Consider the following 144,179-nt stretch of genomic DNA (forward strand, 5'->3'; position numbering starts at 1 on the left):
CCAAACTCTAGCCTATATTAGAGGTCGTACTGACCCAATGTGTAAAAGCCTAAGCGCCAACCTATATTAGAGGTCGTACCGACACAACGCGTAAGAGCCCAAGCGCCAGCTTATGTGAGAGGTCGTACCAAGCCTAAGGGCCAGACTAAAAGAGTCTCAGGGTCAATGAAAGGTCTCACCGACAGAATACGTAAGAGCTCAAAGGCCTGCTCAAATAGCCTCAAGGTCGATACTTTAGACCTAAAGGTCAATAAACTCAAGTCAAAACATGACTTGGGGACTAATCCCAAAACTATCAACTTTCGACCATTACAAATCGCTCAGCGGTAGCAGGAACCTAAGGGTTTCAATTTAAGGTCCAAATTTCTGATCAATTGTCAACAAGTGTCATAGCTTATTCCTAAAAAAGTAAAGGAAAAACGAAAAGCGATGAAAAACGAAGGGCCTTTTTTACATATATGTTGAAAGGTTCACAAGGGCGCATTTACAAGGCCTATGTCTAAAGCCCTTACAAAGACAGAGAGAAAATAAAATCCTAATATACCACCGGGGCTATTACTTTGACGGCTGCCTCGGGAGTTGTGTCTTCTACAGCACCAGCCACGACCCCGAGATTTTCAACGGCCTCTTCCCCTTCAGGGACTCTGCCTCCATCTTCACCATCTCCCGTGCCACTGCTCGACTCGCCTTTAGAAGAAAGCTTGGTTTCAGCCTCCTCTTCTATGGACTTCACCCTCTTAATCTTGGCGGATAAGTCGATACCCCCCGTATATACATCCTCGAGAGCCTGCCACCGATATTCTAATCGGGCATGCTACACGTCCTGAATCAATTGCATCTCGGACTCCTCGGACACCTTCCTGTCCTGAGCATTTGCAGTAGCAGCATCCTCTTTGTACGAAGATACGAACTCCTCAGCTTAAGCCCTAACCTCGGATAATGCAACAACCAACTAAGTGTGAAGATCCCTATACTTATTACCCTCTGCCCTTGCATCATCAAGTTGATGTCCAACTGAGACAACCTCCCCATGGAGGGTATCTCTCTCAGAGACTATCTCACTCACGTGCCATTTGAGTTCAAGAATTTCAGAGTCCCTGGCTCGGAGTTCCTCCTTCATTAGGACATCTTTCATCTCAAGCTGCAAAGATTGACCCGAAGGTGTTAAAGCACTGAAGCCGGATAAGCATGTAGACAAAAACAAACGGGAACTTTATAACCTGCTTAGTAAGATGAGTCCTTTCTCGGGATGCCTCCTCCAGACAATCATGAAGGCCACAGAGTTCCTCCTCCCTCTTGGTAGAATGATCTCTAAGCTTATTGGATTCCAAAGTGAGCTTCCTACACTCACCCTAGTAACGAGCCAGCTCGGTTTGAAACCTAGCGAAGGTCTAATTATAAAGCGCCTTGGCCTGCAACCATGAAAGAATGAAAGTTAACAAGATGAAGATCGGGGCACCGAGCATAATTTACAAAAAAATTACCTGCTCACAGAGCCTGTCTATTTCATTAAAAATAAGCGAGGGGTCAAGCTCAGGCTTTTCCTTAGACAAAGCAAAGAGCATTTCAAACAAATTCTTATCTCTAACGGGCGCCCCCAAGATGAAAGGCTCTTTATTTTAGGCATCCTGTACCTCCCTCGGAGGAAGAGTCGATCTCGTAGGGGAATCGCTCACTTCGGTAAACCCGACTTGATCAATTGGGGTCATATCTTGTTTCTAGAGAGCTTCAGAACTAGGCTCCTCCGTACCACCTACCAAATGCACCCTAGCTCGGGGAATATTTTGGCCATCAACCGGCTTGGGAATATTGCCCGATACACCCTTAAAGGCTTCTTAAGCCTGAGGTAGAACTACGACAGCATCAAGTTCTGATTTAGAAGCCACCGGCTTAGCAATATGTGGGACGGTCAAGTTTTCTCCCCCCTCGGGTGCTACCAAGGAATCATCTTTCTTCACGCTTTCAGCTCGGAGACTCCCAACACTTTTAGAGTTAAGGTTGTTGAGTCAGCCTTAGGTTCTTCTAGTTTGTCCTTCTTGGATTTCGGATAATGAGCCCACAACCTCCTTCACTTTTTCTTCACTTTGTCAGGTTTAAGGGTATCCACTTCACCAAGCGGTTCTTCTCTCATCAAGAAGTCCTCCCCTATACCTGCGCAAATGCAAAATACAAACACAGGGAATGAGGACACAATCAGTGATAGTTCTTTTGAGAGATTCAATTACAACAAAAGTAAAGGCTCACCATGGTCCTTGGTTTCCCATTGAGCGCTAGATAGATCGCGCCACACGCGCTCGACGTATGGGCAAATCAAATCTAGCTGGCTAATCCAGCCTGAGAGGTCCTTAACCGCGCTAGGGTATGCTATAACAGCTGCATCAGTGGAGGAAGTCAGTTCGTAGGGGGATTTATCCAAAAGGAAAAAGGAACATTTCATTAGCATATCCAATTGCATTTCATGTTCCACCTTTCAGGGAACGACATCCTCTCCACTGGAATCATGTCCAAAGTCCTAACTCAGATGAAATGGCTCATCCACCCTCTATTCCTAACCTCATCAATACAAGCAAAAAAGGCTCTCGAGGCCCGATATTGGAGCTTAATCAAGCCGCCGCAGAAGAGTTGTGGACTGTACATTTTGATCTGGTGTTCGCATAATATCTTGTCACAACCCCAAACCCGGTCGTGATGGAGCCTAACACACTACTAGGCAAGCCCGACCATTCAACAACATTATCCCAAATTCTTATTCATATTATAGATAAATATTACAGAGAATTTACTAAGTCATCACTTTCAAGTGTATAATTAATAATAAAACCTGCGGAAATTCAACTAAAATACCACACCATAGCCCAATAGAATCCGGTGTCACAAATATGAGCCTCTAATACAGAATATCCACCTATTACAAGTCTGTCTAGGAAAAATGCGGAATAAAAGATAGAGATAGAGGGGAGAGATCAAGGCTGCGAACGCCATGCAGCTACCTCAATACTCCCGGATACTGCTGCTCAGCTAAACAAATCCTTACTCAGCCTGTGGTGTACCTGGATTTGCACACAAGGTGCAGGGAGTAATGTGAGTACTCCGACCAAGAGAGTAATAAACATAAATAAAGGCTGAGAATAAGAAATCGTGAAAAAATACAAAGTAAACTATAACTGGCAGTTTAGAACAACAACAAGTGAAGCAACAAGTCAATTAAATTAGAGTACCAAATACTGAGATAGGTATAACAGATAAAAACAAATGCATGAGTGCAATGTAATGCATATGATGGTACACTCTATGCATGAGTGCAATGCAATTCATATGATGGTACTCTCTAGTACCCATTGCGGCATGCAACCCGAGCCATCCATTTTATTTATCGTCGACGGCGCTCACTGGGGGTGTGTACAGACTCCGGAGGGGCTCCTACAGCCCAAGCGCAATATCAAGCCATCTCGTGGCATCAAATCTAGGCCCTCGACCTCATATCAATATCAGTATAATCACCCAGGCTCTCGGCCTCAATATCAATGTAATCAACCAGGCCTTCGACCTCAATATCAATGTAATCAACCAGGCTCTCGGCCTCAATATCAATATAACACTACTGCGGCGCGCAGCCCGATCCATGCTCAGTCCAGAAATCATCATAAGCCCCTTGAGCATTTGTAAAATAGTAGTTCTCAGCCCGAAATATCATTTAGAAATATCATTTAAAATTTCAAATCTTAGAAAGATGGTTGAGTTTGCAAAACAATATTTAAAACCTTGGACTGAGATCAAATGATATGCATGTATGCGAAACGGTGATGTCAATCCCTGAAGGATTCAAATAATTGGCAAGAAGCCCAAATGTAACAATTAAATCCAAGTAAGGATGATTTTCAATTTAGTTCAAGTAGAAAATACGGTAAAAACATCTCTCGGGACGGACTAAGTCACAATCCCCAATGGTGCTCTACCACACGCCCGTTATCCGGTGTGCAAGTCACCTCAATATAGCATTACGATGTGAAATTCCGGGGTTTCAAACACTCAGGACATCATTTACATCAATTACTCACCTCAAAACGGCCAAAGCTCTAGCTTGCTATACCCTTGCATCTCAAATTAGCCTCCTCGTGCGACGAATCTGCTCAAAATCACAACGAATATGTCGCATTATGCTAAAGGGACAATACCCAATCGAAAACACTCGAAAAATATCAAAATTAACGAATTTGGCGAAACCCAAGCCCCGGGCCCACGTCTCAAAACTCAGAAATTTTTATACCAAAATGTTCTTCGTCCTCTCACGAGTCCGTCCATATAAAGAACACAAATATCGGAGCTCGTTTGACCCTTCAAATCGACCCTAGAAAATATCAAAAGCACAAGCCTAAAACCCCATTTTTCTATTGATTTTCATGTTCTAATTCACATATAATCTTGTATTTAACTTGGAAATAAGTAGAAACAACTCACCTTTGATGCTTGATAAAATCTCCCTTGAAATTCTCTCCAAAATCATCCAAGCCAAATGAAAGAAATGAAAGAAATAAGCCAAATCCGTATTTAAAGAATCTGTCCGTGCTTCGTCGAGTTGTACCTTGCACTTGTGCTATATACATTGTACATCCTATTGAAATTTTTCCTTGTTGGACACCTTCTATTTAAACACCCATAACGTCTTGTATAAATATCCAAATTACAAACAGTTTGAAGATTTAAAAACTAGATTCGAAGATCTTTAATTTGATAGGTTGTACACCATATAACTCTTTATATATCCCGAGATATGAGCTTCTAAAGTCGGTTCTATGAAATCAGAAAATTCTTGAGAAACTGCTCTACCAGTCATCTTCAATCGATCATAACTTTCTCTACAGATGTCCAAATTACGATTTACTTAGCTTTCTGGAAACTAGATGCGAAGGGCTACAACTTTCGTTTTTGAATTATCTCAAAATTACTATTAGATCAAAAGATATAGACCTCCAAAGTACGCTCCACGACTGCACATTTGCTGTCCAAAGACAACTTAGCAGCAGAAATTGCAGCAGCTTTTTCTTTTCTTTTTGGGTCCGAATCCTAATCCGTTAACCTTCCGAAATCCACCCGAAGTACTCAAGACCTTAGCCAATTACATAAACATGTCCCACAATATCATTCAAACTTGTCCCAACCTTCGAAACACCCAAAATAACATCAAAACATCAAATCACCATCAGATTCAAGCCTATGAATCTCAAAAACTTCCAAATTCCATTTTTGATCAAAAACCCAACCAAACCACGTCCGAATGACCTCAAATTTTGTAGACAAGTCCAAAATGACATAACGAAGCTACAGCAACTCTCGGATCAAAATATCACATATCAACCAGAAATCGCCAAAATACTAACTTCGCCAATTCAAGCCTAATTCTACACCGGACCGCCAAAATTACTTCCGATCACACTCCAAAGTCACAAATCATCCCCCAAATCTAACCGAATCATCGGAAGTCAAATATGAGCCCTCTAACACATAAGTCAACGTTCGGTTGACTTTTCTAACTTAAACCTCCTTAAAAGAAACTAAGTGTCTCATTTCCTATCAAAACCAATCCGATTTAACTCTAACACACCAAATACCGATAACGAAATATGAATAAGCATAAAATGGTGAAAACGGGGCGGTAACTCACGTGACGACGGGTCGGGTCGTCACATATCTGGTCATATAAACAATATGCCAGAACGACGTATGAATTTGGTCGAGAGTCGCTCGATATCGTTCACAGAAGTCGAGGATCACGGGGTCTATTGAAGGTGAGAATGGCTCCACCGAGCCAAGAGAAAATGGATAGGTATACACACTAAGGAAGTCGGCCTTGTATGTCGTTATGTCCTCCCCCGAAAAGGAATCTCTACTAGCACCGCATCCCCCCAACAACAGTCGGCTTTACCTTTTCGGCGTCTGCCAATAAGCTAATATATCAGGATATAGGTTCACATCGTCCCGGCTTCGAAGAAGGTTTGTCGGTCTTAAAATCGGAGGTTTTTTCAAAGGCCCCTGGGATACATCCTCTGACATAAGGGGGCACTGTTTCTTTTCCCTTAAATGAGCATGAAGGAGAAGAAGGAACATCTTCCTAAGGGACAGAGGTGGAAAGTTTTGCCATTTTTGTTAAAAGATTTAATAGGAGAAATGAAATTCTAGTCAGAAGAGAACACAATAAAGAAGTAATAAGAGCTATTTTGAGGGCTTGATGATGCGGTGGAAAATAAGGGGCGAAGGAAGAAGTATTTATAGTGGTCAAACGTGTACATTGGAAGCGGGCCAAAAATTAACCAACCACTGTAATTAATTAAAAGGCTTTTCAAGGGCTGTAAGGACGCGACCTTTAGGCACCATATTTGTCACATCAATCGCTTGGCAGGGCATAACTAACGGTCGTGATAGAAATACCGAAGAGGGAAGAATTCAAGACCATTTCTTATCGTTTTCACTCTAAGAAATGCGGGGACTATCTGTATATGGCTGCAATCGTAGAGTCAGATTTTATGATCATTACGACATTTCGAAGCTTCGTATGGAAGGCCCAAGACACAGTTCGAGGTTTGACCCTGAGGGTTCCCCATGTTCGACCTCGGGGTAGCAGCAAATTGATGGTTATTATGAACAAGTGGGAAATACCCTAGGCACGTGAGAAAAGCTGACAACACCTACAAGAATAGTACCAGTCCGTACCAGACTGCTAAGTAGCTGTACCAGCTATGTTTCTTTGTAATAATTATACATGTACCATGTTGGGATTCCCCCTACTATAAATAGGGGACCCTTGTTATTTTTTTACACACATGATATTCAATACAAGAACAAGAATATTCTCTGTTCTCAAACTTAAACAATCTCTATTGTCTTTCCTTTGATTTATTGCTTATATTTATTGTGTTTCATTAATTGTTGTTCATTTACTACTTATCATTGATCATAAAGAGCCCTTATCAAAGCTCTCAAAATTGTTAGTCCTTCATCGACTATCCACAACCTAACGCTTTAACTCGACCTTCAGGCCTAGTATAGGCTAGCTCAAGACCCCGATTTTCGGCTACTTGGTTCGCATAGCATTCTATCTTCAAGCTCTTACCTTATTTTCTAGTCTTATGCTTAGAATTTATTTCTTAACAACTAGCATAAAAATAAATCATGTATTTTTAGAACCATAAAATCAAATCTAATTGTAATTGCCATTTTTGAGGTAAACACCCTTGTTGGCTAGAAGATGTGGGTGCAGCATTCGATCTTTGGGCCTGAGAAGCCACTATCTGGATAGCTCCCCTAATATCCCCATCTGAAATACTAGAACCACAAGCTGGGACTGGAGGTGGAATAGGAATATCAATGGGAGGGATTGTTTCACCCTCAGTAGATGTAGGAAATGGTACAATCTGTTCAGGTATAGTGGAATCAGGCAGTGTAGCAGTTGGGGGATTTTCCTCATCCCTCGGGTACTCACCCACATCATCAAGTAGAGAATCAACAACCACTCCTGGGGTGGAATTTGCTCCTTGGCCATTTCTTGCTCACTTCTTAGGTTCCATGTATTGAAAGTTAAATGAATGCACTAGTTAGAGGAGGAATAGATACACAATTAGTTTCTTCGCACGATCCATAATATCAAAGAAGGGTATTGTTCCTAAATGTCCAAGTAGCCTCAACCTTATAGATGTGGTCGACAACACACTGATAAGAAGGACTCTATTAGATACGGCTATGAGATATCCTAGGACACTTTAAAACCTTAGGCTTTGATACCAAGTTTGTTACCCCCCAAACTTGGGGAGCGCGACCGACACTCAACTGAGTGAACCTGACCTAGCAAGCACGTTAGACACTTCCTACCCAAATAACTTATGATCGAGAGAAGGCATGTTTTCATTAATTAGACAATAGGAAGATCATATATACATTACTAAGTCATTTCATTAGTTACATCATTGTTATATTTCAAAATGCACACATACTTATGATTGAGTGGAACAGGAGTCTAAAACACAAAATAATCCGTTGACCTTTCTAACACCCATATACAACCCACATAGTGTCTACGGAGCCTCCAAAGATACAAAAGAGAGTGATGATTATGCTGCCTCGACTATACCTCAAAATGTGGTAAAAATATGAACAAAAAATACAGTACATGACCTCGGAATGAAATGAGGCTCACCGAGTCTACTGGGAAGAGGATGCACCACTAACTACAATCAACATTGTCTGCTAAGGAACCACCTGCAGCCATTTAAAGATGCAGCGCCCCAACAAAAGGGATGTTAATACTGTTGAATAATACTAGTATGTAAAGCTAAAACTCCATCTCAATAGAACGAACAATAATACAAAGGGGAAAACATTCATGAGTTCAATAAGAGCTTCAAACAATACTAAAACATCAATTAAAGATCACATAAGTTCTCAAATCAATTTCCAAATTATTAGGTTGGATGATCTTTAGTGCCGATATGCCACAATCCACAATACCACCGTATTCTTACACGCAGTCCGATCTCGACCCGATCGTCTAGGTCATCTCAATTGAGACATAAACCATATCAACAATTTCAATTATCATTCCCAGCACAGTTACCACCATGTGTACGGCATGGCATCCGATAACGGCCCGATCGACTAGGCCATCTCACTTGAGACATCAACCTTGCAATAAATCATCTCACTTCATATTTATTTCCCATCTTTTCAATATGTTAGCACGAGTGGCCTCATTTATAAAGTCATTTATTTGGCACTTGGCCGTATTTCATAATTCCAATTTCCCTTTTTACAAATTCAAATAACATTATCATCAACAACAATAAGGCCTTATCATGTAAGGCATTTGTACACATAAGTGTAAACTTGGAAAAATCCTAAGCACATAGAGGCTATTCATACAATTTGACATACCAATCTTTATTTGATTTTGACATTCTTAACATTTCTTAACACATAGTGCTCATTTTTAAACACATCCTCAAATGGCAAGATGACAATGATAAGCATTTAGAACAAATATTAAACATATATGATTCAACACAATATATTAAGGGTAATTAATTCTAGTGTGATCAATTTGGGGACTTACACCAACTACACAAATACCAGGGGATCCGATTCTAAGAAGAAGGGGTTTTAGCCATACATACTTCAACTGATCTTCTTAAAACTCTAAGATGTTCCGGAATTTAGCAACTTCAAAATATTTTAGCCCTATAACAAAAATTGAACCATAAATTAAGAAAACAATTATGAATCTAGCTCACATGAGCATTTTATCAAACACTATGTGTGTATTAAGATTTCAAGGACCTTTTATGAAAGACTTCACCATACCACACCCCATTCTTTACCATATTTAGCTCACAACCTCCCCACATACTTTAAAAACACATGCATGCAAGGTATCCACCCCAGACTCAACAATTGTCTTTCTAATTATCTTCCCCCCCCCCCCACCTTTTTAATTAGATTTTTGAAATTTAAGCTAGGGCATAGATTCGTACCTTTATGATGGAGACCTAGTGTTCTTTCCTTGATAATCTTCAAGGATTGAGCAAGAATTGATGGATATTAGTGTGCATGTTATCCCCACTCTAAGAACTCTCTCTCTCTCTCACTCTAAAAATAACAATAATAAGCTAAAAAAGGTCTATGGTATGTGTTTTAACGGGATGGGATCAGGTTTAAAACTAGAAAAATAGGAGCCCCGACACAGATATGCGGTCTCATATGTGATTGCATAATGGTTCTGCAGTATGCATAATGGCCCTCAGGAACTGGCATTTTCTATTTTAGTCTATGACCAGTTTACGGTTCAGAGACCTGTTCTACGGCCGCATAATGCGCCGCAAAACTACCATATGAAAAATCTCAAGGTTGAATACGCGATCAGAGTGTGGCCTGCGAAATGGTTCTGCGATCGCATATTGGGCAGCAAAAATGACATCAGAAATGGCCAAAAGGTCTGCCTTACTCTGCGGCCATTCTACAACCCGCAAAGTGATTATGCGGCCGCATAATGAGCCGTAGAAATGCATACTTCTGCAAAACATTTTCCTTAACTTTTTAGTGTACTGTTCTAATATATTAAAATATAAGCCTATCTCGGCACCATGAATTTCCGGGTTTTAGGTAAGATTTTTACGGGGCCTTACACGATCGTACCATGAAGAGACTATCGGGAGTGATTGAGGATGTATTGGTTCATGTTGATAAATTCATTCTTCCGGATGATTTTGTCGTTCTTGATTGTGAGGTTGACTATGATGTACCGATTATTCTTGGGAGACCTTTCCTTGCTACGAGGAAAGCTCTAGTTGATGTTGATGTTGGAGAACTTATCGTCCTGGTTGGTGATGAAAAAGTGGTTTTCCATGTGTGTAAGTCTATGAGGCAACCCAATAGCAATGAGGTGTGCTCTTTAGTGGACTTGGTGGCCGATGTGATTGTTGATGAAACAAGTACTGTGATGATACATTGGAGGCCGTCTTGCTCAACTTTGATGACGAAGAGATGGAGAGCTTCACGGAATGTGCGAATTCTTTGTATGGAATGCGGTCATACACTTATGAGCCCCGTAAGTTGCCCTTGGATTTTGAAAATAGAACAACTCCTCCAACAAAGCCTTCAATTAAGGAGCCTCCCACGTTACAGTTAAAACCATTGCCTCCACATCTTCGGTATGAATTTCTTGGCCCTTCTTCTACTTTGTTGGTTATTATTTCCTCTTGTTTGACAAACATGTAGGTAGACACAACATTGGCGGTGCTACAAAAAAAGAAGAAGGCTATTGGGTGGACGTTGGCGGATATTTAGGGAATAAGCCCCGCATTTTGCATGCACAAGATTAACTTGGAGAAAGGTGTGAAACCATCTATTGAACATCAAAGGAGACTCAATGAAGGCATGCAAGAGGTTTTCAAAAAAGAGATCATCAAGTGATTGGATGACAGGGTTGTCTACCCCATTTTCGATAGTTTGTGGACTTCTCTAGTTCAATGTGTCCTAAAGAAAGGGTCATGATGGTGGTCACCATGATAAGAATGAATTGATTCCTATAAGACCGGTGACCAGGTGGAGAGTGTGTATAGACTATCGTAAGCTCAACAAAGTCACAAGGAAGGATCAATTCCCACTTCCCTTCCTAGATCAAATGCTTGATAAGTTAGCCGGCCGTGCTTTCTATTTCTTTCTTGGTGGGTATTCTGGCTACAACCCAATTCTTATTGCTCTAGAGGATCAAGAGAAAACTACCTTTACATGTCCTTATAGTACTTTTACTTTCTCGCGGATGCCATTTGGGTTGTAAAATGCACCAGAGACTTTTCAAAGGTGTATGATGGCGATCTTCACGGACATGGTGGAGGATTGACTATAAGTCTTCATGGATGACTTCTCGGTGGTCGGGAATTCTTTTGATGATTATCTCACAAAGTTGGATAAAGTGTTGGAAAGATGTGAAGAAACAAACTTGGTGCTCAATTGGGAGAGATGTCATTTCATGGTTGAGGAAGGCGTTGTCCTTGGCCACAAGATCTTAATGAATGGAATTAAATTCGACAAGGCTAAGACTGAGGTAATTTCTAAACTTCCACCTCTATATTCGGTGAAAGGCGTGTGAAGTTTCTTAGGCCACGTGGGAATTTACCGGCATTTCATCAAGGATTTCTATAAAGTGATGAACCTGATGTGCAAGCTTTTGGAGAAAAATGCTAAGTTTCACTTCAATGATGATTGCACGAGAGTTTTTGAATCGCTAAAGTTCAAGTTGACTACTAGTCCCTTTACCACCACTCCAAATTAGAGAGTTCCTGTTGAGCACATGTGCGATGCAAGTGATGTAGCCATAGGGGCTGTTTTGGGGAAACGCATCAACAAGATTTTTTATCTGGCCTATTATGAAAGTAAGACCATGAATAGTGCCCAAGTCAATTACACTTTTACGGAGAAAGATCTCCTTGCCATTGTGTTTGCTATTGAGAAGTTCCGCCCGTACATGATAGGTGCAAAAGTGATTGTCCATACGGATCATGCGGCACTTTGTTATCTTATGAGCAATAAAGATTCCAAAGCCCGGTTGAGGAGATGGGTACTTTTACTGTAAGAGTTTGATATAGACATCCATGATCAAAAAGAAAGTGAAAACCAAGCGGCGGACCACTAGTCTCATTTGGAGGAGGAGGGGAGGCCGTATGAAGGCCTTGAAATCAATGAATCCTTCCCCGATGAGCAACTCTTGGATATTTCAATGAAAGAGGTTCCATGGTTCGCAGATCAAGCTAATTTTTATGTAAATGGTATCATCCCGGATGAGTTATCTTAAAACCAAAGAAAGAAGCTAAAACAGGATTGTCGAGACTATTATTGGGATAAACCGTACCTTTTTCAGATTTGTACGGATGGAGTGATTAAAATATATGTACCGGAGGAGGAACAATGTGAAATTCTTCGGGCTTGTCATTCTTCCCCGTATGGTGGTCACCATGATGGAGCAAGAACGACTACCAAAGTGCGAAGTTGCGGCTTCTATTGGCCCACTCTTTACAAGTATGCAATGATCTCGTAAAGCATTGTGATTAATGTCAAAGGTCTGGTGGAATCTCAAAGAAAAATGAAATGCCCCTCACCACCATTTTGGAGATTGATATTTTTGATGTGTGGGAATTGACTCCATGGGTCCTTTTGTGAGTTCTTGTGGAAACACCTACATCTTGGTTGCGGTTGATTATGTGTTCAAATGGGTTGAGGCTGTTGCTTTACCCAACAATGAAGAAGAATATTTTTACAAGGTTTGGTACTCCAAGGGCTATCATAAGAGATGGGGGTCGCATTTTTGCAACAAATCTTTCGATACCTTACTCACCAAGTATAATGTCACTCATAAAGTCACGACTCTCTATCATCCACAGGCAAGCGGTCAAGTGGAAGTCTCCAACCGGGAGATAAAGAGTATTTTGTCCAAACTAGTGAATGCTAACCGGACGGATTGGTCCAAGCAACTTGATGATGCTTTATGGGCTTATAGGACGACTTACAAAAAACCTATCGGAATGTTTCTATACCGGTTGGTGTTCGAAAAAGCTTGTCATCTTCTGGTGGAACTTGAGCACAAAGCCTTGTGGGCTTTAATGAAGTTTAATCATGAGTGGGATGTCACCTCCAACTTAAGTATGTCACATTTGAATGAGTTGGATGAGTTACGTACCATGCATACACAAGTTTGCCCTTATACAAAGAGAAGATGAAATACCTTCATGACAAGTACATTTGGAACAAAGAGTTTAAAGAAGGTGATCTTGTGTTGTTGTTCAATTCGTGGTTACAGATGTTTCCCGGAAAGTTAAAGTCCAAGTGGAGTAGCCCATTTGAGGTTGTGAATGTGACACCCTTTTGTGAATTGGACTTGAAGAATAAAAATATATGAGGTGTTTAGAGTCAATGGTCAACGGGTGAAGCATTATTTGGGAAAATATGGTGATGGCCACGCCGTGGCTGTAATTCATTTAAAGAGATGGTAAACTGCGTTGTGCCGCAATGTTAAATCAAGCTCTTCTTGGGAGGCAACCCATGTTCTTTTTCTTACTTTTTTTCTTTTTTTTCTTCTTCGTTAGATAGGCCTTATTTTGTGCTAACTAGATTTGAAGTGTGTTGTAGGAATGAGCGTGATTTACAGGAATTGTGCTTAGATAAATTGGCTAAGTATGGAAAAGTGCGGACAACACATGTATTGTGCGGACCACACAAATTTGGACGCTACAGCAGAAGGCAATTGTGGCCGCACAATTCTAGTGTGGACCGCACAACTTGAGATAGGAAAATACAAACTCTATGAAGTTTGTTTGGTAGAGAAACGGCCAAAGTGCGGCTGCATAATGAATTCTGCGGTTCACACCAAATTTTGCAGCCGCACAGCAAAATCTGCGGACCGCAGATCAACAAAAGGAATTGGTACCTAGGTAACATAGTGTGGACCACAGAAGGAATTTTGCGGCTGCACTAGCCTCTTGAGTCCTTACTAGACCCGCTTAGTATAAATAGTAGCCTTAAGGCTCCTGTTCAAACTTTAAATTCTCTGAGAAATCAAAAAGAGTTAAAAATTTTGCACATATCTAATTCAATCATCTACCACCAAGTTACGCATCTGTGATCATTTCTTAGCACTGCTTCATCACTGGTATGTTTAAATTACTTTTAGGATTCTTCAATTTTCTTAGTTTAGTTTACAATTTGTTAGTTATTTTAGACTTTTTGTCAATATTATATCTATGTGGGGTGTAAATTGTGTTGGGTAAACTCCTAGTAGCTATTTTGGGAATTGATAGTTGGTTTATCATGTTTAATTTCTACTACCATATCAAATTTGTACATAAAATCAAAACCCTAAAGAACTCTGCCCACTTAAATTTTGAAATGTGCCGCTGCACAAGGAATTGTGCAGTCTGTAGAAGTATAGATTAGGGCATTTGGTTTGGCAAGATTGTCCGGGCCGCACTTAAAATTGTGCGGTCCACAAATATTCAATGGCAGCCGCAAAAAAGTGTGTTCGGCCCCAGATCAGGGCAATCTCTGTCTTTAGAGAGTTGCCATTTTAAGGTACCAATTATGCGGCCGCACTTTTAAATTGTGTAGTTCGTACAACCCAACCTGCGGCCGCACTTGCAATTGTACGGACCGCACTTCCCTACCCTGCATCATGTTTCGTTCTGTAACTTTCTATTTATATGCACTAGAACTAGAACTGACTCCTACTGTTGTTTGTTGCAGAAAATAGTTAGATTATGTGGTCGCGATGATACATCAAAGGGGAGGGGTGAACTTTTTCGAGACCGAGGCAACAGTACCTTACCCCTCGACCTTTAAAAAGCTATATAAAAAAAGGCTACACTCAGAGGAGGTAGAGCTACAGAGCCCACTGAATCAAGTTCCTATATCCGGTCTAGGGAAGCATCACAGGGCGACTCAATGCAAGAACAACTTGTTGTTCGATCACAGCCACATCAGCTTCAGGTAAGATTTCAACTTCGAGATGAACCTTCCACCTCTAAGAGCACTTTCGAGGTTTCAGAGGGTGACAGTCAGGCTTCAGAGCCCTCATCTACACATGCCCTCTACCTACCTGCTACTATAGTGAACGTGGATGATATACCGGATGATGCCCGAGGGGGTGATACCAGAGTTGCCGGTCTTGACAGGTCGAAGAAGAAAGAAATTTATAAAGATAGATTCGTTAGTCTAGCTGCCTTCACTAGTTTCCGAGAGTGGTGGCCAGTGAGATCGCTCACTCTTGAGCGTTAGTTCGTATTGCAAGACCTTGAAAGATACCACATGGCGATGTCAAGATAGTTCCGGGAATGGAAGGGGTGGACGTGGTTCACCTAGAGGGTTGTGGATGCCAAGAAATATCTGGTCCGTGAATTCTATGCCAATGTGGTGCATATAAAGAAAAGGGACCAAAGTGATAAAAGTGAGGAACTTGAAGGTGAGGTTTGAACACAACACCTACTTGGAGTTTGAGGATGTTGAGCCAGTGCAGTATTTGAAAAAGCTGGCTATGGGAGATACAACTCACCCATGGCTAGCAGAGATTCTTGGCACCCCGGGGCCACCACCACCATAGATCACAACAAGGGTTCCCATTCACAAGAACACACTAAACTTCGAGGCAAAAGGATGGAAAACCTCATATGCAACAAACTAGACCCGTGCCAAAATGAAACAAATCTTCCTATTTAGCGGGCCGTGCTAGTCGCCTCTATCATGGCCGGGTACCCAATCAATGTTGGTGACGTGATGTCGACCAACATTTTGGTGATTACCAAGAAGGCTGAAACTTCCTACCCATATCCCAACACTATCACAGAGTATCTTACCATTATGGGGGTGGAGCCGAGGGACTTTGATACCAAGGTTCGGGAAAAGAAGCCTTTCTCTTGGTATTCTCTGATGGACCCAAGGAACCTGAAGAAAAAAGGTCAGTTGACTACTACCGTAGGCTAGAATTATGAGCCTTCGATGGTAGCTGCAGAGTTAGTAGACTTGCTGTCCACTTTAGTAGTGCCTTCTACCAGTACAGCTGCCATGCCTCCACTTCTTTCTTCGGAGTTTTTAGCATCAGTTCCTTCCACCTTGGCTTTGCGGCCAGTTCCCACACCCACTAATCCATTATCTTCACTACGAGTCTCCCAAACACTGATGAGCCTGAATAACTGGATGTAGACAACCACTACAAAGCTGTTTGACTTATCCAGTGCTGTTGCAGCATAGTCATCCAACCCAGCGCCCCAGATTCCTCCGACAGTGGAGGATACATTGAGAAGATTTTGGAGAACCAGCATATCATCATGAATACCTTGATAGCACATGGAGTAGTGATTGAAGAGCTTGTAAAGCAGGTAAAGAAGATGAATAAATACCAAGCATCCAAGAAATCAGTAGACAGCCTGAGGAGAGAGGTGACCAGGATAGCAGCCGCAGACCTTCAATTTGATATGCTGATGGAGACAAATCCAGTAGCACCAGTAACACCACTGGCCAGTCTTAGGAGCCAAACCTGGCTTCTGACACTGGTGAGGTGGTGTGCTAGAGATGGTCACCCACCCAATTACCCCTAGAGCCGAGGATGATGAGATCCAGTTAGTGTAGAGTGAGGGCGGTGACACTTCTATAGACATAGCCACATAGGGAGTCCTTTACACTCTTAACCTTCTTTATTCTTATTTTTTTAAGCATTGAGGACAATGCTTATTTTTATTCAGGGGGTAGAGTTTATTTGATAATTGGATGATTTGACATTTGGATTGTAATAACTGATAATATTTTCCTCTTTCTCTTTATCATGTATATATATTCTCTCCTTTATCTCTCTCTCTCTATTGATGTATATTTCTCTCTTTTCCTCTCCCACTATGTATATTCATTATGTTTTCAGTAACATGCATTGTAGCTTCTTTATTTTGTTTTCTTATTAGTCAATCTTTAATTCAGCAGCTTCTTGTTTAATCTAACAACTTTTTTTTTAATCTAGTAGCTTCTTTTTATTTTTGAGTGGATAATAAGCCTTTGATTTTCTTAATGCCACAGTTCTTTCCAAAGGTAGTTTTTGTGTGAACCGGTTGCCTCTTCCCAACGATGGATGGCGTGACAACCATCTTAAAGGATTGAGTTCATTTTTGGTGTTTAGGTAAGATAGTAGTAATAATGAATAAAATACCTAATTGAGTCAGACTTGAATAGTCAAAATGCTTCACTTGATACCAACACACTTAACTACGTGCTTATGATTAAAAACAAGTTTTTGGAAAGAAATAACTCTAGTTAGTGACTTTATGACTCTTGTGTTGACTTAAGAAATCATCGACTGGTTTAGTCAAACCATAGCTATTTTCAATCTTGAATATGGTTGTTGTGGGCCCTCAAGTCTATCCTCTTTAACAATCTAGCTCTCTGAGAGGTGAGATGTTTTTGTTGCAGGTCCAAGTACTTGTGCGAATGGTCTTGAACTTGCCCCAAATGTGTTTCGAGGAAATATTTTAAGTTATGCTTGGCTTGAGAAGTGATTGTAATCTCTCCTTGACCCGCTTGACATTTTCCGTGACCCACCAATTCTGTTATCCCTAATCAACCCATTTGAGCCTAAAACCTTTCCCATTCGATAACTTTGTTACAAGCCTTTACCTGTTTTGTTGTGACCCTCTCTTGGCACCCGAGCATTCCTTAACACTCTTGTGAAATAATTGGCTAAAAGAATAAGTTTAGGGGAGAGAAGAGGATTTTGAAAAAGGTATCAAGGCACAAAAAGAGCAAATAAATGAACAGAAGGAAAGGCAAGAAAAAAAGAACAAAAAGAAAAATACAAAAATTAAGTGAATATGTCGAAGAGTTGAAGGGATGCAAAGAAAAGTAATGATGCAAAGAATGGAGAAAACAAAGGAGGAGAAAATGAATATCATGACCAAGAAAGAGTGATGTTAAGTCTCTCTAGTTCTCCCAAGGAAAAGAAAATGCCTCAAAGAGTTGGCAAAACATGAGCCGATAAGATAAGTGAGATATACTAACGGAGAGTGGAAGAGGAGGAGTTTGCGATCCACAATGACCTACATGAAAGAGCGAGCTTCCTTGATGAATAAAGTCAACTCTTGATCCTCAAGTGTCACATTAGAACTATTTGTGCTTAAAAGTTCAACTCATTGCCTTGCTGATAATTCATAAGTATTGTGGGTAATTGTTGGTCCCAATTAATGTGTGATTGATGCATCTTTGATTAGCTAGAATAGATCTTAACTTGTGGAAGTGGGAATTACCTTATTTCTTGAGGAAAAGCAAAAGCTTAAGTTTGGGGGAGTTGGTAAGTAGAGATTTTGACTACATATTAGCGCCTTTTAGCTTTTGTTTAAGTCCAAAAGCATTTAATTGTGTTCCTGAAAATTGATGAAATATGCATAATTGTAGGAATATTGGAAAATGAGCCTCCAAGATGAAATCCAACTCAAGAAGGAGTAATTTGAACTCAAGGACAAAAACAGACACGAAAGTTTAAAGTGCGGACCGTAGAATATCATCTGCAGCCACAGATTGTGAAGAAAAACATATCAGAGATCTGTGAAATGTGCACCGCAGAACCTGGGCAAGAGCAAAAGTTCAGAGAACGTGCACCTCATGTCCAACAGAAGTGTGGACCACGCAATTATTATGCGGTCGTAGTCACAATTGTGTGGTCCGCAAAAGATCCATGTGCAGCCGCACTCAGAAATGTGCAGACCACAGAAAAAAAGAGGTGAGGTTGTGATTCAGAATTATGCAGCTGCAAGATTCCAATCCCGTCAGGCTAAAGCAAAGTGTGAACCACACATGGAATGTTGAAGCCGCAGAACCTTTGAAAGGGAATTTTTGTCCAAAAGTTCCAGCTCTGTATAAATAGAAGAGTTTCAGTTTCAGGTCAAGTTTTGGCATCAGCAGCCACATTAGACCTTTTTCTTTAGCCTCTTTAGTATTTTTTGCTATTTTGAGATTTTTGAATATATACAACATCATTTTAATTATAAATATGGGTTTAATTATCATTTCTTCTTCTATTTCTTCTATCTTAAGCATGAGTAGCTAGATTTTCTCTAGGGTTGTGACCCAGCCCTGGAGTGTAATCCTAATGGGTGTTTAATTTATTGCTTGTTTATGGTTGTATGTTTATTATTTCGCCTTGTTCTTGGTTTTAATTGTAGAGTTAATGGTTGCAAACATTAGTTCTTGCCTATTTGACTTGGTCTCTACTTGAGAAAGAGAGACTTAGTTTAGAAAAACTTGGCTGACAAGAAACTGAGTAATCCAAGAGATTGATAGTCCCAATTAAAGGGTTGAACCTAGAGATAGTAAAACCCGACTTGAGCTTTGTTTCAACCGTTTTGTTCAATACCCATTTGGACATGAGAAAGCCAAATTAGTCAAAACCACTCTCTTACCGAGAGGTATTGAGTGGGTACTCGAGTGTTGATAGATATAATACACCCCAACCAATGAAAAAAGCTTTAAAGTTTACAACACGTTAGGCAAACACCTAGGTGAAGGTCATAGCCCTAGGCCTTTTATATCATTTGAAAAAACTTTCAATTCTTAATCTTGCAATCTTAGATTAAAATAGACGTAGAACAAATACCAATTTGTGGAATAGTAAATTGAGATAGTTCATACTCATACACTTCAATCTATACTCCTAAATCCCAAATATAGCTCCTTGTAGAATTCGATCCCGACTCTTTGTTGGGTATTACTATTGCATTGGAAATTTTATAACCTCAAATAGAGGTGTGGACGAGATCAAGTGTTGGTTCCGAGTTTTCGGGAACCGAGGAGGAACTCGAAGAGAATGATGGTGAAGGCCAAGATTGTCACACCCCAACCTAGGGAGGCGTGGCTAACACCCGGTGTTTTACTAGCCTGAGCGAACCACTTTGTAACTCATTTGTTTTTCTTCTGTAACTATCATGGGCCAACATGGCCACAACTCATAATGTATAACTATATGTTGGCAAATGTTGTATCAATAAACCATAGTTCTTAAAACATGAATACATATAGGCCATCAAGGCCTTTGCGATATTGTACAAAATAAACCTCAATCTACAAAGCCTCTAAGATTATTTGACATCAAATGGGATAGGGTATCGCCCTACCCATAAGTCTGTAGCAAAACTCTGATACGATGACTGATAGACTCGGCTGCACTCCGAATGTGGTGGAGTCTTACCAAACCTTTGTTTAATGCTAACCTCATTTACTATGAGGGCTCGTCAAACGGATTATCTTTATCTGCATGCATGAATGCAGCATCCCCAACAAAAGGACGTTAGTGCAAATAATGTACCGAGTATGTAAGGCGGAACTGAAACATAACAATAAGTCAACATTAATTAAAGAGATATAAGAATCAAGCTGAATCTCTGTATATGTATAATTACTATACACATATATATAATGCTTCTCTTTGAGACTATTATCCATATCGTATGATGCATGACTGCCCAAGTGATCAGTGGTAACTACCCAACCAGCCGTAGCTCGAATGCCCAACCAGTGGTAAATAATGATACATAACTGCCCAATTGGTGGTAACTGTCCGACCAACCGTAGCCTGGTAGTAAATGCATGACTGCCCGACCAGCCATAGCTCGGGGGTAAATGAAGATGTATGACTTGCCGATCGGTCGTAGCTCGGTGGTAAGTGAAGATGCATGTCTGCCCAACTGGCCGTAGCACGGTGGTAAATGAAGATGCATGTCTACCCAACCGGCCGTAGCACGGTGGTAAATGAATATGTATGACTGCCCAACTGGCCGTAGAACGGTGGTAAATGCAAGAAGATGCATGTATCACTATATTATAAACATTAACATCTTTATCAAATACCTCAATAGGGACTTAGGAACATGCTTAGATATGCTTGAATATCATTCTACAGGAAAGAAAAACATAGACATCCATAACTACTAAGAGTACAACCACTTATGAAATAGCATTACGTTTACATATCGTTATTTGGATCATGCCAAAAGAAAGAAGGGATAGCCTTAACATACCTGAGCAGGTTCTCTTGACAATCCTTCAAACACACGACAAAACATGCGATGGCAATATTGAAGTAGAGAAAAATCCGTATGATATTCTTGAGAAAGATTGTACCGTACTCCATTAGAATCGAAATTCTCACGTTGTTAAGTATTCTTGTATAAATTTTGTAGCAAATCACCTTGCTATTATTTTGTATGTGTCACGACCCTAACCCCGAACCCGGTCGTGATGACGCATCTCGTGAAGACAAGCCAGCCAGACCAAAACAGAACACTTCATTTAGACAGTTAAATACCATAAATAGTTCTAAAACATGATATGATAACCATAATTTACAAAAATAACGATAACAACAGTAGAAACCATCCTGACACGACCCAAACCGGGATATCACAAGTCATGAGCAACTAATAAATCCAGATACTAGTCTACTAGATACGAAACCGATACAGAAGTTCAAAGATATAAAAATAGTAAGATAAGGGAGGCACGGGGGCTGCGGACGCCAACAGCTACCTCGTAGTCTCCGAAACACTGCTTGGACGTGGAGGATTAGCACTCAGGAGCGGACTCTGCGATTCCTGAATCTGCACACACAGTGTAAGGAGTAATGTGAGTACTCCGACTCAGTGAGTAATAATCATAAATAATGGCTGAAAGCAAGAAAACATGTAAAGGCACAAATCAATTCTATATCAAGCAGTAAAAATCACTTTAAGCAGTAAATCAATGAAGAAGTCAAGTGAAATCTCTTTAAATCAGGTAAAACGGGTAATTTAGCAGGTAAATAACAAGTAGAAATCCACCCCTCGGGTACGATGTCAATCACTCAGAACAATATTAGCTCCTCGGTCTCACTCTTATCACTTAGTGCTCATTCTCAGCTCTCGACCCATATATCTCTCATAATAACAAAAATCAGAATAACCACTGCAGCGTGCAGCCCAATCCGTACATCGCTGCGACGTGCAGCCCAATTCATATAGATAGTTGGTTGCGCTCACTGGGGGTGTGAAGACTCCGAAGGGGCTCCTACAGCCCAAGCACTATATTGCTGCGGTGTGCAGCCCGATCCATATAAGTATTGCTGCGGCGTGCAGTCCTATCCATAACATATATAATATCCTTACCATTGGGTTCTCAACCCCTATCAGTCATTTACCTCACAGCCTCTCGGGCACAGTAATAGAAGATAGGGATCTCAACCCACAAATTCCTCTCATTTAGGAATAGTATGATAAAAACCGGCTTGAATAGTTTAAAACAGATAGAAACATGACCGAGGATATGATTTTTAACATGTATAGTGAGGAAATATCAGTCAAAATCCCCGAAGGGTTCAAAGAGTTGGCACGAAGCCCAAATATGGCAATTAGCCCAAATAATGATGATAACATATACGTTTTAGTCAAATATGCGGTAAAATCATCAGTGGGGACGGACCCAGTCTCAATCCCCAGTAGTAAAAGACCCCACGCTCATTATCCAATGTGTGTCTTACCTCAATATAGCACTACGATGTGCAATCTATGCTTTCAAACCCTCAGGACATCCTTTACAATCATTACTCACCTTGAACCGGCTACAACTCTAGCTCGTGACGCCTTTGCCCCTTGAATCGGCCTCCACGCACGTTGAATCTATCCAAAATCAAAATGAATACGTCACAATATGCTAAGGGAACAAAGTCCAAGCGAAAATAATCAAAAAATATCAAAATCCCGAAATTAGCAAAACCCGAGCCCCAGTCCCACTTCTCGAAACTCAGAAAATTTCAAATCATTAGATTCCTTATCTCCTCATGAGTTCATACATATCAAAAGTTCTCAATTCCGACCTCAAATGGCCCTTCAATACCAATTCAAAAAGTTCAAAATCCCAAGCCCTAGTTCTTCCATTTTTAGCTTAGGTTACATGAATTTCTAGGTTAATTTCACAAAAGAATCACGTTTTAGGTTCATAAATCTTACCTCCAATCAATTCTCCTTAAATCCCTCTTCAATTTTCCTCAAAGAGCTCTCAAAATACTTAGCTATGGTGGAAAAATTGCTCAAAATCGCGAATGAAATATTTTGTAAACTCATTACCCAGTTCTGATATTCCTTCTTCGCGAACGCGGTCAAAATCTCGCATTCGCGATGCACAACTTATCTTGACCAGATTTTCCTTCTACGCGACCGCGACATAAGACTCATGAACGTGATGCTTTGCCTAGTGGACCCTTCGCGAATGCGACAACACACCTGCGAACGTGAAGCACAATTTCACTTCTAATCCACTGACTTAAATCCTTCTATGCGAACGTGACAGTACCCCTCGCGAACGCGATGCACCAAGCTCATTCCCCTTCGCGAACGTGTGGCCTGCCACGCGAACGCGAAGGTCAATTTCACACCTTCCTCCTTTTACTCTTCGAGAACGCGAGGACCCTTATGCGAACGCGAAAAGATAAATTGCTGCAACTGCTGAGAACAATTTTCTGCAACTTTCCAAACTCAAAAGTGGTCCGATTGACCACCCGAAACTCACCTGAGGCTCCCGGGACCTCAAAAAAAAGCACCAACACATCCTAAAACATCATTGAAACTTTCTTCAATCATCAAAACATCTCAAACAACATCAAATTACCCAAAACTCATCGAATTCAAACCTAAGTTTTCTTAAAGCTTCCGAAATACGCTTTCGATAAAAAACCCAACCAAAACACGTCCGAATGACCTGAAATTTTGCAAAAACATTACATAACGAAGGTACTGCAACTCTCAGAATCTCATTACGACCCTCGAATCAAAATCTAACCTACCCACCGAAAATTGCCAAAATACTAACTTCGCCAATTCAAGCCTAATTCTACACCGGACCTACAAAACCAATTCCGATCACACTCCTAAGTCATAAATCACCTCCCAAAGCTGACCGAACCATCGAAACTCACATCCGAGCTCTTTAACACACAAGTCAACATCCAATTGACTTTTCCAACTTGAAACTTCTCAAAAGAGACTAAGTGTCTCATTTCTTACCAAATCCACTCCGAACGCAAGCTACTCTACTTGATCATATAAAGCACGGATATCGAAGCATAACAATGCAGAAATGGGGGAAATGAAACAGTAACTCATGAGACGACTGACTGGGTCGTCACAATATGAGTTGGCTGAAGTTTTCCATTATATTGTAGAGATAAGCATCTCCATTTTGTGAATTAGAAAGGCCTTTTTAATCTGTGGGTGTAGGCCCCACTTGGTATGATGACTTGGCCAAAGAATTCTCTAACCTTGCCACCTAGCTCCAAGACATACCTAGTCAATATTGAACCCCTACATTGCTGCCACATTAATGCTTGTCACCAAACAATTAACCACCAATTTCTTAATTAGCTTAATTAAATAGTTAATCTCCCACTAAAAATTAATAATTGCCCAATTATGTAAGAATTATTTCAAATTACTTAAAATACTACTTACTTTTAATACACTTTATACACCTTACTATCATGATCATATGGTAAATAACTAGTCCATAAATATGGGGTATTATAGCTTGAACCGTATTTTATTTTCAAATGTCAAACTTCGACCAACCTCATTTTCTTCAACTCGTTTACTCTCTCACCTTCTACTTATCACTTGTTATAAATATCGTAAGCACTTATAACCTCAAAAATAGTCTTGTCCTCATCCTAAAGTACTACTATTAAAATATTAATAAATTATGGTACCATATAAAATCAATACATACACAATTATATCATTAAAACATTCATGTAAAAATACATATATTTTCTCAACTGTCTAATTTTTCTAATTTCATATAAAGAGTAAAAAAATTTGTACGCTTAATTCCTAAAATGGTAAAAAGATAACCTTCTTTTATTGTGTAAAAAGTAATTTCTATCTTTATAATAAAGAAAATCTCATAAATTTTCTCATATTAGGTGTATAACTTAAAGCATATTCGAAAGTAGTAATCTTAATAACTATATAAAATCATATTTTTCAAACTTTTTTACAAAAATGTTCCAATCAAAATGCCATATCAAATGTATAAAATGGTATCAAGGTTGTTAAACTTACAGAGTCTTGCAATAACAGAGTCACAAATCCTCTATAATCTCATGAATGATCATAATCCCTTCAAGCTCATATGATTACTATGACTCAACCTAATATTAAAGTACAGGATGTAACAAAGATCATGCGCCCGTGGCAGATCCGCCTACTTCTCCCGGAGGCGTAGATACCTCTCTTCTCTCGAGTTCCGGTTGGCGATGAAGTTTAGCCTTTTCCCTTTCTTTCCTTCTGTTGTTTTCCTTTTATATCTTTGTACTTATGCCTCTTGGCATATTTGATAAATAAAAAGGACCTTTTATTTAAGTATTACACAAAGTTCATTATTTTTGCGTTGAATTAAGTGAGACATCGAGTGTGTTTTCTGCCAATAGATTTTGGGTTCCGGGCATAAACTCATCCAGAACCAACCCTTTTCTATAAGGGTTTCATAATAGAGGCCCTATTATATTTGCTATGTTGTTGAAGAGTACGTCTCCTTCTCATTCCGACACTAGAATTTTAAGTTTTCAGTTAACTTTCAAATGAAAAAATTAGTTCATCATTTGGACAAGAAACAAGATTAAAATAAAAGGACTTCATTTTATTCCTTCTATCTTCGAAGTACATAAGCATTTGTTTCCACAAAGAAAAGTGCCAATGGCTACAACCCACACTTCCAATGTAATTAGGATCCATTAGCAGTAATACCTTTTGAGGTGAGTCACGTTTCAGTTGCTTGGCAATTTGATTCCATCTTGATTCTCCAATTGATATGATCCCTTCTCGGTAATAGCTACAACCTGGTAGGAACCTTCCCACGTCTGACCCAACTTTCCAATGTTGATCTACCAAGTGTTCTAAGTCACCTTCCTAAAAATCAAGTCTCATACTTTAAAGTAGTGGAGATAGGCCAAGTCCCTACGTTCATCAATCAATTCTAGCTTGACCAGCAATTCCTTATTATTCGCTTTCTCGTCCGTTTGAAAGTACCGTAAGGTCAGTTCTCCTACTTCTGCATCGTATACAAGAGAGAAAGGTGTCTCTCCCGTGCTTGATTTTTACATCATCCAGTACGCCCATAACAAGCCTTTGGATGCTTCTAATCTCTTTTTGAGGTTTTGGATAATCACTTTATTGGATGATTCTGTCTGTCCATTAGTGCTCGGATAGTATTGTAAAGATGTGATCCTCTTGATATTCAAGCATTCAAGAAGTTAATTGACTTGGGAGCCTCTGAACTGTGGACCGTTATCACAAGCAATCTCCTTCGATGTTCCAAATCGGAAAATTATGTTTGTCCATAGGAAGTTGACTACTTTGCGCTCACATATCTTATGGTAAGGACCAACTTTAACCCATTTAGTGAAGTAATCAATTAATATTAGAAAACAATCTTACCTTCTCAGGACCCGGTGGTAGTGTCCCAACTATATCCATCCCCCATTTCATGAATAGTCACAGGTATAATACGGAATGTAGGAGTTTTGCCGATTGGTGCACCAATTGTGCATGGTGCTGACACTTGTCGCATTTCTAAACAAATGCCTTTGTATTTTGTAACATCCGGGGCCAATAGTATCTTGTCCTAACCAATTTTAGCACCAATGAATCTATGCCAAAGTGGTTACCACAAATTCCTTCATGTACTTCTCTCATTATGTAGTCTGCCTCCGAGGCTCCTAAGTATCAGGCCAATGGGCATTCGAATGATCTTCTATATAATTGTCCACCCAAGATGTTGTAGCAAGCTACTTTAGTTTGTAGTGCTCGGGATTCCTTCGGGTCTTCGGGCAGCTTCCGTGTTGAAGGTAATCAATGAACACATTCCTTTAGTCCCAGACTAGGTTGCATGTATTTACTTCACAATAGTCGTCCACATCTAGTACCGAATGCATGAGTTAAATGATAGTACCGGATTCCAACCATTTCATCTCTGTGGACGACCCCAAATTGGCAAACGCATCTGCTTCTACGCTCTCTTCTATTAGGATGTTTGGGATCAACCACTCCTTGAATCGTGCAAGCAAAGCTTGAACTTTAATCACATACTATCGTACCCCAATTTCTTGCCAAAGTGGTTTTAGACATGTGACAACTCTTTTAAATGGGTATTAAAAGAGAAGAGTCACCACCTAACTATTTTTAAGGTGTGTTAGGATACCTATTAGCAGATAACTCTATTTGATTAGTCTACATCACCAAAGATCAGGTAAGGGCTAAAATTACCTCAAAAAGAAGGTGTTAGACACTCTTTGAGGTCCACAACTGTGGTTCCCAGCCGAAGTTTACACTATGTGGATTAGATAACAAGCTAGGTGATCAAATAAGCAAAGAATGATATAGAAGTTGGAAAATCTATTAGCTATATGAATAATTGATACATGTCTTAAAAATCACTAGGAGTACAATTGAGTAGATCTAAGACTAAGTGTGACCAACAAATACATAAAACGATGGGGGTCATAAGTTTTTTAGCCTAAAGGATCACCCCGTGCAACATAAATAATACTTTGCGACTCCCTTAGGTTAGGGGTTGCTCATATTATTCAGTGGACACAGACTATGATCTCATATTACCCAATTAGTATGTTTAAGTTATTACTTAAGGTGTTCTAATTCAATTCTAAACCATATCCAATGCATGCACTACTCGTCTCATGCCTATGGTCTAGAAAGCTTTGGACCTACTATTAGGTGGTTCCATACTTTACTTAGGTTTCTCAAAATGATAAAACTAGGCGACATTCAAAACAGATAGGAGTGCACATGATATAAATGAAAGGCTCAAGTTGACCTCCATACATAAGCACAAAAAGCACGCGAACAGATTTTCTGGCTAGGCAGTAGACAGAATTAAGACTTGGAGTCATTAAGTCCTATAGGTATGGCTTCTAGGTGATTGTGAATTCATATATCATTCAAGCAGTGTTCTTGTTCCAAACTAACGAATTTGAAGATTATAGGCACTACAAACCCTATAGGCATTATCTCTAAATTGTTTGTGCAATGAGGCAGTAAAACTGTTTGAAAGGTCAGAATTAATAGCGCTTGATTTATAGATAGGCTTTCTAGGTGTATCATTGTATCCTATAGGTAGGATTTCTAAAAATTGACAATTAGACTTGATTTTATAACACTTTACCCCTAAAGGCATTCTATCTAAGTGAGGTAGTAAAAAAAACAGCATGAGGCAGTTGACCTTATAGTCACGGTATCTAGATTAATGAAAGTATTGTTATATCATATAGGCATGCTATCGGAATTGTTGAGTAGTAGACAGGGAAACAAGCGTAGGACTTACTTGAGCCAACATATTTTGACAAGTGAAGTGAAGTGTGTGTGTGGTTCTTATAGAAATGGTTCCTATTAGTGTGCAACAAATAGAGCATGCTAGACGTATTAGCAAATAGGACATATAGATCCTATAGGCATGCTTTCTACCATTTCAAGCAAGTATTAGAATACCCCAGCCCCCTTTTACTAATCTCCCAATTATTTGTTATTACAAATTATTACAGACCAAATCAATAATGTAAACAGAATAAAATAGTCATAAGCCCAATAGGACAACTATAAACTTTGTTACGGTTCACTAAATGTATAAACATAAGTCATGCTTAGTCTGAAAGCTTAAACAATATCGGCATGCAATAACTCATATGATCATGGATTAATTCTAAGGAGATTTATCAGCTTGTATATTATTGCACCAAATATGAAATATAAGGAAGGCATGGTCACATCTAATTGGTAATCAAATGGGACTTCTTAAAAGCAAGCAGACTTGTAGGCATAGTCGAAATCAACTTACAAATACCCACTTAGTTTAAATATGGGAAACTTAACATATTCGAATTCTAGGCAGACATCAATCATCTCAATAAAGTTTAAGAAATCTAAGGTGATACAGAGACTCATGGTAGATGAAACTATGCAAAATTCAAGGTTAATATAAAAGTCAAATGACACTTAAGAAGGCCAGAACTTTACTGCACCTAGAAAGAACAAGCTACCCACCTAGAATCTTTGGACTTAGGCAATATCAAAACACGCAGAATTATAGAAGAAACATCAATGAGACTAACAGTCAGTAGAACACGTGATAATCATACAACATTAGAAATTCATAAACAACCAGAAAATTGAGTCAAACAATAATAGCATACACAATTCACATAGACACCATCATATAGGAGGGAAGTAATTTGAATTGTAAATATAGAGAACACTTACCAGTTGTAAAGATAAACGACCAAAAGAGTAAGAAACTTAAAATATCAGTAGTGATTCAGTAGCATCAATTGAAGAAAGACAGTGAATGTTACATCCCGTACTTTAACGTTAGGATTCGTCAAAGTAATAACATATGAGTTGGAATAGATTAAGGTTATACATGAAGATAGGGATGTAAGACCCTGTAAGTTTGAAGAATTTCGGAACTACTATATATTGGCTTGATATGTATTTTCTTTAAGGTAAACCATTTTCGATAAAAATTTATAGATACGATTTTATATGGTTGTGATAAGTTTTAAATTAAATACATGACATGTGGGAGTTAACAAACGAGGTTTTATTTATTATAAGAGTAGATACTATTTTATCATAAAAAAGTTATCCTTTTTCCATTTTGAGAATTTGTAGTACCAAAAAATTTCTTTATTGTAAATATATAAATTATTTTCTCACAAGAAAAGAAGGTTTTCTTTTTACCATTTTAAAAATTAAGCGTACGATATTTTTTAATCTTTATATGAGACTAGAAAAATTAAAAGTTGAGAAAATATATGTACATAAATATTTTAATGAATAATAGTGTATGAATTTTTTTTACATAGTACCACATGACCGTAACTGTACGGTGTATAAGGTGTATTAAAAATAAATAGAATTTTAACTAATTTGAGACATTCTTAATTATGCGTATAAGTGGTTAATTACCGGATAACAGGACATTACCTAATTAACTAATAAATTGGGTGGATTAAAATTCCCCCACCCACGTGGCAGCCACATGTAAATGCACTACGTGACACATATACCTTAAATGGTTAACTTGTCATCAAATTAAAGCATTTTAGATTCAGACTCCAAGGTAAAGTGTCGGGGAAGGAGATGATTATCTGGTGGAATCTTCTCACAACATGTATTTGGTGAATCCAAAAATGGGAGTAGTTAGATGCTTTGGTGTGGAATACAATGGGGAGGAACTGGCGAATGCAATTGTCAAGGAGCTAAAGATGGCCGAAAAATAGTGATAATGCAAGTGAATTTGGCAGATTAAGTCAGTCTTGCTTTGGTTAGGTTCTTATAGTACTCATACATCTCTCCAACATCATATTCAATGGTTTCTAAGTGTTGTACTTCATTTATTTGTTCTACATGTACAACTCCAATTCGTAAAATAAACATAAGTGCTAATAACTTTGTTTGTCTTTCCTTTTAAAAAGAATTTTATTTGTCTTCTGGTGCGGTCTCCAGCTCTTCTCCAATTCTTTTGTTAAATGTTGCATTATCATTCTCTTGGCCAATCTATGACTAAGATTTCAATTATCTGCATAGCACCCTACAAGTATTAATTATGAAGATAGTGAAGTAGTGACGAAAATCTTGCTAAATTTTGTCAATAATGGAAACATACACAGACACACACAAAAGGAAAAGATAGCTCTTTATATCATAAGATGTTCCTTCCAAGAAAAGAAGTGCATGAAAATATTTCATGAGATATTATTTGAATAAGGGCTCCATTAAGTCACATATTGGTAATGGAACTAGTTTTATAATTATGAAACTCATATAAGAGGCATGGGAATAGGCTTTTCTTTTATTAAATATTATGTTCCCTCCAATAATGATACTGCCATTTTTTTATTTCTTTGTTTTGGTTTACTCTAGTTTTAATTTTACTATAAAAGAAGTTCAGGAAAAAGATTGATCCATATGTTTTTTTCTATTTAAAGAAAATAAAAAAATATGAAAAATGTCACCAAAATGGTTTATTGTCCAAAATGTGATGCCTACTTAAATTCTATCATTACTAAAGGAAACTGATATAGCAGATAGCTTTTAGCTTGTAGAACACATTTTTCTTTTCTTTTTTTGGCATGATTTATACAACACGAGCGAAGCGAGCAAATGCGCAACTTCCATAAACTAATTTATTCATAGAAATGCTAGAGATGTGTATATTCTTATTCTCCCATGTGTCATATTATTCTATCATATGTTCATGAGTCTCAGAAATACGTAATTTGGTAATGTTTAATTCATGATATCAATCAGAGGCTTAATGGCCATATGATGTACCAAGAGATTTTATTAACATATTTCAAATGCATTTCATGCATTTATACATGCACATTAACCCATGACCAAATGGCGCTATATACACGTATATATATATATATGTATGTATGTATGTATGTATGTATGTATGTATGTATGTATGTTTGTATATGGTATATGGAAAAAGGTTACAACATTGTGGTGCGTGTATATATATATGGTATATGGGAAAAGGTTGTGGCGTTATATACGCACCACCACCTGATCAGCTGGCATACGTTGATGATTTGCCTACAGTGGCCGAGATGATATAATGGGATGCCTTCGGTGGCTTGATGACGCTATGTACGTACAGACCTATGCATGACATGACATATATACACATATGCAAGATACTATAAATATTTCATGATTTACAGAGTCATCCAGACTTACAAGTTGAGTTATTTACTCTATATTTTATCCATGTATGTTATGTACTTATTTATCTGGCTTACATACTCAGTACATTATTCGTACTGACGTCCTTTTGTTGGGTATGCTGCATTCATGCCTGCAGGTATAGATAATTAGTATAACGATCCCTCTTAGTAGACGAGATTGACATTCAGTGAAGGATCAATAAGACTCCACCTCATTTGGGGTGGAGCCGAGTCTACGAGTCCTCATGTTAGAGTTTTGCTACAGATTTACGTGTAGGGCGGTACCCTGTCCCATTTGATGTCAGCTAATTGTAGAGGCTTTGTAGACAGAGGTTCATTTTGTACAGTACGTTAGAGGCCTTGATGGCCCATATGTATTCATGTTGTAAGAAAAGTGATTCAGGGATATAGTGTTTTCCCACTTACAATTGTACATTATGAGTTGTGGCCATGTTGGCCCATGATAGTTACAAAGAAAATAAAAGAGTTGCAGAGTGATTTGCTCAGGCCACTGCGGCATCGAGTGTCGGCCACGCCTCCCCAGGTTTGGGGTGTGACAAAGTAGTATCAGAGCGGGTCATGTCCTAGGGAGTCTACAAAGCCGTGCCTAGTAGAGTCTCACTTATGGGTGTGTTGCACGCTACATTTATAATTGAGAGGCTATAGGGCATTTAGAAAATGTTACCCTTCTTTTGTTTCAAGATCGTGACATAGAGATGAGTCGTAAGAAGCCAGTATAAAGTTTCTACCGAATTTTGTATGCACTAGAGATGTTATCACAATAGAGCTTCAATGCGTAGATAAAGGAAGGTTATGAAGGAAACAGAAGATACGATGGGAGATAGAAAAGTAAGTAAGGTAAAGGTGAAAAAGATACGACATACTCAAGTACAACAAGTTGTGAATATTGCAGACTTCAGATAAAGGTTAGGTTAATTTACAGAAGAGACACTAGTGAAAAATTTTGTAAATCACTAAGAGTTAACATTCGAGGACGAATGTTCTAAAGGGGGGAAGGATGTTGCATCCCGTACTTTAACGTTAGGATTCGTTGAAGTAATAACATATGAGTTGGAAGGGATTAAGTTTATGCATGAAGATAGGGATGTAAGATCCTATAAGTTTGAAGAATTTCGGAACTACTATATATTGGCTTGATATGTATTTTCTTTAAAGTAAGTCATTTTCGATAAAAGTTGATAGATACGATTTTATATGGTTGTGATAAGTATTAAATTAAATACATGACATGTGGGAGTTTACAAATGAGGTTTTATTTATTATAAGAGTAGATAGTATTTTATCATAATAAAAGTTATCCTTTTTCCGTTTTGAGAATTTGTAGTACAAAAAGAATTTCTTTATTGTAAAGATATAAATTATTTTCTCACAAGAAAAAAAGATTATCTTTTTACCATTTCAAGAGTTAAGCGTACGAAATTTTTACTCTTTATATGAGATTAGAAAAATTAAAAGTGGAGAAAATATATGTATTTTTACATATATATTTTAACGAATAATGGTGCATGAATTTTTTTTACATAGCACCACATGAGCGTAATGGTATGGTGTATAAGGTGTATTAAAAATAAATAGAATTTTAACTAATTTGAGACATTCTTAATTATGCGGATAAGTGGTTAATTACCGGATAACAGGACATTACCTAATTAACTAATAAATTGAGTGGATTAAAATTCCCCCACCCACGTGGCAGCCACATATAAATGCACTACGTGACACATATACCTTAAATGGTTAACTTGTCATCAAATTAAAGCATTTTAGATTGAGACCCCAAGGTAAAGTGTCGGGGAAGGAGATGATTATCTGGTGGAATCTTCTCACAACATGTATTTGGTGAATCCAATAATAGAAGTAGTTAGATGCTTTGGTGTGGAATACAATGGGGAGGAACTGGCGAATGCAATTGTCAAGAAGCTAAAGAAGGCCAAAAAATAGTGATACTGTAGGTGAATTTGGCAGATTAAGTCAGTCTTGCTATGGTTAGGTTCTTATATTACCTATACTTCTCTTCAACATCATTCAATGGTTTCTAAGTGTTGTACTTCATTTTGTCAATAATGGAAACATACACAAACACACACAAAGAGAAAAGATAGTTGATTATATCATAAGGTGTTCCTGCCAAGAAAAGAAGTGCACGAAAAAATTCATGAGATATTATTTGAATAAGGGCTCCATTAAGTCACATATTGATAATGGAACTAGTTTTATAATTATGAAACTCATATGAGAGACATGGGAATAGACTTTTCTTTTATTAAATATTTTATTCCCTCCCAATAATGATACTGCCAATTTCTTTAATGCTTTGTTTTGATTTCTTTAATGCTTTGTTTTGATTTACTCTAGTTTTCTATTTTACTACAAAAGAAGTTCAGAAAAAAGATTGATCCATGTGTTTTTTTCTATTTAAAGAAAATAAAAAGATATGAAAAATGTCACCAAAATGGTTTATTGTCCCAAATGTGACCTACTTAAATTATATCATTACTAAATGAAACTGCAATAGCAGATAACTTTTAGCTTGTAGAACATATTTTTCTTTATTTTTTTGTCATGATTTATACAACACGAGTGAAGCGAGCAAATGCACAACTTCCATAAACTACTCTATTCGTAGAAATGCTAGAGATGTGTATATTCTTATTCTCCCATGTGTCATTAATATATCATTTGTTCATGGGTCTCAGAAATACGTAAATTGGTAAAGTTTAATTCATGATATCAATCGGAGGCTTAATGGCCTTATGATGTACCGAGAGATTTTATTAACATATTTCAAATGCATTTATACATGCACATTGACCCATGACCAGATGGCATTATATACGCGTATATATATATATATATGTATGTATTTATATGTATATGGTATATGGGAAAAGGTTACGGCGTTATATACGCACCACCACCTGATCAGCTGGTATACGTTGATGATTCACCCACAGTGGCCGAGATGATATGATTGAATTCCCTCAGAGGCGTGATAATTTTATGGCGTCATATATGCATATATATATGTATATATATGTATATGAGATATGGAAAAAAGTTACGGCGTTATATATGCACCACCACCTAATCAACTGGTATACATTGATGATTTGCCTACAGTGGCCGAGATGATATGATGGGATGCCCTAAGAGGCGCGATGATGTTATGGTGTTATATACGCGAATATATATATATATATATATGTATATGAGATATGGGGAAAGGTTACGGCGTTATATACGCACCACCACTTGATCAACTGGTATACATTGATAATTTGCCCATAGTAGCCGAGATAATATGATGGGATGCCCTCAATGGCTTGATGATGTTATGTACGTACAAACCTATGCATTACATGACATTTATACGCATATGCATGATACTATAAATATTTCATGATTTACTGTCATGACCCCGGTTCGCCCTCCGTTACCCATCGTGAGGGCACCTAGTCTCTACGATTAGGTAAGCCTAACAATGCGGAAAATAAAACAATTTGCGGAAGAAATAATGAAAAATCGAAATAGTGAAATAAAACAGTATTTAAGTGCCGCTCGACATACACAATACTAACTCTCGAAAACTGATAATATTCCCAAAACCCGGAATCTCATGATCACAAACCTTTGAATGTCTACAAGCATCTAACTCCAGAATATCTGACAAGGAAATGAATGTATGAAGGGCTAATACAAAAAGGGAGAGTAGAAAGGGACTCTTAGATCTGCGGACGCGGCACATATACCTCAGAGTCTCTACAAGCACCTCATCTCACGAGTGATAAGTCTGAATAGAGGTACCTGGATTTGCATATGAAAAACATGCACAGAAAGGGCATGAGTAACACCACAGCGGTACTCAGTAAGTACCAAGCCTAACCTCGGTTGGGTAGTGACGAGGAAGGTCAGGGACCTACTAAGATTAAATGAAATATAAGGTATAACAGAATAAGATAAGCAGTAAAGTTGAAAAGTAATAGTAAGAATTAATACAGGATAATAAGGATAACAACAACTGAAACAAAGACAAAAACAATCGCAAGGAAATACCACTCTTCACAAAGATAACAACCGGGGATCTCTCAGTATCCCGAGGATCTCTTAGTACCCTCAATATATGCCAGGGATCTTTTGGTATCCCGAGGATCTCTTGGTATCAATATATGCTAGGGATCTCTTGGTATCCCGATGATCTCTTAGTATCCTCAATGTAGGCTAGGGATCTCTTGGTATCACGAGGATCTTTTGGTATCCTCAATGTATGCTAGGGATCTCTTGGTATCCTCAATATACATGATGGGGATCTCTCGGTATCCTACACTTCAGCTCAAATCATAAATACATACAGGAAATTTTCCGGGATGCCGTCCTGTACTCCTAAAGTAAAACACATAACAATAGCACAAGGAATACTCTATTAAACTCAACTTCATACCAAAGTAACGCAGGCAATTCTAACCTAGCATACCTTACGTAATACAAATAAGGAAGTTAAAACAAATAAAGAAATAAGTCAATTAGACATGCTTCGCTAAACTAATAGCAGGTTTAAATTTCAAGTAGTACAAGCAGGCAAAGAAAGACACAATTTAATCTATTTTAGTGAAAATAGGATTTTCAACAATTAGCAAAAATATGAACTCGTCACCTCACGTACAAGGCATTTCAATTATCACAATACCAATGATAAGGGGAAAGCCCCACACAAGGTTAGGTAAGCCACTTACCTCGAACCAGCTCAAATCAATCTGAAACCACGCTCTTGCCACGAGTACTAGACTCCAAATGGCCCAAATCTATTCAATTCAATTTCATAATATAAATAACACTTCAAGTAACTGATTCTACAAATAAATTCTAAGCTTATACGCAAAATTAGGTAAAATGACCAAAATGACCCTCGGGCCCACATATCGAAATCGGGTAAAATTTACATTTCCAGAATCTTCACACTCTCACGAGCTAAGTCATACCAAAGGTACCAAAATCAGACCTCAAATGGTCCCTCAAATCATCACTCAAAAGACTCTAATTAATCAAGCCCTAACCCCCAAATTACCACTAATTTTCCTTAAATTTTCATGCTTATAATGATTAAAATCACCTCAATAACTAGGTTAGGGACCAAGGACCTTACCCCAATGGATTCCTCGGAAAATCTCCCTTGAAAATGCTCCCCAAGGCTTCTTTCCATTTGAAAAGAGGTGAAAATAACTCAAATTCGGGAAGGTAAATATTTATATTTTCTGCCCAACTTAATCCGCTTCTATGGTCATGGGACCGCATCTGCGGTCCCGCTTTTACGGAACAAAGGTCGCATCTGCGACAAATCAGTAACCTCATCTTTCTGTACCTGCGACTCCCCATATACAGATGCAGTACCGCTTCTGCGGTAAAACTCTCGCTTCCGTGGCTCCTATTGATTCTCCCAATTTCCACTTCTGCGATGATTCCGTCGCTTCTGCGGTTATGCACCTGCGGGACCCAACCGCATGTGCGGTTATGACAGTAGACCAGCAGCTGAAGCTACTCAAACAACTCCCAATTCTTGCGACAACCTTCCGAAACCATCTCAAGGCCCCTGAGAGCTCAACCAAAAACACAAACAAGTCTAATACCACTATCCAAACTTATACCCATCCTTAATACATCTAAAACAACATCGAAACAACGAATCAACCACGGATTCAAGCCTACGAAATCCAAAACTCTAAATTTACGCTTTCGATCAAAAAGTCTATCAAACCTCCCCTGAATGACCTGCAATTTTGCACACACGTCACATTCAATACTGCGAAGCTACTCCGACTTCCGGAATTCCATTCCGACCCTTGGATCAAAATCTCTCTATCGAACCGAAAACTTCAAAATTCGACATTCGACATTTCAAGCCTAAATTAGCTACGGACCTCCACAATACAATCCGAACACATGCCTAAGCTCGAAATCACCCAACAGAGTTAACGGAATCATCGGAATTACATTCCATGGCCGTCTTCAAACTGCTCCGACTACGATCAAATTTACCAAAATTTTAGCTCTTATTTAGGGACTAAGTGTCCAAAACTCTCCGAAACGCAAAACCGAATATCTCGGCAAATCAAAATAGAAGAAATAAACATGGGAAAAGTAGTTAATATGGGATTGGGGTGTTAGTTGTTAAGACGACCGACCGGGTCGTCACATCCTACTATACATGAACATTGATTCGTTCTCAAACGAGCATAAAGACATACCTGAAGTAGTGAAAAGATGAGGGTAGCGGCTGTGCATATGCTGCTTGGTCTTACAGGTCACCTCCTCGACCGGCTGACCCCGCCACTGAACCTTCACTGACGCAATGCTCTTTTACCTCAGCTTTCTAACCTGCCTGTCCAATATTGCCACTGGCTCCTCAACATAGGATAGATCCTTGTCTAACTGGACTGAACTGAAATCCAACACATGCGACAGATCACCATGATACCTCTGGAGCATCGAAACATGAAATACCGGATGAACTCCTGCCAAGCTGGGAGGTAGGGCAAGCTCATAAGCAACCTCTCCAACACAGTGCAATATATCAAAAGGACCAATAAACCTCGGACTCAACTTTCCTTTCTTCTCGAATCTCATAACGCCCTTCGTAGGTGATACCCGAAGCAGAACCCGCTCTCCAACAATATAGGAAACATAACGAACCTTCCGGTTTGCTTAACATTTTTGCCTAGACTGGGTTGTACGGAGCATATCCTGAATCACCTTAACCTTCTCCAAAGCATCCTGAACCAAGTCTGTGGCCAATAATCTGGCATCACTCGGCTCAAACCAACCCACCGGGGATGTACACCGCCTACCATATAAAGCCTCATATGGGGCCATCTGAATGCTGGACTGATAGATGTTGTTGTAGGAAAACTCTGCCAATGGCATGAACTGATCCAAGACACTCCAAACTCAATCACACACGCACGAAGCATATCCTCAAAAATCTAAATTGTGCACTCGTACTGTCTATCCGTCTAAGGGTGAAATATTGTAATCAACTCCACCCGAGTACCCAACTTTTGCTGAACGACCCTCCAAAACCGTGATGTGAACTGAGTACCTCTATCTGAAATGATGGAAACTGGAATACCATGCAGACGAACAATCTCCCGAATATAAATCTCCACTAGATGCTCCGAAGAATTGATAGTACACATAGGAATGAAGTGTGCGGACTTGGTCATCCGATCCACAATCACCCAAATGGCATCAAACTTTCTCAAAGTCTATGGGATCCCAACTACAAAGTCCCTGATGATCCGCTCCCACTTCTACTCCGGAATCTCTATCTGCTGAAGCAACCCACCCGGTCTCTAGTGTTCATACTTCACCTGCTGACAGTTGAGACACCGAGCTACAAATCCAACTATATTTTTCTTCATCCACCTCCACCAATAGTGTTGCCTCAAATCCTGATACATCTTCGTAACGCTCAGGTGAATAGAATACCGGGAACTATGGGCCTCCTCTAGAATCAACTACCGAAGTCCATCAACATTGGCTACACAAATCCGACTCTACATCCTCAATACCCTGTCATCACCAATAGTCACATCTCTAGCATCACCATGTTGAACCTTGTCTTTAAGGACGAGCAAATGGGGGTCATCATACTGACGCTCCCTGATACGATCAAATAAGGAATACCGAGAAACCACGCAAGCTAGAACCTGTCCGGAATCCAAAAGATCCAATCTCACAAACTGGCTGGGTAAGGCCTGAACATCCATCTCCATAGGCCTCTTTGATGCTGGTAAATAAGCCAAACTCCCCAAACTCTTTGCTCGGCGATTCAAGGCATCAGCCACCACATTGGCCTTGCTTGGATGATACAAAATAGTGATATCATAGTCCTTCAACAACTCTAACCATCTCCTCTGGTGCAAATTTAGATCCTTTTGCTTGAACAGGTGCTGCAAGCTCCGATGATCAGTATAAATCTCATAAGGAACTCCGTACAAATAATGACGCCAGAACTTTAAGGCGTAAACAATGGCAGCTAACTCAAGGTCATGGACCGGATAATTCTTCTCGTGAACCTTCAATTGTCTGGACGCGTAGGCAATCACCCTACAGTCCAACATCAAATCCGCTCCAAGGCCAATCCTCGAGGCATCACAATAGACAGTGTAAGACCCCGAACCTGTAGGCAATATCAAAATTGGGGCTGTAGTCAAAGCTGTCTTGAGCTTCTAAAAGCTCGCCTCACACTCTTCCGTCCACTGGAATGGAGCACCCTTCTATGTCAGTCTTGTCATAGGGGCTGCAATCGATGAAAACCCCTCAATAAAACGATGGTAATAACCCGCCCAGCCAAGAAAATTGAAGATCTTTGTAGCTGAGGATGGTCTAGGACAACTCTTCATGGCCTATACTTTCTTTGGATCTACCAGAATACCATCAGTCGACACCATGTGGCCTAAGAATGCCACTAAATTCAACAAAAACTCATATTTTGAGAACTTAACATATAACTTCTTCTCTCTCAAGGTCTAAAGCACTATCCTCAGGTACTTTTCATGATCTTCCCAACTCCGGAATACACCATAATATCATCAATAAAGACAACCACGAACGAGTCAAGATACGGTCAGAACACACTGTGTATCAAATGCATAAAGGCTGATGGGGCATTGGTCAACCCAAATAACATAATAAGGAACTCGTAATGACCATACCGAGTCCTGAAAGTAGTCTTCGGGATATCTGGCTCCCGAATATTCAACTAATGGTAACTTGAGCACAAGTCAATCTTAGAAAACACCCGTGCACCCTGAAGCTGGTCAAACAGATCATCAATACGAGGCAAGGGCTAACAGTTCTTCACTGTAACCTTGTTCAACTGGCAATAATAAATACACATACGCATAGAACCATCCTTTTTCAAAAACAAGACGAGAGCACCCCAAGGTGATATACTGGTCGTAATAAAACCCTTATCAAGCAAATCCTGTAACTGATCCTTCAACTCCTTCAACTCAGGAGGAGCCATATTATACGGAAGAATAGAAATGGGCTGAATGCCCGATAACAGATCAATGCCAAAATCAATATCTCTATCAGGTGGCATGCCCGGAAGATCAGCTGGAAATACATCAGAAAAATCCTGTACTATTGGGACTGAATCAACGGAAGGGGTATCAATACAGACATCTCTCACATAACTAGATACGCGTAACACCCTTTCTCACCATACGCTGAGCCTTAAGGAAAGAAACAACTCTACTGGGAGTGTGATCTAAAGCACCTTTCCACTCAACACGCGGTACACCTGGCATAGAGAGCATCATGGTTTTCGTGTGGCAATCAAGAATATCATAATGGGGAAACAACCAGTCCATGCCCAAGATAATATCATAATCTAGCATGCTGAGCAACAATAAATTGGCTCTGGTCTCAAAACCACTAAGAGCAACCAACATGACCGATAAATGCGGTCCACAACAAGAAAATCTCCCACATAAGTAGAAACATAAATAGGGAAACTCAAAGAATCCCGAGGTACACCCAAATGCGAAGAAAAATAAGAAGACACATAAGAGTAAGTGGAGCCTGAATCGAATAAAACCGATATATCCCCGTGACAAACCAGTATAATACTTGTGATGATAGAATCAGACGCAACAGCCTCGGTACGGGCAGGAAGAGCATAGTATCGGGCCTGGCCTACCCCTCTAGGGTGACCTTTACCTCCCCGACCTCCACTTATGGCTGGCTGAGCAAGTAGGGTAGCAACTGGAGCTGTAACCATAGCCTGAGAACTCTGTGGGCCGTACTGTGGCTGAGAAGTATGTGGTGGTGCACTCCTCCCAAGTCTAGGGCAATCCCTCACCACATGACATGTGTCACCACACTCAAAACAAGCTCCGGGAGGACATGGTGGCTGTGACTGGCTCGAGCCAGGTCTGCTGGCCTGACCTCTAAAAGCACCCCGCGCAGGAGGTGCACTAGATACCAGAGGTGCATAATAAGGCTCCTAAGGCCTAGGAGAAGCTAGAATACCACTGGTTGCTGGAAGAGCTAAATGAATAGGGCGATTCATATAGCCCCTACCATGACAACCTACAGTTGGGGCATGGGCACCAGAATAATGGCCCGTCTCTCGAGACCTCTTGGCCTCCCTCTTCTCTCTCTCCCTAGCATGCATACCCTCAATCCTCCTAGCAATGCTCACCACCTGCTGATAAGAAATATTCATCTCCAACTCACGAGCCATTCTAGACCTGATGTTGGGAATAAGTCCCTCAATAAACCGACAAACCCTCTTGCGAATAGTAGAAACCAAGGCTGGTGTATGTCTAGCCAAACTAGTGTAACAGGTAGCATACTCTAAGATAGTCATAGAACCCTGGCGCAAATACTCAAACTCTGCATGCCATGCGTCCTTGAGGCTCTAAGGAACATACTCTCTAAGGAACAGATCTAAAAACTGAGTCCAAGTCAGTGAAGTAGCCTCATCCGGACTGTCTAACTCATAGGTACGCCACCACTCATAGGCGGTTCCTCAAAGTTGGAAAGTAGTGAAGGAAACCCCGCTCGAACCTGATATAGCCATAGTACGGAGAATGCGGTAACACTCATCTAGAAATCCCAGAGCAGCATCTGACACTAGACCACTAAATACAAGAGGCTTGTACTTCTTGAACCTCTCACGCCTTAGCTGCTCATCCTCGAGAACTGCTGCCCTGTCCTCGGGTTGATCTCGGACTGCAGGTTGTACAGGAATAATCTCAAGGACCTACTCAACATGCACTCACTGCTCAGGAGTTCGGGCGACGGGAGTCTATGCTCCTCCCCCGGCCTGAGATGTAGCTGTAGTAAGGGGAAGCAACCTTGCCTGAGCCGAAGTGGTGTACATGCTCATGAACTGCGCAAGAGTCTCTCAAAGAGCTGAAGTAGTAGTAGCAGTAAGCATATTAGGTGCCTAGATTCTAGCTAGAACTGTTGGAGGTTCCTCGGTGGCAGCTCACGCAGGTGCTCTGGCTACACCACATACACGTCCTCGGCCTCTACCCCAGGCCTGACCTCTGACAGCTACAACAGGGGCATGGGTGCCAGATCATCTCGAATAGTGCGTGTCCTCACCATCTGTGAGAGAATAGAAGAAAGAAGTTTAGAATTGTGATGTCAAAATCCCGCACGACAAGGAAATCAAATAAGGTGGAAATTTCCTAACAGCTACATATCCTCTCATAGATAAGTCCAGACGTCTCCGTACCGATCAACTAGACTCTAATAAATCGGCTTGTGATTCATGACTCCTATGAACCTAGAGCTCTGATACCAACTTGTTACGACCCCGGTTCAACCTCCGTGAACCATCGTGATGGCACCTAGTCTTTACGACTAGGTAAGCCTAATAATGCAGAAAAATAAACCAATTTGCAGAAGAAATAATTAAAAACCGAAATAGTTGAATAAAACAATATTTAAAGTACCGCACAACATACACAATACCAACTCTCGTAAACTAATAACATTTCCCAAAACTTGGAATCTCATGATCACAAGCCTTTGAATGTCTACAAGCATCTATTTTCAGAATATCTAACAAGGGAACGAAAGTACAGAAGGGCTAATACAAAAAGGGAGAGTAGAAAGGGACTATTTGGTCTGCGGACGCGACAAATATACGTCGATGTCTCTACAAGCGCCTTGTCTCATGAGTGATAAGTCTGAATGGAGGTACCTGGATCAGCACATGAAAAACATACGCAAAAAGGGCATTGGTACACCACAGCGGTACTCAGTAAGTACCAAGCCTAACCTCGGTTGGGTAGTGACGCAGAAGTTCAGGGCCCTACTGAGATTAAATGAAATATAAGGTATAACAGAATAAGATAAGGAGTACAGTTGAAAACTAACATTAAGAATTAATACAGGATAATAAGGATAACAACTACTAAAATAGAGACAAAAACAATCACAAGGAAATATCACTCTTCACAAAAATAACAACCGGGGATCTCTCAGTATCCCGAGGACCTCTTAGTACCCTCAATATATGCTAGAGATCTATTGGTATCCTCAATGTATGTTAGGGATCTCTTGGTATCCCAAGGATCTCTTGGTATACTCAATGTATGCTAGGGATCTCTTGGTATCCCGAAGATCTCTTGGTATCCTCAATATACGTGCTGGGTATCTCTTAGTATCCCGCACTTCAGCTCAAATCATAAATACATATAGGGGATCTCCCGGGATGCCGTCCTGTAGTCCCAAAGTAAAACACACAACAATAGTACAAGGAATACTCTATTAAACTCAACATCATACTAAAGTAACATAGGCAATTCTAACCTAGCATGCTTCACATAATAGGGATAAGGCAGTTAAAACAAATAAATCAATTATGTCATTTAGACATGCTTCTCTAAACTAACAGTAGGCTTAAATTCCAAGTAGTACAAGCAGCCAAAGAAAGACACAATTTAAGCTATTTTAGTGAAAACAGGATTTTCAACAATTAGCACAAGTACGCACTCGTCACCTCACGCACATGGCATTTTAATTATCACAATACCAATCCTAAGGGGAAACTCCCCCACACAAGGTTAGGCAAGCCACTTACCTCGAACCATCTCAAATTAATCTGAAACCACGCTCTTGCCACAAGTACTTGACTCCAAATAGCCCAAATCTATTCAATTCAATTATATAATGTAAATAACACTTCAAGTAACTGATTCTACAAAGCAATTTTAAGCTAATATGCAAAATTAGATAAAATAACCAAAACGCCCCTCAGGCCCACGTCTCGGAATTGGGTAAAATTTACATTTCTAGAATCCTCGCACTCTCACGAGCCCAGTCATACCAAAGGTACCAATATCGAACCTCAAATGGTCCCTCAAATCATCACTCAAAGGTTTCTAATTAATCAAGCCCGAACCCCCAAATTACGATTGATTTCCCTTAAATTTTCATGCTTATAATTATAAAAATCACCTCAATAACGAGTTTAGGGACCAAGGACCTTACCCCAATGGATTCCTCTGAAAATCTCCCTTGAAAATGCTCCCAAGTCTTCTTCCCATTTGAAAAGAGGTGAAAATAACTCAAATTCGCGAAGGCAAGTATTTATATGTTATGCCCAGCTAATCCTCTTCTGTTGTCCTGCTTTTGCGGAGCAAAGGTCGCATTTATGACAAATCAGTAGCCCCATCTTTCCGCACCTGCCACTCCCCATACGCAAATGCGGTACCGCTTCTGCGACTCCTGCTGATTCTCCCAATTTCCACTTTTGGGATGATTCTGCCGCTTCTACGGCTACGCACTTGCGGGAACCAACTGCAGGTGCGGTTATGACAGAGGACTAGCAGCTGAAGCTGCTCAAACAACTCCCAATTATTCCGACAACTTTCTGAAACCATCCCGAGGCCCCCGGGACCTCTACCAAAAATACAAACAAGTCTAATACCACTGTTCAAACTTATACCAATCCTTAGAACACCGAAAACAACATCAAAACGACGAATCAACCACTGATTTAAGCCTATGAACTCCAAAACTCTAAATTTACTATTTCAATCAAAAAGTCTATCAAACCTCGCCCGAATGACCTGCAATTTTGCACACTGTCACATTCAACACTAAAGAGCTACTCCATCTTCTGAAATTCCATTCCGACCGTCATATCAAAATCTCACTATCGAACCGGAAACTTCAAAATTATACTATCGGCATTTCAAGCCTAAATTAGCTATGGACCTCCACAACACAATCCGAACACACTCCTAAGCCCAAAATCACCCAATGGAGTTAACGAAACAATCGGAATTCCATTCCGCGACCGTCTTCACACTGCTCCGACTATGATCTAATTTTCCAAAATTTAAGCTCTTATTTTGGGATTAAGTGTCCCAAAATTCTCTGAAACTCAAAACCAAATATCCCGACAAATCAAAATGGTAGAAATAAATATGGGGAAAGCACTTAATAGGGGATCGAGGCATTAATTCTTAAGACGAACTGCCGGGTCGTCACATTTACAAATTCATCCAGACATACAAGTTGAGTTATTTATCTGGCTTACATACTCAGTACAATACTCGTACTAATGCCCTTTTATTAGAGATGCTACATTCATGCCTGCAGGTATAGATAGTCAGTATAATGATCCCTCACAGTAGACGATATTTACATTCAGCGAAGGATCGGTAAGACTCCACCTCATCCGGAGTACAGCCGACTCAATGAGTCCCCATATCAAAGTTTTGCTACAGATTTATGGGTAGGACGGTACCCTATCCCATTTGCTGTCAGCTAATCTTAGAGGATTTGTAGATAGATGTTCATTTTGTATAGTACGTTAGAGGCCTTTACGGCCCATATGTATTCATGTTTTATGAAAAGTGATTCAGGGATACAGTGTTTTCCCACTTACAGTTGTACATTATGATTTGTGGCCATTTTGGCCCATGATAGTTACAAAGAAAATAAAAGAGTTGCAGAGTGGTTTGCTCGGTCCAGTGCGACATCGAGTACCGGCCACACCTCCTCAAGTTTGGGTTGTGACAGTGAAACTCCAAATCCGTAGTGCTTTAGAGTTCACAAGAGCCTCGAGAAGGGCTCGGAACAGTGCTTGCACCGAAGGAGGTCATTTAATGGTATTATTGCCTTGGCTTCACCCGATCAAAAATTCAACAGTTTCAAAAAATATTCGAGTATAACAGAGTGAGTGAATGAATGAAAAAGGAGAACAATGAGAGTAATAGCAATAATGAGGTCTCCCTAAAGGGAATTAGGGGAGGGGTTTATATCGTAGTAATAAAAAGTAAACAAAAACGAAAAGAAGACCTACCACGTAGAATAAGGAAAGAAAATCAGTCATACAGAATAAGGAAAAGACCACATGCAAACCGATTTCAAATCAGATTTAGGTCAATGAGTAAGGAAAACCCTAATTAAGTCGGACTCGATGGAAATGTGCCCAAATCTAAGGGATACTCTGTGTCCTTTGATGTACCTAGCCGAAATCCCACAAGATCTTCAAGATCGAGCCCATTTGGATCCGATTTATACGAAATACACCTTCCATATATGGAACGATACTTAGTATTACCATATCAGAGTGGTAAGTGTTAAAAAAGGTAAAAAAATCTCTAGTTCGAGGAAAAAGTGCAGAGGAAAAAAGGTGCGAAGATTCCAGTCGCTAGTGTTTAGTTTTGAGAGAGGAATGGGAGTGATGAGATGATGCATGGGTGGCTTGGTGAGGGAAGTTCCCTCTAGGGTTTGGGTTGAAGGATATAAGGAGGGGGGTTCTATTTTGGGTTGTTTGATCATTTGAGATCAACAACCAAGATTAAAAGATGGGGCGGGTCTAAAAATGGGTCCAAACCAGGTTAGGTGGATGGGTTGTTTGGTTTGGATTTTTGAAGGGCGAAATGAATAGGCCAGGTGCCTTGGGCTTATTTTTGGTGCGAAAATTAGCCTAAAATTGGGCAAAAAATTAAATTCATGAAATTGTTTAACTAAAAATAATTAATAAATACTAATATTTTACTCATGCAATAAAATGATTGAAAATGATAACTTAACATTATAAAAAATATAAAAATGCTATTTTAGCATTAATAATATGATAAATATAATTATGCATATTATATAGGCTATTATTGCAAAATTGTGTAAATAACTTAAAAATACAAATATAATTATATGAAACGAATTAAAAATATTATGAAATATATGTGGATGCAAATAATAAATTTGGATGATTAAGTCAGCACAAAATAATTTAAAGGGGTAGTTAATAAATATTCAATTAATTTAAATGCGAGAAAATCAATTGTAAAGCTTTAGAAATTATGGAAAACTATAGAAAATGCTTATATGACCCCTGTAAATTTGGTAATAATGCAAAAATTATATTTTGAAAGTATACATGATATTTATCAAATGTGAGGACAAAATTGGGTATCAATACATACTATTGCATGTGTTCCTCCGTTGTTTCAAAAATTCTATATATTTGATTTACTACTAATTGGAAACCACATTTGATTTCAATGAACTCAAGCCAAGCCCCCAGGTCAGTATAAGTCATGCAATCAAAGCCTCACACTCGACTTCATTGTTAGTCAACAAAACAATTTTTATTGCCCGCCTCAAAGTTTCCCCTAAAGGCGTGATCAGCAACACCCCGATCCCGGAACCTTTCACATTAGAATCTCTGTTTGTGAACAGGGTGCAAACTCCTGATGTCACTTCCGACACCATCACTGCTTCTTTTGCGGTCAAAGACAGTAACCCGACACTGAAATCATCCACGAAGTCGACCAAAACGTGATTTAATCGTAATCCTGGGCTTATATTCAATATAAATTTCACTAATTTTAACACCCCACTTGGCCAACGATACCGACAACTTAGAGTTTTGAAGGAAATTCCGTGGGGGAGAGGTTGTCACAATGGTTGACACTGAAAATAAGGCCTAAGCTTTCAAGAGGAGACTATGGGAGCTAAGGCTAGTTTTTCGAGGTGCGGATAATGAGTTACCGCTCCTGACAAAATTTTTCTAACATGAGGAGTATCAACAACTACACCTTTTTTTACTCGGGAATGTTGAAAAGAATTGTCGTGTAAAGAAAATGATGACCAATTTTGTCTGAAATGATCGGGGATGACGCCTTTTGTAAAAATAGGGGCCAAACCCCGGTTCTTGAGTTGCTTACATATCCTTGGTGTTATGGGAATCAAGCCATGTGTAGTTCTAGATACAACGGCGAATGGAACCAATGGAGTTTTTATAAGAGTGGTCATGTGTTTCGAAAAAGATATTTTGGGTATTATAGTGTCATGAGTAACACATAATTTCAGTTGGAGCTATGAATGCGAATTTGAATGGTAGAGAGGTATAAGGGGAATACTTGAGCGGTTATGTCACAAAGGGTAATTAATTACTTACCGTCGGTCACGTTTGAGTTGATCGAAGGATGTGAACACTGTGAATGGAAATCAGAGCGAGAATTGCTCCTGTTTGTAGAACGGTTACCTCCCGAGTTACCTGTAAAACTTAAAGCAGAATGCACACAAATATATATGGGGTTATTGCAAAAATTTAAGCATGATGCAAAAACCCTTTCGGACCATGAGAGTTGTCTTTGGATGATGGGGATAATGTCCTTAGACCATAACGCCATGGTCCATGAAGCGTATGATGCGGGATTCGCGGGCCATGAAATGCTGTTCTCGGGCCATGAAGATGGTGCCTCTGGACTATGACGCCTTTAAATAATTATGTGCAGTTTCGAGAGATCCTCAGGCCATGGCATGATGTCTTCGGGCTATGAGGATGATGCCCTCATACTATGACGCCTTCGGACAATGTGGTGATGTTTCAGCCCATGAAATGTGATGATGCGGTGACATCGATCATTTTATAGAGGAAATAGGTGATTCTTAGTCATATGCGAGAACAAGACGAGACAAGGATTAGTCTTGTATGAGATGAGGGCAATGCTTAGCCCGATGCAAAGAGTGGAGACAATGCTTAGTCTCATACAAGGAAAGGCAGTGATTAGCCTTATACAATGATGAGGGCAGTATTTAGCCTTATGCAATAATGGAGGCAGTGCTTACACTCATGCAATGTAATGGAGACAATGCTTGATCTCATGCAAGGAAGCAGTGTTTAGACGTATGCAATGATGAAGGCAGTGTTTAGCCCTATGCAAGGAGTAGAGACAATGCTTTGTCTTATACAAGAAAAGAAGTTCTTAGCTTATGTGATAACGGAGGCAGTGCTTAGCCTCATGCAAGGAATGGAGACAGTGCTTAATCTCATGCAAGTAAAGGCAATGCTTAGCCTTATGCGATAATGGAGGCAGTGCTTAGCCTCATACAATGTAATGGAGCCAATATTTAGCCTCATGTAGAGAAAGGCAACGTTTAGCCTTATGCAATGACGAGGGCAGTTCTTAGCCTTATGCAAGGAGATAAATGATTAAATGCGAGAGGGAAAAGTATTTCTTAGCTTAACGCATTTGCCTTTGGCGACTTCTACCGGTGTGAAGATAGTGATCTCATATATGCTTGCGAACGTGTTTGTTATGTCTCTCGTGTCTGCATCCAAAGTAAAGTCATGAGTTTTTTGGGAGGAGGGTGGTTCATGCTTTCAATTCCTTACTTTTCCTTCGCTCCTGTCTTGAGGTCCTGTTTAAGTCACCCTGGGTAACGTCTAGCTATTACAGAAAATGAAATTTTCAAAAAATATACATTTGTGATAAATCGTTTATATAACAATACATCTTGTTCAAAATATGTGATGATGCATAAAACAAATAACGTTCGAATTGGAGACTATGCCACGTCTTGAGACATTGCAACCTCCTCATTCCGAAATTTTGAGGATCCTCCTCAAAGTTCTTCCTAGTTTATATGCGTACTTCTGGATATGAATTCCTTGGTGATCTTAACATGATGAGATCGGGCAAACTCAAGATCTTGCCCCAGTTTCTGACCATAGGGGAATGAAGATTTTTTTCTGATGTGACCGAACCTACATGGCTGCCTACGTATCTCCTCTTAAATGGGAATCAGGTCAAGCTTATTTCAGTCATATCAAATAGAAAGTACAAAGTCTTAAACATAGTATCTCTTGATTGCGTCCGAATTGATGGGTTTTGGCAAAATCTTTCCATCCATTTCTGCAAGTATAAGTGCTCCTCCTATTAATACTCGGTGAACCATGTAAGGGCCTTGCCAGTTGGGTGAGAATTTTCCCTTTTCTTCATCTTGGTGTGGGAAGATTTGTTTTAGCAGCAATTGCCCTGACATGATTTGCCTTGATCTAACCTTTTTATTGAAAGCCCTTGCCATTCTGTTCTAGCAGAGTTGACTGTGACACACTACGTTCATTATTTTACCATCAGTGAGAGTTAGTTGTGTTGATACCCAAATTTTCCCTATATTTTTTATATGCATAAATACCTTCAAAATAGCATGCCCATACATTTATAAGCATGCACAAGGTTTTTATAATTTTTTCTATAATTTTAAGTATTTAAATTAATTTATTTCCTTCCTTTTTATGCATAGAATCCCCAATAATTATCTGTCAAGTTATTGTTATGGTAATTTAGGCATTTAATTTTTATATTTATGTCAAAATATGGTTAAAATATTTTTATGCTTTTTTTATAATTGCATTTCATATTTTTAAAGCTAAATTGCATATAATTGTAATATTAGCACCATTAATGTATCATTACATTTATATGCGTGAAATTGACCTTCTATATTTTTAAAATATTGAAAATCTATTTTAAATCATTTTAGAATGTGAAATTATTTTTTTTAGAAATTGTTTATCATTTATTATAAATTATATAGGGAAAATTGTCTATTTAAAGTATAGCCAGATTTACATTTCAATTGTAGCCCAATTTAAACCCAACCCCAGCTCAATTTGAGATTGAAAACACCTGACCAAACCTTGAACCCGCCTACCTGACCCAAGACCCGTCAAATCCTAGTCGTTGATCTAAAAGATCAACGGCCCTCATCCGTTCTTACCATTTTTAATTCCAACGACCCCCTAACCCTATCTCATTTCCCAAATCTGATGCATATGTATTCTCTCATCTCCTCTCCTCTCTCAACCCCTCAACCTAACCTTAGCTCCTTCAACCGCCGACTCCCTTCTCTGATCTTCTCCGGTAATCTCCCTTCAACTCCTAAGCCTCTAATGGCTCCTCTATTTCCATGCTCGCCTTCTCTGAGGCCTTCAAGGGCCCTGGGCCACGCTGACTTGCATCTAGGATTTTCCATCTGGTCTGCTCCTGGCTACTTCAGTATGATTTCAAGTGAAATCATGTTGTACTTGTTACGATCCTTAAGATTTTAGACAAGATCTTTCATCTCTGCTTGGGTTTCTTCTGAAACACTAATTTTTTCTTACATCTCCTAGATCTGTACGATTTTTAAATGATTTGAGTCTATTTTTGATGTTTTACATTACCTTTATAACTCTTTACAAGAATCATCGATTTCAAAGTGTTTTCACCTTCTTCTAAAATTAGGGTTTTTGGAACTTCTTCTAAAACCTTGTTTAAACCGATTCTTTATGTTTAAACTTCTATCTCTTGCATATTTTGACTGATTCTATGATTTTACTACCTCTTCAACTTGCCTATGTTGAAAACCCTAATTTCTTAGTTCTAATCTTGGGTTTCTGAGTTTTGTTTTGTTAACGTGTTTAGTTAATATATATGTTTCTATGATTCTGTAATTTTACCCTATGATTACTTGTTAAGGTTCCTAATTATGGTTATCCTCGCCTATTGTGTGATTTTACCTTATTTTGTTTACCAATGTTTCTGATTCTTCACTTCTTATACCTGTATCATGCTTATTCTATTAATTCAGACTATGCTCTACATGAACCCTTAATTTATATATGATTTTTGTCCTACTCAGCCTCTTAGAGTTCTGGTTTTTGCTTACTATGTGCTTGTCCTTATAAAGTTATGCTAAATCAATGTTATTTTCTACTTTTGAATCCTTGAGTCTTTGTGATTGATCTTTCACTGATTTCGCATGATATCTCTACTATTTTTTAACCTTGTAAAATATTTTCTGACCTTATTCTATGGTCAATTATGCTATTAATTGATTTCTTAAGTCTTTTCCTTGATTGAAATATGCTGAACCTAGCCTCTATTACATGTTTTGTACTTGTACTATGCAGAAAATATTTTCTTATTTGTTATGCTCAGCCTTATACGATTTCCTTCCTTATTTGCCACATGTTTATTACCGTTTGAAGTCGACTCCTCAATTAAAGGGAGTACTTACCTTGATTTTGTGACTGATTGATTCTGAGTCCCCATAATTACTGATGAACTTTGATTTTTACCTTATTTGCTACATGCTTTCAAACTATATACACACACTTTCTTATTAGCACAAGCACACGAGCGCTTTGGTTCAGAAGCTCCCTCTCTCATACTTAAACTTTCTACTCTCTATCTTTTGTGCTACTTGCTACTATTCTAAGTTAGTCGACTGCAAGCCAAGGCTAACTAATTTGCTCTCCTGCTCCTTCACTTTTGTTTACTGTCTTCTCTACTTGTATGTTCTAGTCTAAATTCAAGTTCCAACAACAATATGGTTCTTTTATTACTTCAATTCATCATGTTTCTAGTTTGCTTTTACTTATGGTTTTGCTGTGAAACCTGCAGTTAATATGCTTACATGATTAGCATGTTATGAACTCCCCTTCTCTAGAATCAGTATGAGCATGTTACCCCTTTTATGTAATCTGTCTCTATGTGATCTTGCACTATCTGGACTCTAAAATAAACCCTCTCTAAGTAGTCTACACTCCTTAATTGTATGGTTCTAGGATTGAATCATCTGGATCCTATACTGAACCCTCTTAAGCATTGCTGGTTCTGTGACCATGTATAATCAATTGTGTCTGAGCATGTCTATACCAATTCCTAAGACCTTTGATTGTTATGTGTTTAAAATCACGTGTTCTATGTATCCCCAAATCCCTTGACCCATGCTTGTGACTACTAAACTTGCTTTGGTTCTGTGACCCCTGGTTGTGTACGAACCTGTCTTAAGGGTGTTGTGTTTGGACTGTTGTTTACTACTCCACTCTCTTTTCAAATTGTCTCTGTCGTTTTACTAAATTATTTCAAACAAACTTCCTTTTAATATATTTTTTCCACTAAAACCTTTCAACTTGTATCAAGCACTTTCACTCTACTCCTAAGTCAATAAGTTCTGCCCCCTCTAGTATGTGTACTGCCTTGGGATTCTCTTGAGAACCCTCTGAACTCTGGCATACTGAGACTGGACTTTCCACACTGCACTTATTCAATTTTGGTTACCAAGTCTAGGTGTAAGCACTGCCCGAGATCCTTGAGATCCTTAGGGAACTTTGATGTACCTAGACTATGACATTGTCTATGGAATTGAGGAATTTGAGGCTATTGGAGGCTTTGGAAATCTGGGCCTATCTATAGGCTCCCTATAGAATAACTTCTTATTTTCTTATTTACTTATGCAATTCATTCATATGGTCTGTAATGATTTGTAACCGAATATTGGGGTGACTTGTGAAAGGTTGGGTAGCTACATGTTTTTAGGGTAATACGGGTAGAAACCATGCTTATAGGACTTTACAATTTACTGTGTTTGCTTTTATAAATAAAAACCATGCCTATAGGACTTTTATATCTTGTCATGTTAGAAATCATGCCTATAGGTCTCAATTGATTCCATAATAGAAATCATGTTTACAAGTCATAAAATCAACTCCCAAATAGATGCCATGCCTATAAGATATAACCCAAATTCAGCTTCTGTTATAACAAGTGTTTATGTGTGTTTTCGGTTGTCATCATGCCTACAAGTCTTTAACATCAGTATTAAACAAGTATATATCATGCCTATAGGGAATAACACCAGAAATTCTGCCTATAGATCTCACCTAAGTTTAGTTTAAATAACTCAATCCGGTTAACGCTTGGCTCACTTCTGAACTGGTTTAATTAAGTGGTTTATATTTCCCTGAAACGAGTTCTTTTAAAACATGCCTTAACTTATTACTAGACAACATGCCTATAGTGATTAAAGAGTCCGTTTTAAACCTGCCTTATTTCACTATATAGTCATCAGTATTCCACATATTGGTAAGCCTATAGGGCGTTTTCAAAACATGCAATTCTAAAAATGTTTCTGTGACTTTACATTATTGTAACAGGTTTTAAAAGCAATAGCCAACTGGTAGGATCATTACTTCTGAGTTTATAAAATAAACGGCATGTCTTCTGTATATTCACTTAGACACCATGCCTTAGGATATTGCTTAACAAAAGACCTTTGTTTGTGTTTGAGTCGTGATGTTTACATGCCTTATTTGTAGAGGTAAACTGAGCCTCTTATTTGCTCCTTACGGTTCTTGTTTGTTAAGAGTCCTATGTGTTATTATTTGTCGCCTTAGTATTTTTGCCTTTAAAACCTTAGGGGTCTGTCCAGAACCACCTATAGATAAATGTCCTAAATCCCTCCAGGACCATTAAGAAGGGACGTGTAACAACACGCAATAGAGATCTCTAACTAACACTCACTTTGAATGACCACTAAGGGGATGTGAAGGCTAGATAAGGGATATGATGAATACACGCTAATGTCACGTGTAGCCCCTCATTAAGGAGTGTTTACCAGACATTGTGTGGGGTGATCCTATAGGTTAACCAACCTAGGACTCCTACTTTTTCCAAATTTCCTTTTCTGTTTAAAACTCTATCTTATACAACTTGTTCAAAAATCCTTATCTTATTATTTTGAGTTTTCCAACGTGTTTTATTTGCAATCTATTTGATTCAACTATTTATGTGTAATGGACTAATTTGTGAATATAAGTATGGCTGGGACCAACAATTGTGGACCAAGAGGGGAACCTAACACCTTCCCCTCGAGGTCATTTCCAGCCCTTACCCTAATCTCTAGTAATGCAAACCAATCCAAGAGTTAATCACTCTAGGTTCCCTAACGCACTGTAATTTGTTAGGTGGCGACTCTTCAAATCCAAGAGTTATTACCCCCATGAAATGTCGAAACCCGGACTTCTCTTCGCGGATGGAAAAAAAGGGGGCGCGGCAAGTTGTTCATACCGATTTTGTACCCATTATGTGTCGTTGAGCTCTGCTTCTTATATTATTCTTAAGAAAGGAATCTCCACTTCGGCAAGGATAATGGCTTCGGTACCTAATCACATCCACAACACATCTTAATTAAGATATAAAACGGTCGTATGCAATAATAAATACCCAACTAGGATTCAGGGTCGAATAAATTGGGAGTTGGGGGTATATATCTGAAATGAGAAATTGGATTATCTAGATTGCACTTCCACAATAAGGTTTTGTTTTCTATTTCTACTGCTACTCTGATGAACGCAAGCTGCAGAAAATAGATTATAGATAAATGTTATGGTAACAACAATTAAATTTTTAAATGGAATTCTAAAAGTACGTGATATATTTTTATTCTAGTTGTTAGAGTAGTTGATGCTAAGATTATGAAGTTTAATGATGAGATACAAGCTAAAATGGGGCAGTAATCAAACCGAGGGGCTTGCTACCCGGGCTTCGGTCTAGTCAATGAGGGGCCTCGAGGTCAATATTCGGCTCGAGCTCGAGCTATCGGGGATAGTCGGGAATGGGATAACAGTTTGAATATAATAAAAGAGGGCTCTTTATGGCCAATACCAAGCAATAAATGAAGAACAAGTATAAAGGCGTTAAATGCTAAGATTAGCCTCGAGTGAGTAAGAGCGAACAAGTTAGAGAGAGATATTATTGATCTTGTATAGAATAGTTGGAGCCCTGCCCCCCTTACAGAGTGTTAAATACTCCCCTTTAATAAGAGGGGGGGAGTCCAAACTTAGTACAAGATACGTTAAGTGATAAAGGAAATAGGATGGGACAGATAACTAGCTTCATGAGGTATGCGTAGGCCAATGTTAGGTTGCCCAAGTAGACTTAATTGATTACGGATGCATTCTTCGGAGGCTTCCCGTGTTCATCGGGGTTTTGACCGATGTTATCCTCAGCTGGGTATCGACAGATCTTGAGGGAAGTAACCGACTTGAGGTTCCAATCCTCCGATGCGACCTACCAAAGAAATTTGTCAACGAGAAATTGGTCCTCCGATTTCACCGTGCACAGATAGTCTCCGCGTTTCTTAAAGGGAAACGATAAGAAATGATTTTGACACCCCACTTCATGGGCTCCCATAATGACGTCGTACTGATGGCGCAGCCCCTTTTACAATTGCTGAGGCATTTCACCCTTTTGCTTCTTCAGGGTCGTCCGATGTGTCGTGACTCCTCGTTCTTCGGGGTCATAATATTGTCATCGATTCAGCTTCCATGAATGCATTGATGGTGTCTGTTGTTACATTTTTCGAGGGAGATAATGGTGTCATCGGTTACTTTTCCCCCCTATAAATGGGGCTTCTTATGGTCAGTTTTTCATTCAAGCATCCTTCGATATCCATTCTTTCCTCCTTTATTGCTCTTCTTTTTTTGTTCTTTGTCATCCTACCATGTTTTAGGCCCATGGCCTCAAGGTCTTATGCCAACGTCATGCACGCTATGGCCCAACTCCCAAACCTTATTTGGTCGGCCGATGTTGTGCTGTTGTGATGCTATTGTTATTGTTGTTGTTGTTGCTATCTTTGTTAGCTCGGGATGATGAAGTAGAGGACCGATTTTCTCCGACCCAGGGAGATACTTAGATTATGCACCACTACTCAAGAGGGGGCTCGGATTATACACTGCTGCTCACCCTTATTCTTTAGCTCGGCGAGTTACACCCCCTTTGGATTTCTAGGGGTAGGCGACAATCTCTACTGGTTGTCGCCTCTCCGGGTCGAGGAAACGTCTTAAGAAGTGGCTTTATAATAGTAGTACTGGCGGAGTTCGTACTAGCCAGATTTTTCACCCCAACACTTCTTGTCTTCTTTCGACCTTTCCTTCGTCATTTTGCTCTTCTCCATCACTTTACTCTCCTATATCGTTCCTTTTTAAGATGCCATTCCGATAGGGTCGAGATGAGGTCCCCAAGGGGATTGGACTTGGAATATATTGTCTTTAAGGTCACACACCTGAGGAGATGATGCCATAGATGCCATACTTTGGGAATAGGCTAGATTCTTAGACTTTTGTTGTATGCAAACCCTTGAATTTCTTTATTTCTATGTAAGGATCCCCTTGTGGGATTTTGTAATCATATGTAAGGACCCCCCAAGGGCCGTTCTGAGCGAACATTTTATGAATATAAAGATATTTCCTTGACACCTGCCTTTGATACTTGCTGTATTTCTTTGTATTTGCGGTAATGCACAATCCCTTTTTGTCATTGCTAACACTAAATCCGGATGCGAGTATTCCTTCCAGCCTTTAGTTGATGGAAACGGCTTCGTGCGGGGCCTTTTCTGGTTCCTCAGACTGAATCCGAATAAGGCCAATAAACTCGGGCCACCGGGACCCTAACTTCGCGTGAAAATGAGGATAATGTTTTTAGGTCTCATAATAACTTTGAGAAGAGATTTGCTCGGTGACCCGTGGATAGGGGATGCTTGTAGTTTCCAGAAATCCATCCTTGAGCGGAGGCTCGCTTCATACTCACACCATCTTGGACAGCACCCGAAGCTCGGTCCGTGCGGGTGACGTTCAAAAAATGCTTATTTCTTTATAGGCTGGTTCCCTTTGACGGAGATCCTCGAAGTTGCGTGCCACCCTTGTGTTGGTGAAGGCGTTGTTGGCTATCCGGAGCGCCACCTTGTTATGACGGAGGTCTTTGAGACCGAGTATTGCCTCGAGGCTGGAGATGGTGCTATTGGTTACCATATTCGGTCGGCTTCAAATCGTCGCTGCTTTTTCAATATATAAAATAAGGCTATTTCCACCGTCCCAGGGGTTACCCTGTCTCGCACAGTTGCCATTTTCCGCGCCATGTTTCCGGTATCAATGCACCTATACATCTTTCCTCCTTTTTGTCTTTCAACCTTGCGACTGCTATGGCGGCAATGATGGGAGTAAACTGATAGGGGGGAATGCTCCCCCCCCCCGATTTTCTAAGTCATCGGGGTCTGCTGACTCCATTGTGCTGGTTGATCATGCCCTCAATCGCTGTTATTGGGGACGATAGAGACCGGGCATGGAAAAGTCGCTTTGCTTGGGTGCTGGCCGCTGGTATTATACCTTAGGAACCCGTATTATTTTTTGAAACACGGAGCAATACTCTTAGGCGGTGCACCCCGTGCTTTACTAGTTCTACCTATGGCAAGAGCGAACTTAGTAGCCGTGTCTTCCTTCTTCTGTCATGTTTATACGGACGTTGTAGGTATCCGGTGGTCCCCTAGTGGTGAGGTTGTGCTCCTCCGGAGAGAGGGAGGAGTCGTAGGCTTCCAAGCCAGGGGACGATGGAGATAAATGGGATACACACTCGTAGTGCAATGGAGCTTTAGCGGGACTAAAACGGGTCTGTGTCTCCGGCAAGAAAACATCATCCGAGCCTGTTGTTCCTAAATTTTTTTTTCCATAGCGGTGGTTCGTCCGAGTGATCATGCTTCAACCGAGGTTGGTTTTTTCCAATGGCGAGGGGGCTGGACCAACAGGGATGTGCTTTGGCCTTCGAGGAAGTCTGCCAGTTTTACTTTACGGTGAGCTTCGACACAATTCTATCGCATTTTGTGTCTTCCCTTCCTTATCGAGTTTTCCTTCTGTAGGACTTTGATAGGTTTAGGTCTGAGCTAGTCTGCCATGGGGCTATGTCTTGGAGAGCTCTAGGTGAGGGCAAGTCCTTTAGGCTCCCTAGCGAGGAGAAAGAGGTTGAGTTGATGCGCTGGTAATATGGGGCGCACAGAAGTTCGAATAACGAGAGCTATTTGATGGGGCACGTAACCTCTCGTAGTAAGCATTTCACTTTTTTAACCATCAAGGTTAGGATTTTTGCCTATTTTAGTTGCAGAAAAAAAGACGAAGGCTCAGGAATACCTTAGGGGCGAAGCCAACCGAGTTAGGAATGCTTGCGGTGGACTGAGGGCTCAGGTGCAGGCTCAAGCTTTGGTTCAAGTGGATATGATCGCATGTATACTCGGACTGAAGTAGTATTGAGTCGGACCAAGGCTGATGAGGAGATCATTATTCATCTGAAGGACGTTATTGATGTCCAAGCTGAGTTGGAGCGGGACCTCGATCATGAGAAGAGGATCGAGGGATACGTTCCTTGTAGATCATGAGGAAAAGTGTTTGAAGAGATCAACGCTTGGGGCTTTATTCTCCTGGAAGAGTTGGCTCGAGCGAATGCGGATGAGCGTGATGCTTGGTTTACTTCTTGTCGACGTCACGTAGAGTAAAACTGGGGCTGGTAGGTCGTAGCCTTCTGGAGCAGAGCATATATTTTGCCATTTTGTATTTGCTATTCCCAGAGCATGTTTGTAGTTGGAGACCTCACCTTTGCGCTTGTAAAAAGAAAAGAAAACTTGAAGCTTTATCTCCTTTGTATTTCTTTCTGCATTGCTTTTGACTAGGCGGGCTGGTTTCGGTGTTTGGCGGGAGCCCTATGGATCCGGAACTCATTAGACAGGCCCGAGACTCTTTCATGCTTGGTCAAGTGATATTATTGACGTGAGTAGGCGTTAGAGCTTTCGTGCTTTGCCTAGCTGTTTTGGGTTTAGTCTCCGAGTCAGGCTTTGACTCGAGCTTACCTGACCTTCAATCTTCTGTGCCTACACGGGTGGGTGATGATGGTTCTTATTCCTTGCCCTTGGGAATTTGTATTTTAACTATTTTGGGTTCAGTCTCCGAGTAGTGTTGTGACTCGAGCTTAATTGACCCTCAAGTTTTTTGTGTCTGCATGGGCGGATAAAAATGGCTTTTTTATGCCTCGCGTCGAAGCGACCTTTTAAGAGTGTGGCCCTGAGGCTCGTTTGGTTGGCGGTAATGGCGCTTACGCTGTGCCCTTAGACATGTGTAGTTAACTATTTTGGATCCGGTCTCTGAATTGGGTTACGACTCGAGCTCATTTTAATCCTCAAGTTTTCAATTTTTCAAGCTGGCAACAGTGGCTCTTACGCTGTTGGTTGTTGCGACCTTTTAGTGTGCGGCCCAGAGGCTCGTTTAGATGGCGACAATGGCTCTTACGCTTTTGCTCGTGAGTATATTGTAGGCATTATTTTCCTCTCATTAAGGTCTTTTTGAAATAATTTTGTCTGACCCGTCATCGGTTCAGGAAGAACCTCAATTTCAAGTCGTTAGTGACGATGTTCGAGCACCTCGGTGACTCGTAGGCTAAGTAGCTCGTAGCCTCGTGATTTGGAGCTGACATGGTCGAAGTTCATTTGCCTGTTGAGGGTAGCCTATTTTAATCGATTCTTTTCAAAGTAGATTCGAAGTAATGGCCTGCAATTTTGTTAGCGATGGTCGGGCGTCCCCGAGTCACATTAATTTGGCTGGTGCAGCCATTTTGACCATAGTCATATATGTTTGGCTAGAGCCATTTTTTATCCCGAGTAATAGTTTAGGCGTCTACATCGAGCGTATGCCTTGACATGTAGCCTAAACTTTGGGATTGAGTTTTATGCATGTAGTAAGGTCTTACAAAATTTTCATGCCTGTTGAGGTCTTGCCATTTTGCCATGCCTGTTGAGGTCTTACAGTTTGTCATGCCTGTTAAGGTCTTATAGTTTGTCATGCGTATTGAGGTGTTACAGTTTTTGTTGCCACATAAAATAGATTTGGCTACACCGAGACTGCCCACCCGGGGTCTTACAGCCTCGGGTTTTCAAGTGTTTGGCGATTGACAACAGTCTCCGAGTCATCGAGTTTGCTTAGGTCCGGAGACCATTACTCGTGAGTTCGGAATTACCTCGTTGGGGTGCCATATTATTGACGCTAAGTCTCTGAGTATTTCGGGATGTACTTGGTGGAGGGATCCCTGCTGTTAGCATGGTGAACTTTCTTTTGGAGTACGAGGTACTTTTGGTGAGGGATACCCTTTGATTGATTGACATAAATACATGTTGTTGTGTTGAATAGATCTTTGCTAGACTGAGTTTGCTTGCTCCGGCTCTTACGTCCTCGAGGTTTTTTAGTGCGTGGCGACTGGCGATAGTCTCCAAGTACTCAAGGTACCCTTGATGTTGGTGACGCTGGGAAATTTCCGCGTTGCCTTACCTAAAGGTTTTATGATTTCGAAGTTTCGAACCTGAGGCCGTCTGAGCGTTGAATTGCTGGTGTTAGTCCCTAGGTTTTAGGGACGTTAGTCCCCTGATTGCTTGGTACAATAGTACACGTATTTGTCGATGGGAGTCTGACTATATGGACACAGTTCGTTCGACCGTTTGGACCGGTACATTGCTTTCCTATAGGAACCCCATTTGGTATTTCAAGACCTTTTCGAGCGGGTAGCTTTTTAGGGGAGTGCCCCTCACTATTCAAAAGTTTTCTTTAAGAGAAGTTTTGATCATTTGCGGAGTTTTCCTTAGGCAGCTTGCAGACGTTGCCTCGTTAAAAAACTTTCTGGTAAAACCCTTCTTTTGGGACAAAAACTCGGTCAAAGGAAAAGTGTGCAACGGATGCGTTTTTTGAGCCTCAAGGTCTTCAGGCAGTATTTGCGTTATGATAGCTCCGGTCGGGTGCCTACATAAGGGTTAGTTTTAAATTCGAAACAAAAAGGGAGATGGTTGTACCTTGAAGTGAGATATGCTCTCGCGATGCCTTGGGATTGATTTGTTAGAATTGCCTGAGACGAAGATGCGGTATGGGTTTTTACATCATTTTGTCAAGTTCTATCGAGGGTGAGGCCCGATTTTCCCTTTGGTTTATTCGGGAGCGGAGGTACGAACGTTGGTACCACATCGTGTATTGCGAACATTTCCCTCGCCACATGTTGTTCCCCTTAGACGGTTTTAATTTTGTCCTTTGTTCGATTTTTATCATCTGGTGAAGGGTGGATGGAATTTCTCTCATGCAGTGTATCCACGGCCATCCGAATAAGGCGTTATACCTTATGTCTCCTTCGATGACATGGAATTTGGTGTCTTGGGTCATGCCAGCCACGGTAACTGGGTGGGTGATTTCTCCTTTCGTTGTTTCGCTCGCCATGTTAAATCCGTTGAGGACCCGAGTGGCGGGAACGATTTGGTAAAGAAATCTGAGCTGCTCTATTACCCTTGACCTGACAATATTGGCCGAGCTACCTCAATCTACGAGTACACATTTTATTTGAAAAGAATTTACAATAAAGAAGATTACCAGTGCGTCGTTGTGGGGTTGAGATAGGTTCTCGATGTCCTCTTCGCTGAACGTAAGAGAATCTTCGGGGATTTATCCCTGAGTTTGCTCTTCTCTGGTTATGGATATTTTCGTTCTTCTCATTACGGGCTCCTGCGGGGCATTGGTGCCCCCCATGATCATGTGGATGACATGTTGCGGCTCGTTTGTCACATTCTTCGTGGTTGCCTCCCTTTCTCGGAACTGGTTTTTGGCTCGATTGCTAAGGAATTCACGGAGATGTTCTTTGTTTAGCAGCCGAGCTACCTCTTCTCGTAGCTGATGACAATCCTTGATCCTGTGGCCATGCGTGTTATGAAACTCACATATTAAGTTGTAATTCCTTTGCGAAGGATTTGACTGTATAGGTTTGGGCCACTTGGCATCTCTAATTTTACTGATAGCGAGCACGATGTTTGACACACTGACATTGTTGTTGTATTCTGACAGGTGGGGAGCACCCATTGGCACTACATTTTGATCGAACCTAGTCCTGTTGATGAGCCCTCGAGGGTCCTTCCCTCGATCCATTCTCCAATCATTGCAAGGTAGGTTGCGCCTCGGAGCGTGCATCCTTTCCTCGAGGTATGGCTGATACCTTTCTTTGTTTGGTTTTTGTTCCTTTTCTAGGAGCCTGCTTGGGTATACTGAGCCCGAAGGGGGTCCCAACTGGTCATCCTTGGCCCTGATCTTCGACTGGTACCGGTTGTGGACGTTTGACCAGGTCACGGCTAGATACTCGATCAGGTTCTGTTTCAACTATTTTGAAGCCACTGAGCTTTATTCGTTCAGGCCTTGGGTGAAGGCCTTTACTGCCCAGTCGTCGGAGACCGGCGGTAGCTCCATCCATTACATCAAAAAGCGAGACACCAATTCCCACAGCATCTCGTTTTCTCTTTACTTGATTTTGAAAATGTCGAACTTCTTTGTCACTACCTTGATGGCTCCGGCATGTGCCTTTACGAAAGAGTCTGCTAGCATGGTGAATGGATCTATGGAATTAGGAGCCAAGTTATGATACCACATCATGGCCCCTTTTGAGAGCGTTTCCTCGAATTTTTTCAGCAATACAGACTCGATCTCATCATTCTTTATATCGTTGCCTTTTACTGCGCATGTGTAGGCAATAATGTGTTCATTAGGGTCGGGGGTCCCGTTGTACTTAGGGAGTTTCGGTATTCTGAACTTCTTCGGAATGGGCTTCGGGGCCGCTTCTTCGGGGATCAACCTTTGTATGAACTTCTTCGAATATACGCCCTTGAGGACCGGGGGCGCACTCGGGATCTAGTCGGCCCTAGAGTTGTAGGTCTCGACCTTCTTATCGTTGACGGCTATCCTTTTCTCGCCCGATTCGATCCTTTTGGTGAGGTCCTCAAGCATCTTTACTATGGCAAGGTCGGCTTTCGATCCGTTATTGCTTGATCTCTTGAGTGATTGTTCGACGGGGAGCACTGCCTCCGGTGCTGCTGTGCTGGGAGTCTTCGGATGGCTTTGTAACTAAGCAATGACCGACTATTGTGCCTGCAACATTTAAAAAATAACATGAAGACTAACTTCTTATTCTTCCTGGGCTGGAGTTCTTTGGGCTTCCTATCGTTCGTTATGTCGTATGCTCCTATTGGTGTGTGAGGTTTTATCGACCTCTTATGCATCCTGTGAATTCGCGTCCGCTAGAATCGGTCCGGGCGCATTATAAGGATTCTGTGGTGGCGCGCCGACAGGCGGAATAGCCACATCGTTTTCCTTATGGTTTTAGAGGTTGTCGCTCTCGACTCTGTTTACTGAGCCAGACATTTTGACCTGAAATCAAAGATCTTGAACAAGAAAAGACGTGAAAGAAAACTTGTGTTTGTGTAATAAAACTAGCAAGAAAATAATCACTATTATTTTTAGCCACACAGTTGGCACCAAACTGTTTACCGTGAAAATGGTAACAACTATTAAATTTGTAAAAAGGATTCTAAAAATACGTGATCTATTTTTTATGCTAGTTGTTAGAGCAGTTGATGCTAAGAGTATGAAGTTTAACGATGATATACAAGCTAAAACGGGGCAGTAATCAAACTGAGGGGCTTGCTACCCGGGCTTCGGTCTGGTCGATAAGGGGCCTCGGGTCGATATCCGGCTCGAGCTCGAGCTATCAGGGATAGTCGGGAATGGGATAATAGTTTGAATATAATTAAAGAGGGCTCTTTATGGCTAATACAAATCAATACATGAAGAACAAGTATGAAGGCGATAAATGCTAAGAGTAGCCTCGAGTGAGTAAGAGCGAACAAGTTAGAGAGAAGGAAAAGAGAGATATTATTGATCTTGTATAGAATAGTTGGATCCCCCGCCCCCTTACACGGTGTTAACAACTCCCCTTTTATAAGAGGGAAGAGTCCAAACTTAGTACAAGATACGTTGAGTGATAAAGGAAATGGGATGGGACAGATAACTAGCTTTATGATGTATGCGTAGGCCAATGTTAGGCTGCCCAAGTAGACTTAATCGACTGCAGATGCATTCTTCGGAGGCTTCCCATGTTTGTCGGGGTTTCAGCTGATGTTATCCTCGGCTGGGTATCGACAGATCTTGAGGGAAGTAACTGGATCGAGGTCTCGATCCTCCGAGGCGACCTACCGAAGCAATTTGTCAACGAGAAATTGGTCCTCCGATTTCACCGTGCACAATAAATGTTTTTGAGGGTTTTCCAATTGGATTGAAGGCCTAGGACTGTGGCCATAACCTAGGTGTTTGCCAAATGGGATAATGACGTTAATGCTTGTTTTGTTGATTGGGTGTATTATAGCTCACAACTCTACATTACCAACTCAATACCTCTCGGTCAGAGAGTGGTTTTACCTAATTTGTCTTTCTCAAAATCAAATGGGTATCAACCAAAACAGTTGATAAGAGCTCAAGTTGGGCTATTACTATCTCTAGTTTGAACCCTTTAATTGGGTTAATCAATCTCTTAATTGGCCCAAGTCCTTGTTTGCTAAGTTATCCTAGACTAGGTCATTCTTTCTCAAGTAGAGACTAAGTCAAATAGTCATTAATCAATATTTCCAGCTATTAATTCTATAATTGAAGCATGAACTAAGTTAAATAATTAACACCAAATCATAAACAAGCACTAAATTAGATACCCATAAGGTTTACACACTAGGGTTGGGTCATAACCCTATTAAAAGTATAGCTACTCATAGTGGGATTTGAAGAAAATAAGGAAAAAAGCTAATTAAACTCATAATGGAAGATTAGATAAATGAAATCTAATGTAAATATACCAAAATAATATAAAACTTCCTAAAGTAGTAAAGCAAAACGCCTATAGCAACTTCAGATGTTCAAACTTAACCTAATTTTGTGAAACTCGTCTCTTTATATAGGGATGAAACTCTCGGAGAAAAATTCCCCTTGGGAGGTTCTACGGCCGCACATTTCCATGTGCGGTTCGAAAATTTCTTCAGCTCGCAAGAAGTGGACTTCTATGGCCCCGTGAGGCACTCTTCTGCGGATGCACATTTCTGTACTACAGCCGCAATCAACTCTTCTGCGGATGAACAATTCTTGTGCAGTCCGCAATTCAAAAAGGCTCCTATACTTGGTCTTTTGCATACTCTCTGATCTTTGACTCTTAGCCCAGTTCTGCGGCAACACTATTCATTTTTAGTCCGCACATTGCTAAAAGTTCTGCTAGATTTTCCATCTTAGTTTGCGGCCGCATATGGAATTTTGCGTTCCGTAATTTCTTCTGCGATCGCAAAATTCCTTTTGCGGACCGAACATTTGTGCTTCTGCGCCCTTTATTGCCTTATGCTTCGGAACACTCCTTTTTTAGTCAGATTTAATCTCGGGCAACCAAATTTCCAGTATTCCTACATTTGCACAATTTCATTAGTTTCGGGAACATAATTCAATACTTTCAGACTGAAACGAAATCTAAAAAGTGCTAATAAGTAGCCAAAATCCCCACTTATCAGTACCTTAGACCAGTAGATAAGGGGTTTCCCTAGTTGACATACGAACGATGGTGCGATACCCGAGCAAAGAAAACTATTCCTTCTCATGCTATTGTTTATATTTGTCCCCCATTTTTATCAATATCTTCTTGATGTTCTTGTTGGCCGCTTCAATGACTCCATTCATTTGCGCCCTGTATGTTGTAGAGTTCCGATGCTTTATCTTGAATGTTTCACACAGAGCTTTCATCAAGTCACTATTGATATTAGTAGCATTGTTAGCAATGATTGACTCAGGTATTCCAAATCGATAAACAATGCGATCTCGGACAAAATGAGCTACGCCCTTCTTAGTTACAGCCTTATAGGGCATGGCTTCCACCCGTTTTGTGAAGTAGTCTATAGCCACCAAAATGAACCTGTGTCCATTTGAAGCAGCGAGTTCAATTGATCAGATGACATCCATGCCCCAAGCAGAGAAATGCCAGGGTGAACTTTTTGCATTGAGTTCGTTGGGAGACACTCATATCATATCAGCAGGTATCTGGCATTGGTAATGTTTTTGAACATATTTAATGCAATATGTATCCGTAGACATCCAGAAATACCATACTCTTAATATCTTCTTGCACAAAACGAAACCATTCATGTGAGGTCCACAAGTCCCGACATGTATTTCATCGAGCAATCTAGATGCTTCTTTGGCATCGACACATCGCAATAATCCCAAATCAGGAGTTCTGCTATACATAATTTTCCACTCAGAAAGAAAGGGTTGGCCAACATGTGGCATTCTCTAGGTATTCTCCCCTTGCCAAGTATTCCTTGATATCATGCAACCATGAATTTTCGTCGAACGCTTCTTTAATATGAGCATAATAAGCTGGTTTCTTATGAATTCCTATAGGGATATGATCCATGAAATTCTTGTCTGGATGTTGTATTATTGAAGACAAGGTAGCTAATGCATCTGTGAACTCATTCCGGGTCATTTGAACATGTTTGAATTTTATCTTTGTAAACCTCTTGATCAGTTCTTGTACACAGTATATGTAAGGTGTTATTTTAGTATTTTTAGTAGCCCATTCTCCTAGTACCTAGTGTACTAACACATCAGAGTCTCTGATTACCAGCAACTCCTAAACGTTCATGCCGATGGCCAACCTGGGTCCCAAGAAGCAGTCCTCATATTCCTCCATATTGTTGGTGCATGGGAACCTTAGTTTTGAGGATATCGGGTAATGTTTACCAGTTTCTAATACTAACACAGCTCCAATGCCCACTCCCTTAAACTTTGTTGCTCCGTTGAAGAACATCCTACATCTGTCGTATGATTCGATAATATCATCACCTACAAATGACACCTCCTCGTCGGGAAAATATGTCTTTAATGGTTTGTATTCCCGTCTACAACATTCTCCGCCATGTGATCAGCCAATGCTTACCCCTTTATTGCCTTCTGAGTCACATAGATGATGTCGAATTAACTTAGCAGTATCTGCCACTTTGCTAACATACTCGTAGGCTTTGCCGTGCCCCGTTTTCTCGCGAAAGCAGGTTTCAACATGTGACAACTCTTTTAAAGATGTATTAAAAGAGAAGAGTGATCTCGTCCAAGTCACACCTCGATTTGAGGTTATGAAACAATCGATGCAATAGTAATACTGAACAAGGAGTCGGGGTCAATTTTCTATAGGGAGATATGAATGGGACTTAGTAGTATATACTTTGGTCGGGGTGTATAATAGCTATCAACACTCAAGTACCTACTAAATACCTCTCGATAAGGGAGTAGTTTTGCCTAATTTGGCTATCTGAAGTCCTAATGGGTATTGAGCAAAACGTTGATATAAAGCTCAAGTCGGGTTCTACTTTTGCTCTTGCTTAGCTTCTGCGGCCGCACATTTCATGTGCGGCACTTTGTACTTGTCTCTGATAAGCTAGCCTTCACAATCTGTGGTCCGTACTTTGAGCTTTTGTGCCTGTTTTTGTCCTTGAGTTCAAATCACTCCTTCTTGAGTTGAATTTCATTTTAGTGGCTCATTTTCCAATACTCCTATAATTAAGTATATTTCATCAGTTTTCGGGAACACAGTTAAACGTTTTTGGACTAAAACGAAAGCTTAAAGGCGCTAATAAGTATTCAAAATCCCAACTTATCAAGTCCCCCAAACTTAAGCTTTTGCTTTTCCTCAAGCAAATAAGGTAATTCCCACCTCCACAAATTGAGAGATCTTCCAGCTAATCCAGGATACATTAATCACACATAAATTTGGACCAATAATTACCCACAACACTTATGAATTATCAACAAGGCAATGATTTGAACTTTAAGCATAAATAGTTCTAGTGTGACACTTGAGCATCAAGAGTTGACTTTATTAATCAAGGAAGCTCACTCTTTTATGTAGGTCATTGTGTATCCCAACTTCCTCCTCCTCCATTTTCCATTAGCATATCTCACTTAAGAATGTAGCACTCAATTATAAGATCTGTTAATGTTCGCTCATCTCTCTCAAAAGAATGTCACAAGTACGGCTCTAAGTACATATGCTTGCCTCTTATGTAGATCACCACTAATGTAAGTTCACTCGGATTCAAAATCACTTAGCAGTTTTTCGGAATGTAATGTAGGATTTTGGACTAAGGTTGGACATGTTCGAATAGAACACATTCATCTTTCCTTAAGCACTCCATTTTCTCTTTTCGGGTCATGTTTTGCCGACTGTTTAAGGCATTTTCTTTTTCCTTAGGGGAACAAGAGATATTGAACATCACTCTTTCTTTGTCATGATAATCATTTCCTCCTTCTTTGTTTTCTCCATGCTTTGCATCGTTACTTTTCTTTGAATCCCTTCAATTCTTCAATATTAACTTTCTTTTTGTTCTTTCTTTCTTTAATCTTTGGCTTTCCATTTCATCATTTCTTTTCTCTTTTTGTGCCTTGATACCATTTTCAAACTCCTCGTCTCTCCCCCAAACTTATGTTTTAGCCAATTGTTTCTCAAGAGTGTTAAGGAAAGCTCGGGTGCCAAGAAAGGGTCACTACAAAATGGGTAAAGGCTTGTAACATGGTTATTAAATGAGAAGGGTTTTAGGCTCAAATAGGTTGGCAAGGGATAACAACATTTGTGGGACTTGGAAAATTTTAAGTGGGTCAAGGAGAGGCTACAATCACTTCTCAAGCCAAGCAAAACATAAAAATTATCCTAGAAACACATTCGGGACAAGTTCTAAACCATTCCCACGGGTACTTGGACTTGCAAAAAAAACATCTCACCTCTTACACAGCTAGATTGTTAAAGAGGATAGACTAGAGGGTCCACAACAGACATATTCAAGATTGAAAATCACTAATGATTCGACTAAACTACTCGATGATTGCTTAAGTCAACACAAGAGTCAGAAGGCCACTAACTAGAGTTATTACTTTCCAAGAACTTGTTTTTAATCATAAGCACATAGTTAAGTGTGTTGGTACCAAGTGAAGCATGTTTGACTCTTCGAGTCAGACTCAATTAGGTCTTTTTATTCATTATTACTACTATTCTTACCTAAATACCAAAAACGGACTCAATCCCTTAAGAAGGTTGTCACACCATCCATTATTGAGAAGAGTCACCCAGTTGACACAAAAACTACCTTTGGAAAGAACTGTAGCATTAAGAAAACCAAAGGCTTATTGTCCACTTAAACATGAAAAGAAATGACTAGATTAATAAGAAGCTATTAAATTAAACATTGACTACTAAGAAAACAAAATAAAGAAGCTATATGTACATAACAAATATATACATCAATAGAGAGATAGAAGAATATGTACATAATAAAACAAAAAGGAAAATGTTATCAGTTATTACAAACCAAATGTCAAATCATCCAAATAATAAATAAACTCTACCACCCTCACCCCCCGAATAAAAATAAGCATTGTCCCCAATGCTTAACAAAACAAGAATAAGGAAGGGTAAGAGTAAAGAAGACTCCCTATGTGGCCTTGGACATATTTGTGCCCATAGTAGTGTCACCGCCCTCAGCCTCCTCTATGTGGATCTCATCATCCTCAGCTCTTAGAGTGGAAGGGTTGGTGAACATCTGTCACACTGCCTTAGCAGTATCGGTTGCGAGGTCTGGCTCCTCAGACTAGCAAGTTGGTTCCACTGGTGCCACTAGTGCCACTGGTGCTGCTGGGTCTACTAGTGTTACTGGATCTGTCTCCATCAACATATCAAATGGAAGGTCTACAGCGGATGCTATCTTGGTGACCGCTCTCCTCAATCTATCTACTAATTTCTTGGATGCCTGGGATTTCTTAATCTTTCTTACCTTCTTCCCCTACTCCTCAATTACTGCTCTGTGTGCCACCAAAGTTTTAATAATCGATTTCTAGTTCTCCAAAATCTTCTTCAATGTGTCCTCCATTGTTTAAGGAATATAGGGTGTCAAGGTAGGTGTCTGTGTTGCAACATCATTGGATAAGTTAGACAGCTTTGCAATAGTTATCTGCATCCAGTTGTTGAGGCTTGCTAGTGACTGGGAGACTCGCAGCACAAATAGTGGATGAGAAGGCATAGGCATCTGACTCAAAGTCAAAATGGAGGGAACTGATGCTGAAGGCCCTGAGGATGGAGGTGGAGGCATGGCAGCTGTAACGGTAGAAGGCCCTGCTGTGTGGAAGGCATGTCTGCTGAATCTGCAACTACCACCATAGGCTCATCAGACTATCCTACGATAGTAGTCGGCGATCCCTTATTCCTCGGGTTACTTGGGTCCTTCAGAGAATACCAAGTGAAGGGCTTCTTTGCCAGAACTTTTGTATGAAAACTCTTTGACCTAACCCCAGCATTCGTATGGTACTCCGTGATAGTGTTGAGATACGGGTAGGAGTTGTCACCTTTCCTGCCAACCAAAGACATGTTGGACGACATCATTGCATCCACATTGATTGGGTACCTGGTCCAACCTTTTTACTCCCAGAATTTTCTCGACACCTCCGGGTTATATTTATCCAGATATTTCAATAAAAACTAACGCTCAAGAGTGAGCGATCTTGATGGCCACAACTCTCAAAAATTATTGAATGCGGTCATACTGACGAACCTATCTTCCCAAATTTCCTTCTTCTTCGACCTCTCAAGGCCGATAACTCTGATATCACCCTTCGACCATCATTCGAGATATCATCCACATCTACTATAGTAGTTGGTACTTTGGGGCCATGTGTAGATGAGAGCTATGAATCTTTACTATCACATTCTGAACCCTCGAAAGTGCTCTTTGAGGTGGAAGGTTCATTTCAGAGTTGAAATCTCCCTTGAAGCAATTGTGGATGTGATTGAACATCAGGATGCCCGAGTCACCCTCCGATGCTTCCCTAGATGGAAAATATGAACTTGATTCAGTGTGCTCTACAGGTCTACATTGCTCGGCGATTGCCCTTTTGGATATGACTCTTTGAAGGGATAATGGTAAGGTAATCTTGCCTCGGCAGGGTTCACCCCTCCCCTTTGATGTATCACCACGACCACGTTAACTAACAATTTTTTGAAATAAACAACAATAGGAGTTAGTTCTAGTTCAAGTGCAAAATAGCAGATAGTTGGAGAACAAAATATGTTGCAGAGTGGGGAAGTGTGGTCCGCACAATTGCAAGTGCGGCTGCAAGTTTTGTTGTGCGAACCGCAGAATTTGAAAGTGCGGATGCAGTGATAATTCTGTGGTCGACACAATTTTTAGTATGGTCCAAACAATTTTTAGTGCGGTCACACAATGGGTACCTAAAAAATAGCAATTCTCTGAAGACAGAAAATGTACTGATCTGCGGCCGCACACACTTTTCTGTGGTCACAGTTGATTTTCTGCAGACCACACAATTTTAAGTGCGGTCCGCACATTCTTGCCAAAGCAAATGCCCTATCCTAAAGTACTATGGACCGCATAATTCCTTGTACGACCGCACATTTCAAAATTTATCGGTCAGAGTAATTAGGCTTTCTATTCTATGCACAATTTGAAAGTGGTAGTAACAATTAAACATGATAAACATGATACCCATTCCCCCTAATAGCAACTAAGAGTTTACCTAACACAATCTACAACCCACATAGATATGAATTTGAAAAATGGTCTAAAAATAACTAACAAATTTATAAACTTAGTTAAGAAAATTGAAAATTCTAGAGATGATTTGAACATACTAGTGATGGAGTGGTGTTAATGAAGGAACAAAGATGCTGAATTTAGTGGCAGATGAGCGAATCAGTTGTGTGCAATATTTTTGCCATAGTTTTAATTTCTTAGAATTTGGAAAATTTCAATAGTAGAATGAGGTCTACTATTTATACTTAATGGGATTGGCTAAGGGCTCAAGAGACGAGTGCGGCCACATAATATATTTTGCGATCCGCACCCTGTTACATGTTATGCAATTTCCCTCTGATGATCTGTGATTCGGAAAATTCCTTATGCGGTCGCAGATTCTGGTGCGGACTGCAAATTTTCTTGTGTGGCCACACTTTGGCCATTTCTCTGACAATTAAACTTTAGATACTGTGCGATTTTTCATCTCAAGTTGTGCGGTTCGCATAAGAATTTTGCGGCCGCACTTCGCTTCTTCTTGGTGTTCAAAATTGTACGGTCCGCACATTTTCCATACTTAGCCAATTTTTTCCGAGGTCAGTTATTGATAAGCACACTCATTCATTAAACACACATCAAATACCTAAAGAAGAAAAAGAAAAAGAAATATGGGTTGCCTCCCAAGAAGCTCTTGATTTAACATCGTGGCACGACATCGGTTACCATCATTTGAAATGAATTAATGCCACAACGCAACCATCACTAACTTTTTCTAGATAATGCTTCACACAGTGACAATTGACTCTAAACACCTCATCATTTTTATTCTTCAATTCAAATACACCAAAGGGTATCACACCCATAACCTCAAACGGGCCACTCCATTTAGACATTAGCTTTTTGGGAAACATCCGTAATCGAGAATTGAACAACAACACAAGATCACCTTCTTTAAACTATTTGTTTTGAATGTACTTGTCATGTAGGTATTTCATCATCTCTTTGTATAAGGACAAACTTGTGTATGAATGGTATCGGAACTCATCCAACTCATTCAATTATGCCACCGTTAAGCTGGCGGTGACATCCCACTCAATATTCAAATTATTTAAAGCTCACATGGCTTTGTGCTCAAGTTCCACCAGAAGATGACAAGCTTTTTTGATCAACAACCGGTATGGAGACATTATGATAGGTGTTTTGTAAGTTATCCTATAGGCCCATAAAGCATCATCAAGTTTCTTGGACCAATCTGTCCAATTAGCATTCACTATTTTGGACAAAAATTCTCTTTATCTCCCGGTTGGAGACTTTTACTTGACCGCTTGCTTGTGGATGATAGGGAGTCATGACTTTATGAGTGACTCCATACTTGGTGAGTAAGGTGTCGAAAGCTTTTTTGCAATAATGTGATCCCTCATCACTTATGATAGCCCTTGGCGTACCAAATCTCATGAAAATGTTATTCTTCAAAAATGCCACCACATTTCTCGCTTCATTGTTGGGTAAAGCAACAGCCGCAACCCATTTGGACACATAATCAACTGTGACCAAGATGTAGGTGCTTCCACAAGTACTCATAAAAGGACCCATAAAGTCAATACCCCACACATATCTTTCCTCAGCATTTTTAGGATTAGTTCATATATCACCGTTGATTGAGCTATAAAATGGCAGATATAGTTGAGGCTTCCTAGAAAAACTCATCACATTCTTCTTATTCTTTGGCGGTGCCATGTCCTGGATAGCTTTGATTTATGATGGATCTAACTCAATACCTCGGCGACTGACGATGAAACCTAGAAACATTACAGCAGGGACTTTAAAGGCACATTTTGCAGGGTTGAACTTCAAGTTGTATTTTCATATTCGATCAAACAAATTCTTCAGGTCTGCAATGTAATCTGAACTCCTTTAATATTTGATGGTCACATCATATACGTAAACCTCTATTTCCTTGTGTATCATGTTGTGGAAGATAGTCATCACGGCCCCAGCATTCTTCAAACCAAACTGCATCATTTTGTAACAATATATTCCCCATGGTGTGATAAAGGCGGTCTTTTCGGCATCCTCTTCATCCATCCAAATTTGATGATATCCTACAAAGAAATCCACAAAGAATTGGAGTTCATGCTTGGTGCAGTTGTCAATCAGTATATGTATGTTAGCCAGCAGGAAATCATCCTTAGAACTTGCTCTATTCAGATCACAGTAATTGACACATACTCTAACTTTCCCATCTTTCTTCGGAACCGAAACAATATTGGATAACCAAGTCGGGTATTCGACCACTCGAAGAACATTGGATTTAATTTGCTTGGTGACCTCCTCTTTTAGTTCACACTCATATCTAGCTTGAACTTTCTGAGATTCTACTTTACCGGTAGACATATGGGATTGGTAGGTAGCTTGTGAGCTACTATGGATGTGCTTAACCCAGTCATATCGTCGTAGGACCGTGCAAAAATATTTTCATATTATTTTAGAAACCTATATACTCTTCCTTCTGTGGCATTGATAGATGAATGCTTATGCGAGTTTCTTTGACTATTTCAGAATCCCCTAAGTTAACGTCCTTAGTTTCCTACAAATTAGACTTTCGGTTGTTTTCAAAATTCTCTACTTCTTTGACAATTTTCTCAGGTATTATATAATCTTCCATATCTTCCAAATCACTGTCCTTATGTTGTATTGTCTCATTACATGTCACGGTCGTAAGTTCATCAGGATATGTAATAATTACACCTAAAAGAATGTAGAAAGATAATAATAAATGCGAAAATCAATAATGCATTATTAAAGGTGAAAACTGCCAACAAGTATGAATCGATATCTCGAGTAGTTATTTCAAAACAAAATATTGAAAATGTCTTAAATAGACAAAACAATTTGAAAACAAGTCATGCTAATTTTGCCAGGCTACCCAAGTACTCGGCGAGCCCGGGATGGTGCAGTGGTCTAGTTCTTGAGAACAACTCCTTCTCCCGTTGTCTAAATGATAAGGTCTTCCTCCTCCTCCTCCTCCACAATTGCATTGCAGTCCATGTTTTCCTCTTCCAGAAATAGCTTCCTCATACCGGCCAAAATCTCATATTCCTCATATCCCTACATCATGTCAACCTGACAAAATGTGTGGTGCAGAGGTGGTATGGGTTATTCTAATGGATAATAATGGTCACGCCATGGCAGTACAAAATCCTTATGTCTTGCACGGTGTATTCATTCCCGAGTCCAAAGGTTGTGCCATGATACTATGGTTCTATGGGTTTTGTGATCCCTTGATGCTTTCGGCCAAGACCCTTGCCAGGTCCATATCCCGTCGACAGCAACATGCTATCTATCTTGTTGCTCCACCATCGATCCTTTTCAATTGTGTTAACCCGCTCAATTCGGTGATATGTTTCTCAGCCGAACTTCCTTTTATTTTCAATGACAAGAATGGTCTGGTTGGTTAGATAGGGTTGTTTCCATCTCCATAAATGATCACCTCTTGATGATTTTATTCGAACTTCATAGCCTGGTGTAGAGTAGAAGCCATTGCCCCAGCTGCATGTATCCATGGTCATCCCAACAATAGGTTGTAAGCATAAGATATATCTAGAACTTGGAAATCAATATCAAACCAAGTCAAACACATCTGTAGATCAAGGTTTATTTCCCCGATAGTGGCTTTCTAAGATCCGTCAAATGCCTTCACATTCATGCTTCCCATTTGTATCTCGTGCAGGCCTTTGCCTAATCTTTTCAGATTGGTTAGAGGGCATATGTTCAGGCTCGAATCTCCATCTATCAGGACCTTGGCAATGAACTTCTCCTCAAACTGCATTGTGATGTTAAACGCCTTGTTATAACTCAACCCTTCTGGAGGTAACTCATCTTCGTGGAAAGCAATTTTGTGACTCTCCAGTACCTGTCTGGCCATGTTAGCTATAACACTCCATAAATTTAGACTATGTGTGGACGTGTTAAATAAGTATTAATGTGACATTTTTGTCATATGAAGTCCTATCGGGATGAGTATGGGTGTAAATAGTTGTTTTGGAATCAATACATAGAGTGAGGTACATAATATTGGATAACATCGAGTAAGTTTATGGAATATTTATCTTCTATAAAGATTAAGCAAAATTCCATTAAGCATTTGGGATAACATAAAACAAAAAAGATGTAGCCCTTTAAAATAGCTTTCCAATGATATATTGTGGAGCCCAAACGGATTTTTGAGAAAAAGGTTATGTGTGTTTTACTAGACAATGCGCATTATGCTCACTCAGGTGCGCGCCCAGATGGTCTTGTGCATGGCCGCACACTTGTGGCACTACTACTAACCTGATGCACCTAGGTGCGCAGTTGGGCCTTCAAGTTCCCGGGAGCACACCCGCGAGGTCATTTTTAAAGCCTTACTTCGTCCCCCACACCCAAAAACCCAAAAACTTTCTCTAGAAAGGGAAACACGCAAGCAACTAACTCCTCAATGGTCCCTCCATCATCAAGGGTAAGTTTTAATGGTGATTCTATGTTAATTTCAATTCTCCAACACCTTATTAACGAGGGTAAACCCTTCAAATCATTAGATATTTTATTGGGACATCATTGTTGAGAAAAGAAATCATCGAACTCGAATTCAAGAGGATTGAACATCAAAAGGTAATATCTTCATCCTCTAATTGATTATAGCTTTGGGTTGACGATTATAGATGATTATAGACTCTAAGTTCATGATATATGAGTTGATGGGTTTGATAGGAAAGCATGAACGATTATAGGTTTGGATTGTTTATTATTTATTAAGGGCATTGTTTATCTTATGGATGATGAAGAATGTTATTCATTATAGCAAATTGAGATTTTAGAATTTATCTAAGAGTAAGAGAATGGGTTGTTTGATGTAGAAGCACTATTGATGAGGGTTATGAGGCTTTACACCCATAAAGTGTTTGACGAAATGTCTAAGTGACCAAAATATGAGTATTATTACTAATATGGAATCCCTTTGACTTGTATTGCTATTGATTAAAGTTTAAAGGCTTGGAAATTGTTGTATTACAATCAAGAGTAGAAAGTTAAGGTATGTGAGGTTAACTCTCTATGTTTGGGAATGTTAATTATTCTCCCTACACTATATTTTTTTACAACGTTACTAATTACCTCAGAAATATAGTTAAACTTAGTTCCTTGAATAGTTGCATAACTTCTATTCTCTAGCTTCATATCTCTTTCATGACTTTCATTCTGAACGTTGCGAGCTTAGTGCACAATCAATATAGACTTGGGTTTGATTCCCATGAGTCTCAGTCTAGATTTCTCAGCATGTCATATACAATTGAAGTTTCAGTTTTCATAATCAATTCAAGAATACATGTCTCAGTCTAGTCCTATTCAGTAGTCCAATATCATGTAACTCAATGTGATTCAGTATTTCAGCATTTCATATTGCAATATGATTCTCATATCCTGAATTTAAATCCTTGAATGTCGAACACCTGTATTTGGGACCGAGGCCATAGTTTATATGTTTTATGCATATTTGGGCATGAGGCCGTAGTTTATTCTTTATGCATGTTTGGGCCTGAGGCCGTAATTTATGCTTTATGCATTTTTGCGACTGAGGTTGTAGTTATGTATATGTATAATTGGGCTTGAGGTCATAGCTTGTGCACATATATATTGGGCTTGATGCCATAGTTTATTCAGCTAAACAGGTTGTTAGTCATTCATAAGAGGGAGCATTCATATCCTTACTTCCTTTGTTCAATTCAGTTATCAGTTCTGTTATCATTTCAGTTATCAGTTATTGGATATTAATTATCATTTTAGTTATTAGTTATCAGCTAGCAGTTATCATTTTAGTTTCAATTTCAACATTTATCATTTTAGTTATTAATTATCAATTCTCACTTATCAGCTCATTATCAGTTTCAACTTTTATAGTTCTTTCTTTCAGTTGCTTTACAAACCAGTGCAATTCAAATGTATTGACGTCCCTTTTGCCCGGGGCTTCGATCTCACAATGTAGGTAATGATTTACAGATTCACGATTCAGAGTCTAGGGTTCTCGTACCAGCTGTTCGGTGATCCCTAGTTCTTTCGGGGCATTATACTTACCTTATAGTCTTTAGTATTTTTAGACAATTAGTATTTTCAATACTTCATTAGAGGCTTCATAGACTAGAGTAATAGTTAGACAGAGTCACAAGCTTTACATGTTAAGCAATATTGGCTACAAATATAATTCAGACTTATGTTAGTGTTTCTGCACCTTAATTTATATCATTCAGACTTTTAGTGTATCAACATGTGTTTGTTTATCTTTCGCTTTCAGTATGCTATGATATCACATGTTGATTCATCCAACTAGTTGGTTCGCTCGGTCACATGTAATCAGGCATCGAGTGTCGTGTTACATCCAGGCCCAGGTTCGGGGCGTGAAAAGCTTGGTATCAAAGCACTAGGCTCAAGAGTTCTAAGGAGTCTATGAAGCCCTGTCCAGTGGATTTTTCTTTATATATGTGTGTCGGCCAATATATAAATGGTTAACTACCAAGACATTTAGGATTGTCTCATTTCTTTCTACTCTAGATCATTCCACAAAACATAAAGGAACATGTAACCTTCTCTTCCTATCGAATTCCAGATGTATTGGATGCCCAAGCGACGCATAAGAAAAAAACCCAAGGTTCTATAGAGAATGATTGCCCATTAGGGATTATTTATAGAGTACAATCTGGTAAAAAATGAAACTTGAGAGAATGATAAAAGTGGGATACAATTGATAGTAGTAAAATTAGAGCATAACATTACTAAAAAGTACAAAAATAGTTATCATGTTTTATGGTTATCAGTTTACCTCAGTTACCAGTTACACAGTCTTTCAGTTAATAGGTTTACGGTTATTCAGTATGCCAGAATTTAGTTATATGTTTACCAGATATCCAATTTTAAGTGTATCCAAATTCTGGTGAATTGTGAATATACAATTATGCTTATGGGTGCTAAAATAAAATGTAAGTAATAGTGATTATATCAAAATCTTTGCATGTTTTAGGTCCAGATTAAGACCCAAGACTTACTGCATGGTGCAGGAAGTGATTTATCAGATGATGGTATACTCTGAAGGATAAGTTTGTGCATTGTAGTGTATTTGCATGTGTTTTACCTCCTAGAATAACTTCATTTAATTCTTGGAAATGGAGCCACATATTGGATGATGATAGTTTAGATGTCAGACCCGGTGTAACAGGTTAAGTGAACTGTAGCGGGTAAAGAATTGATCACTATAGTTTTTGACCAAAAAAAGCCTAAGGGCAGAATACCTAGGAGTCAGAAACGTTTGTTATTACCAAATATGTGTTTTCATATAACTCATGCATACGACTAGAGGATATGATGTATGAAATGAGAACCAAGAACAACCAATATTGAATTTTAGGTAATGATCTTAAGTTGTTCAGATTTATTCAAATTAGAAGTAGAAAATACCATGTTAGTAGGTTACTTAAGAAGTAGCTACTATTATTGTGAGATAAAAGATATGACAGTTCACCTTTAGGATATGTGACTAAGTGATTACCCCGGGTATCTATAGTCTAATATGAGTTTAAAATGCATAGAAAGTTTGGGGTTAGTTATTCCAATTTCTTACTAAGACATATGAACTTTCCCTAAGTGTGATCCATGTATATAGTTCAAAAAAGATAATATGTGACCGTAGAATAATGTCGGATGGTGAGGGAAGTTAGGAATAACCTTATGCTTTACTTTAGTTATTCAAAGCAGAACAAGAAAACATGATGATAGCAGGTGGCTAGTAAAAGGATAGCAGGTAAGTTTTGAGTAGATACAGTGAATTAGCAATTCCAATAGAGCTAGTAGAGGTACAATTTGATTTACTTAGTCAGGTTAACAGTTTGAAATACCTAATGCATGTTAGAACCCAAAGAGTTTAAGTTAAACCTGAAGTACAGTAACAGTAGAAGGAAAAAAGGGACTAGATACGCAGTAAGAGAGCAAACTATAGAACAATAGCCTTTAAGAGTTATCAAAAAGGGGTTTCCCCAAGATTGATAGCGCGAGCATAGTTAAATCATTAAGATTGTGTATGATAGTTGTGAATACATTAGCTTTCTGTTTATGTAAGTAATCTAAATTTTCCTAGTATGGAAGCTTGCTTAGAAGTACGTCGGAAGATGAGTCGTCATTGAGGTAAAGTGAAAAAAAATTCAAAAGATAAGGAAAGTTGTTAGGATCCCAACATAAGCGAAGGATCCGCAAGTACAAGACCATAACCTTTGGTCTAAGGGGGAGATGTGAAAATTGTCAGTAAGTCCAGTTGGAGATTCGAACTCGCATAGTTAGCATGAAATATAAAAACTATAAAATCATACCTAGTTATGTATCATAAGGGTAGTGCCATTGCACGAGACTCTAATCTTTGGAGCAATAGTCAATGACTTAGCTCGCAACCATACTATAAGTGTTTTTAGGAAGTATCTTACAAAGATAATCAAGTATGAGAAGTGTAGCTTATGATTGAGGTAGACAAGAGAACTATGGTGAAAGAAGTTCATCGCCTAGCTTAGCTAGGAGTTAGACTTTCATATTCCGAAGATGGTAGATTTGTTGTCTAGAACAAGAATGGTTCCTCCTTAGTAACCGAAGTGAAGGAGAAACAGTTTGATGATCCCTACTTGATGCATCTGAAAGAGGGGATTCACCACATAAGACAAGGCTTTTCAACATGTGGAGATGAAAGTACTTTGAGGTACCAAGATAGATTGCATGTTCTAGACATAGGTTGACTTAAAGAGGGAAGATCATGTTAGAAGCCCATAATTCCAGGTATTCTATCCATCCAGGTTCCCCAAATAGGTATCATGCTCAAGGAGATGTATTGGTTGAACTAGATGAAAAAGAACGTCCCTGACTTCGTGGCCAAACGTCCGAATTATCAGCAAGTGAAAGTCGAGCAGCAGAAAGCCTAGTGTATTACCACAAAATACACATATTTGTTAGTGGAGATGGTAAATATGGACTTTATAACATGATTATCTCGTTCATTTTGAAATCATGATTTGATTGGGTGTTTGAAAGTTTCGCCTATGAAAAGTATTATAAGCTTTGGGCCTGATACATCGGACCGTATAGGATCCGATGAAAGGTCGGACAATTAGCTTATGAGTTAGAGTTGCCACAAGAATCTGCGGTTATATAGCCAGTATCACATATCATGTTATAACATTCAAGTTTCCATTACATAGATACTCATGTTAGTTTAGTACTCAGATACTCATGTCAGTTAAATACTCATATACTTAAGTCACTGCAGTAATCAGATATTCATGCCAGATTAGTACTCAAATATTGATGCAGTTCAATACTCAATTATTTATGCCAGTTCAAAATCATATATCATGTTGTTCAGTATTCACGTATCCATGGCAGACTAGTATTCACGTATATATTGTTTTGGAGAAATGTTGAAGGTAACTAACCTTTTCATTCAGACCTTATATTATAATCTCCATGTCCTTCAGTATTCAGTCAGCTCAGTATTCAATCAATCCAGTTGTCATTCAGTTCAGTATCTCAGCAGTTCGGCAATTATGTATTCATTCAGTTTAGTATGCAAGTGTTCATGAAAGTACATGTTTCCACCAGACCTGTTTAAAATCCAGAGTTAGTCGTAGTTACAGTCAGAACAATTATTCAAGGACGAATGATCCCAATGGGGAGATAATGTAACACTCAGTAAATTCAGACCATGTGTGGATGTGTTAAATGAGTATTAATGTGACATCGTAGACATATGAAGTCCTAACGGGATGAGTATGGGTAAAAATAGTTGTTTTGGAAACAATACGAAGAGTGACGTACATAATATTGAATAAATCAACTATGTTTATGGAATGTCTGTCTTCTAGATAACATAAAATATTAAAGTTGTTGCCTTTTGAAATAGCTTTCCAATGATATATTGTGGATGCCAAACGGATTTATTAGCAAAACTTTATGTGTATTTTATCAGACAATGTGCAGTATGCACGTCTAGGTGCGCGCCTAGATGGTCCCATGTGCGGCTGCGCACTTGTGCCAGTTCTATTGCCCTGCTGCATATCTAGGTGTGAGGTTGGCCTTCAGGTGCACAGGATTGCACCCGAGGAGTTAATTTTAAAGCCCTACTTTGTCCCCCAGACACAAAAACACAAAACATGCTTAAGAAAGGGAACATCTCAAGAACCTAACTCCTCAACGGTCCCTCCACCATCCAAGGTAAGTTCTAATATAGATTTTAAGTTAATTTCAATCCTCCAAAACCTTATTAATATGTCTAAACCCTTCAAATAATTAGATATATGATTGGGACATCAATTGTGAGAAAAGAAACCCTAGAACTCGAATTCAGGAGGATTGAACGTCAAAAGGTAATGGCTTCACCCTCTAATTGATTATAGCATTGAATTAATGGTTATAGAGTCTAAGTTCATGAGATATGAGTTGATGGGTTTGATAGAAAAGTATGAATGATTATATGTTTGGGTTATTGATTATTTATTAAGAATGTTGTTTATCTTATGGGTGATGAAAATCGTATTGATTATAGCAAATTGATATTTTAGAATTTATCTAGGAGTAAGAGAATGGGTTGTTAGATGTAGAAGCACCATTGATAAGGGTTATAAGGCTTTACGCTCATAAAGTGTTTGACGAAATGTTTAAGTGATCAAAACATGAGTATTATTACTAATATGGAATCCCTTTGACTTGTATTGCTATAGATTAAAGTTTAAAGGCTTGGAAATTGTTGTATTACATTCAAGTGTAGGAAGTTAAGGTATGTGAGGCTAACTCTCTATGTTTGGGAATGTTAATTATTCTCCCTACACTACATTTTTTACAACGTTACTAATTGCCTCAGAAATATTGTTAAACTTAGTTCCTTGAATAGTTTCAGAACTTCTATTCTCTAGATTCAAAACTCATTCATGAATTTCATTATGAATGTTGTGTGCTTAGTGCGTAATCAATATAGACTTGGGTTTGATGCACATGAGTCTCAGTCTTGATTTCTCAGCACGTCCTAAACAATTTAAGTTTTAGTTTTCTTAATCAATTAAAGAATACATGTCTCAGTCTAGTCCTATTTAGTAGTCCAGTATCATGTAACTCAATATGATTCGGTATTTCAGCATTACATATTGCAGTATGATTCGTAGTTCCTGAATTTAAATCCCTGAATGTTGAACATCAATATTTGGGCCTGAGGTCGTAGTTTCAATGCTTTATGCATGTTTGGGCTTGAGGTTGTTGTTGATGCTTTATGCATTTTTGTGCATGATGTCGCAGATATGGATACGTATACTTGGGCCTGAGACTGTAGCTTTTGCACCTATATATTGAGCCCTAGGCTGTAGTTTATTCAGATAAACAGGTTGTTCATCATTCAGAAGATGGAGTATTCATATCCTTACTTCCTTTGTTCGGTTCAGTTATCATCTATCCTTTCAGTTATCAAATATTAGTTAACAGCTATCAGTTAACATTTCAATTTCAGTTTCAACATTTATCATTTCAGTTATCAATTATCAGTTCTCACTTATCAACTCAGTATTAGTTTCAACATTTATAGTTCTTTCTTTCAGTTACTTTACATACCAGTGCAATTCAAATATACTAACATCCCTTTTAACTTAGGCCTGCATCTCACAATATAGATAAAGATTTACAGCTTCACGAATCAGAATGCTAGGGTTCTCGTACCAGCTATTTGGTGACCCCTAGTTCTTTCGGGGCATTATACATACCTTGCAGTCTTCAGTTATTTTCAGAGAGTCAGTGTTTTCAATACTTCATTAGAGGCTTCATAGACTAGAGTAACAATTAGACAGAGTCACTGGCTTTACATGTTAAGCAATGTTGGCTACAAATATACTTCAGACTTGTGTTAATGTTTCCGCACATTAATTTATATCATTCAGACTTTCAGTGTATCTACATGTGTTAGTTAATCTTACCCTTTCAGTATGTTATGATAACATATATTGATTCAACCAGTTAGTTGGTTCGCTCCGTCATAGTAGTCAGGCGCCGGGTGTCATGTTATGTCCAGTCCCATGTTTGGGACATAACATTATCCATCTCTCCAGTAGTGATTCTGGCGAGTACATAAACATCACTTAACACTTTCATCAAGGAATTCTTGTATGCGTCTAAATTTTGCAACAGTGATAAAAGGGATATCTGAGCGGGATTCTTGTTCTAGTGGTCAACAACAGAGTATTCTATTGCTTGTATCTTCCTCCAAAGATCGTTAGTGCCTATCTAACCAATAGGAAGCTTAGGTTTAGCCTCTTTGCTTGTTCCTCCCAGATTCTTAAGTGTGTAAACTCTGCCAGTTCTAGTCATACCTTGTGCGGCACATGTTTCTTCCATATTGGCTTTTCCCTTTCGTCTTTCTTCCACAACATAATCCCATGGGATGGCATTAGACTTGTAAGATGGTGTGGGAGCTAACCATCACAATGAAGGGTGCAACTACCTCAACCTCAAATGGTGCCTAGGTTTGTACCACAACTAGCGTGAGGGTGACCGAAGATGTTTTATGAGTGTCTCCCTCTCAAATTAATCTGATGGACCCTTCCTGATCCTATTCCTCATTTGTTTCTATCACGTTCACCCCCTCACCCCTATGATCTAGGAGAGTGTTATTGCAGACATTTGGTGCGGCTTCCTTTACTTGTATGACCTTCGTTTTGATCAGTTTCTTAATCTTGTCTTTTAACATGCAACACTCCTCAATAGTATGACTCTTAATGCCTAAATGATAGGCACATATTTTGTTAAGATTGATCCACTAGGAAGGTTTCTCAACAACAATAGTAGGAATAGGGGTGACATAACCAGCGGCCTTCAGTCTCTCATACAGTTGGGCTATGGGTTCAGCAATTGGGGTGTGTTGTCTAGGAGTTCTGCAGTTGAAATTTGGACGTGCCTTTGGGTAGTTTTGGCAGGAGGGAGGAGGTGAATGGTAATATGCGGGTTGACTATCGTAGGTATTGTCACGACCCCGGTTTGCCCTCCGTGAACTATCGTAACGGCACCTAGTCTCTACGACTAGGTAAGCCTAACAATGCAGAAAATAAACTAATTTGCGAAAGAAATAATAAAAACAAAATAGTGAAACAAAATAGTGTTTAAAAATGTTGCTCGGCACAGATAACATCAACTCTCGAAATCTAAATGCATTTCCCAAAATTCGAAATATCATGATCACAAGCCTTTGAATGTCTATAAATATCTAACTCTAGAATATCTATCCAAAGGAAAAAGGAAAATACAGAAGGGCTAATACTAAAAAGGGGGAGTAGAAAGGGACTCTTCGGTCTGCGGACAGGACAAATGTACCTCGGAATCTCTATAAGCGCCCTCGTCTCAAGCGTGATGAGTTTGAGTGGAGGTACCTGGATCTGCACATGTAAAACATGCACAAAAAGGGTGTGAGTACACCATAGCGGTACTCAGTAAGTGCCAAGCATAACCTCGGTCAGGTAGTGATGAGGAAGGTCATGGCCCTATTGAGGTTAAATAAAATACAAGGTGCGACAGTATAAGATAAAACAGTACAGTTGGAAGATAAAAATAAGAATCAATACAGGATAATAGGGATAACAATAACTGAAACAGAAACAGAAACAATCACCAGGAATACCGCTCTTCTCAAAGATAATAACCGGGTATCTCTCAGTATCCCGAGGATCTATTAGTACCCTCAATACATGCAAGGGATCTCTTAGAATCTCGAGGATCTCTTGGTATCCTAAATATAAGCTAGGGATCTCTTGGTATCCTCAATATACGTGCTAGGGATCTCTCGTTATCCTGCACCTCAACTCAAATCAGAAATACGTGTAGGGGACCTCCCGAGATGCCATCCCGTAGTCGCAAAGTACAACACACAACAACAACACAAGGAATACTCAAATATGCTAAATTTCGTACCAAGCAAAAACAGGTAATTCTAACCTAACAAGCTTCACAAAATACAATTATGCCAGTTTAAACAATAAAGCAATTAAGTATATTAAACATGCTTTTCTAAGCTAACAATAGATTTAAATTTCAAGTAGAGTAAGCAAGAAAAAAAAACACAATTAAAGCTACTTAAGTGAAAACAGGATTTTCAACAATTAGCATAGGTTCGCACTCGTCATCTCACGTACAAGGCATATCAATTATCACAATACCAAATCCTAATGGGAATGTCCCCTACACATGGTTAGCAAGCCACTTACCTCGACTAGCTCAAAATCAACCCAAAATCACGCTCTTGCCACGAGTACTCGACACTGAATGGCCCAAATCTCTTCAATTCAATTGCATAATGTAAATAACACTTCAAACAACTGATTCCACAAAGAATTTCTAAGCTAATACGTGAAATTAGGTAAAATGACCAAAGTGCTCCTCAGGCCCACTTCTCGAAATTGAGTGAAATTTACATTTTCAGAATCCTCATACTATCACGAGTCTATACATAACAAGAACACTGAAATAAGAGTTCAATTGACCCCTCAAATATCAATTTTAAGGTCTCTTAATCTCAATCCCTAATTACCTATTTTCCCCAAATTGTTCACCACTAATTAGGTCTTTAATCACATATAAACGAGTTATGAAGTCAAAAGTGTTACCTCAAAGTGATTCATCTTTGCTTTCCTCAAAAATCACTCTCAAAAGCTTCAATCTCGTTCAAAAATTGTGGAAAAATGAAGAAGGGTCGTAGATGGGCTATTTAAATACTGCCCAGATATTCCTTCTTCGCGAACGCGGAAGGCCCCTCGCATTCGCGAAGCATAAATTCACTTGAGCCCAGATTGTTTTATCGCGAACGCGATGCCCATGTCGTGAACACGATGCAAAACTTCCTCCTCCTACGCGAACGCGGAAACACCATCGCAAACGCGTAGGTATAGAACTACCAGCTTCGTGAACGCGAAGCATAAATTCCTCACCAGCCCCAGCTCCTCTTCACGAACACGAGACCCCACTCTTGAACGCGAAGAAGGAAACCAGAACTGACTGTTGTAACATTTTTCTGCAAATTTCGAAGTTCTAAAAATGACCCATTGAGCATCCAAAACACACCTGAGGCCCCCGGGACCTCAACCAAACATTCCAACAATCCTAAAACATAATTCAAACTTGTTCCAATCATCAAAACGCTCAAAACAACATCAAACCACCAATTTAGCATCGGATTGAAGCCTAAGAACTTCAAAAACTCTCAAAATACGCATTCGATCAAAAATTCTATCAAGCCTCGTCTGAATAACCTGAAATTTTGCATACAGGTCACATTCAACACTACGGAGCTACTCCAACATTCAGAATTCCATTCCAGCCCTCAGATAAAAATCTCACTATTGAACCGGAAACTTCAAAAACTCAACTTTCGGCATTCCAAGCCTACATTAGCTACGGACTTCCAAAACACCATCCGAACTTGCTCCTAAACCCGAAATCACCAATGGAGCTAATAGTACCATCAGAATTCCATTCTAAGGCCATCTTCACACTGTTCTGACTACGGTTAAATTTCTAAAACTTAAGCTCTCATTTAGGGACTAAATGTCCCAAAACTCTTCGAAACTCCCAAAAATTTCCCCTGGCAACTCCCAACAGCAGAAACAAACACGGGGAAAGCAGTTAATAGGGGATCATGGCATAAATTCATAAAATGACCCACCGTGTCGTTACATCCTCCCACACTTAAAAATTCGTTCATCCTCGAACAATCATAGAGACATACCTGAAGTAGTGAAAAGATGAGGGTAACATCTACGCATATCCTGCTCGGTCTCCCAGGTCACCTCCTCGACCGGCTGACCCCGCCACTGAACATTCACTGATGCAATGTCCTTTGATCTCAGCTTCCTAACCTGCCTGTCCAATATTGTCACTGGCTCCTCAACATAAGACAGATCCTTGTCCATATGGACTGAACTAAAATCCAATACATGTGACGAATCATCGTGATATCTCCGGAGCATAGAAACATGAAATACCAGATGAACTCCTGCAAAGCTGGGAGGTAAGGTAAGCTCATAAGCAACCTCCCCAAGATGCCTCAATATTTCAAAAGGTCCAATAAACCTCAGACTCAACTTCCCCTTCTTTCCAAATCTCATAACGCCCTTCATAGGCGAAACCCGAAGCAGAACCCGCTCTACAACCATATAGGAAACATCACGAACCTTCCGGTCCGCATAGCTCTTCTGTTTGGACTGGGCTGTATGGAGTCTATCCTGAATCACCTTAACCTTGTCTAATGCATCCTAAACCAAGTCTGTGGCCAATAATCTAGCCTCACTCGACTCAAACCAACCCACCGGGGATCTACACCGCCTACCATATAAAGCCTCGTATAGTGCCATCTGAATGCTGGACTGATAGTTGTTGTAGTAGACAAACTCTGCCAATGGCAAGAACTAATCCCAACACCCTCCAAACTCAATCACACACACACGGAGCATATCCTAAATAATTTGAATAGTGCACTCAGACGGCCCTCTAGAATTGTGATGTGAACTGAGTACCTTTATCTTAAATGATGGAAACTGGAATACCATGCAGATGAACAATCTCCCAGATATAAATCTCTGCCAACCGCTCCGAAGAATAAGTAGTACACATAGGAATGAAGTGCACGGACTTGGTCAGCCGATCCACAATCACCCAAATAGCATCGAACTTTCTCAAAGTCCGTGGGAGCCCAACTACAAAGTCCATGGTGACCAGCTCCCACTTCCACTCCGGAATCTCTATCTGCTGAAGCAACCCTCCCGATCTCTGGTGCTCATACTTCACCTGCTAACAGTAGAGTCACCGAGCCACAAATCCAACTATATATTTCTTCATCAACCTCCACCAATAGTGTTGCCTCAAATCATGATACATCTTTGCAGCACCCGGATGAGTGGAATACCGCGAACTATGGGCCCATCAGCATTGGGTACACAAATCCGACCCTGCATCCTCAATACCCTGTCATAACCAATGGTCACATCTCTGGCATCACCATGCTGAACATTGTCCTTGAGGACAAGCAAATGAGGGTCATCATACTGACGCACCCTGATACGATCAAATAAGGAAAACCGAGAAACCACACAAGCTAGAACCCGACTGGGCTCCAAAAGATCCAATCTCACCAACTGACTGGCTAAGGCCTAAACATCCATTGATATAGGACTCTCTGATGCTGGTAAATAGGCCAAACTCCCCAAAATCTCTGCCCAGTAACTCAAGGCATCGGCCACAACATTGACCTTGCCCGGGTGATACAAAATAGTGATATCACAGTCCTTCAGCAACTCTAACCACCTCCCCTTGCGCAAGTTTAGATCCTTTTGCTTGAACAGGTGTTGCAAGCTCTGTTGATCGGTATAAATCTCACAAGGAACCCTGTAAAAATAATGATGCCAGATCTTCAGGGCATGAACAATGGCAGCTAACTCAAGGTCGTGGACCAGATAATTCTTCTCGTGAACCTTCAACTGTCGGGACGCGTAGGCAATCACCCTACCGTCCTGCATCAAACTGCTCCAAGGCCAATTCTTAAGACATCACAATAGACAGTGTAAGACCCCGAACCTATAGGCAATATCAAAATTGGGGTTGTAGTCAAAGCTGTCTTAAGCTTCTGAAAGCTCGCCTCACACTCTTCCGTCCACTAGAACGGAGCACCCTTCTGGGTCAGTCTGGTCATAGGGACTACAATCGATGAAAAACCCTCCACAAAACAACAGTAATAACCTACCAAACCAAGAAAACTGGGATCTCTGTAGCTGAGGATGGTTTGGTCCAACTCTGCACTGCCTCTATTTTCTTTGGATCCACTTGAATACTCTCACTCGACACCACGTGGCCTAGGAGTGCCACAGAATCCAACCAAAACTCATATTTCGAGAACTTAGCATATAACTTCTTTTTCTCTCGAGGTCTGAAGCATTGTCCTTAGGTATTGCTCATGATCTTCCCGACTCCGGGAATACACCAGAATATCATCAATAAAGACAATGACGAACGAGTCAATATATGGCTGGAACACACTATGCATCAAATGCATAAAGGTTATTGGGGCATTGGTCAGCCCAAATGACATAACAGGGAATGCGTAATGGCCATACCGAGTCCTGAAAGTAGTCTTCGGGATATCTAGCTCCCAAATCTTCAACTGATGGTAAACTGGGTGCAAGTCATTCTTAAAAAACACTCGTTCGCTCTGAAGTTAGTCAAACAGATCATCAATATGAGGCAAAGGATAATGGTTATTCACTGTAACTTTGTTCAACTAGTGATAATCAATACACATATGCATAGATCCATCCTTTTGCGTCACAAACAAGATAGGAGCACCCCAAGGTGATACACTGGGCCTAATAAAACCCTTATCAAGCAATTCCTGTAACTAATCCTTTAACTCAGGATGGGCCATACGATACGGAGGAATAGAAATGGGTTGAGTGCCCGACAACAGATCAATACCAAAATCAATATCTCTATCAGGCGGCATGCTCGGAAGATCAACTGGAAACACATCAGGAAAATCCCGTACTACTGGGACTGAATCAACTGAAGGGGTATGTAAGGCCCCGGGATTTATTTATTTTCAAGTAACTTAAGATTTCGTCATGCCAAGGTAGGCTAATTATTTTATTTTGTGCGCAAATGAGGATTCATGATATGATGGATATCAATTGGATATGTTAATAAGTGTATAAGTCGTATTAGAAGTGAATTGAGGTCTAAGGAGAGGCTTAAGTCTAAGCCAAGTTGGAAAATATCATAATAGACGAAAGTTGTAAATGAGTGCGCACATGATCTCACTTTGAACAATCATATCTCCAGTTATATAAGGATTTGTGTGATTTACAACCTATCATATTAAATCCCTTTGAGTCTTGTTTCCAAAGAAATAAACCGTTCGTCATTTGGAGGTATATACAGAAAGTTATGACCATTTTACCGAGCTTGCGTCACTAGCGCACCCAGGTGCGCGATTGCGCTAGTGGACGCGCATATTGCGAAGCTTTCTGTCTTCGTCGCACTACTTTAGCGCGACCAGGTGCGAGATCACGCTAGTGTAAGACTTTTAAATACACCTAAGGACCGGAAATAAGAGAATTTGAGACATTTCTCAGGCTTAGGGCTTCCTCTACACCCCCAACTCGACCAAGGCATCCAATTGCACACCTAAGGTGAGTTTTTAAGTGTGTTTTCATGGTGATTTCACTTCTCAATCACTAGTTACAATATGATTTTGATTGGATTTCTTCAGAAATCTCAAGAACACCCAAAAGTTGTCTTTCAAGATTTGCTCTACAAGAGGTAATCTTTTACCCTTAGACTTACATATATGGAGTTATTATGGAAATATGAGTATGAATTAAGTGTGGTAACTCATGGGATGGTGATTGGAAGCTATAGGTGTCTAACCTAGGTTGTATTGGTGTGGTAGAGATTGTAAGATGGGTTATTGAGGTATGATTCTTGGGGTAATAGTATTATGTATACATGCATGTACAAATTAGGTTTGTGGGAAGATTGATAAATATAAATAAGTAAATATTAGGTTGGGGAATGAAGGGAGTCTTGTATAAGAGATTCAAAATCAAAATGCTCAACTAGTGTTTGATAAAATGCTCAAATGAGCTGAAACCATGAATACCTTCCTAATTTATGTTCAATTTTGTTATGTCTCAAGTAGATTGGGATTGCTAGAATTTCCGGAACGTTGGAGTAATTTAAGGAAAGCTTAAACGAGGTTTGTATGGCTAAAACCCCATCTTTTAGAAATTGATATTTCATTGTGCCCGCATAAATATTGTATGTCCGAAACGTGATTGATGCAGTACTTGCTTTTGGTTATGTTTAGCGAATTAATGTTGTGAAAATGTATGTGGTAGGTACTTATTCATATGTTTAATGTGTTATTCTTGGTAAATGAGGATATGTGAAGAATGTGAACTATGTGCTAAAATGCCTAGGTTTAAAGTCTAGTTTAAATTGAAAATGTTATGCCAATACTATGTGAAATCCTCTATGTATGAAGATGTTTGAAGTAATCAAACGAATTTGGAAAATAGAGTGTGGCCAATGTATCGAGAACTTGAATTATAATTGTACCTGGTGATGCCTATGACATGAGAAAATATGAAAAAGATTATGAAATGAGCCTTGACTTTGCTTTCCATAAATGACTCTAATAATAAAGTGTTCTAAAGGCTTTGTACACAATTTATGCCATAAGTGGTTGTCCGAGATAATGTTTCGCCTTATAAGTACATCTAATGTGACCCGGGTTGTTACATACTTCGATGTTGAAATTGTATATTGTCATGATTGGAAAAGAGTAATTCAAGAACAATTGGTGTAATTGTTTGCTTATGCCTTTGATGTGTGTTTTATTGCGATATGATGTGTCCCCTCCTTTTTGGAAGAATCCGTTGTGTTTAAAGTTCCAATGTTAATAAACTTGAGGTGTATGAATTCTGAAATATTGCATATGTCCATGATTCATGATTCCTCTTATGTGTACTTGGTATCTTGAATTGAATGGCTTGTTGTTGAAATTGATATTAATGTGAAACATGTGGAAATAATGTGAAATGTGGGAGAGAAGAGATTGAGTTATGAAATATGGCCTAGTGCCAAGTATGAGGTGATAATTGTGGCCCCAGGTGCCTATGAAATGATATATGTAAAATAAAGATTGAAATGAGATGATTAATAAGAAAGGAACAATGTCTTGGTAAGACGGCCTAGCCGATCGGGTCGTGATCGGACACCATGCCGCACATATGGTGGTATTGTGCTGATATTGAACTCCGAAAATTGAGAATGAGATTGTGATTGAGGTACATGTCTCAAATGAGGCGACCTAGCTGATCAGGTCGTGATCGGACTCCGCTCAAGAAAACGGTGGTATTATGAATGATGATGAACAATATCAAGTGGCTGAACTAATGTCATGGAAATTATGTGAAAGATTACATGGTTCGTTTGTTTGATGATGTGGTGATTGTTAAAGCTCTTAATTGACCTTTATGATTTCCTTATTCTTGTTTGTTAGTTCTTTCTAATGACAAGGTGTTTATGATTTCTTGTTCTGGTATGATAGTTCTTTCTAACTAGATGGTGTTTAGTTATACATACTAGTGCTATTCAATAGAACTAACGTCCCTTTTGCCGTGGGCGCTACGTCTTTAAATGGATGTAGGTATTTCTATAGCAGGTAGTGTTGGTCGCAGCTAGAGTCGCATCATCCTTTCAGCTAACTTGGTGAGCCCCACTTCATTTCGGGGTCCTGATTCATCTGTTTATCATGTACTTTGTATTTGAGGTATAGCCGGAGCCTTGTTACCGGCATTTCTATATTACATTACTCTTCAGTTATGTTTAGAGGCTCCGTAGACAGGTTGTGGGTAGTGTCGGGTATTGGATTTAAAATAGAAATATTGATGTTTGGCAAAGATTTATAAAACTTGTAATACTTTGATAATTATGACTTAAGTTTCTAATGGAAACGAAATGGGAAGTTGTTAATGAAATACTTACTAATTTTGAACAATGGAGTCCACCTCCTATTTAATCATGAGTTGGCTTGGATAGAATGAAACCTAACAGGCTTGCTCAGTCGGGTTTACTCAGTTGAGCGTCGGTCGCGCTCTTCGGATTTTGGGGCGTGAAAGGGTATCAATATTGACATCTCTTACATAAGCTAAATACGTGTCGCACCCCTTATCAACCATTCATTGGGCCTTGAGGAAAGAAATAACTCTACTGGGAGTGTGAGCTAAAGTACCCCTCCACTCAACACGCGGTACACCTGGCATAGCCAGCGTCACAATTTTGGCGTGACAATCAAGAATAGCATAATGGGACGACAACCAGTCCATGCCCAAGATAATATCAAAATCTACCATACTGAGTAACAATAAATCAGCTCTAGTCTCAAAACCACTAAGAGCAACCAAACACGACTGATAAATGCGGTCCACAACAAGAGAATCTCCCATAGGAGTAGAAACATAAACAGGGGAAACTCAGAAAATCCCGAGGTACACCCAAATATGGAGCAAAATAAGAAAACACATAAGAGTAAGTGGATCCTGGATCGAATAGAACCGATGAACCTCTGTGACAAACCAGTATAATACTTGTGATGACAAAATTAGAGACAACAGCCTCGATACGGGCAGGAAGGGCATAGTATCGGGCTTGGCCTCCCCCTCTAGGGCGACCTCTACCTCCCCGACCTTTACCTCTAGCTGCCTGAGCAGGTGGGGTAGTATCTGGAGTTGTAACCATAGCCTGAGAACTCTACGGGGCATGCTGTGGCTGAGAAATCTGTGGAGGCGCACTCCTCCCAAGTCTAGGTCAATCCCTCACCACATGGAGTGTGTCACCACACTAAAAACAAGCTCTGGGAGGACGTGGCGGTTGTGGCTGGATCGGGCTAGGTCTGTTGGACTGACCTCTGAAAGCATACCGCGCAGGAGGTGCGCTAGATATCGGAGGTGCATAATAAGGCTCCTGAGGCCTAGGAAGGGCTAGAATACCACTGGCTGCTGGAAGAGCTGAATAAACAGGGAAATTTATATAACCCCTACCATGACGACCTGCAGTTGGGGCACGGGTACCAGAATAATGGCCCGACTCTCGAGACCTCTTGGCCTCCCTCTCCTCTCTCTCACTAGCATTCATACCCTCAATCCTCCTAGCAATGCTCACCACCTGCTGATAAGAAATATCCATCTCCAACTCATGAACCATGCTAGACCTAATGTTGGGAATAAGCTCCTCAATAAACCGGCGAACCCTCTCATGAATAGTAGAAACCAAGGCTGGGGCATGTCTAGCCAAACTGGTGTAACGGACAGCATACTCCGAGACAGTCAAAGCACCCTGGTGCAAATGCTCAAACTCTACATGTCATGAGTCCCTAAGGCTCTGAGAAACAAGCTCCCTCAGGAACATATCTAAAAATCGAGTCCAAGTCACTGAAGCTGCCTTATCTGGACTGTCTAACTCATAGGTGCGCCACCACTCATAGGCGGCTCCTTGAAGCTGGAAGGCAGTGAAAGACACCCCACTCGATCCTGATATAACCATAGTGCGGAGGATACGATGACACTCCTCCAGAAATCCCAGGGCATCATCTGAGGCTAACCCACTGAATACAGGAGGATCATACTTCTTGAACCTCTCGATCCACAGCTGCTCATCCTCGGAAACCGCTGCCCTATCCTCGAGATGATCTCGGACTGCAGGTTTTACAGGAATAATCTCAGGGACCTGCTCAACATGCACTCGTTGGAGTGCGGGCGGCGGGAGTCTATGATCTTCCCCTGGCCTGAGATGTAGCTGCAGCAAGGGAAAGCAACCCTACCTGAGCCAAAGTGGTGTACATGCTCATGAACTGTGTCAGAGTCTCCTGAAGTGCTGGAGTAGTAGTAGCAGTAGGCGTATCAGGTGCCTGGAATCTGGCTGGAACTGCTGGCGGTACCTCAATAGCAACTTGCGTAGGTGCTCTGGCCATACCACGTGCGCGTCCTCGACCTCTACCCCAGCCCCGGCTTCCGACAGCTGCAGTAGGGGGCGTCGGTGCCTGATCATCTCGGGTAGTATGTGTCCTTACCATTTGTGAGAGAATAGAAGATAGAAGGTTAGTATTCTAACATCAAATCTCTCACAACAAGGAAATCAAATATAGTGGAATTTTCCTAACAGTTACATAGCCTATCGTAGATAAGTACAGACGTCTCCGTATCGATCAGCGAGACACTAATAAACTGGCTTGTGGTTCATGACTCCTATGAACCTAGAGCTCTAATACCAACTTGTCACAACCTCAGTTCTCCCTCCATGAACCATCATGACGGCACCTAGTCTCTACGACTAGGTAAGCCTAACAATGCAAAAAATAAACCAATTTGCGGAAGAAATAATAAAAACAAAATAGTGAAGCAAAACAGTATTTAAAAGTGTCGCTCGGCGTACACAATATCAACTCTCGAAATCTAAATACATTTCCCAAAAACTCGGAATCTCATGTCACAAGCCTTTAAATGTCTATATATATCTAACTCCAGAATATCTATCCAAAGGAAAAAGGAAAATACAGAAGGGCTAATACTAAAAAGGGAGAGTAGAAAGGGACTCTTCGGTCTGCAGACACGGCAGATATACCTCGGAGTCTCTATAAGCGTCCTGTCTCAAGCGTAATGAGTCTGAGTGGAGGTACCTGGATCTGTACATGAAAAACATGCATAGAAAGGGCGTGAGTACACCATAGTAGTACTCAGTAAGTGCCAAGCCTAACCTCAGTCGGGTAGTGACGAGGAAGGTCATGGCCCTACTGAGATTAGATGAAATATAAGGTGCGATAGTATAAGATAAAGCAGTACAGTTGGAAGATAATTATAAGAATCAAAACAATATAATTGGGAAAACTATAACTGAAACAAAAACAGAAACAATCACCAGGAATACCACTCTTCTCAAAGATAATAACCGAGGATCTCTTAGTACCCTCAATACATGCCGAGGATCTCTTGGTATCCTAAATATATGTTAGGGATCTCTTGGTATCCTCAATATACATGCTAGGGATCTCTCGGTATCTCGCATCTCAACTCAAATCATAAATACGTGCAGGGGACCTCCTGGGATGTCGTCTCGTAGTCCCAAAGTACAACACACAACAACAACACAAGGAATACTCAATTAAGCTAAATTTCTTACTAAGTAAAAACAGGTAATTCTAACCTAACATGATTCACATAGTACAATTACGGCAGTTTAAGCAATAAAGCAATTAAGTAAATTAAACATGCTTTTCTAAGCTAACAGCAGATTTAAATTTCAAGTAGAGTAAGCAAGAAAGGAAAAACACAATTAAAGCTACTTAAGTGAAAACAGGATTTTCAACAATTCGCACAAGTACGCACTCATCACCTTATGTACAAGTCATTTCAATTACCAAAATACCAAATCCTAAGGGGAATGTACCCCACACAAGGTTAGGCAAGCCACGTACCTCCAACCAGCTCAAAATCAACCGGAAACCATGCTCTTGCCAAGAGTACTCAACTTCGAATCGCCCAAATCTATTCAATTCAATTGATTAATGTAGATAACACTTCAAGTAACTGATTCCACCAAGAAATTCTAAGCCAATACGCGAAATTAGGTAAAATGACCAAAACACCCCTCAGGCCCACGTCTCGGAATTGGGTGAAATTTATATTTTCAAAATCCGCATACTCTCACGAGTCTATACATAATAAGAACACTGAAATCAGAGTTCAATTGATCCCTCAAATACCCATTTTAAGGTCTCTTAATCTCATGCCCAAATTCCCCATTTTTCCAAAATTTTCACCACTAATTAGGTCTTTAATCACATATAAACAAGTCATGAAGTCCAAATTATTACCTTCAAGTGATTCCTCTTTGGTTTCCTCAAAAATCACCTTCAGAAGCTTCAATCCCGCTCAAAAATGGTGGAAAAATGTAGAAGGGTCGCAAATGGGCTATTTAAATACTACCCAGATATTCCTTCTTCGTGAAAGCAGAAGTCCCCTCGCGTTCGTGAAGCACAAATTCACTTGGGCCCAGATTTCTTCATCGCGAACGTGATGCCCAGCTCGAGAATGTGATGCAAAACTTCCTCCTCCTATGCGAACGTGGGAACATCATCGCGAACGCGTAGGTATAGAACTCCTAGCTTCGCGAACGCGGGAGACACTTCGCGAATGCAAAGCATAAAAGTTCCCTGCGGTCCAAACCCGGTGCCGCTTTAGGTTAGGGAGCTGGACGATAATAGCTCCTCCACTGTGGAATCCAACCTTAAAGGTAAACTCCACTCTATGAATCCTATAAGAAGAGAGGTTGCCCGGGACAGGGAGAACCTTTCCGGCAATACAGATTCCATATCCAAAATGCTCGGAAGGAGCGTGAGCAACCCGACTGTGCCTTACATGTGCTATACAGGCCGCACGTAATCTTTCTTCCCAACGAGCCCTTTTTTTTTATTTTGAAGACGGGCATTGCGTTCGGTTCGAAAGATCTTTCAGTTCGTAAAAGCTTAAGCTTAAGAGCTTTATCGATAAGTAATGAGAGGAGACTTTTAGAAAACCCTCATGCCTTCTCTGGAGACAGAGATCTTACTGCTACCTCCGAGTCTGACAATCTAGTCTTCTAGGCTTTTCGCTTTTAGAATCCTCTTTTCCTCACCAGCCCCAACTCCTCTTTGCGTACACGAGACCCCACTCGCGAATGCAAAGAAGGAAACCAGAACTGACTGCTGCAACATTTTTCTGCAAATTTCTAAGTTCCAAAAATGACCCGTTGAGCATCCGAAACACACCCGAGGCCCCCGGGACCTTAACCAAACATGCCAACCAATCCTAAAACATCATTAAAACTTGTTCAAATCTTTGGAATGCTCAAAACAACATTAAAACACCAATTTAGCATCGGATTCAAGCCTAAGAACTTGAAAAACTCTCAAAATACGCTTTCGATCAAAAAGTCTATCAAACCTCGTCCGAATGACCTGAAATTTTGCACACACATCACATTCAACACTACGGAGATACTCCAACTTCCAAAACTCCATTATAGCACTCGGATCAATATCGCACTATCGAACCAGAAACTTCAAAAGTTCAACTTTCGGTATTTCATGCCTAAATTAGCTACGGACCTCAAAACACTATCCAAACATGCTCCTAAACCCAAAATTACCCAACAGAGCTAACGGAACCATATGAATTCCATTTTGAGGTCGTCTTTACACTGTTCCGACTACGGTCAAATTTCCAAAACTTAAGCTCTCATTTAGGGACTCTGTGTCCCAAAACTCTTTGAAACTCCAAAAATTTCCCCCCGGTAACTCACAACAGCAGAAACAAACATGGGGAAAGTAGTTAATAAGGTATCGAGGCATAAATTCTTAAAACGACCAGCCGGGTCATTACAGGTATGGTAGGTGGTGGCAGGGTATTGGTATTATGGGGGTGAGGGTTGATATGTGGGTGGAGAATATTGGTATGTGAGGGGAGACTTAGGGCCCTAGGCTACGATTACAGCACCCACTTCTTTCTTCTTTGAGATACCTCTTGATTGTAAGGCTTTATTTGTGGCTTGCAGTGCCTCGAAATTAGTTACCATCCCACTTTTAATTTCTTCTTCTATTCTTTTCCCTCGCTTGATTATGTTTGAGAACTTGTGATTCTTGATGACGATCAATCGTTCATAATACTGCAGATCTTGAGCTCTAACAAAGAACTTGTCAATTTGTTCTTCTTCAAGTGCTGGCCTTACCTTTGCGGCCTCTGATCTCCAATGAGTAGCATACTCGCAGAAGGTTTCTGCGGTTTTTTTCTTGAGTCTTTGAATGTAGAAAATATTTGGTGCGTTCTCTATATTGAACCTAAATCTATCCATGAAGTCTGATGCCATACTTATCCAATTTGCCCATTTCTTTGGGTTTTGACTGATATACTAATATAAAGTGTCTCCTATAAAACTTCACATGAACAGTTTGATGTGGATATGTTCATTCTTACCCACTCCTACAAGCTTGTCATAGTAGGTTCTCATATATACCTTTGGATCACTAGTGTCGTCGAACTTTTCAAACTTGGGAGGTTTTTAACCCTCCGCATTTCTACATATGGTTGAATACACAAATCTTCATAGTTTATACCGTCAATGTCTTTCCCACCTTCAATACTCTGGACTCTCTCTGTAAGTTACTTGAGTTCCTCTGCCATGTTTCGAATGAGCAGGTCCTTCTCAGTCTACTCAAGTATGTATAGGGTTTGCTACGAGGTATGGGGTAAGGTTTCCACATATATCAGATTGCTTTGATGAATTCCTAGAACTTGACTATATGGGTGATTTTTGAGTTTTGGGGAACGAGAGTAGGTTGTGGTGCATTTTGCGGAGTGTGATAAGTAGTGGTTTGTAGGTATTGAGTTGGTTAATAGTGATGTTGTTAAACGGTTACCACAGGTAGTGGGTTAAGCTTTTGGGGAGGTGTGGGATTATGATACTCATGTGGTGCTTGAGGATTCGGGGCTATGTGTGGTGGAATCTGGTTTTGTGTGTTTTGTGGCGGTGTTTGGTTTTGGGTAGTTGGGTTTGCTGGTTGATGTCGAGAACATTGAGAGTAAGGGAAAGGTTTTCCAGATTTCGGACTTGTTCAAGCTCACCCTGTAGCTCCAGTTTCTGCTCCAAGTGTAAGACCAACTCATTCAGCCCTGGGGTGCTTCTACCATATGACGTTTCAACGTTTTCTACCACAGTAGCATTTTCTTTCCGTACACCACTTAAATTATCCATCTTACCTTTGCTCTTGCCTTTACTTTTCGGGTCGCTAGGTGAAGGAGGAGGTGGAGGACCTCTGGATCTAGTGTGGTATGCTGATGATGCTAGTATGCACGAACCAATCTTTGGGAATGGGAATAAATAAAGAAATAAAAATAAAAAGGTAACCTAGCCAGTAAGGTGAAATAAAAGAGTGTTTGCAATATTTAAACATGTTTCACAAAAGTCATGCAATAATTTGCATCCTAATTTCGGAACCTCATTGTTCCTGAGGTAGGCCTAAGCGATATATAAACTTGGAGAAAATTGATGCCAACGTTTGCTTCATTTCATTAATGCAAAAATAGGCCAAAACAAGCTTTTACTAAATCGACAATAATAATAATAATAATAATAATAATAATAATAATAATAATAATAATAAAATCACTAATGGCATTAAGCCTTATTACATCAAAATCTAATCTAAACTAAGAAGCAGTAACGAACATCATATCCTCATCTACTTGGTCCCTAAAGGACCTTCTCAATGCATGGCTCTCTTGACCCCATTAATCATGTTTCCTAGATTGCGCATGTCCAACAATAAGTAAGCCTTTACCAGGTTTCCTTCTTTATAGTCATCCATGCCTTGAAAATTCCAAAGTCTCTTTCTCATCTTCCCTTCTAGCTCCATCAGTCCTTTCTCCAAGTATTCTAATCTCTCCATCGACTAAGTGGAAATCTCTTTTCATTCCTTTTATCGCCTCCATATTTACATTATGTTGCTCCAGATGCTTAGCTTCAGATCCGAACACCCTTTTGCGTAGCCTCTTGTACTTCACCTGTGCCTCAGCCACTTCGTCTATGATCCTATCCTTCAGATTGATTCTTGCTTTGACGTCCCCAGCTATATCCTCTTTTAACAATGATAGATACTAGTACATATAGTCGGCGTGATACCTGTATGGCTCAATAGTTTCTCCTTCCACAATAATCTTTTGGATCCACATGTGTTGCGCTTTGAACTTGAATGGGATGAATATCTCCCTTAAAATATGCCTTGTACTGAACCATGTCAAAAACCCGAGGTATGACTTGTTTTCTTCCAACTTGACTCATTACCCTTCTGTAAGGGTAGATGCGTCATAGCTCGATCAGTACCAAGTGAGTAGTCCCTTTTGATCTGATAATGAACTTACTACTAGGAAACCATTCAAACATCCAATACACTTGCTCGTCTGTTAGATTGCTGAAGAAATGAACCTAGCCTACAACATTTCCAGGCTATGTAAAACTTCTGGAATTCACGTCATTTTTTTTGGTGATGATTGGCTATGTAATCATTTAGTGGAATTTGTAGAAACTATAGACGATACTCACCCCTATGAAAGTGTTCCAGTAGCCAAACTTGTAGCAGTAGATTACAACCCTCAAAGTGTCAGAACCAATATTTGCACCGATCCAGAGCATGGTATATCTCAGCTAAGATCATTGGGACTATAGTATAAGTTTGTCCTTCGATTCCATTCATTAAGGTCCTAGAGACCATGTCTAAGCGAGTATGAATCCATCCTTCTTGCATCGAAAAGATCAACAACCCTAAGAAGCAGATAGTGAAAATATAAACTCGGTGATGCACCAATCCCAAAGAGGTAATAGCTAATTCATCATGATGAAGATAATATGATATGCTATGCCTATAATGCTCGTAGAGAAACTCAAAAGGGATGTATGATTTCTTTAGATAGAGTAGTTAATCATTCTTCTTAAAACCCAACATCTTCAGAAAACCGCGTGGAGTGCGATTTTCTGGCACTAGCAGTCCCGGACTATCCCTTGTTAACTTGGCAAACCCCTTATTTCTTCCAAGAGAGGAGTCATTTATATATTTCCAAATCAAAAAGCAGCTCGTTTCTCATCCCAAAACATGGTAGCGGCCTCGATTAGTTCCTTATTTGGTCTAATGTTCAACAAAGATTGCAGGTCACCAAGTGCTCTCCTCAAATGACTTATATCACAAGGTGCAAGGTCTTTCCACCAATCAATTAGCAAAGGTGGGATGTTTTGGAACATATCGAACCTATGATTTCGTGCTTCATTTTTTGTAAACAAACAAAGGTTAGCCCTTTCCCCCTCCAAATTCGACTACTTATGCAATAATGATCAATATGTTGGCATGTTTTCTCCAAGTATTGCATATAATATGATGGTGTCCTTTAGGATCATGGAAATCTTGTTGGACTTTTGACAAGGTTTTCTCTAAGCGGGTTGTTACGTCAATGACGCCTCAATCCGTACTAGGTTTATCATGATACATGTACATTTCAAGTCAGAGTATGGTTTCTAGAAAGGTATAGATCGGTACTCTTAAGTGGGCAACTTGAGAGGGAAAGGCATGGGACCGTCGACTGCACCGCTGATCGACTAGCCTACCGCAAATAAGCCTTTCAGATTTAAAAGGGTGATTTCACGAAAGCGCATACACTTATCAAGCGACGTTATGTTGATAATAGGCATGAGTGGAATATGATGTGGAGCATGCTTTATGAAAAAATAGTAACACATTGCCAAGTATTTGCATGATAAAAGTACGTAAAAATAGGAATTGCGATGAAGATGAATAGGAGTAGAAACAAAAGATTAAAAAAAGACAAAAGAGAAGTTAGTTCAACTCATGAAAACATGCGAGAACGTAATAAAGCAAGTAGGAAAATAGGGAAAGGAGAGTCATTATATATCATTTTTAGGTAAAGGGTGTGCATGTCATAGCAATTTAGACAAATAAAGGGAAATAAGGGAAGGGATGTGCATGACATAGCAATTTAGATGAATAAAGGGAAATAAGTGCAGTAATCCACATAAGTCAAATTCGTTATGGTAAGAGCCTAAGTATTTCCCCAGCAGAGTCGCCATGCTGTCGGGCCACATTTTCTCGCGAAAGCGAGTTTCGACATGTGACAACTCTTTTAAATGGGTATTAAAAGAGAAGAGTCGCCAACTAACGATTTTTAAGGTTTGTTAGGGCACCTATTTACAAATAACTCTGTTTGATTAGTCTATTACCAAAGATCGGGTAAGGACTCAAATTACCTCAAAGAGAAGTTGTTAGGCACTCTTCGAGGCCCAGAAATGTGGGCCCAATCAAAGTTTACACTATGTGGATTAGATAATTAAGCTAGGTGATCAAATAAGCAAAGAAAGATGTAGAAGTTGAAAACTCTATTAACTATATGACTAATTGATACAAGTCTTAAAAATCACAAGGAGTACAATTGAGTGGATCTAAGAATAAAAGTGAACAGAAAGTACATAAAAGGATGGGGGTCCTAAGTTTTATAGCTTAAAGGATCACCCTGTGCAACATAAATAATACTTCACAACACCCTTAGGGTAGGCGTTGCTCATATTATTCGGCCGACATAGATTATCATCTCCTGGTACCCAATTACTATATTGAAGTTGTTACTTAAGGCGTTCTAATTCAATTCAAAACCGTATCATATGCGTGCACTACATGTCCCATGCCTATGGTCCAGGAGGCTTTGGACCTGCTATTAGGTGATTCTACTCGGGTTGCTCGAAATGATAATACTAGGTGACATTCAAAATAGATAGGACTGCATGCGATAGCAATGAAAGGCTCAAGTTGACCTCCACACATAAGCACAAAAAGCATGCGATCAGATTTTCTAGCTAGGCAGTTGACAGAATTAAGACTTAGAGTCATTAAGTCCTATAGGCATGACTTCTAGGTGGTTCTGAATTCCAGTATCGTACAAGAAGTGTTGTTGTTCTAGAGTAATAAATTTACAGATTATAGGCATTACAAAACCTATAGGCTTGATCTCTAAATTGTTTGTGCAATGAGGCAGTAAAACTGTTTAAAGGCTCAGAATTAATAGTTCTTGATTTATAGACAGGCTTTCTAGGCATATAAGTGTATCCTATAGGCAGGGTTTCTAAAAATTGACAATTAGACTCGATTTTATGACACTTTACCCCTATAGGCATTCTATCTAAGTGAGGCAATACAAAAGCAGCATGAGGCATATTGTTCTTATAGTCGTGGTATCTAGATTAATGAAAGTATTGTTGTATCTTATAGGCATGCTATCCAAAAGTGTTGAGTAGTAGACAGCGAAACAAGTGTACCACTTACTTGAGCCAACATATTTTGACAAGTAAGTGAAGTGTGTGCGTGATTTCTATAGGCATGGTTCTTATTAGTGTGCAACAAATAGAGTATCTAGACGTAATAGCAAATAGGACACATATACCATATAGGCATGCTTTCTACCTTTTCATGCAAGTATCAGGGTACCCTAGCCCATTTTTACTAATCTCCCCATTATTCGTCATTACAAATTATTACATATCAATTAAATAATGTAAACAAAATAAAATAGTCATAATCCAAATAGGACAGCTATAAGCCCAACACAAAGGAATCCTCCGACTTTCTAGGCATTAAACAGTCTTGCTCTTCAGACTACTAGCAACAAATCCCAAGCTCACAAGGATAATAAGCATGCTCCTGAATCCAGTACCCAGGTCCAAAAACACATATGTCCCATCAAACCAAGCCCAAACGTGAAGATAATTATCTTGCTTACCCAATAACAAATAAGAAATGCCACATGTAACAGCCCACTAAAATTAATTACTCAAACAACTTCAGACATAGATGTATATGCGGGGGAATACTTAGGTGTTGTAGCTATTGAAAAAACTGGACTTGTTAAACATGATATCCTAGAGGTAGATAAGCACATGAATAAGATCAAAATAAAACTCTCAAAGAGGTTTCAATAAATAGGGGTTTAAGACGAACATGATACAGAACTAATTCAATAGGAGTTCACATATAGGGGGTTAACTAGGAGGATTTGAAGTAAGATATGCGTAAAACTAGTCCTACAAAACAATCATATAGACACAGTTCCATGGGGTGGCTGAGTAAGTAGCATGTATTCATTTAATTCTAAAGAAATCAGAGATTTTGTAGGTTGATCATGTATGACAAGTTCAGTTATGCATCCAGGATTACCCAAAGGCATTAGACTCAATTAAATTTAACACTAGCATGGTAGGATTTCATCATGATAATAGAATTATACTAACATAAGTCATGCTTAGTCTGAAAGCTTAGACAGTATCGGTATGCAAGAACTCATACGATCATGGATTAATTCTAAAGAGAGTTATCTGGTCGTATATGATTGCACCAAATATGAAATATAAGGAATGCATGGACACAACTAATTAGTAATCAAATAGGACTTCTTAAAAGCATGCAGACTAGTAGGCATTATCCAAATCAACTTGCAAACACTCACTTAGGTCAAATATGAGAGACTTAACACATTCAAAATCTAGGTAGACATCAATCATCTCAAGAAGGTTTAAGAAATCTAAGGTGATATAGGGACTCATGGTAGATGAAACTACGCAAAATTCAAGGTCAATGTGAAAGTCAAATAACACTTAAGAGGGCTAGAACTTTACTGCACCTAGAAAAGAACAAGCTACCCATCTAGAAGCTATGGACATAGGAAATATCAGAACTCGCAGAATTGTATAAGAAACATCATCGAGACAAACATTTAGTAGAACATATGATAATCATACAAAATTAGAAATTCATAAACAACATGGAAACTGAGTCAAACAATAGTGTCACACACAATTCACATAGACACGATCATATAGGAGCGAAGTAATTTCAATTGTAGAGGTAGAGAACACTAACCAATTGCAAAGATAAACGAGCAAAAGAGTGAGGAACTTAGAATATCGGTAGTGATTCAGTAGCAGCAATTGAAGGAAGACAGTGAAACCCCAAATCCCAGTGCTTCCAAGATCATAAGAGCGAGAAGGGCTCCGAGCAGTGCTTGCACTGAAGGAGGTCATTTGATAGTATTATGGCCTTGGCTTTAAGCCAGCCAAGAATTCAACAGTTTTAGAAAACATTCGAGTGTAATAGAGTGAGTAAATGAAAGAGGAGAGCAGTGAGAGTAATAGAAGTAATGAGGTCTCCCTAAAGGGAATTAGATGAGGGGTTTATAGTAGTAATAACAAGTAAACAAAAATGGAAAGAAGACCAATCACGTAGAATAAGCAAAGAAAATCAGTCGTACAGAATAAGAAAAAGACCACATGCAAATAAAATTTAGGGCAACGAGTAAGACAAACCTTAATTAAGCCAGACTCGATGGAAATGTGCCCAAATCAGATAGATACTCCACGTCCTTTGATGTATCTAGCCAAAATCCTACAAGATATTTAAGATCGAGCCCATTTGGACCCGATATATACGAAATAAAATTTACATGTATGGAACGATACGTAGTATTACCATATTAGAGTGGTAAGCATTAAGAAAATGCAAGAAAATCTCTGGTTCGACGGAAAAGTGCAGAGGAAAAAGGGTGCAAAGATTTCGGTCGCTAGGGTTTAGGTTTGAGAGACAAAAAGGAGTGATGAGAGGATGCAGGGACGGCTGGGTAAGGGAAGTGATATCTAGGTTTTGGGGTGAAGGATATAAGGATAGTGAGGGTTCTATTTTGGGTCGTTGATCATTTGAGATCAACGACCAAGATTAAAAGAAGGTGGGGCGGGTCTAAAAATGGGTCCAGACCAGGTTAGGTGGATGGGTTGTTTGGTTGGGCTTCTGAAAGGCGAAATGAATGGGCCAGGTGCCTTGGGCTTATTTTTGGTACGAAAATTAGCCTTAAATTGGGCTAAGAATTAAATACACGAAATTGTTTAAATAAAAATATCTAATTAATAATAAAATATTACTTATGCAATAAAATGATTAAAAATAATAACTTAACATTATAAAAAAATATAAAAATGCTATTTTAGCATGAATAATGTAATAAATATAATTTTATATAGTATATAGGCTATTATTGAAAAATTATGTAAATAGCTTAAAAATACAAATATAATTATATGAAATGAAGTAAAAATATTATGAAACATATATGTAGGTGCAAATAATACATTTGGATGATTAAGTCATCACAAAATAATTTAAAAGGGTAATTAATACATATTCAAATAATTTAAATGCGAGATAATCAATTTTAAAACTTTAAAAATTATGAAAAATTATAGAAAATACTTATATGACCCCTGTAAATTAGGTATAATGCAAAAATGACTCTTTGAAAGTATACATGATATTTATAAAATTTGAAGGCAAAATTTGGTAGCAACACATACTCCTGCATGCATTCCTCCTTTGTGTCAAAAATTCCATATACTTGATTTACTACTAGATGGGAATCATATTTGATTTCAATGACCTAGGAGCCAAGCCCCTAGGCCAGTTCAAGTCCTACAATCAATGCCTCATACTCGGCTTCATTGTTAATCAACAGAATAATTTTTATGGCCTGCCTTAGAGTTTCCCTCGAAGGCGTGATTAGGAACACCCCGAGCTCGGACCCTTTCATATAGGAAGCTCCATTCATGAGCAGGGTCCAAACTCCTGATGTCACTTCCTATACCATCATCGCTTCTTTTGCGATCAAAGGGAGTAACCTAGGAGTGAAATTGTCCACGAAGTCGACCAAAACTTGTGATTTGATCGTAGTCCTCCGCTTATATTCAATATTAAATTCACTAATTTTAACGGTTCACTTGGCCAACTGACCTGACAACTCATATTTATGAAGGACATTTCGCGGGGGAAAGATTGTCACAACAGCTATCGAGTGACACTGAAAATAAGGCCTAAGCTTTCAAGAGACGACTACGAGAGCTAAGGCCAGTTTTTCGAGGTGTGAATAACGAGTTTCCACTCCTAACAATGTTTTACTAACATAATAGATAGGAGATTGCGTACCTTCGTCCTCCCACACTAGAGCAGCACTTATTGCTACCTCTCAGACCTCTAAGTATATCCACAATTATTTGTCTTCCCCCGGTTTAGATATTAGCAGAGGTCTTGATAGATAACATTTCAGGTCTTTTAAGGCCTATTGGCCTTATGGAGTCCATTCGAAGTTATGTTTTTTCTTCAAAAGTGAGAAGAAGTGATGACATTTTTTTGAAGATCGAGAAATGAACCCACCCTCTTAGAGAGGCCAATCTCCCGGTTAGCCTATGGACTTCTTTCACACTTGTCAGCTAGTCTGGGATATCCTCGATGGATTTGATCTTGTTGGGAATTACCTCGATTCCCACTTGTGAAAACAATAAACCCAAGAAATTACCAGATCTAACCCTGAACGTGCATTTTTTGGGGTTGAGTTTCATGTTATGCTTCCTCGGGATATCAAAGGTTTCATGTAGGTGTTTTAAATGGTCACCTGAATTCAAAGACTTGAAAATATTTAATCTATGTAGACTTACATTGTGTTACCTATTTGTTTCTCAAACATCTTATTCACGAGCCTCTAATAAGTGGCTCCAATGATTTTAAGCCCGAAGGGCATCACATTGTAACAATATGTGCCAAAGTTCGTTATGAACGAAGTATTTTCCTGATCCTCCAGGTTCATCTTAATTTGATTGTACCAGGAATAGGCATAGAAGAAACTCATCAACTCGTGCGCGGTTGTTGCATCTATCATTTGATCAATATTTGGCAATGGGAACGAGTCTTTCGGTCACGCCTTATTTAAATCTTTGTAATCTATGCACATTCAAAATTTGTTATACTTTATTGGAACTACAACTACGTTAGCTAGCCAGTTAGAATACTTTACCTCCCGGATTGAACGATGTCAAGTAATCGAGTTACCTCTTCCTTAGCAAACTTATTTCTTACCTCAGCTATTGGTCGTTTCTTTTGCCTCACCGGAGGAATGTTTGGGTCCAGGCTTAGCTTATGTATGGCCACCTCTAGCGGGATACCTATCATATCCAAGTACGGACATGCAAAACAATCAATATTAGTTTTAAGGAAATCAATAAAACCTAACTTGAGCTCGGGATTGACTCATGTTCCCAAGTGAAATTTTCTCTCCATGAATTCCTCGAACAAAGCTACTTGTTCGAGCTCTTCCGTCGTGGACTTTGTTTCATATGTCTCTTTCGGTACCTGAAAGTATCTCGGTACTTGGTGGGATTCCGATGCCCCCTCGTCTTTATCATCTTCGCTTAGCTCGGGAGTAGGCATCGATTCCTATAATTTCTATTTGTTGGGTTCCTTCCCCTTACTACTGGAAATTGATACTGCGTTCATTTCTCTTGCTGCTGGTTGATCTCCTCTTATGTGCTTGATTCCCTTTGGGGTCGGGAATTTTATTAGTTAGTGATAAGTTGATGGTAGGCTTTTATCTCATGCAACCATGGACTACCAAGGATTATGTTGTAGCCCATGTCATTGTCCACCACTTCAAATTAGGTAGTTTTAGTGAACTCTTCGACATTGTGTGCAGCAAGATCTCCCCTCTGGTTGTCACAATTGCTAGATTGAACCCAACGAGGAGCTTTGTCGCTAAAATGAGGCTTCCGGTTAATTTGGCTTGTTCCAACACTCTCCATTGAATGATGTAAGTTGAACTTCCTGGGTCAACCAAACATGCTTAGTCTTGAAATCTAGAACATTAAGAGAAATTATAGAGCATCATTGTGCGGCAGGAGAAGTCCATCGGCGTCATCTTCCATGAAGGTGATGTCATTTTTGGCGACTTCCCAGAATCTCTTGTTGTGAGTCACTAATACCCTCATCTTCTTGGTTGCCGAGAAAGCTTACACTATTAATCTCATTCCCCCCAAAATCATGTTGATAGTTAGTCGAGGAGGGTCTTCCCCTATCTTTGAGGGTTCTACATTGTCTCGGCTATAGCCATAATTATTCTTGGCCCGATCGCTCAAGAACTCCCTGAGATGGCCATATTTCAACAACGTTGCCACCTCTTTGCATAGATGTCAGTAGTACCTAGTTCGGTGTCCAAGAGTCCCATGATATTTGCACCATAAGTTAGGATTCCTTTGGCTGGGATCAGATCTAATTGGCTTCAGGAACGTGCTTGTTTGTTATTCCTCATTGCTAATACCAACTCTATGATGCTAACGTTCAAACTATACTCTGACAGCCTGGGATAAGTGCAATCCCAGGAACCCGTTACCTCTTTGTCCAGCAACGGCCTGTTGTCTTGGCCATGGTCAGTTCTTCTATTGGGGGTGAACCAATCCGCAGACCAGAACTGTTTGCTTCCATGTCCTCCGGCTCTATCGTACGGCAAGAATCAGCCATTATAAGATCGCCAATCTATATCAAAATCATTTTTGAATTTATCCATGTTCTTGTCTTGGTCTCGACTCTTGGTTTATGTCGGGAACCCAGCTGATCATCTTCTATCCTTATCTTTGATTCATAATGGTTATGGACATCCGCCCATGCGATTGCTTGGAACTCTAGCGGGCTTTCTTTCAACTTTTGGGAGGCCTCAGATCTCCTTGAATTTAAACTCGTAGTGAATGACTCAGCTGCCCATTCATCTGGCAAGTCCAGTAACAACATCCTTTCTTTCTGGAACTTGATTACGAACTCACGCAACAATTTGGACTCTCCTTGCAAAATTCTGAATATGTCTGCCTTTCGGTCCTAGACCTTCCTGGCCCTGGCAAGGGCTAATGAAAGAATCTTCGAGCATTTTAAACGAATCAATTGAATGTGTTACATCTCATGTTTTCATACGTTAAAGTTTCATCTTCGGTTAATTGACTCAGAGATGAGTTTTTCTTGAGGTTAACGTATTTATGCTATTTATAACAAGCGATAAATAAGCGCCATGAAGGATAAAGGGTACATGAATTAAAGAATATGAGTTTCGTTGAAGGTTGTTGATTTGGGATAAAATACGGTCCGAGCTATAATACCTGATACTTATGAACTAGTACCATACAAGGTACCATATGACCATGATAGTATGATGTATAAATTATATTAAAAATGAGTAGTATTTTAAGTAATTTGAGATAATTCTCAATTATGTGGGTAATTAGTTAATTATCGGGTAAAGGGATATTATCTAATTAATTAATGAGTTATGAGATAAGATTAAACCCCGACCCCCACCCCTACCCTTACGTGGCAGCAAGCCACTACTAAGACATATGACTCTATCATATTGGGTTAGGTGTCCATCTAAAGTAATGTACATAAGACACTTACGTGTAGGACATTACAGGTTTGGTTTCATTTGGACTTAGAATAATCAAGTGAGAAATCATACATCTTTCTTCCTAATTCAAAATATTTCAAGACAAACGCTAAACTCAATCCAACAAGTTTTCAAAAATATTTCTTGCAACCAAACAATTCCAACAAGAATTATTAGCACCTTAGCAACGTAAAATTTTGCATTTCTTAAGGAGTACGGTGCAACCTTTTCCAAGAATATCATATGAATTTTTCCTACTCCAGGTATATTGAGGCTATTCCTTCTTTCTTTTTGGGATGATCCAAATGATACAAAAAGAAATGAGCAAATGCACAGCTTTCATAAACGACTCTATTCATAGAAATTACTAAGGGTCTCTATATTTTTGATTCCCCATGTGACATTATTATATCTTCTGTTTATGGGTCTCAGAATAATGCACAGATGATAAAGTTTATTCGAAAGGAATATTGAGATTATTAACATATTTTCATGCATTTCATTCATTTATACATGTACATTGACCCATGACCAGATGGAGTTATATACGCTTATTTATATGTATATGGGATATGGAAAAAGGTTACGGTGTTATATACGCACCACCACCTGATCAGTTGGTATATGTTGATAATTTTGCCCATAGTGCCGAGATGATAAGATGGGATACCCTCAGAGGCTTGATGATGTTATGTACACATATACCTATGCATGACACGATATTTACACGCACGTGCATGATATTATAACTGTTTCAGGATTTGCAAAGTTATTGTCACGACCCAAACCGATGGGCCGCAGAGGGCACCCGATACCTTACTCAACTGAGCACCAACGTAACGTATCTTTCTTATTATATCATCATATATACATGACATATGGGCCTAATGGGCCAACATGATCCTTTATAAACTCAAAACATAGGTTGGCATGGTCGTACAATCTTTCATGTACACGACATATGTCTACAAGCCTCTAAGAGTACATAAATGTCTTAAAGGTCGGGACAGAATCCTACCATACCAAACAATACACATCTAAATCATACTAACCTGACAAGCAAATCCGAAGCAAATAGAGCGCACCAACATCTTCCGCTGAGCTGATAGCCTACTTGGAGGGCTCTCGACCTGTCTATTGGGACCTGTGGGCATGAAACGCACCATCCCCAGGCAAAAGGGATGTCAGTACAAAAAATGTACCGAGTATGTAAGGCACATAAATAAATACATAAGAGACATGGAAGAAATATAGAGTACATGACTCAACCTGTAAGTCTGAATAACTTTGTAAATCATAAATTACTTTTAGCGTCATGCATATGCGTATGAATGTCATGTCGTGCATAGGTACATATTTCATAACATCATCAGCCTCTAAGGGCATCCTATCATATCATATCGGCCACTGTGGGCAAAATCATCATCGTATACCAGCTGATCAGGTGGTGGTGCGTATATAACGCCATAACCTTTCCCATATCTCATATACATACATATATACGCGTATATAACGTCGTATATAACACCATCCGGTCATGGGTCAATGTACATGAATGCAATGCATGGAAAGTACGTTAATAAAATCTTTCGGAATTGTCATAAGACCATTTTTCCTTTGAGTAATATCATAAAGTAACCTCTTTTCAACTTTTGTATTTTTCTGAGACCCATGAATAGATGATAAAATATTATGACACATGGAAATTCAGAAACATAGATATTTCTAATACTTCTATGAATAGAGTTATTCGTGGAATTTGTGCATTTGCACATTTCGCTCGTATCGTATGGATCATGCCAAAAAAAAAAAGGATAGCCTTGACATACCTGTTTCGTGAATTATTTGAACGAATCTGCTTTTGTGAAATATGAACGAAATTACACTTCGATTTCCTTGAACTTGTTTTCTGCTTCTAAAGTTTGTGAGATAAAGAATGAATTTTAGCTAAAACTTGTTTCCAACGTTTTTTTGAAATTTTGTTGAAGCTTATATTCTTGGCGTTTCAGTATTAGAATCAAGAAAGAAAATTTTACTTGCTTTTTAAGAAATAGCTACGTTACTCCTTTCCAAATTGATATGGAGACTTGATATATAATTTCTATTTTGAATTTAAAGGACATTCTTATTGTTTCCAAATGAACATGGAAACAGGACATTACTAAGTTTTGCTTTCTTTAATATTCAATTAAGTTTTTGGCAGCCACCTACCCATAATCCATATGAGTCATTTTCTCAAATAGTGGACTTCTGCCACGTTTTGTTAGGGGGAAAGGGATTTAATCTTATCCACTTATTAATTAATCGGGTAATGTCCCGTTACCCGGTAATTAACTAGTTACCCGAAAAATTGAGAATTATTCTCACTTACTAAAAATATTACTCACTTTTCACATACCTTATACACCTTTCTAGCATGGGCATGTAGCACATTGCATGTTACTAGTCCATAAATACCTGGTATTTTAGCTCGGGCCATATTTTACCCCAATATGCTAAACATGGACGAAAAATTGATTTTCTTTGACTTGCTTCCCCTTTCACCTTTACAAATTTATTCATCACTTGTGAAATAGCATAATCCTTATAATCTCCAAGTAATCTTTTACTTGGACCGATGTCAATTACCTTACGACAAATCCAACGTACAATATTACAGGGTGCAACATCGTCGTAACTTAATACTACAAAGAATAACATCACCGTAATGTAATACTGCTGGGTGCAACACTGTCGTAACTTAATACTACGAAGCGTAATATCACCATAATGTAATAATGCTGGGTGCAACACTATCGTAACTTAATACTGTGAAACGTAACATTATTGTAATATACTACTGTAGAGGGTAACATCATCGTAATATATTACTGTAGAGCATAACATCGACGTAATAATGCGGGGCGCAACTCGAATGTTGACTGATGCACTTATCATTTTCATAACTTATATATTCCGAATACTTTAGAACTTCCCCGGCCATCTAGGCAACTGTTCTTTGAATGAGTCCAAAGCCCAGGGTATTCCCCCCTTAGGCCTCCTTCTCACACCATAACTTGTAGCCGAAATCCTTCCAAACTCGTAACTATTGCTATCTTTCATCATGCAGCCTGCACAATTTTGACTTTGTAAGTTTGCCCAATCTTTAGGCTTCATATGTAGAGCTTGATAAGATGTTATTTTGGGCATATATAAGTATATTGAAGTTCTTCGCTCCGTACTTTGTTGAATTCACAAATATTGCTATCTCATCGCATAGGTTCGTTTAGTCATCCGTATGAATTTACTGACATAACTCTTACTTTAATTTATCGTTGCTGAGGTCTGCTACCAAATCCCAGCATACTCTCGTTGCTTATTCCATATGTATAAATTTAAGTCCTTTAATGTTTCCTCATTACTGCTCATTTTTAGAATGACGGCCCAATCTCATCTCATACTTTGTGACTTTTGTCCATCTATTGTTGATTCACGTCAATATTGATCTACAGTATACCACTAATAACTTGAAACTTCTTACGTAATACTTTGCTCATAGGGCTTACGTTACCTCAAGAAATATTCAAAGTGATTTTCATAATCCTATTTCATAGTGTCTCAATGTGATTCACCTTATGGGGGTATCCTAATTTCGTGCCGCCAGCGAAATCTTTTCTCCTTATCTTCTTTCCTTTTTTCAAATTATTATTCAAGCGAAGGTCCAAACGTCATCCTTTATCTGTCACAATTATACCCTCATTTTATTACCAGGTCAGCATTTCATGCTATTAATCTTAGACTCCTTTGAGTTCTTTAAGGCTATAGTGAGCTTTGTATAACATATAGAAAATGTCTGCTCTTCTTATTTTCATGGGCTTAATCCTAAAGACTTATCCATTCTCATCACCGTTTCACTTGCCTTTCCTCATCCTTACTCATGTTTCCTTAAAACTTTGTCGCTCTACCATACTTTAGCTTGCGACCTATACATATCCATTTATAAACTTTTCTTCAACTTGCTTGAACCATAGATTTCCTTATGTTATTCTGGAACGTCAAGTGAGACATCATCTAATCTCCAACTTTTATCTACTCTTTTAACTAGATCTCTCTGTAATTAGAAACCATAGGCTGGAAGACATGCCAACGACGATGCCACTATCATTCCCGATTATTGGATCCCCGTGCTTATAACCTTCTATCCGAAGTATGGGCTATTTACGATCTTATATCTTTGAGTATCTCGTATGTTGTTCACCTTTACCTTACTTACCTTAAAATCTCGTATCGTATCTTCTTTCTCTTTCCTGACCTCCCTTCCACCTAGGTGTAATTCGCGTCCATAACTTGAAGCTCTACTATAATACTCGCACCTCTGGTACATACACAATCCGGTGGGACCTTCGTATTGACTTTTTATGAGGTTGGTACTTCTTCTAACTGGCTTCCTTGTAGAGCAATTATAGATTATGGTTGTTGTGTTATTTCTCTTGAACATTTGATATTAAGAGCGATTCTGTCATGTTCTCAAGCACAACTTCTATAATTTTTTCTAGGTCCAATAGTTAGACTCTTGATTTACTTGGGTGATGTAATTCTTTAGTTTTCTCTTCCTTCTGATCAGCCTTTACATAGGCTTAAGCTATCTTCGGATCAGTGGCTCATGGTATCAGTTATTACCTTAGCCTTTCATGGGCGTTATGGAATATCCATGATATAATCTTCTAACAATTCAATCCTTTGTCTATGCCCTGGGCTCAATTCTTTCTTTTAACTTATACTGGAGCCTTCTATGGATGTGTGATTGACAACAAATATGCTGCCTGGATAATGCTCCAAAATCTGGAGTGTATCCATAACATACTAACTCTGGATCATTAATCAAATAATTCCTTTCGTTCCATCTCAACTTTCTTTAAACATGTGAAATTACTTTTCCTCGTCTTTCTGCCCCTTGTTTCTTCCATAGTTAGCTTATCTTAGTTCCCACACTTGCTAGAGTTTTCATACAACTCATATGATTTTGAATATTACTTTTAATTCTTACTTCCCATATCATTAGCCACGGTAGGTGCCACTTTCCTTTGGAATGCTTACAATGTTGTTGCAAGATTGTTGTTACACGACCATTTCCTCTTTAGGTCGTTGTGCTTAGGTTAAACCTTTCTTTCTTATTTCCTCAGCTAGTCTTTCATTGGAGTACTTAGGGAGAACCTTGACTCTCGTAAAGTTGCGAGCTTATTACGGACCTTTTTGATGTCCTTACTTGCCTATAATCATCAGTAGTTGCTTACTTCCATGCCTTGTGCTTGTATGGTTGCTTCTGAACTGATATTTTGACTGTCATCCCATTGGCACTTTCTTTTATCCCTGTGTCACGACCCTAAACCCAGACTCGGTCATGATGGTGACTCTCGTGAAGATAAGGCCAGCCGACACATTCCCAATTCATTTTTAAATAGTTAAGATAATGTAAGTAAATCTTAAACACATTAACTATCCTAGATAGATAAGATGAAACAGTAAAGTTGCGGAAAATAAACCCAACACAACCCTATACCGGGGTGTTACTAGTCATGAGCTTCTACTAATTCTAACACAAGTCTGAAAATTCTACAAAGCTATTACAAGGTCACTAATAAAGGAAAAGAAATAAAATAAAGAGGGGAGAAACACGGGACTGCGGACGCTAAGCAGCTACCTCTTGAACTCTGAAGTCTGCCGGGAGCTCTCAACTCTCGCAAGCAGGATCAGCAATGCCTTAATCTGCACATGGGGTGTAGGGAGTAAAGTGAGTCCTCCAACTCAGTGAGTAATAATCATAAATAAAGACTAAAAGCAAGAAATCATGTAAGACACATTATAGGCAATAATGAAGCAGTAAAAGCCAATAGACAATGAATTAGTAAAGATATGTGAAAATCATTTTAGTTCAGTTAAACTTCATGAAATGTCTTTTCAACAATTAAGCAGGAAAATGATAAGCAATAAGAAAGATAGACATATAAAGGTTCGCCTCTCGGACACAATGTCAACAAATATGCCCCTGGGGCAACATTTCAGAAACAATACCAGTCCCTCGGGCTATATCTCATATCACAATGGGTACCCGCACTCATTGGGGGTGTGCACACTCCTGGAGGGGCCTCTTACAGCCCAAGCACAATATCAAGCCATCTCGTGGCATCATCACTAGGCTCTCGACCTTATATCAACAATCCACCTCGTGGCGTACAAATCTTAGGACCTCGGCCTCATAATCATAATCAGTGTTTCCTCATAACTTAGGCCCTCGACCTTACTCAGTCAAAATCTCACAAGCCACTCGGGCAACAGTAAAACATTGTGCTTAGCCCAAAATATCAGTTAAAATATCATTTTAAGTGTTAAAGAAGAGTAGACATGGCTAAGTTATGAAAACAGTAGAATATAGCATGACTGAGTTCAAGTATAAAGTCAAAACAGTGAGGAAATATCAGTAAAAATCCCTTAAGCATTCAGCCCAAAACATGATGATAGCAAATAGTTTTTAGTCAAATACGCGGTAAAATAGTCATTCGGGATGGACTAAGTCACAATCCCCAATAGTGCACGACCCCACGCTTGTCATCAAGTGTGTGCGTCACAGCAATATAGCACAACGATGTGCAATTCGGGGTTTCATACCATCAGGACATCATTTAGAACAATTACTCACCTCAATCCAGTCAAATCTCTAGCCCGCAATGCCTTTGCCCCTCAAATCGGCCTCCACTCGCGTCGAATCTATCCAAAATTAGAATCACGACATCAAAATATGTTAAGCGAACGAATCCCAAGAAAAATAATTAATTTATAGCTTAAATCCCGAAATTAACAAAACCTGACGCCCGGGCCCACTTCACGAAATTTGATAAAATTTGCATCAATGGATTCCTTATTACTCCTCCAGTTCATTCCTACCAAAAGCACAAAAATCCAACCATAAACGACCCCTCAAATCCCAATTTCTAGGTCTCCAATTTCAAGCCCTAGTTCTTCAATTTTAGGCTTAATTTCCATGCTTAATTAGGTAGATTTCACATTAGAATCGAGTATTAAGTCCATGAATCTTACCTCCAAGTGATTCCCCTTGAATCCCTATTCAATCGTCTTCAAAAAGCTCCAAAAACGCTCAAAAATGGTAGAAATAAACCCCAAAATCGTGGACAAGGCGACTATTTAAACATTCTGCTCAGACCTCATTTCCTTCTTCGCGAACGCGGTCAACGCCTCGTGTTCGTGAAGCACAAAATAACTTTGACCAAAAATTCTTCTTCGCGATCGCAACCTACCCATCACAAACGCGATGGCCCCTCAGCTTGACCCTTCGCGATCGCGTTACCTCTCTCGCGAATGCAATGAATAAAACACCTCAAGCCCAACTGACCAAATTCCTCTACGCAAACGCGGAGCTTCCCTTGCGAACGCGATGCATATATATCCAGCCCTTCACGAATGCGGAGACTTCCTTGTGAACGCGAAGGCCAAAATATCAGCCTTCTCCAGCTAACCCTTCGCGAACGCGAGGACCTACTTGCGAATGCGAAGGTCTAATTCTCTGCAACACTTCAGTAGTTTTTCTGCAATTCCAAACATCACGAAATGGTTCGATTGACCACCCGAAACTCACCCAAGGCCCCCGGGACCAAAACCAAACATACCAACATATCCCATAACCTCATTCAAACTTGTTCCAACCTTCGGAACAATCAAAACAACATCAAAATACCAAATTCGCATCGGATTCAAGCATAAGAATTCCAAAATCTTCTAAATTACGCTTTTGATCAAAAACCCAACCAAACCACATCTGAATGACCTGAAATTTTGCACACATATGGAAAATGACACAAAGGAACTACTGCAACTCCCGGATTGCATTCCAACCCCTATATCAAAATCTCACCTATCAACCGGAAATCGCCAAAAATCCAATTGAACCAATTCAAGCCTAAATCTACTCCAAAACTCCAAAACTCATTCCAATCACGCTCCTAAGTCCCAAATCACCTCTCAAAGCTATCCAAACCATCGGAACTCACATCTGAGCCCTCTAACACATAAGTCAACATCTAATTGACTTTTTCCAACTTAAGCTTCCTCAAAAGAGACTAAGTGTCTCAAACCATACCAAATCCTTTACGAACCCGAGCCAACCAACCCCATCACATATAGAACTGATAGAAAAGAAAATAAGAAGCAGAAATAGGGAAAACGGAGCGGCAACTCATGTGATGACTAGGCCGGTGGTCACATCCTCCCCAGCATAAACAAATATTCGTCCTTGAACGAGTCAAGAAACATACCTGAAGCCTCAAATAGGTGAGGATATCTGCTCCGTATCTTCCGCTCAGTCTCCCAGGTAGCCTCCTCCATGGGTCGACCTCTGCACTGTACCTTCACTGAAGCTATATCCTTTGATCTCAACTTTCGAACCTGACGCTCCAAAATAGTTGTTGGCTCCACATCATAAGTCAAATCACCATCCAACTGAATCGTGCTGAAATCCAGAACATGAGATGGATCCCCAATATACTTCCGGAGTATAGAAACATGATATACCGGATACACACTCGACAAGCTGGGTGGCAAAGCAAGCTCATAAGCCACCTCCCTAATCCTCTGAAGCACCACAAAAGGCATAATGAATCGAGGACTCAACTTACCTTTCTTCCCAAATCTCATAACACCCTTCATGGGAGAAACCTTCAACAAAACCTTCTCGCTAACCATGTAAGACACATCTCGAACCTTCCTGTCAGCATAACTCTTTTGTCTCGACTGTGCTGTACGAAGTCTCTCCTGAATTACCTTCACCTTTTCTAAAGCGTCCTGCACCAAGTCTGTCCCCAATAGCCTAGCCTCACCCGATTCAAACCAACCAATTGGAGATCTACACCACCTCCCATATAAAGCCTCATATGGAGCCATTAGAATACTTAACTGGTAGTTGTTGTTATAAGCAAACTCTGCAAGCGGTAGAAACTGATTCCATGACCCTCCAAAATTAATGACACAAGCACGCAACATATCCTCCAATATCTGAATAGTCATTCAGACTGCCCGTCTGTCTGAGGGTGAAAAGTTGTGCTCAACTCAACCTGAGTACCCAACTCTCGCTGCACATACCTTCAAAACTGCAAAGTAAACTGAGTGCCCCTATCTAAAATGATAGAAACTGGGACACCATGCAAACAAACAATATCCCGGATATTGATCTCAACCAACCGCTCTAAAGAATAGGTAGTACACACAGGAATGAAGTGCACGAACTTGGTCAGCCAATCCACAATCAGCCAAATAGCATCGAACTTCTTCAAAGTTTGTGGAAATCCAACTACAAAGTCCATAGTGATCTGCTCCCACTTCCACTCTGGAATATCCATCCACTAAAGTATGCCACATGGTCTTTGATGTTCATATTTCGCCTACTGACAATTTAGACACCAAGCTACAAATCCCACAATGTCCTTCTTCATTCTTCTCAACCAATAATGCTGTGTCAAATCCTGATACATCTTCACAGCACCCGGATGAATGGAATACCGCGAGCTATGGGCCTCCTCCAGAATCAACTCCCGAAGCCCATCTACATTGGGCACATATATCCGGCCCTGCATCCTCAACACCCCATCATCACCAATTGTCACATCTCTGGCATCATTATGTTGAACTCTATCCTTAAGGATAAGCAAATGCGGATCATCATACTGGCGTTCTCTGATGCGATCATATAAGGAAGACCGAGAAACCACACAAGCTAATACCTGACTAGGCTGCAAAATTTCTAACCTCACAAACCGATTGGCCAAGTCCTAAACATCAACTGTAGGAGGTATCTCCCCAACTAGAATATAAGCCAAACTACCCATACCCACCACCTTTCGGCTCAAGGCATCGGCCACCACATTGGCCTTTCTTGGATGGTACAGAATAGTAATATCATAATCCTTTAGCAACTCCAACCATCTCTGCTGCCTCAAATTAAGATCATTTTGCTTGAACAAGTGCTGGAGACTACGATGATTAGTAAACACCTCGCAAGATACACCATACAAGTAATGCCTCCAAATCATTAACAAGTGAACTATGGCAGTCAACTCCAAATCATGAACGGGGTAGTTCTTCTCATGGGGCTTCAACTGACGAGAAGCATAAGCAATAACTCTACCCTCCTGCATCAAAACACAACCAATACCCACTCTCGAAGTGTCACAATACACGGTATATGAACCTGAATTTGATGGCAACACTAACGCTGGAGTTGTGGTCAAAGCAGTCTTGAGCTTTTGAAAGCTCTTCTCACACTCATACGACCATACAAATGAAGTAGCCTTCTAAGTCAACTTGGTCAAGGGCAATGTGATAGACAAGAATCCCTAAAGAAACCAGCGATAATAGCCTTCCAAACCAAGAAAGTTGCGAATCTCTGTGGCTGAGGATGGTCTGGGCCAACTCTGAACCGCCTCTATCTTCTTCGGATCAACCTGAATACCCTTGCTGGACACCACATGCCGCAAGAAAGCCACTGAACTAAGCCAAAACTCACACTTGGAGAATTTTGCATAAAGCATCTCCTCCCTCAATCTCCGCAACACAACCCTCAAATGCTCTGCGTGCTCCTCCTGAATATGTGAATACACCAGAATATCATCAATTAAGACTATGACAAACGAGTCGAGATAAGGCTGGAACACGTTGTTCATCAAATGCATGAACGTCTCTAGGGCATTGGTCAGCCCAAAAGACATCATCAAGAATTCATAATAACAATATCGGGTCCAGAAAGTTGTCTTAAGAGTATCTGAGTCCCTGATCTTCAACTAGTGATAACCTGAATGGAGATCAATCTTGGAGAACACTCTCGCTCCCTGAAGCTGGTCGAATAAATAATCAATGTGAGGCAAAGGATACTTGTTCTTAACTGTTACTTTGTTCAATTGCCTATAATCAATGCACATCCTCATAGTGCCATCCTTCTTCTTCACATATAGAACCGGCACACCCCAAGGTGACACACTAGGCCGACTGAACCCCTTATCCAGGAGTTCCTGAAGCTGCTCCTTTAACTCCCTCAACTCCGCTGGTGCTATACGATACAGCGGAATAGAAATGGGCTGAGTGTCTGGCACCAGGTCAATACCAAATTCAATATCCCTAGCCGGTGGCATGCCCGACAGTCTGCAGGAAACACATCGAGAAAATCCCTCACAACAAGAACGGAATCAATACTAGGAGTCTCAGCACCGACATCCCTCACAAAGGCTAGATACGAAAGACAACCCTTCCCAACCATAAGTTGGGCTTTCAAGAATGAGATCACTTTACTGGGAACATAATCAGTCAAACCTCGCCACTCAATCCGTGGCACATCGGTATAACCAATGTGACTGTCTTGACATGATAGTCCAGAATAGCACGACACGAAGATAGCCAATCCATGCCCAAAATGACATCAAAATCCACCATACACAATAATAAAAGATCCACTCAGGTCTCCAGACCCCAATAGTCACCACACACAACTGGTACATATGGTTTACAATAATAGTATCGCCCACCGGGGTAGATACATGAACAGGTAAAGTAAGAGACTTACAGGGTGTACCCATATAACGAGCAAAGTATGATGACACATAAGAAAAGGTATAACCGGGATCAAATAATACAGAGGCATCTCTGTGGCAGACTGAAACAATACTTGTAATGACAGCATCAGAAGCAATAGCATTAGGTCTAGCTGGGAGTGCTTAGAAACGGGCATGAATTCCACCTGATAGACCTCCCCCTCTCGGGTGACCCCTAGCTGATTGGCATCTACCCCTAACTGGTTGGGCGGGTGGTGGTGAACTAACTAGCGCTGAAGTCGATGGCTGACTCCTCTGCTGAGATGAACATGCAAGATGACGAGGGCACTACCTCGACATATGACCCATCTCTCCACACTCATAGCAACTCCCATGTGCTGGAGAAGGGGACTGAAGGGAACCCCTCGCACCGAAGTGAGCAGCAGATGTACCTGGCATAGAAGAGCCCTGAACTGATAGAGCGCGGGACGAACTCTGAGCAGGAAGGCCACTAAGTGATGACTAGACCTGATGAGAGCTGCGAGAACCATGACCCGACAATACCCCACGATAACCTAGGCGAGCTGGCTGAGCATGCCTAAATGGATGGCCTCTGCCATGCTAAAACTAACCTCTCGAAGGAGTACCACTGTAACTACCAGATACTCGAGGCCTCTTGGCCTCCCTCTCCTCTCGCTCCTAGCGGCGAACAGACTCAATCTCACGACAAATGTATACAACCTCCTTGAAGATAGCACCAGTCACTCTCTCCCTGGTCATGAGAATACAAAGCTGATAGGTGAGGCCATCAACAAACCTCCTAATACTCTCTCTATCTGTCAGAACCAACCAAATAGCATGATAAGCTAACTCGAAGAGCCTTATCTCATACTGCGTCATAGTCATCTCTTCCTGACGCAACCACTCAAACTGCCTGCGTAGCTCCTCTCTGCGAGACTGCGGCACATACTTCTCCAGAAAGAGAACGGAGAACTACTGCCAGGTAAGGGGTGCTACACCAACAGGCCTACGCCTCTCAAAAGTCTCCCACCAAGTGAAGGCAGCTCTCAAAAACTGATAAGTAGTGAAAGCGACCCCGCTGGTCTCTAGAATACCCGCTGTAAGAAGCATCCTCTGACACTTATCCAAGAAACCCTGGGCATCCTCGCCCTCTGCACCATTGAAGGTCGGAGGCTGAAGTCTACAAAACCTCTCTAACCTACGTTGCTCGTCCTCTGGCATGGCAGGAACTACATAGTTCTGAGTAGCTGCATCCGACTGGGCTGGATGTGCCCCCGATGTCTGAAGTCTCTGCACGACCTGCTCAGGTGTGTGAGCGGCAGGAGTTTGAGTGCCTCCCCTGGCCTGAGAAGTTGCTGCAGTTGTAGTGACTGAAACCTCCTAAGCTAGGCCAGTGCAAACTGATAGGATTTGAGCGAAGGCCTCCTGAAAACCCGGAATCACAACAGCCACAGCTGGTGCCTGAGCTGGTGCTGCTGGAGCATCCACAACCTGGACCTGATCCTGAACTGGGGCGGCTGGTGGATCTGCACGTGCTGCCCTAGCTGCTGTGTGGGCCACACCTCTGCCCCTACCGTGACCACGACCGCGTCCTCAGTCTCTAGTGGCCACAGCTGGTAGTACTAGTGGTCATCCATCCTAACCACTAGCGCGTATCCTCACCATCTGTGAGAGAATAGAATAGCAGAAGTTTAGTACTCCGATCAACAAAGTCGCATGACAAGAATTTCAAGAATATGAAGTTTTTCTTAAAGGTTATGTAGCCTCTCGAGGATAAATACAGACGCCTCCGTACCGATCCGTGAGACTCTACTAAACATGCTCATGACTCATGAGACCTATGTAACCTAGGCTCTGACACCAACTTCTCACGACCCTAAATCCGGACCCGGTCGTGATGGCGCCTCTCATAAAGACAAGGCCAGCCGACACATTCCCAATTCATTTTTAAACAGTTAAGATAATGCAAGTAAGTCTTAAACACATTAATATCCCAGGTAGATAACATGAAATAGTAAAGTTGCAAAAAATAAACACAACACAGCCTGATACTGGGGTGTCACTAGTCATGAGCATCTACCGATTCTAACACAAGTCAGAAAAGTCTACAAAGCTATTACAAGGTCACTAATAAGGGAAAAGAAATGAGATAAGGGGGAGAAACACGGGATTGCGGACGCCAAGCAGCTATCTCGTGAACGTCGAAGTCTGCCGGGAGCTCTCAACTATTGCTAGTAGGATCAGCAACACCTGAATCTGCATACGGGGTTCACGGAGTAAAGTGAGTACTCCAACTCAGTGAGTAATAATCATAAATAAAGACTGAAAGCAAGAAATCACGTAAGGCACATTATAGGCTATAATGAAGCAGTAAAAGCTAGTAGACAGTGAATCAACAAAGACGTGTAAAAATCATTTTAGTTCAGTTAAACTTCATGAAATGCCTTTTCAACAATTAAGCAGGAAAATGACAGGCAATAAGAAAGATAGATATATAAAGGTTCGCCCCTCGGGAACAATGTCAATAATACCAGCCCCTCAGGCTATATCTCACATTACAATAGGTACCCACGCTCATTGGGGGTGTGCTAGGGCCCCTTACGACCCAAGCACAATATCAAGTCATCTCGTGGCATCATCACTAGGCTCTCGGCCTTATATCAACAAGCCACATTGTGGTGTACAAATCTTAGGCCCTCGGCCTCATAATCATAAACAGTGATTCCTCACAACTTAGGTCATCGACCTTACTCAGTCAGAATCTCACAAGCCACTCGAGCACCAGTAAAACATGGTGCTCAGCCTAAAATATCAATTAAAATATCATTTATGTGTTAAATCAGAGTAGACATGGCTGAGTTATGAAAATAGTAGAATATAGCATGACTGATTTCAAGTATAAAGTCAAAACAGTGAGGAAATTTCAGTAAAAATCCCCTAAGGGTTCAAATAGTTGGCACAAGGCCCAAATATGGCATTTAGCCCAAACATGATGATAGCAAATAGTTTTCAGTCAAATACGCGGTAAAATAGTCATTCGAGATGGATTAAGTCACAATCCCCAACAGTGCATGACCCCACGCTCGTCATCAAGCGTGTGTGTCACTGCAATATAGCACAACGATGTGCAATTCGGGAGTTCATACCCTCAGGACATCATTTACAATCATTACTCACCTCAATCCGGTCAAATCTCTAGCCCTCGACGCCTTTGTCCCTTGAATCGGCCATCATTCATTTCAAATCTATCCAAAATCAGAATCACGAAGTCAAAATATGCTAAGGGAACGAAGCCTAAGCGAAAATAATCATTTTACAACTTAAATTCCGAAATTACCAAATCCCGACCCCCAAGCCCACATCTCAGAATTTGATAAATTTCGCATCAATGTATTCCTTATCACTCCCCGAGTTCATTCAGACAAAAAGCACCAAAATCCAACCACAAATGACCCCTCAAATCCCAATTTCTAGGTCTCTAATTTCAAGCCCTAGTTCTTCAATTTTAGGTTTAATTTCCATGCTTAATTAGGTAGATTTCACATTAGAATCGAGTATTAAGTCCATGAATCTTACCTCCAAGTGATTCCCCTTGAATCCCTCTTCAATCCTCTTCAAAAAGCTCCAAAAATGCTAAAAAAAGGTAGAAATAAATCCCAAAATCGCGGACAAGAAGACTATTTAAATATTCTGCCCAGGCCTCATTTCCTCGCGGTCAACGCCTCGCGTTCGCAAAGCACAAAATAACTTTGACCAAAAATTCTTCTTCGCGATCCTGACCTGCCCATCGTGAACGTAATGGATCCTCATCTTGACCCTTCGCGATCGCGTTACCTCTCTCGCGAACGCGATGAATAAAACACCTCAAGCCCAGCTGAATAAATTCCTCTACGCGAACGCAGAGCTTCCCTCGCGAACGCGATGCATAAACATCCAGACCTTTGCAAATGCGGAGCCTTCCTCACGAATACGAAGGCCAAAATCTCAGCCTTCTCTAGCTAACCCTTTGCGAACGCGAGGACCTACTCGCGAACGCGTAGGTCTAATTCTCTATAACACTTCAACAATTTTTCTGCAATTCCAAACACATGAAATAGGCTGATTGACCACCCAAAACTCACCCGAGGCCCCCGGGACCTCAACAAACTTACCAACATATTCCATAACCTCATTCAAACTTATTTCAACCTTCAGAACGCTCAAAACAACATCAAAACACCAAATTCGCATCGGATTCAAGCCTAAGAATTCCAAAATCTTCTAAATTATGCTTTTGATCAAAAGCCCAACCAAACAACATCTGAATGACTTGAAAATTCGCACACACATCGCAAATGACACAACGGAACTATTGTAACTCTCAGAATTCCATTCCGACCCCTATAACAAAATCTCACCTATCAACCGAAAATAGCCAAAAATCCAATTTCGCCAAATCAAGAATAAATCTACTTCAGACCTCTAAAACTCATTCTGATCATGCTCCTAAGTCCCAAATCACCTCCCGAAGCTATCCTAACCATCAGAACTCACATCCGAGCCCTCTAACACATAAGTCAACATCCGATTGACTTTTTCCAACTTAAGCTTCCTCAAAAGAGATTAAGTGTCTCAAACCTTACCAAATCCTTTTCGAACCCGAGCCAACCAACCCGATCACATATAGAACCGATAGACAAAGCAAATAAGAAGCATAAATGGGGGAAACTGAGCGGCAACTCATGAGACGACTGGCCAGGTCGTCACACCCCGTAACAGTCATACGGTATCTTTAACTACCCCGACTCTTGTTTGAATATATCTCATGTATTATAATGATATTCTTCGAGGCTGAACTCTACATGTTGGGTTCTACTATGTTTAACTTACACGATCTGATGACTCATCTGTAACCTCCTATTTAGCCATAACTGGGATCTTCCTGACCAATTACTAACTACTCGTTGGCCTATTCTCATATCAATATTTCTCGTAATCTTTCTTGGGTTATTTCCTTTGTCTTAACGTATGTCTCGCACTGGCTCCTTATTAATTAATAACAGCTCGGGTAGGAACCTTTACTTCCTCTCCTTGACGTCATGCTTGCACAATATTCTTGAATCGTAGCGTATCTGTAAGATTTGGATAAGTGCCATCTCATTCCCCTTTCATTTATCGCATTCTTCCTTTACCATTTCATAGTCAGTAGAACCACTTAATTCTAACTTAATGCCGCATCACTCCATATTCCCCCTTTTAGGGGTATACTAAGAGCAGAAGCCACGAGGATCTACCTATAGATGTTTTACCTCTTCATCTTTGGCGTCATTTCTCAACATCAATGATCCTTACTCACCTTGCAGCAATCCTTCTATACCAAGGATGACAAATCCCCTTACTCGCAAGGGTGACACTTAATGTAACTGGTACATATAGTCCCTTATGCTTATCTTTGCTAACATTGCTTGCTTTAGGGAAGCGTCTTCCTGAATGACCATTCTCTGAATTTCTCATGAACCTTCTTCTATTGTCCGTCATATTATTGCCGTAATGCGATCTGAAATTCTCGACTATTACCAAATCACTAAGTCCCTAATTCATATTTAGTTTATCTTATTCACCAGCCCATACTGATTTCTATTACTCTGGGGTCTAACTTTTTCTCTTGGTAATCGCGCTATATTTGTGAACTTATTTCTCGAAATGAGGACATGACTGTATGGCTTATACTCTTTTGTTGTCCTAAGGTCTGTCACCCCTCGTCTCTTCCTTCACTTGACTATAGATTTTGTAATATTGTCATCTTTTGATCTACCGTTGTCATCCATATACCACATCTTACTCAACTCTCTTCTTATCTCCCGCTAATTATCTATGTCTACTGTTTTACTCTGAAAACTCGAACAAAACATTCTTTTGCTTTTGGCTCCCCTTGCTCCATCCCTTGGCTCTTTCAATTGCCTGACATTCTTTCTTTACTGGGGGGCGAGAGCCACACTAAGGTAATATTTATCCTTCAAGGCATATAGTGCATGTCTTTGTAGTACTCATATCTGGCTGCACTATTTTAAAGTGTACCATCTGGGTGTCTCACAAGGAGATTTACTAGCACACTTGCAATATCCTTCGGAAATGTCAACTAATACAAACAATCTATTCACCATTTTGGTTTACTCTAACCCCAGCCAGGTCCTGATGTTCCGTCCTTTTCTTAAACTACACCTGTTAGCCCCCATAGGTCATAACTAAGATGGGTACGGCCAATTGTACATACCTCTGTTACTATTAAGGGTAACTCTTAATGTTTATATTTTTCTTCAGGAATTGTAATACTGATAATCTTCAATAATTGGGCGACTCGTACTATTCTTAATCTTTCTTCTTTTGCTTGTTGAAACTTGTATTTATCTTCTAATCTCTCAAGAAGCTTACACCTTTCAGTACACCTATGATCTGCCAAAGACCTCATATTTACTTATCGTAGGCATCATACAAAAATCCAATTCCTCTGACTCAGCTCTTCCACAACTACCTCTCTTTCCAACCTTTTTCCCGGATGTAGGTATCGTCTTATTACGATTAAAATAGAATTTCGAAATTTGAATTCTTATAAGTAAGCTTTACCACACGATCTAGAGTAAGAACAAAGAGTGACAATCCAAAATGCCCTGTAGCCTTCTGCTTATAAGTGTGGTGCACGACACACCTATAAACAAGATCCTACTAGACACGTCTATTGTAGACTCCCTAGGACAAAATTGCTCTGATACCACTTTTGTCACGACCCAAACCAATGGGCCACGATGGGCACCCGATACCTTACTCAATCGAGTACCAATGTAACGTATCTTTCTTATTATATCATCATATACGCATGACATACGGGCCTAATGGGCCAACATGATCCTTTATAAACTCAAAACATAGGCCGGCAAGGTCGTACAATATTTCACGTACACAACATATGTCTACAAGCCTCTAAGAGTACATAAATGTCATAAAGGTCAGGACAGAGTCCCACCATACCAAACAATATACGTCTAAATCATACTAACCAGATAAGCAACTCCAAAGCAAATGGAGCGCGCCAACATCTTCTACTGAACTGATAGCCTACTTGGAGGGCTCTCGACCTATCTATCGGTACAAGTGAGCATGAAATGCAGTGTCCCTAGGCAAAAGGGATGTTAGTACTAAAAATGTACCGAGTATGTAAGACGCATAAATAAGTACATAACAGACATGGAAGAAATATGGAGTACATAACTCAACCTGTAAGTACGAATAACTTTGTAAATCATGAAATAATTATTAAATCATGAAATAATTATAGTATCATGCATATCCGTATAAATGTCATGTCATGTATAGGTACATGTTTCATAGCCTCTGAGGGCATCCCATCATATCATCTCGGCCACTGTGGGCAAAATCATCAACGTATATCAGCTGATCAGGTGGTGGTGCGTATATAACGCCATAACCTTTCCCATGCCCCATATACTATATATATATATATATATATATATATATATATATATATATATATATATATATATATATATATATATACATACATACATATATATGCATATATAACTTCATCTGGTCACGGGTCAATATACATGAATGCAATGCATGAAAAGTATGTTAATAAAATCTTTCGGAATTGTCATAAGACCATTTTGCCTTTGAGTAATATCCTAAAGTAATCTCTTTTCAACTTTTGTATTTTTCTGAGTCCCATGAACAGATGATAAAATATTATGATACATAGAAATTCAAAAACATAGATATTTCTAATACTTCTACGAATAAAGTCATTCATGGAATTTGTGCATTTGCACGTTTCGCTCGTATCGTATGGATCATGCCAAAAGAAAAAAAGGGATAGCCTTAACATACCTGTTTCTTGAATTATTTGAACGAATCTGCTTCTACAAAATATGAACGAAATTACACTTGGATTTACTTGAACTTGCTTTCTGCTTCTAAAGTTTGTGAGCTAAAGAATGAATTTCTTGTTTCCAACGTTTTTTTTTTGAAGTTTGGTTGAAGCTTCTGTTCTTGGCGTTTTAGTATTTGAATCAAGAAAGAAAATTTTTCTTGCTTTTTAAGAAATAGCTACATTACTCCTTTCCAAATGGAGATGGAGACTTGATATATGATTTCCGTTTTGAATTTAAGGGACATTCTGATTATTTCCAAATGAACATGGAAACAAGACATTATTAAGTCTTGCTTTCTTTAATATTCAATTATGTCCTTGGCAGCCACCTACCTATAAATCCATATGAGTCACTTTCTCAAATAGTGGCCTTCTGCCACGTTTTGTTGTGGGGGAAGGGATTTAATCTTATCGACTTATTAATTAATCGGATAATGTCCCGTTACCTGGTAATTAACCAATTACCCGAAAAATTTAGAATTATTCCTACTTACTTAAAATATTATTCACTTTGCTCATACCTTATACACCTTTCTAGCATGGGCATGTAGTACCTTGCATGTTACTAGTCCATAAATACATGATATTTTAGCTCGGGTCGTATTTTACCCCAATGTGCCAAACTTGGACGAAAAATTTCTTTTCTTTGAACTTGCTTCCCCTTTCACCTTTATTAATTTATGCATCACTTGTGAAATAGCATAATCCTTATAATCTCCAAATAATCTTTTACTTGGACTGATGTCAATTACCTTACGACAAATCCAATGTACAATACTATAGGGTGCAATATCGTCGTAACATAATACTGCAAAGCATAACATCACCGTAATGTAATACTACTGGGTGCAACATGGTCGTAACTTAATACTGCGAAGCGTAACATTACCGTAATGTAATACTGCTACGTGCAACATTGTTGTAACTTAATACTTTGAAGAGTAACATCATTGTAATATACTACTGCAAAGGGTAACATCATTGTAATATATTACTGTCGAGCGAAACATCGACGTAATACTGCGGGGCGTAACAGTTATTTAGACTTACAACTGGAATTCCTTATTCCACATTTCATTTATGTCTCTTATGTACTAATTTTTATACCTTACATACTCAGTACATTATTATTAATGATGCCCTATTTCCTGAGGCCTGTGTTTCATGCACGTAGGTACAGGTAGGCTAGCTGACGGACCACTGCTTAGGATCCTTGATCAGTGAGAGTTAGCATGCTTCACTTGATCCGGAGGTGCTTTTGATTTTGGTACGATATGCTTGTATACATATATGGGTATGACGGGGCCCAGTCCCTTCCTTGTACAGTTGTATTTTCTATTAGAGGTCTGTAGATAGTTATGTTTGGTTGGATAGTATGTGGCCTTGTTGGCTTCCAGTTTTGGGTATATAGTTGTCCATAGAAGCCTTGCCGGCTCGCCCACTATACTCCCCATGTATATGTACATATGTCTTTTGGTTAGGTTTCCCTCATGTATGTTATTCATGTTTATATATTAAACTCATGCTTAAGGATGTTCGACATGTAATTTTCGGGCACCCATCGCGGCCCATCGGTTTGGGTCGTGATAGAAGTGGTATTAGAGCAGTTCTGTCCTAGGGTTGTCTACAAACCGTATCTAGTAGAGTCTTGTTTATGAGTGTGTTGTGCACCAAACTTATAGATATGAGGCTATAGGACATATAGGATGTTATCCTCTCTTTTTATCTTAGATCGTGCGATATAAGAATTCATGTTCCTAACAATATGTTACGTTTTCAGTGATGCCTCTAAAGACTACAGCCACCTAGAAGGGAATGTCCGTGGCTGGTGAGACTACTAGTCGAGCACCATGAGTTACCAGGGCTCAGGGAGAGTCTCATAGTGAGATTCCATCTCAGACTTCACATGCCTCGGCCTCTCCAAAAGAGCTCTGAGGGGCACCAGCTCCAGTGCCCGCCCCTGTACGTTCATCCCCTCAGCTAGATACACTGTGTCAAGATATGAGATATGATATTCAACTATTAAGTCGATTAGTAGCTGTGAAGGCTCAGCGTCAGGATGTAGGTATTGATCATGCAGATAGGTCCATCGGTGTGAGGGTTCGTGATTTCATTACTTTGGACCCTTCGGTATTCAGTGGGACAAATCCAAACGAAGACCCTTAGGTATTTATTGATAGAATGTAGAGGACTTTGAGGGTAATAAAGGCCACTATGACTGAGTCAGTTGAGCTAGCTTCCTATAGAGTTCATGATATTGCAGTTAATTGGTACGAGTCTTGGGAGTTGTCCAGAGGTGAGGATGTCTCTCCAGCAGTATGGCAAGAGTTTACAGAAGACTCTTCCTTATTATCTGCCACCAGAGCTTAGGCAGGCCAAAGTTGATAGGTTCTTGACCCTTCGGCAGGATAACATGAGTGTTCGGGAGTACAGTCTTCAGTTTAATTCATTGGCTAGGTATGCTCCCACTATTGTATATAATATGGAGGATCGAGTTCACCAGTTCATGATGGGGTTAGAGCCACACTTGCTTAATGATTGTATGTCGGTCTCACTTCAGCCAAACATAGATATTTCTCGTATTCAAGCATATGCTCAGGGTGTCGAGGAGTGTAAGTAGAAATAGAGGGCCAATCATGAGCATAATATGGCCCAAAATAAGGGAGAGAGATCTTCGGGTCCTTCTGGTGAGTTTCGAGGTGGTCAGAGACAACAATACCCGAGGTATCCAGCCCATCCATCGGCTAGCGCACCCTATCAGTTTGGCAGTAATAGATTTGATCGTTCCACATATTCAGGGCATGGTCAGAATTCCAAGGCCTCAGGTTCTCAGTATAGGATGAGTCAAGTCAGATGAGGCCGCCTTTGCCAGGATGTGCTAAGTATGGTAAGCAGCATGCCGGCCAGTGCTGTATGGGATTGGGTATTTGTTATACTTGTGGTTATCCCAGCAACGTTATGAGGGATTGTCTGACGAGAGGTGATGCAAGCATAGCTTAGCTAGCAGGATCTGTAGCTAGTTAATCATCATCAGTACATCCTCTTGGGCAAGGTTCACAAGAACCAATGACTCGTGGTAGAGGCAGAGGCAGAGCATCTAGCTCGAGCGGTCCTCAGAACCGCATTTATGTGTTGGTAGGATGATAGGATAATGAGTCATTGCCTGATGTTGTTATAGGTATATTATCAGTCTTCTCATATGATGTATATGCACTGATTGACCCAGGTTCCACCTTATCATATGTTACTCCGTTGGTTGCTAGTAAGTTTGGAATAAAACCTGAATTGGTTAAACCTTTTGAGGTGTCTACACCTGTTGGGGACTCAGTGATAGCTATGCGAGTATATAGGGGTTGTATAATAGTAGTTCATAGTTGATCTACCGTAGCAGACCTAATCGAGTTAGAAATGGTAGAATTTGATGTTATAATGGGTATGGATTGGTTGGCTTCTTGTCATGCCAACGTTGATTGTAGATTAAAGATAGTCTGATTTCAATTTCCAGGGGAGCCTGTATTGGAGTGGAAAGGTAATATGGTGTCACCGAGAGGTATATTTATTTCCTATCTCAAGGCAAGGAAGATCATCAGAAAGGGCTGTATTTATCACTTAGTTCGGGTTCAGGGTATGGAAGTAGAGTCACTAACCATTCAATCCATCCCTGTGGTTAATGATTTTCCCGATGTTTTTCCCAATGAGCTTTTGGGTCTTCTGCCAGAGCGAGAAATTGAGTTGCTATTGACCTACTACCAAATACTCATCCAATATCTATTCCTCCCTATAGAATGGCCCTCGCAAAGCTGAAAGAGTTGAAGCAACAACTAATGGACTTTCTTGAAAACGGCTTTATCAGACCTAGTACATCACCGTGGGGGTACATGTATTATTTGTGAGGAAGAAAGATGGTTCCTTACGGATGTGTATAGATTATAGACAATTGAATAAAGTGACTATCAAGAATAAGTACCCGCTCTCGAGGATTGATAATTTATTTGATCAGTTACAAGGTGCCAAGTGTTTTTTAAAGATAGACTTAATGTCGGGGTACCATCAGGTAAGGGTTAAGGAGGAAGATATTCCGAAGACAACATTCTGGACCAGATACGGGCACTTTGAGTTTCGTGTTATGTCGTTCGGTTTGACCAATGCTACAAAAGTATTCATGGATTTGATGAACCGTGTGTTCAGGCCCTTTTTAGATCTATTCGTAATTTTATTTATCGACGATATATTGGTGTATTTTCGTTCAGAGGCTGAGCATACAGATCATTTGCGTATTGTGCTCAAAGTTTTACAAAAAGGGAAGTTGTATGCTAAATTCTCTAAATGTGAATTCTGGTTGAACTATGTAGCTTGCCTTGAGCATATCATTTTGGGTGAAGGCATCTGAGTGGATACACAAAATATTGAGGCAGTAAAAACTTGGCCTAGACCCACAATACCGACGGACGTTTGTAGCTTTCTCGGCTTTGCAGGTTATTACAGGAGATTTGTAGAGGGATTTTCTTCCCTTTCAGCAACTTTGACAAAGTTGACTCAGAAGGAAGCAAAGTTTCAATGGATTGATGCGTGCGAACGGAGTTTGCAGGCATTGAAGGACAGATTAACATCAACACCGATTCTAACGCTCCCAGAAGGGACCGGTGGTTAAGTTATCTATTGTGATGCTTCAGGCATTAGATTGGGTTGTGTGCTGATGCAACACGGTAAGGTTGTAGATTATGCTTCTAGACAACTAAGAAAACACGAGAAGAACTACCCGACCCACGATTTAGAGTTAGCTGAGGTGATTCATGCACTAAAGATGTGGAGGCACTACTTGTATGGCATTCATATTGATATCTATACGGATCGTAAGAGCCTCCAGTATATCTTCAAGCAAAAGGAATTGAATTTACGTCAAAGTAGATGTTTGGAGATACTTAAAGACTATGACTTGATATTTTATACCATTCGGGGGAAGGCGAACGTAGTAGCCTACGCCCTCAGTCGTAGATCTATGGGTAGCGTGTCATATTTACAACTAGAAAAGAAGGAAATAGCCCATGAGATTCATAAGCTAGCTAGTCTTGGAATTCGGTTACTGGATTCAAGTGATATTGGAATTACTATTCAAGATACGGCAACGTCCTCTTTAGTAACTGGAGTAAAAGAACGCCAGTATGAGGATCTTGTGTCAGTTCATTATAGGGATACCACCCCTCAGAATGAGAAGACACCGTTTTAAATTACAGAATATGGGGTCCTCCGATATCGAGGATAATTATGTGTCCCTAATGTTGCAGGGCTGCATCGGTAGGCTGTGGGAGAAAATCACTATTCTCGTTATTCTATCCATCTAGGAGTGACAAAAATGTATCATGATATCAGGAAAGTATATTGGTGGGGCGAAATGAAAAAGGATATAGTGGAGTTTGTTGCTTAGTGTCCTAATTTTCAGCAGGTTAAGATTGCGCATCAAAAATCTGGTGGATCCAAATAATACAAAAAGAAACAAGCAAACACACAACTTTCATAAACAACTCTATTCATAGAAATACTAGGGCTCTCTATGTTCTTGATTCTCCATATGACATATTATTATATCTTTTATTCATGGGTCCCAGAATAATACTCAATTGATAAAGTTTATCCGAAAGGAATATTCAGATTATTAACATATTTTCATACAATTCATTCATATAGACATGTACATTGACCCATGACTAGATGCCTTTATATACGTGTATTTATATGTATTTATATGTATATGGGATAGGGGAAAATTTACAACGTTATATATGCACCACCACCTAATCAGTTGCTATCTGTTAATAATTTTGCCCGAAGTGACCGAGATGATATGATGGGATGCCCTCAGAGGCTTGATGATGTTATGTACATCTATACCTATTCATGACACAATATTTACACGCCTGTGCATTATCGATTTGCAAAGTTATTTAGACTTACATGCGGAATTCCTTATTCCTCGTTTTATCTATGTCTCTTATGTACTGATTTTCATACCTTACATATTCAGTACATTATTCGTATTGACACCCTATTTCCCGGGTCCTGCGTTTCATACCCGCAGGTACAGGTAGGCAAGCTAATGGTCCCCCTACTTAGGATCCTTGATCAGCGAGAATTGGCGTGCTCCACTTGATCCGGAGCTGCTTTTGATTTTGGTATGATATGCTTGTATGATGTGGCCCGGTCTCGTCCTTGTACAGTAGTATTATCTATTAGAGGTTTGTAGACAGTTATGTATAGTTGAATAGTATGTGGCTTTGTCGGCTTCCGGTTTTGGGTATATAGTTGTCTATAGCATCCTTGCCAGCTCGCCCACTATATTCCGCATGTATATGTACATATGTCTTTTGGATAGGTTTTCCTCATGTATGTTATTCATGTTTATATCTTAAACGCATGCTTAAAGATGTTCGATATGTAAGATTCGAGCACTCGTCGCGGCCCATCGGTTTGGGTTGTGACAAAATTTACGCGTAAAAGCGAATACCAGGTCAAGGCCCCTTTCGTGAGGGTATCTCCCAACTTTTTCAGCAGAACTTAATCTCATGTTGGGCCAAGCCGTTTCCTTTCACTGCCATTGTATAAGTTGTGATATGCTCCTGAGGGTCTTAAGTCCCATCTTTCTTTCGTATGTCCGACATTTCAAACTGTTTTAGAATCAATTCTGATGATGCAATCAGCTTAAACAGTAGTTGGGTGTACTTCTTCGAGTCCGGGCCCTTCATTACTGGTGGTGCACCCAAAATTTGGTCCATTCGAGCGTGGAACTCTTTTGCAATCTGATCCATACGCTCGTTCATTTCTCTCATGAATCTCATGACTTCAGCTTTGAAAGGGTCATTACTGTTGTCTTTACCGGATTCGCTACTGGTCCCCCTGGCTCCGTCGAAGCCGAACTCACCCATCGGGGTGTTATTATCAACTCTTTGAGCCGCCTGATTTGCAGGAATGCCGGGAGGAGCTAGGCCTATTTCGTTTGCATTATTGGAAGCGCCTGATAACGCCTGCTTTAATTTCGTCATGACCTGGTCCTGCCTTGAGAGATGGACCATGATGGCTTTTTATTGCTTTCTCAAGATCCTTACTGTTTTTGCAACATGCTCTTCCCCAGCTTCATCGGATGTCATTTCCCTCACATGTCGGGGATATTGTCTTCCATGGACCGGAGTTGCTACGTCCCCCTCGTTGTTGGTATCGCTGATTAAATCCTCATGTTGAGGCAGTTTTTGGTGTGCCTCAACGTTGTGCATGATCTAGACATCATTAGCTACCATTTTTTTTATTTTTGCTATAAAACAAAGAATCAAACAAGTTAGTGATAGATGCAAGGATCAACTCAACTACACAACTGTCTAAAACTCACGGTAGGCGCCAAACTAGTTACTCGTAAAATGGTGCAGTTAAATTTTCTACGTGGTTTATAGACAAGAAAAATGATTTGATCCGAAATGATAAATAAATTAGATTAAAAATAAGACTTATCGTTAAAATCAAAGCAAATAGCAAGCCTGGCTCCCTGAGCAATTCTTCCGATGACAACAGTACGAGCAATATCAGACATAGAATAAAGTTATATTATTTAGCTTCAGAATGTAGTATAGCATAAGTTTTGCCAAAGATTTTGTGTCCTTACGATGGTTATTGAAGTCCCTATTTATGAATATGTAACGTCAGGCCATGAATGTCAAAATTTCTATAATGGCTGCCTATTTAATATTGAGGAATATTCTTCATTAAATGTCATCTGGTGACAAACGTTCGTTTTCTCCCGTTGACTGCATTCCCTTTAGGTTCTACCTGACACCAACCGAAGTTGTTGTCTTCGGTCTTAGTTTTTGCTCGATTCATCTTCCGTCTGTCTCGGGTTCCGTGTGTCACGCAGTCATTTGATCATTGAATATAAACCAATTTTATCCTAGGCACCAACCTCAAATGATTAGTTCCTACTTGATCTTGGTGGTATAGCTCCTTGATAAAAAGTGGTGGTGTTGCAAAAAGAGAACAACCGATATCATCTGCCTATTTGGCACAATATTTGACTAAACTATTTGCAACTCTATTTTACTCCCTGTATACATGGTGGATGGGTGGGCTACCCAGCTGCATGAGAAACAACCTGCAATCATCAACAAGATTAATATACCGAGGGTTTAACAACTTATCAAAGGAAATCAGGAAGTATGGCAAGTTTTTTGCAATTTGAATTAAGTAGTCACACGACTTGTCTTACAAAACAAGACACACCAATTTGGAGTCTAAGAGGTCTTTGGTTGGGAAACAAGTTATCGCATAATTAATTATCCTGAAATATTAATTATCACATTCTTCCATGGGGATAAAAAAAATACTACAATTTTAGGATAACTAATCCCTGGATTAATTATACAACAATTTTATCCCAACCTAATATGGGATAAACCCATCTCAATTCTCTCATAACAAACGAGCCCTAAGTTAGTGATGTATAAGGGCGATTTGTTTGGAAGCTTAACGCTCGCATATACCTTAAAAGGTCACAATTTCTAAATCTTATAGTAAGTGATTTCTCTAAATTTTGGTTGAAACTTGAAAAAAAGAGTTTTTAAAGTTGCATCGAAAAATAATTTGAATGTTGAAATTGTGTCTCGACATGCATTTTATTTGGTTTTGAAATTTTGTGAGCGAAAGAAAAACTTTTCTCCCAAAAACTGGTCAAAAATAATTTATGAAACTTGAAAATATTCTTTAAAAACTTTTCAAAAACTAATAAAATTCAATGAATAAACAATATTTTCAAATTTACTTGTGAAAAAAAAACTATATTTCTATAAAATGAGTCCGACGGAGTAAAAATTAAAATGTTCCGTTTCATCCTCCTTGAGAATATCAATTTCTATCACAATTCAAATGTGTTATTGTCAGGATTCACATGCTGAATCAATCACTAAAGTCTAGCACTACTGTTGATAATTAAATTTGAAGATAAGAAGAACACATGAAGACGAATGAAAGAATAAAAAGGAAAATTAAGGGAAGGTGAGGTTTGGAGATGAAGGTCAGAGATTCTCAGGTCTGCTTTTTTCGTTTAGTCACCATCCTTGTTTCCCTTTTACTCCACCCCCCCCCCTCCCCCCTTCACTTCACCCGATAGCGGAGTTAGAATTTAAAGTTTATGTGTTCTTGAATTACTGTTAAATTCATAATTCGTCTTAGCTACTATTTCTTTGATTCACTTTTATTTGTTTACTATGAACTTTGCACATCCCTTAAGAAATAATAAATGGAACGCATAATTTATCATGATACACATATTAATTGATGCATATTTTTGATAAATTTGAGAAAATTATTTGAAATGAGTAATTAACACGATAGGTATAACACGATAGTTAGAATTTAAAGTTTATGTGTTCTTGAATTACTGTTAAATTCATAATTCGTCTTAGCTACTATTTCTTTGATTCACTTTTATTTGTTTACTATGAACTTTGCACATCCCTTAAGAAATAATAAATGGAACGCATAATTTATCATGATACACATATTAATTGATGCATATTTTTGATAAATTTGAGAAAATTATTTGAAATGAGTAATTAACACGATAGGTATAACAGACAAAAAGAAATTATCTTCTCTTGATATGCTAAAAGTGACAAATAAAAGTGAAAATTTATTTTTAGAATGCATGACAAGTAAAAGTGAACGGAGGGAGTAATTCGCAATTAAATATTCAAAAATATATATTTTATAAACTTCCTAATACATATATAAAATTTGAGCAAAAATTACTAGTCGTTCAAATACACACTTCCAGGCTTCAAGTGTCCCCAGATATGCAGATCAGTCTCACCACGGGAAAAAAGTCATATAGAAGAATATTCAAGCAGAGTGAAACGATGCAGAAAAGGTTAATCCACAAAATTACATAGCAAACGACACAAAATTGACACAACGGGACTGCGTTTTCAGACTTTCAGCAATATTCCGTAGTAGGGTAGGAATTCGGCCAGCTCCTTGCTGCTATTGCATTTGTCAGAGTTTTTTGCCGTCCCTTATCTTTTGATGGTACGACTAATTTGTTCACTCAAATATAAAGTGGAACACCTCTAATTTTACAGAATATGTTTAAAAATTGACGGGGTTGGTTTCGACACTCACCGCCTTTTTAATTTACTTATTGTAAATATTTTATAAACCAACACCCACTAATAGTACAGAGTTGATATATTTAAGATTTTAACGTTGAAACTTTTGCTTTTAAAAATTTCGGTTGATTTTTTCAAAAAGAAAAGTTAAAACTTGAAAATAATAGAGCTGCCAAGATCACTTCTATGCATATTATTGAAGTAAACGAATAACCAGATTGTATTATCACTTTTAGCCCGCGCCAGAAACTATTTACATATGGTAGCCGAAAAAGTATATAAAATTTGTATATTTTTTATATATTAACATACAAAATGTATAGAAACCAACACTGTTAGTAAATAATATATAAATTTTAAATATTTTTTCGGATTATTGTTTTTACAGCGACTATAAAGTGTCATTTTCTCATTGAAAAATGGCACCAAAGGGGATATTTTCAAAGTCAAAACTTTAGAAGACATTACCTAAAAATGAGGAATTAAAGTGATAACTTTCGTTTTCCAACAAAATGAGAGGAAACATTTTGCTTCAGAGCAAAAGATTTGCTTCATGAATCAGAGTTAGTTAACACCGTTTGTTTTTTAACAAATTCTGTCAGTGAGACTAAAGATGCTCCACTCTAGCATACTTCAGAGACTAAATATGCTCAGGATTATATTTGAGGGACCAAAATAAACCTACCCTCAAAGATAAGGGACAATATTGGTCAAAAACTTCATTTGTTACCACTGCCTCTTTGCCTTCCTTTTTTTTTCTCCTAACTATCACTGTTACATCAACAGTTGTAAGTTTTTGTGGATTTAACAAACTGTAATTTAAACGTATTTTGGCAGGTTGGTCCGCTTTAGAAATGCTGAGTTTTTGGTTCGTTATGCTTATCTATATAGTCGACCTTCTTACCTATCTCCTTTCTCTTGGAAGGGACAAAGACGCGATTAGAATTTGAATATAATGAGTTTGGATTTAAGTTTTTTTAAGTTAGTAGGTTCTAAATCAATAATTTGTATATGTTTAATGATTTTTTTAATTATAAATATCGGGTTTGGACCAAAATTACTAGATTCGGTCGAATTCGTAACCAATATGCTAGTTCCGTCCCTGGACGAATAGAACTACATAAAAAGTGTGCAGTGAGACGCTTGTAAAATCACCAGACTGTTATACTTATTGTAGTAATTTTTTAATATCTATATACATAGCATAATTTACCAACAAATTAAGAGTGTTCAACTGATCACTCTTCTTTCTATATGGCTGTGCCACTTATACTTATCACGTTTCTACCAATGCCAAATAAATGTCTGTGTATTATCTTTTGGATATCTTTTGAATTATGAATATTTGGGGTTAGTAGAATGCCCAAGTGTTCTTGAGGTAGTTTACTCAGCTATTTCTGGAGAAGTTTCTCCCATTACTTAGAGAGAGGCCTATCGGAGGTAGTTTGTGCGTCTCCAGCAGGGTTCTATGAATGTTACCCAGTATGAGACCAGATTCATCGACTTGGCTCGTCATGCTCTTATCATACTTCCCACCGAGAGAGAGAGAGAGAGAGAGAGAGAGAGAGAGAGAGAGAGAGAGAGAGAGAGAGAGATGGTGAGGAGGTTTATTGAGGGACTCACTCAGCCTATTAGATTGCAGATGGCTAACGAGGCATGAAGCAAGATTTCTTTTGAGGATGCGACCAATATGACCGGGAGAGTGAAGATGGTTCTTTCATAGGGAGGTGTTCATGGGTCGGACAAGAGACCTCGTCATTTAGGCAATTTCAGTAGTGCCTCATCTGGAGGCAGGGATTCGTATGGTAGAGGCCATCCTCTTAGGACCTTTCAGTCAGCACTTCAGGTATCTCACGGTGCTTCAGATGGTCGTAGTTCTCATATGCAGTATTCTGATCAGCAGCCCTACAGTGCATCACCAGCTCCTATCAGTGCACTGCCGCTCCAGAGTTTTTGGGGTGGTCATTCAGGTCGCTAGGGTCAGTCTCAATTCCTTCAGCCGCAACACTCAGGTGGATGTTTTGAGTGTGGTGAGTATGGTCAAATCAGGAGGGCTTGTCCGAGATTGGTGGGTACTCAGTCGCAGCAGCAGGGTTCTCGTGCTATGGTTTAGGCACCAGGTGTTCCACAGTCCGCCCGCCCGCCCAGCTAGCTTAAGGTAGGGGTAGAGGTGCTAGAGGTGGAGGTAGAGGTGTTAGAGGTGGATCTCAGACTGCTAGAAGTGGAGGCTAGCCAGATACAGGCCATCCCAGAGATGTAGTCTAGGGTAGTGGGGCTTAGCCCCGATGTTATGCTCTT

The sequence above is a fragment of the Nicotiana tabacum genome, chromosome 20 (assembly GCF_000715075.1).
Source record: "Nicotiana tabacum cultivar K326 chromosome 20, ASM71507v2, whole genome shotgun sequence".
NCBI classification, from domain to species: domain Eukaryota; kingdom Viridiplantae; phylum Streptophyta; class Magnoliopsida; order Solanales; family Solanaceae; genus Nicotiana; species Nicotiana tabacum.